The 134,453-nt window shown below is 44.0% G+C and overlaps 1 protein-coding gene and 1 long non-coding RNA gene across 2 annotated transcripts; one reads left to right on the top strand and one right to left on the bottom strand.

Moving 5' to 3' along the window:
- The first annotated feature begins 71,211 nt into the window (after window positions 1-71,211).
- On the top strand, window positions 71,212-133,208 carry CRIP2 (cysteine rich protein 2). Its single transcript, XM_061584320.1, has 8 exons — window positions 71,212-71,908; window positions 108,469-108,563; window positions 116,029-116,086; window positions 117,469-117,609; window positions 119,440-119,508; window positions 120,469-120,563; window positions 123,616-123,673; window positions 131,940-133,208. The coding sequence occupies exons 1-8, from the start codon at window positions 71,866-71,868 to the stop codon at window positions 132,005-132,007; spliced, it is 627 nt and encodes a 208-aa protein (XP_061440304.1). The 5' UTR covers window positions 71,212-71,865; the 3' UTR covers window positions 132,008-133,208.
- Window positions 89,305-122,861, bottom strand: LOC133364170 (uncharacterized). Its single transcript, XR_009757855.1, has 3 exons — window positions 122,453-122,861; window positions 98,746-98,884; window positions 89,305-91,585 (listed from the first exon to the last, which is right to left on the bottom strand). It is a non-coding gene; the product is annotated as an uncharacterized LOC133364170 (long non-coding RNA).
- Window positions 133,209-134,453: the final 1,245 nt, after the last annotated feature.

Here is a 134,453-nt window from a genome sequence, read left to right as displayed (position 1 = left end):
GAGGGAGTTAGTTATGGAGCCTTTTCTTTAAGTTGAGGAATACATCACATTTTCCCCAGCATGCCTACAATATAGCAGGTCTTATTTAATTGGCATAGTTATGGGAGCATATTTCCTACGTTGGACAGGCACAAAATCCAGAGGCCAGCACTCCATCCCTGGTTCGTGGGCTTGTAAAAGCCTAAGGTGGCATCCAGCAAGGGCAAGTAGAGCTAAAGTTGGTATTCACCTCTCAGCCAGCAATAGTCATATCACTGTTACCTGCCAGATGTGCCCTTCTTTTCCTTTATGAGGCACAGGGTTGGAGTGTGGCAAGCACCAAATGGCAAGCATTGGAGTCTAGCCTATGAGGTAAGAACAAGGCCAGCCCTAGGATGAATAGCTCCTTGGATGAGGAGTGCCTTTGGTGCTCCCCCCCAGTCAGCATTGCAGGGTGAGCCAGAGAGTTTATAGAACGGGTGCATGTGTGATGTTGGGGACTGTACTACAAGGACCCATGCATGTGTGTACAAAACTGGAGGCCATGTGCAAAAATTACTGCACGCATGGACTGCATGTGAGCATTCTTGCTTGCAGCTTCTTGCACTGGGATCAAGCACTAGGATCAAGCTTCATTTTTCATACATGAGGATAAGGGTATAGGGATCTGGTTGTGCTTCTCCGAGTATTGCCTCCAAATTCTAAACCTCTTCTGGTAGAGCTGCTTTCTGCTTCCTAGGGCTCTGTCTCACAGATCTGGTTGTGGCCTGCTGCTGGACTTCTCCACTAGTCACTCGGCAAGGATTTCTCCCTTAAGGCCTGGCCTCATATCATTCCTACTTCTTTCCCTGTGGTAACAGCCACAGAAAATTACTCCAGTGACACCTTGCTTGGAAATCCTACATGGTGTTCACTCACTCACTACTGGAACTCGTTCCCCAGGGGGGCTGAAGTTCTTTCTGTGACAAGAATAGACCATCTGCTCTGCCACAGAATCCCTCCTTCAAGCTTTCCCTGTTCCCTCTCTCCTTACAACAAACATTTACTGGAGCTACTTGGCTTGGGCCAGTCATAAGCGTGCCTGGCAAGTCTTATCTCTGTTGGAGCCCAGACATCAAGATTTTACCTTACAGTGATTGGTTTAGACTCCCTGGCATTTGGGCTGCAGGCCTAGCTAAAAAGTATGCCCCAGCCTCAGGCAGCTTAAGCCTCAAATGAGCATCTATTCTGTTTCATACATGACTGTGTAAATATTTATCTCATCATGGTACCATTAGGTCATAATAACATACTGAGATTCATTGTGACTTTGCACTCTAATATACCATTTCCTATTTTTATGAAAACTTGAAACAACATTCCAAGAATTGTGATGAGCAATGTGGCAGGGTTGGGTCAGGGAAAGGCCAATGTTACACATAGGAACTAAGGCAGGGGGGGCTTGCTTTGTGGGGTCCTGGGGCAAATTGTCCTAGCTGCCCCCCCCCAGTCACCCCTTGAGCTTGCAGTATTACATTGTGTGGCTTGTGCAAGATTGCAAAACAGCAGTGTAACAGGCCCTCCCACTCCCAGGCTTTCCCCCAGCAATGTCTATGAAAAGGGCCCAGATCGACCTACCTCTTATTTGCCCCACTGCTTTCAGTGCGCTCCAGCCAGTTCTAGGATCCCAGTGAAGTCTGTGTCATGTGCTGTGGGTGGCTCTCAAAGGATAACTCTCATGGACTTGTAGCTCTATATTCCTTATTATGTTCAGCACTCACACAAAATGGCTCCTGCTACAAGCTCTTCTCCCTGAGTTCAGACACACTCTCCTCAACTACAAGTAGCCGGCCCTGTAGCAGAGTGGTATAATAGTCTTTAAGGGATAGTATCCACATATACTACAGTCTCCCAGGCTACAACTGCTTCTTCGGTCTTCTTCCCTTGCTGCTTTTTTTAACTTTGAAAACTACCATTACCCCAAAATGTGGAGCTATAGTAACCACATGATTAAGCTTAGCAACTGCCTTGTATGGCACTAGTTCTATAGTACAAGTGATGCTGATACCACCTACCACATCAACAGATGATAAACCAAGAGATTCAGCATTAGACAGGCATGCTCAAACACCTAATGGTTATTACAGTGTTCCTGGCAGCATACAACTTGGTATTCCAGGGATCTTCGGACAGGTAGTACACAGACAACAACGGAAATTTTCTGAGGCTTGTATAGCTGATTGGCAAGTATATTGAGGGAGAGTATTTGCCATGTGTATCCAAAGGAGTGTAATGATCACTACTGCAGGAAAACTATTCAGAATTAACTGACAGTCCTTGTGGCCCAGGAAGTGCATACCGAATAAGTTGGACAAAGCTAAGTATTACTTTGTCATACTGGATTGCACAACTTATGTAAGTTGCTCTAAGATTGGTTGATGAAGATATGGGCAAGATTTGTGTAAAGGAACACTTCATAGAAATCAGGACAATTCATGAATCAACTAGGAAAAGGATTACGGCACGCTTGCTGAAGATCCTGAAGCACAGTGTCTAGCAGACCACCTGATGGACTTCAAGTCCATTGCAAGTAAAGCTACAGTAGACATCATAACTGCTAACTTCCTCATGAAGAAATGCATGGGGTTCGTCACATCGTACAGGGAAAGTGGTTATGCAGAGGCCATTATCACAGTAAAAGAGCTTGCAGAAGCCCCTGATGCTGATGCCATTTTCAAGGAGACACCACATAAGTGACACAAGAAGCAGTTTGAATATGAGTGTCAGACTTATGAGTACAGCTTAAATCTCACAGAGATTCTTGTATAAAATAATAAATAATAAAATAAAATTTTATTTTTAGGCCGCCTATCTAGGCGGCGTACATCATTAAAATTAAAATACAGCATATATAACAAATAAATACATTTTAACATCAATCTATTAACAATCAACCCACATCTGTACACTATAAAACTGAAACTAACTAAAAAGCCTATACGCCGTTGGAACAAACAAAGTTTCCTTGGCGGAAACTTACCAGGGAGGGGGCATGGCGAAGATCGTATGGCAGAGAATTCCAGAGGGTGGGGGCCACAACCGAGAATGCCCTCTCTCTGGTCCGCACCAGCCTAGCTGTTTTAACTGGTGGGACCGAGAGAAGGTCTTGTGAGGCTGATCTCGTCAGGCGGCATATTTGATGATGCTGGAGGCGCTCCTTCAGATAAACTGGACCGACACCGTATAGGGCTTTAAAGGTTAACACCAACACCTTGAATTGGGCTCGGTAAACAACTGGTAGCCAGTGCAGATCTTTTAAGACTGGAGTAATATGATCCCGCCGGCGGCTGTTCTTAAGCAACCGTGCCGCCGCATTCTGTACCAGTTGTAGTTTCCGGACCGTCTTCAAGGGTAGCCCCACGTAGAGCGCATTACAGTACTCTAAGCGAGAGGAGACCAGGGCATGCACCACAAGATATGCTTACCACCCATTATATAAATACACAGCCCTCACTGATGGCAACTACTCCAAAACCAATGGTGGACCACCTCCATCACATTCTACCTCCTGCAAAAGGCTCACCACAAGATACCCTGCAATAAATCCATTATACCAAAATGACTCTTCCCAAGCATCTACGTAGCACTACAAATTCTCCTGACACTTCCCGTTACAGTTGCCAGTGGCAAACATAGCTTCTCAAAATTAAAGGTCATCAAAATATACTTGCAAGCTACTATGGTGGATGATAAGCTGCCATCACTTGCTATTCTATGCATCCAGAAGGGCATCACTCAAAACCTTGTTCTCTCAGCCACTCTGCTACAGTTTGCACAATGCAAAGTTCAAAAAGCCACATTCTGAGCCGTGACGGTGCACTTTGTAACTATCACAAAATTAATATTTTTTTTCTATTGTATAGCAGTTGCTATTTTTTGGTAAGCATTCTTTATCTCTAAGCTCCTAATTTGTGATCTATTTTCCAACAGATTAAAGAACAGAAGGACCTATTTTTGATGGAGGATATTGCACAATCTTTTTGGGAGACTGTCTGCGGACAAAATCCCCTATAACGAGGCCTTTTAAAAGCCTGGAGGTACACTTTCATAATCCTGAATTTGCATGAAGTCAGTGTACAGCACCCATTGGAGGATTTCTAGTGCCTCATCACAATCCTGTATTTGCATGAAGTAAGGTCATGGTGGGGAGCAAAAGACATTGCACAACAGCAGTGGCCCTGGCATGGGAGCAAGAAGATGCTGAGAGGGGGGAAGTGGTGGTTTAAAATAATGGGAGAGGTTTGACTAAATTGGGAAGAGAGGGACACTGGGGGATTGTTTTTAAAAAGTTTTAACAAAAAGGAATAGAGATAGGTACAACAGAGAAGGTAACATATTTCCCAACTCCCTTCTCACTGTACTCAAATCTTGTTTTAAACGGCAACTTTTTTCCTCTCAGTGCTTCCCCTGCTCACTCTAACCTGCTGGAAGTTTCACTTCAGTCAATGCATTGTCTTGCTGTGTGCTCTGAATCTATTTACCATTAGGGGCAATAGATATAGTCAGTTGAAAGTACCCATGCTTGAATTCTCTCCTTGTTAGTTTCCTCAAGTTTAAGCTTGCCTCTGATTGGTTAGACTGATATTCTCAGGGCTATCATCACTTCCAGTTCCTCCTCCTTATTCCCAGAATGATCTCTTCCTACCTTTTGAATTCAGCTGATGTAGATGATTAGGCTTTCCTATCCATGTATACTTTCTTAATAAAATGAGTTTATTTTGTTTAAGATAAACACCACTCACTTTCATATTCTTTTATATCTCATTGAACTCTGCTGCTGCAAAAAAAGCAACTCTTGTCATAGGGTCATGGGCCCACACATAATTGGAGATTTATCAAAGGAAAAAGAAAAAGGAGTCTAACAGACAGATTATATAAGAAAGAATGGCTATGTCTGAATCTGCTAGGAGGTCTGATCAGAGGTTGGAAAAGTTACTTTTTTAAACTACAATTCCCATCAGCCCAATTCAATGGCCATGCTGGCTGGGGCTGATGGGAGTTGCAGTTCAAAAAAGTAACTTTTCCAAGCTCTGGTCTGATGCCATTGAGCTGAAGATGGTCCTTTCGGATGAAAATGCTGCTGAATACTTTGGGGTAGCCTTTGCCCTTGAAGAAGCAAGGCCAGAGGTGTCTGGAAAGAAATGAGATTAATGAGATGCTGCAAACAGGAAAGCCATGGGATACATGTCTCTAGCTATAAGTAATAATTTAATTTGCCATATTTAAGATAAGCACACTGCAAGCTGAATGTGGGAAAGGATGAGGCAAGTTTTTCAACCAAACACAATTAATTATCAAGTTTCCTTAATCCTAAAGCTCTGTAACAAGAAGCTTAAAGATCCCAATAATCTATCAGGGCATATGAGCTCTTTCTTGGGAACAGTAAGAGAACTAGAGCAACAGGAGATGAATTTACCTGAGGCAGCTAAGATTGCCTTTTGCTCACTACTTTGCCTCCAGAATATGAAGGAATAATTTACTTCAAGTTAAGGAAAATGTAACTTTGAGTTTTGTCCAGGAACATTTGCAAGAATTTAATCTAAGAAAACAGATACAAAATGAGGAAACTAAAAGCCAAGCCTTAGACTGACTCAAGGCAAGCATTGCTTCTTTTGTGGAAGTAATCAGCATTGGAAAAGTGCTTGTGCTCATCTGAGAAAACCCCTTAAGGGCAAATTCCAAGAGAATGAGTCAGCAAGACTAAAAGACAAAGGAATAAGGGGAAATGCCTCTCCAGGAGATAATTTTGGAAAAGGAAATAAAATATGTACTGCAAAAGAAATAAAAGAACAGAAATAAAAGAAAAAGAAATAATTGATAAGAGTTGATTCAAACCAAGCCCACAGCAAGATTTACATAGACAGTGGGGCACCTTCACATTTATTCAACCATTTGGATGCTGATGAAAGTGAAAGGGGAAAGCACAAAAGCAGGACTACAGCTGAACATCAATAAGACTAAAGTAATGACAACAGAAGATTTATGCAACTTTAAAGTTGACAATGAGGACATTGAACTTGTCAAGGATTATCAATACCTCAGCACAGTCATTAACCAAAATGGAGACAATAACCAAGAAATCAGAAGAAGACTAAGACTGGGGAGGGCAGCTATGAGAGAACCAGAAAAGGTCCTCAAATGCAAAGATGTATCACTGAACACTCAAGTCAGGATCATTCAGACCATGGTATTCCCGATCTCTATGTATGGATGTGAAAGATGGACAGTGAAAAAAATGGATAAGATAAAAATCAACTCTTTTGAAATGTGGTGTTGGAGGAGAGCTTTGCGCATACCATGGACTGCAAAAAAGACAAATAATTGGGTGTTAGAACAAATTAAACCAGAACTATCACTAGAAGCTAAAATGAGGAAACTGATGTTATCATGCTTTGGGCATATCATGAGAAGACATGATTCACTAGAAAAGACAACAATGCTGGGAAAAACAGAAGAGAGTAGAAAAAGAGGAAGAGATGAATTGATTCCATAAAGAAAGCCACAGACCCAAACTTACAAGATCTGAACAGGGTGGTTCATGACAGATGCTGTTGGAGGTCACTGATTCATAGGGTTGCCATAAGTCATAATCAACTTGAAGGCATATAACAACAACAATGAGGTGAGGATGCAGAGTTTTGTTTAGGAGAGATCATTGAGAGGACTTTTAAGTAATGAAGACCTTTATGAAGTAGACTGTGTCTTCATTAAGACTGCATGGGGTTGTAGCATCGCAGATTTGGCCACAGGAATGTTGAAAGCACTTCAAAACATGTGAAAGACAATTTAATAAAGAATTTAGACATAAAAACATGCAAATCTGAGTTTGTGTTGATTGTAAATGCAAATGTAACTAGAGCCACCTACAGGCCATCTGCTGAAGTGCAATCAGAAAAACCCCTGGATTTAACTCACAGTGACATCTGTGGTCCCTTACCTGTAATGACACCAGGAAGGAATGTTTATTTCCTTACTTTTATAGATGATTTTTCTAGATATGTCTACACTTACCTCCTTAAAGAGAAAAATGAAGTGTTACAAAAGTTTAAAGAGTATGTGGCCAGAGTGAGCAATAAATTTGGAAGAAAGCCCAAGACTCTGCACAGTGACAATGGTGGTTAATACACAGGGAAAGATATTGAAGAATACCTAAAGGAACAAGGCATTAAACATGAAAAAACAAGTCCTTATACCCCAGAACAAAATGGAGTGTCAGAAAGGAAAAATACAACACTGTTAGAAATGACAGGAAGATAGTGATGAAATCATGAGAAATCTTGACAAGAAAATAGAAGTGAAAGAGCTGGGAGACATCTCTTACTATCTTGGAATCCAGATGGAAAGAGGAGAAAATGGAAGCTTCTTCATTAACCAGAAACAGAAGATTATTTATTCATTCATTTATTTGATTTGATTTGATTTATAACTTGCCCTTCCTCCCAGCGGGAACCCAGGGTGGCAATAATGGACCTGATAGAGCATCTTGGGCTGACAGAAGCCAATGTAACAGAAACTCCAAAGGAAGTGGCCTTCTTTAAAGACAGACCAAGGAACCACTGCAAGACAACAGTCAGTACAGGACAGCAATTGGAAAGCTCCTGTACATATCAACTGTTAACAAGATCGGACATTGCAGCAGCAGTTGGGATACTGTGGAGAAAAGTTAATGCAGCAATAAAGAAAGATTGAACTGCAGTCGAGAGGATAGGAAAATATCTAAAGAGAACTGTAGATCTGAAATTGATGCTACCTGCAAACAGTAATCCCAGACTGGAGGGCTATATGGATGCAAACTGGGCTGAAGACAGAGAAGACTGCAAGTCCACTAGTGGGAATCTGTTCTATTATGGAGGAGGAGTCATCAGTTCGACAAGTAAGAAACGATCAGTTGTAGCCCTCTCCTCTACAGAAGCAGAATACATTTCTGCAGCACAAGCATGTCAAAAAGCAACCTGGTTACACAGACTACTCATAGACTTTGAAATCAATGAACCAAAGCCAAATAGAATGCATGAAGACAACAAGAGCTGTATTTTGCTCTCCCAGTCAAAAAGGGTGACACTGCAAACAAAGCACATTGATTCCAAGTACCACTGCATGAGAGATGTGCAACAGAAAGGGCTCATTGAGCTGACTTACTGCCCAACAGAAGAAATGGTGGCAGATGTTCTTACCAAGCCACTGCCCAGAGAGCATTTTCAGGATCTTTGGGAAGTGATGGGAGTCATGAGTTGGAGTGAGAGACACTGAGACCTTTAGGGGCAATAGATATAGTTAGTCAGTTGAAAGGGCCCCTGCTTGAATTCTCTCCTTGTTATTTTCCTCAAGTTTAAGCATGCCTCTGATTGGTTAGACTGATATTCTCAGGGCTATCATCATTTCCAGTTCCTCCTTCTCCTTCCTATAATTCTCTCCTTACCTTTTCTGAATTCAGCCTGTGTAGATTTTTAGGCTTTCCCGTCTACCTGTACTTTCTTAATAAAATGAGTTTATTTTGTTTAAGATAAACACCACTCACTTTCATATTTTTATATCTCTAATGAACTCTGCTGCAAAAAAAAAAAACAACTCTTCATATTCAAACCTCTGCTGTTGTTTAAAACTGACATTTTCTTCTTCATCTCCTTCAGGCTTTGCTTTACTCAAACTCAAATCTTGTTCAAAACAGCCACTTTTCCCTTTTCAGTGTCCCTCTCTTCTCACTGTACTCAAACGTCTCCCTCTTCCATTCTTCAGCTGCCTCATGTGAGAGAAAGCAGAGTCCCCATATATTCGATAGTTCCTTTGCATACCATATCATAGTACCTTCACACAGTGTATTTCACTCCTGGTATCAAGTGTCTTCAACATGAAGTTCCAGATTCAATGTAGTAATTTAGAAGGTATTTTATTAACAAGCAAACAGGCAGGAGGGGAGGGGAGGAGGACAGGTTTGATCATTTGCATGTTTATTGGATTCAATGCGATTTACTCCCATGCAACCATGCTTAGGATAGGTAAAAGTGACCAGGGGGGGAGGGAGGGAGGGCTGGAGTGGGCAGGGGAGGAGAAAGCAGGAAGAGGGGAGAGGAGGAGGAAGGGAGAGGAGAGGGGAAGGAGGGGAAAAGCAGGTCTGATTATATGCATGCATATTGAGTTCAATGGGATTTACTCCTATGCAATGATGGTTAGGATAGGAAAAACTGGCCATGGGGGAGGGGGAGGGGGAGGGGGAAGGAGCGTATTGGAGGGGGACAAAGGAAGGGCGAGGGGAGGGCAGGTTTGATCATTTGCATGCTTATAGAGTTCAATGGCATTTACTTCCCTGCAATGATGCTTAAGATAGGTAAAACTGACCATGGGGAGGAGGAAGGGGAGGGGGAGGAGGGGGAAAGGGAAGGAGGGAATTGGAAGGGGTTGGGGATGGGGAGGGAGGGGCAAAGGAAGGGGGAGGGAAGGGGCAAGAGGGGGGTTAGGAGGAAGGGCGAGAGAGGGTGGGTTTGATCATTTGCATACTTTTTGAGTTCAATTGGATTTATTTCTGTTTGAAAATGGAAATGGACTGCCTTCAAGTCAGTCCCGACTTACGTTGACCCTATGAATAGGGTTTTCATGGTAAACGCTATTCAGAGGTAGTTTTACCATTGCCTTCCTCTGAGGCTGAGAGGCAGTGACTGGCCCAAGGTCACCCAGTGTGCTTCATGGCTGTGTGGGAATTCGAACCCTGGTCTCCCAGGTCGTAGTCTAACACTGACCTGGGGAAGGGGCAGGGAGGGGAGGGGATGAGATTGGGTGGGTGGGCACTGGGCAGAAGGGAAGCCCCTTTCCTAGCCAAAAGGAAAATATTGTGAACAGTATCATTGCTTTTCAGCCTTTCCCCACCTTTTTATTCTACAGCAGGCACATGTAGCCTCTCACCCAAATTTAAACCAAAGCTATCCCTGGCCACATCCACACTAGACCTTTATTTCACTTTGAACAGTCATGGCTTCTCTCAAAGAATCCCAGGAAGTGTAGTTAGTGAAGAGTGCTGAGAGTTCCTAGCAGACACCCAGTTCCCCTCACAGACTTCAATCAGAGTGGCTGACTGTTAAACCAGTCTATCCACTGAAGCTCTCTCAGTGGAACATGAGTCTCCTCTCAACACCCTTCACAAACTACACTCCCCAGGATTCTCTGAGAGAAGCCATGACTGTCTCAAGTGAAATCAAGTCTGGTGTGGGTGTGGCCCCCTGATTAGCCAAGCCCAGCAGCTGTGAGTCTGGCTTTTAGAACTCTGACAGTTGGTTCTTACTGAGCATGCCCACCCTTATCATTGGCTTCCAGCCAAAATTTCTTAACTTAATTAAAAATCAGCCAGACATTTTTTAAACTTTTAAACTGCAGAAGATGAAGGTCAGGGTATGGGGCAAGGTCAGTATTAGGATTACAGGTACTCTGTGAACATGGCTGATTTTTAATGAATTTCAACAGATTATGAGAACTCTCAGAGAAAAAAGTCTGAAAGGGCCTGGAGGCTTTTTCTCTCTTTTTACACTTTGAAGTGTCTATTCTCTCTGACTGTTTTGTGTATCACCATGCAAACTGAGAGGGTTGTTAAGCAAGCGTTTCTGAGTTCAGGACTATAAGTTTTGTAAGGTTTTGTTTTGAAATGAGCTTTTGGGAAGCATCAGAATGGTGAGGGGGGTATTTTCAATTTAACACTGCGGAATGTGAAAAATCCCCACTGGCTATAGTATACGGCCACTCTTGTGGCTGTATAAATACGGCCACTCTTGTGGCTGTATAATATAGAATGTCTGAAATGAATAACCAAGCTATAATACCACTATTTATACAAAGCTAATAATAGTGGGTAAACTGCTGAAAAACATGTTTAAAAAAAGATACAACCATGGAACCAAGTGGCAATGACCTGAAAAATACAAACACTGATCCTGCTACTACTTGGAAATAAAATCATTAACAAATGCAAAGTGAGAAAACACTATCTGACTTGTGAAATATATACACCACAATCTCTTTTAGATAGAGGGGGCAAGGGGATGCTTCCCCCATTTTTGTACTTGAAAACACTGATACCAGGGCAGAGTCCAGCTAGTCAAAGTCTACATGATGTCTCACCTGATTAATAAATGGCCATTCATAATCAGTTCCCCAAATTTTGGCTTTTTATGGGACTCCTAATTTTTAAAGCTTTGTCATGGCAAATTTACATTCCTTATTACAGTTGCTAAAGGGGAGACTCCAGAACTTATTTTTTCTTTATATTTATCCCATATATTGAGAAGTTGTGGGGTTTTTTTAAATTTGATTTCTTCTTTCTTGTCCTGTCCACAAGAGTAACTCAAAGAGGATATCAGAATTTGGTTGTTCTGATATGTTAAGCTTGTCCTATTTTGCATCATCCATAAATCAGTCGTGGAGCTTCATAGTTTATCTTTAGGTTTGGAAATGCCAATCCCCTTTAGTAATGGAGCCTGCATGGTGTTTGTTTTGATCCTGCCGTATGAAATTATCTAAAATCTTCTGCCAACTTTTCATGTCATGTTATTTAATGGACAAAGGTGAATAGGAATGGGGGGGAGGTGAATAGACTTAGGGGAGAAGTGCCTTATTGTATGGATGTATTATGAAATATTTTATTTATATACTACCCTTCATCAAATTTGGTATCAGGCAGTTTACATGTTTAAACTCTAAAACATCCAGTAGAGAAGAAACTAGTCAACAAGATATTATAATATTTTAAACGTCTTGGAGAGTAAAATATTTTTGCCTGTGGCCTAAAAGAAAGTAAAGTTGATGCCAGACAAATATCCATGGGGAGGATATTCCACAGCTAAAGCAGCACTCTCTTAATGCTTGGGAGGGAATAGAGTCCAAGACTGGTTGTTCCAGTGAAAAAGGCAAGGTTAAGGATTTTCTTTCCAGCTTCTCTACATATATATTCTTACAGAGCAATCCAAATCAGGGATAGCTGGCAGGAGGGGGGGCAGTGAGGAGGAGCCAGCAGGAAGCTCCGAGGCATTCACTTCCTGCTTGGGAGCCGCCGGCCCAGCTAAACGCAGGCTCCATTGAGAGCTGCGTGTGGGAGTTGTAAGGAAAGAGCTGGCTCCCACAAACGGGCCTACAGGTAGGGCTGCCATATTCCAGTTCCACAAATCTGACAGGCTAATTTGCATATTATTTGCATATTATGCATATTATTTGCATATTAATATTTGGATTGTCCAGTTGTTTTGTTTTTGTGCCTAGGAATTACCACCAAAAACTGGGGAAAGATGTGAGAAATCTTTTTTTAAAAAGCAACATTTTCAGCCTTAAATGCCTAGACTCTAGTTTCCAACACTATGGAATATTGATTGATTGATTAAGAGGATTTATCTCCTGCCCTTCTGCTGTTAAAAACAGAGCTCAGCACGGCTTACAAATATAATAAAAACAATAAAAATACACAATCAATATAAAAACACAAAATAGCAACAAACATAAAGTAAGTCAGGGCAGCAGTATGGTTAACCTTTGCTGGTCATTGACCAAAATAAGCTTATTGACATTTTTTAGTATGGTTAACCATTACATATACGATATATTTCAGAGATGTGGTGAGTGAAGAAAAACAAGAAGCCAAAATGTTAGGAAAAGGAGTCTTTTACACAACATGCTCAGTTCTAAATACTGTTGCAGCAAGTTTTACAAGTTCCTCCAGTATTCCACTGGTGCAGGCACTCAGACATTCAAAGTATCTGTATGTTTCTTAGGTTTTATAAAAGCAGAGCTTTGCTTAACTCAAAATTTCTTCTCCCTTTGATCAACCACATCTACACAGGTTCCATCTCCGTACTCAAAATGAAACTGGGCCTGGAAGTGTGCAACAACCCCACACATACCTTGCTAATTAGATTACCAATGCCAGGATGTCTGTCTTATCGACTACTCTCCTGTCCCGTCCCCCCCCCACACACACACACACCGGGCATCATGAAAGACCCAGTCCTGGGCTCAGAAAGAAAATATCTGGTCCTCTTCAATGTACTCATAAGCCTCTTGTTTTACTTAAAATAATAATTATAAATTCTTGCTCTTATCACTAATGGGAGTTAATTATCTTGCATATGCTGCTGTTGCTTCTATGGCTATAATGGAGTGAGGTTAAAGATAAGTGAAATGCAAATAGGAAAAAACAACACAAAAGGCAGTAACACTTTCCTAAATGTAATACCATACCAACCACAACAAGATTCCTATGAGTAATGCAGAAAACTCAGCATCCCACAACCAATCAGGTTTCATAACCAAAAACCCAAACTAAAAAAATCCTAGCAGTCAGTCAGCCAAGGTCACAGAAATCCCCATGCAGCACAACCTGACTTGGGGACTGCAGTTAATGCAGAATGCTGCAGCACGATTGCTGACATGAGTGAGATCCTATCGGCACATAATACCTCTGCTCTGAAATCTGCATTGGTTGCTGATTTGCTACCAGGCCAAGTTCAAGCTGTGCTTTCCATGTTATGGGTGCCACATAGTACTTGTTCTGCTCTTGTAAGAAATCAGTCCTGTAAAGTGGCAGCACCTACGCTTTGGAACGCCTTGCCTATTGACATTAGGCAGACGCCTGTTTTCAGCACCTGCTAAAATCAGTTTTCTTGAGGCAAGCCTCTCCAGGCATGTGGAAGCTATTGTGTTTTTAAATCTGTTTTTAACTCATTGTTGGTTTTATTATTTTGAATGTTTTTAAGTATCTGTCCTTAACGCTTTTGCTAATAATTTTATTATTTTAATTCTTTCTGTAAACCACTTTATTTATTTTATTTATTGCACTTGTATACCACCCCATAGCTGAAGCTCTCTGGGCAGTTTACAGCAATCAAAAACATTAAAACAAATATACAATTTAAAACACATATTTAAAAACAATTTAAAACACAATTTTAAGATTCAAAACAATATAAAAAAAATTTAAAAACACATGCTAAAATGCCTGGGAGTAGAGGAAAGTCTTGACCTGGTGCCGAAAAGATAATAGTGTTGGATGCCAGGCGCACCTCGTCAGGGAGATCATGCCATAATTTGGGGGCCACCACTGAGAAGGCCCTCTCCCTTGTTGCCACCCTCTGAGCTTCCCTTGGAGTAGGCACCCGGAGGAGGGCCTTTGATCTTGAACATAGTGTACGGGTGGGTTCGTATCGGGAGAGGCGTTCCATCAGGTATTGTGGTCCCAAGCCGTGTAAGGCTTTATAGGTCAAAACCAGCACCTTGAATCGAGCTCGGAAACATACAGGCAGCCAATGCAAGTGGGCCAGAATCGGTTTTATATGTTCAGACCGTCTGGTCCCTGTTACCAACCTGCCGCTGCATTTTGAACAAGCTGCAGTTTCCAAACCGTCTTCAAAGGCAGCCCCACGTAGAGTGCATTGCAGTAATCTAATTTGGAGGTTACCAGAGCATGGACAACTGAAGCCAGGTTATCTCTGTCCAGATAGGGACGTAGTTGGGCCACCAACCAAAGTTGGTAGAAGGCACTCCATGCCACCGAGGCTACCTGAGCCTCAAGTGACAGAGATGGTTCTAGGAGAACCCCCAAGCTACGAACCTGCTCCTTCAGGGGGAGTGCAACCCCATCCAGAACAGGTTGGACATCCACCATCTGTTCAGAAGAACCACCCACTAGAAGCATCTCAGTCTTGTCTGGATTGAGCCTCAGTTTATTAGCCCTCATCCAGTCCATTGTCACAGCCAGGCACCGGTTCAGCACATCGACAGCCTCACCTGAAGAAGATGAAAAGGAGAAATAGAGCTGCGTGTCATCAGCATACTGATGGCAATGCACTCCAAAGCTCCGGATAACCGCACCCAAGGGTTTCATGTAGATGTTGAACAGCATGGGGGACAGAACTGACCCCTGCGGAACCCCATATTGGAGATTCCAAGGTGCCGAGTAATGTTCCCCAAGCACCACCTTCTGGAGGCGACCTGCCAAGTAGGAGTGGAACCACCACAATGCAGTACCTCCCACTCCCAACTCAGCTAGTCTCCCCAGAAGGATACCATGGTCGATTGTATCGAAAGCCGCTGAGAGATCAAGGAGAATCAACAGTGTCACACTCCCCCTGTCTCTCTCCCGACAAAGGTCATCATACAGGGCGACCAAGGCTGTTTCCATGCCAAAACCAGGCCTGAAACCCGACTGAAATGGATCCAGATAATCGGTCTCATCCAAGAGTGTCTGGAGCTGGCCTGCAACCACTCATACCAGGACCTTGCCCAGGAATGGAACACTTTGAGATTTTTTACAATAAAGCGGTATATAAATATTGTAAATAAAAATACATAAATAAATGTTGGAGTCACTGTGGCCCTTGAGTCTCTTCCCATTTTTAGGAACCAAGGAATCTGCCTTATACTGATTCAGGCCATTTTGTACCATGATTTCTGAAATGCAATACGATACCAACCACAACAAGATTCCTATGAGTAAGGCGTCTCACAACCAGTCAGGATTCCTAACCAAAAACCAAAAATATGATAAATGAAGAAATATTTATATAAGCATGACTATCAAATATATTTATTATTTACACAAACTGTAAAGATATTTATAGTGCAATCCTAGGTTTATTCATTCAGAAGCAAGTCCCAGAGTATTCAGTGGGGCTTACTCAAACAGGGACAGAAATGCAACCTCAAGTGATAAGCAACTTCATTCACACAACCCAAAATTCCGAATCATGCCATTTTACGCTGTTTTGCAACTGTTTATACTTGTTTTTATGGTTATTGGATTTTAAATAGCTTTATTTCTTGTTGTGAGCTGCCTTGGTTTCCAAACCTACCTCACAGGGTTGTTGGAAACACTCCATACACGCACACGCACACACTGCAGATGTATAAATACATACAGCCCATATAATAGTTTATTGTCAAACCAGTTGGTCATTGCAGAAAAATCAGTATTAGTTTTTAAAAAAAACAGTATTAGTTTCCTACAGAATAAAAACTGTAAAACCTAAGTAAGCCCTGCCTACTTGCTTTAAAATAGGACTGGAGGGGGAGGACAGAAAGAGTTAGAACACAAACACAATTCTTTTTTACACTCAATCCAAAGTCCCATTGATTTTCAGCACATTCATAACCTTGTCTACTCAAAAGAAAGTCCTATTGAATTCAGTGGGATTTACTCTGGGCATATGGGATTAGCATTGCTTTTACAAAAGCAAGTATTGGGAAGGTTTTCAAAACACTGCCCAGGATCTGACTCCTGCACACAAGAGGAAAAAAACCTGAAATGTATATACTTACCCAATTCATGAGATTTTCAGATAAACAGGGGGGGAAATCATCATTTTCTGGCATTGCAATGAGGTTTTCTAGGTCAATCAAACTGAAACACAACCCTGGCTTCACTGATTGGCTGCAATCCTGAATGGGTGGGGTTAAAGCTATGAAGTGCTATACAGTACTGTTTAAAGAAAGATTTAACAGTCGGGGCGGCTGACATTTTTATATATATCTCGAGAACCGGACCACCTAGAAACTTAATTTTGTTTTTAAATGAAAGCTGAGAATCTGGGCCACCTAAGGGGCTAAATGGGCTCTGGGTGGCATGCAAAGAATCCAGGTAAAACCCGGCTAACCGGGCAATATGGCAACCCTACCTACAGGGAAGTCAGCACTCCCTGTAGATCACCATTGGAATAATTTTACTGCGCCAGCCTTTTTGCCAGCAGAACTTTGGGCCAGACTGGGGCCTGCAGGAGCATTCTGAGGGGAATTTGGATGCTGCTTAAGCCCCCCCCACGGCTCCTCCCCCACCATACTTCTGGAACCTTCCATTTTCAAGGCTACTACTGGCTCTTAGGCTGGTAGGCTGATAGGCTGGCAGTGGTGGCAGCATACTCCCAGCACCACTGCAGCTCAGCCATGATGGGGAGCTTCTACTGGTGGAGCCTGGCACCACCTGGCACCACTGGGAGCCTACCAGCTCATCTGGGGGTCTGCTACATCCAACTTCCCCCAGCCCAGCGTAAACTCAAGTTGGATTGCTCCCTTATTCTAATAGGATTTATAAATGACTTTTCAGCTACTGCTCCCAAAACAGCATCTAAAGCAATTCCATTAAACAATTTAAAATTACATATTAAAATAAAACTAATATAGTCAGAATGACCATCAACCGGGAAAAAAATCAGTCTACAGCAAACCACCTAGCAAGATATGTGGGTAGTTCGTCATTATTGCAACACTTTGGTCACCATACTGTTCAAAAACAATGGGAAAGATCATCCTCACTTCATCACTGATAGCTGCCTGAGGAACTATGCTGTTGCTAATCTCTCTCCCTAAGCATATGGTGTAATAGTATGCAGTCCCAGAACTGTAATTGTAGTAATAGGTTCTTATTGGAGGCATGCATACCACAGCAACATTAAGTCCCTACTCCTTTTTTCAAAGGTAAGGTTGGTTTTTATATGTGCCCCTTTGAAGGGTGGTAAACAATGAAGGGTCTCCTGAAAAAGTTGGCACTAGGAGCCAAATATTACAGATATGGCATGCAAGGAATGTTTGTCTTACACCCAGACTCTTATCCATTGGAAAAACGGACTAAAAGTATGCGTCCCCTTGTTCTCTGCTTTTCCTCCTACTCCAAAGGCCTTATCAGATGCTTCTGTTGAGAGGGGAATTAGCCTTGAGAAACAGATCAAGTTTTCTCCCATCACATGTGTGTTGGTTTACAAACTGAATATGAGGAGGAGATCCTAACAGCTTCCCCACCTCCAGCTACAAGAAGGGATAGCTTCTCTAACAGTGTGATCAGATGGGCACGTGTGTTTAATCCTTCTTTAGTCCTTATTGCTTTTTCCTGTACTCACACATTTCTCACACGTCAAGGCCGTGTTTTTTTTAATGATTGCTGAAATCATGTAATTACACTTAATAAATGTGATGCAGTTTGCCAAAAAGGGATGGGCAGCAACATTGCAATCAGATTGTGAAGTAGCTGGGCCACAGGAAGTATTAAAAGGAGTAGCTGGTGCAGGAATATGAAGTGTTGAAAGAAATTACAGGGTACAATAGCACAACATTTCCATTAAATTCACTTTACATTCCTCTAATGAACAAATGCTCCAGAAAAACACTGACTTTATGGCAACGTTACAGGTAGATATTGTGCTGGTATAAACGTTTAGGATCAGTGGTTGTAACTATGCATGGACATGATAGCCATTGAGTATCAATATCATTCTTTTGACACAGCTATTTCCAATCTCTATGTATGGATGTGAAAGTTGGACAGTGAAAAAAGCGGATAAGAGAAAAATAAACTCATTTGAAATGTGGTGTTGGAGGAGAGCTTTGCGCATATCATGGACTGAAAAAGACAAATAATTGGGTGTTAGAACAAATTAAACCAGAACGGTCATTAGAAGCCAAAATGATGAAACTGAGGTTATCATACTTTGGACACATCATGAGAAGACATGATTCACTAGAAAAGACAATGCTGGGAAAAACAGCAGGGAGTAAAAAAAGAGGAAGGCCAAATAAGAGATTTTATTTATTTATTTATTCTTGGATTTATTAGTCGCCCATCTGGCTGGTTACCTAGCCACTCTGGGCGACGTACAAAACAGAATAATACATTAGACGTTAAGCATACCATAAGCATTAAAATATTAAAACATACAGTAAAAGTTTCAACCCATCCCAAAAGCCTGACTGAAGAGCCAGGCCTTTAAAGTCCAGCGGAAGCTCATCATAGAGGGGGCATGTCGGAGATCATTTGGGAGGGAGTTCCATAGGGTGGGGGCCAATATTGAGAAAGCCCTCTCTCTGGTCCTCACCAGCCTAGCTGATTTAACCGGTGGGATCAAGAGAAGGTCTTGAGAGGCTGATCTTGTCGAGCAGCATCCCTGACGGTGCTGGAGGCGCTCCTTCAGATAAACTGGGCCCAAACCGTATAGGGTTTTAAAGGTCAAAACCAACACCTTGAATTGGGCCCGGTAAACAACCGGTAACTAATGTAACTCCTTCAAAACTGGAGTAATATGATCTTGTCGGCGGCTACCTTTGATCATACGAGCCACCGCATTCTGTACCAGTTGCAATTTCCGGACAGTTTTCAAGGGTAACCCCACGTAGAGCGCATTACAGTAGTCTAGGCAAGAGGTGACCAGGGCATGTACCACCGGTGGGAGCAAATGGTTGGGAAGGGGCGCAGCCTCCGTATCAGACACAATTGATACAGCGCTGCCCTGCTCACAGCCGAGACTTGAGCCTCCATGGACAGCTGGGAGTCAAGAATGACCCCCAGGCTGCAGACCTGGTCCTTTAGGGGCAATCGTACCCCATTGAACAGCAGGTCCACATCCCCCAGCCTTCCCTTGTCTCCCACAAACAGTACCTCGGTTTTGTCAAGATTCAGCTTCAGCTTGTTCCTTCCCAACCAGTCACTCACCGAGTCCAGGCACTTGGACATGGTTTCTACAGCCAACCTTGGTGAAGATTGAAATGAGAGATAGAGCTGCGTGTCATCTGCATATTGATGACACTGCAGCCCAAATCTCCTGATGATTGCTCCCAGCGGCTTTACATAGATGTTGAATAGCATCGGGGAGAGGATAGAACCCTGTGGCACCCCACAAGTGAGAGGCCACGGATTTGAAACCTCCTCCTCCAATGCTACTCTTTGGTACCTACCAGAGAGGAAGGACCGGAACCACTGTAATACAGTGCCTCCTATGCCCAGCCTCTTCAGGTGGTCCAAAAGGATACCGTGGTCAACGGTGTCAAAAGCCGCTGAGAGATCAAGGAGGACAAGGAAGGTACCTTCATTCCTATCCCATGCCCTCCTCATATCATCTACCAAGGCGACCAAGGCTGTTTCAGTCCCATGCCCAGGCCTGAAACCCGATTGAAATGGATCTAGATAATCCGTTTCCTTCAAGTGTGCTTGCAACTGTTTTGCCACCACCCGCTCGATCGTCTTGCCCAAGAATGGTAGATTTGAGACTGGGCGGAAGTTGTTCAGATCATGAGAATCCAAGGAGGATTTCTTTAAAATAGGTTTTATTATTGCCTCCTTAAGCGCTGATGGCATTATTCCCTCTTCGAGCGATGTGTTAATCACCATCCTGATCCCCTCACCGAGTCTATCTTTACAGTTCATAAGGAGCCACAATGGGCAAGGGTCGAGTAAGCAGGTGGTTGGCTTTAGAGTTGAAAGCACCTTGTCCACTTCATCAGAGGGAAGAAGCTGGAACCGGTCCCACATCACCAGAGCACTACTGGTCACCTCTGGCTCGCTCACTGTATCCACAGCGTACGGAATAGCACTCTAAATACGATCGATTTTCTCCACAAAGTGTTTTGCAAATTCATCACAGGAGACCTTATTATGTTCCATCGGTTCTGGAGCAACTGGACCGACCAGGCTCCGGACCACTTGGAACAGTCTCCTGGGGCAACACTCTGCGGATGCAATAGAGGCAGCATAAAAATATTTTTTCGCTGCCTTTATTGCCACATGGTAGGTTGCCGCAGCTACTCTAACCTGTGTTCGATCGACATCAGAGTGAGACTTCCACCACCGGCGCTCTAGCCGTCTCACCTCCCACCTCAGAGTTCACAGCCGTGGGGTAAACCACGGTGCCGTCTGAGTTCTATTCAGGGGGAGAGGGCGTTTCGGAGCCACCCGGTCTAATGCCCCAGTGATCGCGGTATTCCACCCCTCCACCAGGGCTTCAGCCGACTGGTTGTGTGCCTGCTCCAATGAGTCCCCAAGCGCATTCAGGAATCCATTTGGATTCATCAGATGCCTGGGGCAGACCATCTTAATGGGTCCTCCACCCCCACGGAGGGTTTGTGGGGTCGAAATATCCATCTTCACCAGATAATGATCTGACCATGACAAGGGGTTGATGGACGTATCCCCAATTTTCAGATCACTCCCCTCCTCTCCTGAGACAAATACTAGATTGAGTGCATGACGGGCTACATGGGTGGGCCCCGTTGGAATATGGTGCAGTTCCCAGGAAGCCATGGTTTCCATAAAGTCCCGAGGTGCTCCAGCGAGGGTGGCCTCGGAATGCAGATTGAAGTACCCCAGTACCAAAAGGTTTGGGGACTGAACTCGCACATCCGAGACCACCCCCAGCACCTCAGCCAGGGAGTCCGTCATGCAGTGGGGGGGCTGTACACGAGCAGAATCCCTAGACTGCCTTTTGGGCCCAACCTCCAGTACATACACTCAGCCATCCTGGTTTACAGAGAGGGGGTCTGGTGAGAATCAAGGAGCTTCGGTAAATAACTGCCACTCCCCCTCCCCGACTTCCAACCCTCGGCTGCTGTGCATACGAGAACCCAGCTGGGCACATGGCCGCCAAGATAGGAGCAGCAGCCTCATCCAGCCAAGTTTCCGTAATACGTACCAGGTCTGCGCTCTCATCCAATATCATATCATGGATGAGAGATGTCTTTTGAGCAACAGACCTGGCATTACACAACAGCAACCTAAGGTCAGAGTGTGGAGCTAGGCATCCCCCAGTTATCTGTCGGCTCTGGACAGGTCCGGAACGAGGGATAGATATTATGCATCTATCCCTAGTTCCTCTTACCCGACCTGACCTGTCCCTAGCTTTCCACCAGCTTCTGCCGCCCAGCCTTGATATATATTGGCCATCCACCCTTCCCCCATCACTCCCTTGCAATAAACACATGCCCCAATGTAGGCTTCCACCGTTCAGGCAGGTATTCAGGCAGGTATTCTCTTTAAAACAGTTCCTTCCTAAAAAAGAAAGAGATAGAGATAATAAACCCGCAGCAACAGCAGCTGTAAGCTCTTCTTCTCTGAGCACTAATAATCTCCTTTTCTTGCAGACACTAGTTTTCCAGATCATTTCAACCTGCTTGTTTATATACCCTCCAGAGGGATAGATGGCAGAAATAGTCACAGTCACAGTGAAACACAGCAGGTTGACTAGGAACCTGGGACTTAGTGCTGCAAGATGGTGGTTAGATGAGCAAAAATCTCACAGAAAAGACAATGTCCAGCAGCAGCAGCAGCGGCAGATTCCTCTTCCCAAGGTGGTAGTGGTCTCATTTCACACCCGGCAGATAGTAAAAAAGAAGTGGTCAGTCCAGCAGGTTCCTCTTCTCACTGACTCCGCCGGCATGGGACAGTAACAGTAACGGCGGCGGCAGCAGCGGCATCTCGTAGCCACCACACCCATCCATCCGCCCAAAGTCGCGGCCGACAAGTTCCCCCACAAGCCACGAACGCACCCCCACACAGCACGGCAGCCCAACTGCGAAGCAAGTAGGACCCAGCTTCTTATTCTGCCCTCGGATGTGCGTCTGTCTCTTTCTCTTTCTTTCTCATCGCCAGCTCCTTCTCCGCCTCACCTCCCGCATCCAGGGCCTTGCTTTTTCCGACCGCGGCATAAACAAAATTCCAATGGACTGATTCCATAAAGGAAGCCACAGACCTGAACTTACAAGATCTGAACAGGGTGGTTCATGACAGTTGCTCTTGGAGGTCGCTGATTCATAGGGTCGCCATAAGTCGTAGTCGACTTGAAGGCACATAACAACAAATTTTCATGATCCAGTCAAAGCTGTTGTAACCTTGCCACCACCCATTCCATAGCAATTACTTCTGTTCTGTTTTTCACCACAGTGTGATGGGGTAGAACTTGGTGAGGTAGAGAAAAGTCTAGGTTCCTTTTTACTGAACACACATCTTGTAAGCTAGCCAAAGAAACGAAGTGTTAGCAGTCTCGTGAAAGTTGTTGACACAAGCCACTCTATTCCATCTTATGCTTTCCCCTTTGGTGCCTTTCATATCAGCCCATAGGACCAGTCTTGCAACTTTAAGAAACATCTAGTATTTGTCATATGTCTTGGCAGGTACTGTAACCCTATTCATTTTTTTCCACTTTGGAGGTATTTACTGCAAATTAGTTTATGGAATGTTAGCTCAGTATAAGATCAGAAAGGGTTATGCCACCTTTAGTTTTTAAATAAAACATTGGCATGTTGAGCCGTTCCTTCATTCTTGGCATTTTTTAAAAAAAGATAATCAGTTATTTATTATCAAAAATAGCATGCATATGTTATGTTATATTTCTAGGCCGCCTTTTGGCCAAATAGGCTCCCGAGGCGGCTTACACACAAATAAAAATACAAATACAAAATAGAAATAAAAACAATGCAATTTACCAAAAAAGAAAAACCAAATCAAACTAACAAAGTCCTAACATCTCTAAAAAAACAGGAGCAGCAAACCGAAAGCATTCATCTTCCTGGTAAAGGGCAGTTCCCAGAAAAACGTCACTAAGAGCAGGGGTGGGGGGCAAAGCAGGTGGAAAAGCATGCCCCTTGATGGTCCCAGCACAGTCCCATCCCTGCAGCAGCACGACTCAGCCTGCAGCTCCTCCTGATAAGGCCCAGGCAGAGGGGTGGGGCAAGGCAGGTGGAAATGCTTGCCCCTTGATGGTCCCAGCACAGTCCCATCCCTGCAGCAGCCTGTCAATGTGCTTTATGGAAACACTGCTGGGCAATGGAGGCCTTGTCACATAATAATGTTAATAATGATGTTGATAATTATAACTAATTATAATTGTAATTATTTTTATTATCTGCCTCTCACCCGGAATGTGGGTCCCAAGGCAGATTACATAGATTTAAAAAAACACAGCATACATGAAACCATACAGAAATTTAAACATACAAAATCATACAAAAAACCCACACAATTCTAATCCTTAAAAACATCATATAATGGCATAAAGGGTAGACATTTAACCAAATGCTTTTATAAAAAGATGGGTCTTCAGCAGCGGTCTAAAAATGGGAAGGGAGGGCTGATCTTACCTCACAGGGGACGGTATTCCATAGGGTAGGAACCACAACAGAATGCACTATTGCAATTATTCGCCAATTGGGCTTCAGATATAGTAGGCACTCGCAACAGGCCCTCTTTCCTGGCTCTCTTGCGATGTGCATGACTAATAGGGAAGGCAGGCAGACAGATACCTAGGTCCCAAATCATGTAGGGCTTTAAAGGTCAAAACCATCACCTTGAATTGAACCTGGGAGCTAATGTAGCTCTTTTAGCACAGGTGTAATGTGTTTAAATCGGCTCTTTCTAGTTAACATCCTGGCAGCCACATTTTGAACCAAATGAAGCTTTTGAGTAGTCTTCAAAGGCAGCCTGACACAGAGCACATTACAGTAATCCAAATGTGAGGTGACTAGGGCATGCGTGAGGGTGGTCAGATCTGAGCATCCAAGATTAGGGCTGCAGCTGGCGCAACTGTCAAAGCTAAGCAAAAGCCCCTCTGGTCACCACCACTACCTGATCTTCTAGCAGCAAGGCCGGATCCAGGAGGACTCCCAGACTGTGGACCCACTCTTTCATGGGGAATGCAACCCCATCCAGAGTGGGCCCACAACCCCAAACCTGGTTAGCATTTCCGCTCACCAATAACATCTCTGGTTACAGCCCGTTACAGCCTGGAGCCCCTGATCCAGCACCTGTACTGCATTCTTGGGATCTAATGTGACCGATATGTAGAGCTGGCTATCATCAGCATACTGCTGGCAACCCAGCCCACATCCTCAGATGACCTCTCCCAATCATTTCATGTAGATGTTAAACAGCATGGGGGACAAAATGGAGCCTTGCAGAACTTCAAAGGCCCAACTTTTGAGCTACAGTCCCCCAGGACCATCTTCTGGACACAACCTTTGAGGTAGGACTGGAACCAGTCAAAGACAGTTCCTCCCAGGCCCCAATCCTCTAGGTGATCCAGAAGGATACCAAAATCAGGTATCAAATCAGGTATCAAAACCTGCTAAGAGGTCCAGCAGAACCAACAGGGATGCACTCCCCCTGTTCAGTTCCCCACATAGATCATCCACCAAGGCAACCAAAACAGTTTCAGTGCCATGACGTGGGCAAATACCAGACTGATGTATGTCAAGATAATCCATTTCATCCAAGACCTGCTGCAGTTGGGATGCCACCACACAATAAGTTTGCTCAAGAAATTGAGGTTAGAGACATAGCGGTGCCTCCTTTAATGACACCAGTAAGGATACATTTAGGATGTTACTAATCCATTCCTTCAACCCATTCTTGGCAGATTTTACTAGCCACAAATGGCATGGATCCAGAGCACATGTGGTATCCTGAACACTGGAGAGGATGTTGACAACATTTTCAGGTTGTACAAGCTGAAAGGAATCCATAATAATAGGACAACACAGTTCCCAAAGCAATTAAACGGGTACTGTCATGACTCTCGAGTCAAGATCGAACTGGATGCAAGTGATTTTTTTCTGCAAAGAATTATGCAAATTGGTCACAGCAGACAACTGAGGGCTCTAACCCTTCCTCCTGAGGCTTTTTGATGTAGAAGTCCTCTTGGCACTCGGAAAAGTTCCGCTGGCCAGTTCCCAGAAGATGCAATGGTGGCAGGGGAAAATATCTTCTTTGCTGCCATCACTGCCACAGAGTAGGCTCTAAAATGAGCTCTAGCCTGTGTCTGGTCATATTCATTGTGAGTCTTCCTCCAGCATCGCTCTAATCATCTTCTGAGCTGCTTCATTGCTTGTAGCTCAATGGTATACCAGGGAGCAGAATGAGCTCTGCAGTTCTGGAGAGAACATTTGGGAGCAATTATATCAACTGCTTGAGCAGCTTCCTATCCCAGAGAGCTACTAGAGCATTGACAGAATCACTGTAACTAGTCACTGGAAATTTCCCTAAGGCCCTCAGAAATCCATTCAGATTCATCAGCCTTCGGGGGCAGAACATTCTAATTGATCCTCCACCTGTGTGAAGGATATGGAAACTGCGGTAATTGGAACCCTACAAGAGAGTGATCTGACCATGACAAAGGAGTTATGGAGATCTCCCCCTCTCCCAGACCACATAACTCTTGATCAGCAAACACCAAGTATAGAGTGTGCTCTGCCACGTGTATCGGGCCAGATATTCATTGCAACAGGCCCATGTCATGGCAGCCATGAAATCTTGAGCCGGTCCTGAGAAGGGAGAGAGGCATGTTCTCCATCCTGTGAAATCAAAGAGCTGGATTAGGCAATTGGGCCTTTTCTGAAGCAGTGTTCAGACTCTGGAATTAACTTCCTAGGGAGGTTCAGCTATTTCACCTCAATGACTGTGGTCAAGAGAAAATTTAACAGATTATATTTGAGGGCCTTTCTATGGAATTGTTCACTGAGTGACTAGTTTTTGTTTGTTAAGTGTCATTGCTGCTGCACCCATTTTGTTCTGATTTTTAAAATAGTTCTTATTTTTATTGTAAGCCACTCTAGAACTCAGTTATGGGTGAATGAATGGGATACGCATGTAGTCTGTAAAGCAGTTCTTTTAGCTGATGAAATGACATATTTTAATCTAGAGTAGGTGGATCCCATAGTCCTACTAATTCCATCATAATATACCTAGAGTCCTGTGCTCCCCCAGGAGCAAAGTCAAAATCACAGTAACTGCTGTAGTAAATATATAAATGGTAACATAGCAATATGAACAAAGATCCTGGTTACTACACTTCAAACACAGTTATGCTTATTGATACCCTGCCATAAATGATCCTTTTTTGCTTGTGTTTATAATTTTGTTTAATATGAAGAAAAGAGAAATCTTGGGATCTACAACACAACACTCCAATCCTCTGTATGTCAGTTTTGAAACTGATGAGCAGGTTTTATTATTAAGCCACCATTTTACTGAATGGACTAAAATATTTGCATAGATTACCTGAGATTTTCTTAATCATTATATCTGATAAAATGTTCTGTATCATTTAAAAGATTTGCCACTCTCTTGCATCATTAGCATTTGGTCTTATACACATTATTTGTACTCCTCCTTAAAAATTTTCATAGGAGATGTTTATTGTTAAAATGCTTGACATTCTTTTGCTTCCTATTTATGCTAAGAGTCTTCAGCTGTCCCTAGTAAATGAAAGCTGTATCTTTGCTGCCCATCTCATCACAAACTGTGGTTGGCTGACTATCTTGGTGGCTGTTAGACATCCATTCCTCCAAGTGACTTTCTATTCTTAATTCTGAAGACTACATTGCTGTGATTTCAAATGTTCAACAGACAGAAAATATACATCTATATATTCCTTTTCAGAACGCCTAAATATATGCATGGCTGTCTATAGGAACAGTCTTGTGCAGCTCTGGATTGCTTGGTTTCATTTTTTAGGTGCCTCTCCCCCTTATATAAAATAGGACTGTGATCTGGCTCTACTACCAATGAAAAAATCTGTCATCATGGTTAGAGTGTACCACATTTCCTTGTTGTGTTCCTGGATATAGTCAGCTTTGATAAGTAGAAAAAGAAATGCTCTTCTGACTTCTTAACAAATTTTATTTGCTATGGAATTGCAAACATCCTGGATGGCCAAGTTTGTTCTTCGGACATTCAGTTCAGAGCAGAACTACAAGTTCCCTTTCTTGCAACTTCTAAAATAACACACACACACCATGAACACAGATACAAAGTTGGATGAAGTGGTCTCCCTGCAATGTGACATCATTGTGCAGCTACCGCTAGTTACTGTGGCTTTGGAAATAAGAGGAGTGGTTAAAAATACCCATTTCCTCCTCCTGCTTGGCCTTTATCTGAGATCCCAGGGTCAGGAAGATTATTTCCCTTGGCCAGTCCTCCCATTCCCACTGTTCAGGGCAGTCAACAGTCATTTCCAGAACTTTGTGATCCACATGGACACATTTGGCTAAATGTGAGTGGGCTGGAAGCATTCTATCACAAAGAGAACAGTCAACCATTCCTTCTTAGTTCAAGCACTATCCTCTTTCTGTCTCTTTACTGACATATGGGTTGCTGTCCCTGTAACAGGGCAGTTTTTACATCTGTTGTGGATACTTTTACACTGTAACACAAGCTCTCCACTCAAACTGTAGTACTGGACTCCAGGGCTAGGTTCTTTATTGTTGTGTATTTAATCTCCTCAAATGCCTGCCAGTGACTCACTGTCTCATCTGTCAGTTGTTGAAGAGGCTCTCAGGAAGTCAGGAACCCAGGAACCCATGGCTATTTAAAAAAAAATCCTTTCATATCATCCTTTAAACAGCCCTGTAGCCAGCCTTCCTTGTTAGGTGAAGCAACTACTTTTCTAGGTGGGACATTTGGGGGAGGGGGGGTGGATAGCACCAGCCAATCCACTCTCCACTCACTGGTGGAGAGGCTGTGAGAGCCATTTACACAATGGGTTATGTAAACGTCAGTTTAATGGGAAATTTAGTATGAATACCAGGAATTAAGTGACTGACATATTTTTTGTTTCATAAGAAAAAAAGAATGTGAAGGATAAAGTGAACAAGGGGAGACCAAAATGTGTAAAACCAATAAAATAGTTTATGCTATAACTAAGACGTTAAAAACTAAAGTAAAGCTTCTTTTCTCAAAAATTCACTTTTAATCCTATATCACAACACTAATAATATGATGATAATAATAATAATAGGTTTAGAAACATAGCAAGAGGACATTATAATGCAACCATAGTCAAACATTTAGGGAGAATGGTGCTGAGAACAATATGCATAACTTTCTTGTTGAAGTCAATGAGACTGAGCTCTTGATTTGGTCAGATATTTACTGCATAATAAATTTCCTTTTGTAAACTTATAAAAATGCTTGATAAACATGCCAGAAAGGTTTCTGAATGGTAGGTTCACAATACACTTTTCAGAGAGAGAGAGAGAAATGCACAGTGCCTAAAAATCATACCTTAGAACAGTTGTAGCTTTCATTATCAAAATTAAGGTTAGCTGTCCTTTCTTTTTCAAATACAAGAAAAACCAAATTTGCCAAATGCTTGTAAGTCACTGAACCCTGAAAAGATCTCATGCTGAGCTGCACACATGGGGAAAACCAGAAATTAAGCCTGAGTTATAGCCTAGGCAGAGCTTGGAAAAGTTACTTTTTTGAACTACAACTCCCATCAGCCCAATCCAGTGGCCATGCTGGCTGGGTCTGATGGGAGTTGTAGTTCAAAAAAGTAACTTTTCCAAGCTCTGAGTAGGCAGTCAGCCAGCTAACTGTAGTGTGCACAGCAGTGTTTCTATTTCTGTATGGTTGTTTTCATCCTTTGCCATCAAGTACTCAAGAAAAAGAAGACATAGCCATTATGATTGTGAGAATAGTGAGTTCTTTTAAAAAGGTTAAGGTAGATATTTTTATCATACTTGAGCAATAGCACACAGTCCTGCTTTACTCATAATAACTGTCTAACCTATTAGAGGTCTTTTATCATAATACAAAGTTACAATATTTAACTCTTCAAGGGTCATGTTACTATACAGACTTTTTGGGGGGATCACTTAAGTAATTATTGAGTGATTGTGATAATGAAAAATCTACCCTCAGTCAGGGAAAGTCTTGAGTGAGCAGATTTTTAAGGGATCTTCCAGGTTAGTCTTTTGTTGTGCACTTGCCCTGCCTTATTCACTGACATTTCCAGAGGGTCCTATCAGGCCCAGCACCAGCAGGTGACCAGGTAGGGTGTGGGTTGAAGCCCCAGCCACTCTCAAGGGCCCTGCCTAGTTCTACAGGCTGGGGCTGGGAGGGTGGAGCTCTGTGATTTGCAATAGCATCAGGTCATGCCCCACAACTTGACGCTGTTTGCAGAGCGAGTGCTCCACTACCTTCCCAGACAACACCTCCCACGGCTGGCACAGGCGACTACATCATCATGTCAGCATGTGTGCATGCAATGTGCTGATATCATGATGCAGGATATGGGGCAGCTGCAAGAGGGGTGTTGGTGCCTGACCTGGAGCCGGCCCTGCATCTTATTCTTAAATTACTCCCATTCTTTAAATGGAGGCTGTCATGTCACAAATTAAAATGGGGGGGAGCACAGCTTGGGGGGTGCAATTTGCCCCTACTACAGGGCTGCCTTCAAATAGCTTCAAATTTTTCAGGATGCACTTTCAGACCCTAGAACAAAGGTGAGGAACCCTTGGCCCTCCAAATGTTGCTGAACTCCATCAGCCCCAGCAAGCATGGCATAGCCAGGAATGACAGCTGCTGTGGTTCAGCAACACCTGGAGGGCCAAAGGTTCCCCACACCTGCCTTAGAATGTCAATAGGTAGCCAACAGAAGGCACCCGATTGAACTTTAACTCTCTCTCTCTCTCTCTCTCTCTCTCTCTCTCTCTCTCTCTCACACACACACACACACACACACACACACACACACATATACATGTTTTCTTTTTTTATTGTTGCCCTGACTGAATCTGAACTTCCCTGGAATTTTCTTTAGATATTGTTTCAACCTGCACTGGAACACTTCTGGTATAGAAATCATATCTGCGGACATAACAAGGTATGACTGGTGGTCAGATAGCTGGACTTCATGTCCACCTCTATATCCCATAATCCAGTGGCGTCACTAGGGTTGGTGTCACCCGGTGCGGTAAATCATGGTGTCACCCCCATGGACCTCCTCCCATATCAGACCATACAGAATCCTTAGTAATGTTTTTTGTACTAATGTTACTCATAAATCGTAATTCCCATATATCACTGAATGTAATGGCGATAGTAGTGACATAAACAACTAGCAAAATTAAAATTACACCTTTAAATTACAATATCATATTACAATATGATATTACAATATCATACGCACAGCTCAAATTCTTGCTCTTATTACTAATGGGAGTTAATTATCTTGCATATGCCCATAGTAAATTTTCAGATGCTTTCAGACCCTCAGCAATTTTCAAGTGGTCTATGTAGAAGAAAGGTTTGGGAACCCCTGGTATAAGACACCTGCTTATGTCCCTATGCTGCTCTCTCCCCTCATTTAGGGGCCTGGGATGCATGCGTGTGGACACACCTCCTTACAATTATGGAAAGTGATTCTTAATAATAAGTCTCCAGACACAAAGTTACATAGGTATTTATCAGTTGTTTAGTAGAAAATTCAGAGCTGCAGGGTCCCTTCATGATAGTTACAGCCACATACACCCTTTTTTGCTCCTGGATTAAGAATGAGATCTTTGTTAATGCATTCTCTCACAACAACAAACATCTCTAGGAGCCAATCAGCATGAAAGTGGAGAGCATTAGCAACTGAGAAGAGTCTTCTCAGTGGCCAACTCACCTCCTTTCACTCTGATTGGCTCCAATCAGCAGGAAAGGCAAGGAAGCATATTAGAAGACTCTTCTCAGTGACTAACACACTCCCTTTTCATGCTGACTGTAGGATGCTTGGAGACATAGGGACCCTGCTCCCAAAAAAGCAGAGGGACTAAAGATCCCCTGGGTGACTACCCTCCTGGTGCTTATGGACATGACCGTAAAATATTTTGTGACGTGCAAGTTAATTATTTATTAAGTGTGTTTAGGTTTACACTGATGGCATTCCCAAATATGTACTTTCACACAGACTTTGGTTTTCCATAACACAATGTTTGTCCAAGCCTCCACACTTGGGGGGGCACTACTTGCACACCCCTTCCATAAGCACATCAAAGTTGGATACAAGACCCAGACAAAAGGTCACTCAAAACAAAAAGGTAATTACAGTGGCTGAGTAGATCTTGTACAGTGGTTATACTGACTGGGCAGCCACTGTCCTTCACATTTTACAAAATACTTTTTCCTATACAAAGATTAAATTTCTGTGTATGAAAAATAATATATGAAGTGGTCTCAATAGTGAGAAAAGTAAACAAGTGAATGGTGATCCAAATATTTTTTATTCTCACGTTATGAAGCTAGCTGCCAGATGATGTATCACCTTCGCTACACATGCAGCGTAGACTGAAAAAACAGCACCCAAGCCACCATTCAATACGTGCACTTGTTCTTTCCAACATGAATCTACAGGTCTCAAAAAGTAATGTGCAACAAAGTCCTCAAACACCTTATAACATGCCTCAAACATGGTCTCTTGTTCTACCAGCATGCCTTCACACCATCACTTTGCCAAAACATAAGGATAGGTAAATTGCTTTTAGGGAGGTTCACAATTATGATTTCCTATTTATTTAATCTAAAAATATTTAAAATACATAAAAACAGCCAGGGGAAGATATTGGAGAAATATAAAATAAATACAAATAAAAAAAGGAGGGAGGTGGAGAGACCTTAAATGTGCTACTCACCATCTCTCAGCCTATCCTCCCCTCAGGATGAAAACAACGGAGAACCATGACCACCCCCAGGAAGAAGGGCACACTTAAAATGTAGAGGAAAAAATCATCTACAACCATAGTGTGAAATCAAATATTTATTGGGACACAGTATGAAGAAATATTTATATAACCATGACTATCAAATATGTTTATGAATTACACAATCTGTAAATATATTTATAGTGGATTCCGATATTTGTTTACTCATAAGCAAGTCCCACTGTATTCAATGGGGCTTACTCAAACTGGGAAGTGTGCAGAGAACTACAGCCTCAAGTGATAAAGAACTTGTTCTTTCAACTTGTTCTTTTAAGTTGAGACTTTATCCCAGTCTGAGTCTGTGTTGGAATTGCTTTTTATTATGTTTTTAAGCCTTTTCTTTTTTTAAAAAAAGATGTTTTTTTAAAGCTTTTAAAAATATTTTCAAAGATGTTTTAATATATTTTAAAGTCTGTTTTTTATGATGTTTTAAAGTGCTTTTAGTGCTTTTGTTTGCCGCCCTGGGCTCCTACTGGGAGGAAGGGCGGGATATAAATCAAATAATAAATAAATAAACTTCATTCACCCAACCCAAAATTCAGAATCATGCCTCTTTAGGCTGTTTTCCAACTGTTTATTCTTACTTTATGGTTATTGGATTTTAAATGGCTTTATTTCTTGTTGTGAGCTGCCTTGGTTTCCCAACCCTACCTCACAGGATTGTTGGAAAGACTCCATACACACACACACACTGCAGATGTATAAGTACATACAGCCCATATAATAGTTTATTGTCAAACCAGTTGGTCATTGCAGAAAAATCAGTATTAGTTTTTAAAAAATCAGTATTCGTTTCCTACAGAATAAAAACTGTCATGCCTAAGTAAGCCCTGCCTACTTGCTTTAAAATAGGACTGTGGGGGGGGGGACAGAAAGACAACACAAACACAATTCTTTTTTACATTCACTCCAAAGTCCCATTGATTTTCAGCACATTCATAACCATGTCTACTCAAAAGTAAATCCTATTGAATTCAATGGGATTTACTCTGGAGATATGGGATTAGCAATGCTTTTACCCCCACAAAAGCAAGTATTGGGAAGGTTTTGAAAACACTGCCCAGGATCTGACTCCTACACACAAGAGGGGAAAAAACTGAAATATATATACTTACCCAATTTATGAGATTTTCAGATAAACGAGGGGGGGGACCACCATTTTCTGGCCTTGCAATGAGGTTTACTAGACACTGCCACAGGTCAAACAAACACTTCACTGATTGGCTGCAATCCTGAACGGGCGGGGTTAAAGGTACGAAGTGCTATACAGTAGTTTAAAAAAAGATTTAACGGGTGGGCTGACGTTTTTATGTATATCTTGAGAACCGGACCACCTAGAAACTTAATTTTTTTTTTAATTAAAGCTGAGAATCAACCCCCTCTGATGGTGTCACCTGGTGTGGTCCGCACCCCCCGCACCCCCTAGTGACGCCACTGGGGGGCGGCTGACGTTTTTATGTATATCTCGAGAACCAGACCACCTAGAAACTTAATTTTTTTAAAATTAAAGCTGAGAGTCACCCCCCTCTGATGGTGTCACCTGGTGCGGTCTGCACCCCCCACACCCCCTTAGTGACGCCACTGCCATAATCCATTCTTTATGTTAAACCCAGAAAACAATTTGACTCAGGATAAATTACATATTACATAATTGATGACTGCATTTTTTGTTCTGTTTGGGTTTGAGGTCAGTAGAAATTAATGTCTTCCATGCAGGTTTTCATGAGACAATCAGATGGGGACAATTGGATTTATGCCTTGCTGATATCTACTGTGGCAGTTATGCCTCTAGTTTGTAGACTTGCCATTCCTACTTCAAGTTGTGAGTTTAAGGGATCATACAGATGCAGTTTCTGTATGTCTGCAAGGTACATTTCCTTTATGCATTCCATTGGTGGAATGGTAAAGACCCATATAATTAGCCCTCCCCACATGGTTGTGTCATCCACAATACGGCCGCATTGGAATACATCAGGGAGAAGCAGCTTCCATGCATCTTGGGAAATTGTACCAGCTAGATTTTATAGAATCATACAAACTGATTTGGTTGATTGATTAAAAAACAAAGAAGCTACATTTTGTCTTAATTTTTTGCAAAATCTCATTCAGAGAACCCATGGTTTTAAAAAAAGAGGTGACAGTTGTTTACTAAGTGTGCCAGCTCTCCGTTTTTTACCTGGAGCCTCTGGTTTTGGGGGATCCTCTCCAGGTCTTGGGGTGAGTCTTTTAAGTGAATTAAAAAAAACAAAAACACTCAAGCTGATTGCACCAGGTGTTATAATAAAAAGGGGCAGGATTTGACTAGTGTTATATGCCCCCATTTTCAGAAGAGAGAGGTGTAAATGCACTAGAACTGGCAGAACAGTAAGTGCATCTCTACTAGGGTTGCCAGGTCTCCCATTTTTGCCCAGAGACTCTGGTTTTTGGGGGTCCTCTCCAAGTCTCCAGGTAAGTCATCTTCATCTCTGGACTCTTAGCTTTCATTCTAAGTTTCTAGGTGGTCTGGTTCAAAAGTTATAAACCAAAATGTCAGATACCCCCCCATACAACAATGTAGGTTGAATGTGTTTTAAATGCATGGTGTGAATCTGCCCTAGTATGCTGTGCATTCCTTAGTGAATTGAAAAGAATAATTTAAAAAGATAATTTTTAAAACAGGGCTGTAGCTCAGTGGTAGGGCACATGCTTTTGCATGCAAAATTCAATCTCTGGGAGAGACTATTCCCTGGAATCTTACAGAGCCAATGCTAGTCCATGTCATCAGTACTGAGTTAGACTGTCTCGGTATAAAAGAGGAAAGAGACCACAGTGATTCATTTATGTATTTTATTTACAACATTTATGTACTGCTTTATTGTAAAAAACCTCAAAGAGATTTATAGAAAGAATTAAAACAATAAAATTGTTGGCAAAAACAGTTAGACAGGTATTTTAAAACATTCAAAATAATAAAACCAACAAGGGGTTAAAAACAGATTCACTAATAGGCAAAAAACCTTGCAATTTAACAAAATATCTATAGCTCACAGATATTTCTATCAAACTTTAAACAGCAGGGAAATTGGGCAGCTCTAATTAATATACCAGGGGAGCGGGAGACCTGACCTCCTCTCTGAGATATTGTACTGCCCTACAAATCTGTCAAAATGCAAATACAATTTGGGTTGGTCTTTCACAGTCCAATCCACTTCCTGTGAGGCTTGGAAGAATTTGGTAACATGTGCCACATCTGGATCAGGAAAGGCTGCCCACTGTACATTGGTAGCCTTGAGAGTAGATTACTGTAATGCACTCCCTAGGAGGCTGCTCTTAAGTATGGGCCTGAAGCTCCAGCTCATAGAATGCAGTGGCTAGACTGCTGACAGCGGCAGACAACCAAGAGCTAAAGAGCTGACGCTCTGCTAAAACACCTGTACTGGTTGCCCATATGCTACCAGGCCAGGTTCAAGGTTCTCATATACAAAGCCCTGAGCAACTTGGGCCCAGGATACCTTAAGGGCCACCTGAACCCTTAATTTCAGCCCAATCACTAAGATAATCTGGAGGACTCAGCAGCATCACTACTTGGGTGTGGGGGGTGCGCACCACACCCGGGTGACACCATGAGGGGGGTGACACCCAGAGCTGCCCCGTCGCAGGGCAGGGTGCCGATGGGCCGGCTGGATGGGTCGGGTGCGCAGCAGGTCTGGGCTGAGAGTGCTCCTCTCCAGGTGGCAGGTGGGGCGGCAGCTGCTGCTCCGGGGACCGAGGAACGGGGGCAGGAGTGCGAGCCAGCGAGCGAGAGCGCTGGAGGAGGGGAGGGCCGGGCGACCGGGAGGAGGAGGGGGAGGAGCCATGATCTGGGCAGGAGCCGCTGTACTCCCCAGCCCAGCGCCTTTTCTAGCGCTGCTGTGACATCACGTTGGGCGCGGCGCCCATTGGCTGCTTAGCTCTGGGCCAGGCCCGGCCACCATGTGCTCGCGTGGCTCAGGCAGGCAGGACGGAGGCCCGCCGGTGGCCTGCCCCCGGAGACCTCAAGGGCTCTTCCCGGCCGCCCCGTCAAGGCCAGGCCCAATCTGGTTGCCTCCTGCAAGGGAAGGCCTGGATTGAGAGGGTGCAGCCCCCTCCCCCCAGACCAAAGTCTTCCAGGAAGGAGCCTGGTTCGGGGGACACCCCAAGCCCTCCCTGCCAGGGTGGGAGAGGACGGCTTCCCTCTTGCCCCCCCCAGGAAAGCAAGGCGGCCAGAGGCCCGCGAGATGGACAGACACGGGGGTGACAATGGTGTCACCCACTAACCACAGAGTTACCGCACTGGGTGACACCAACCCTAGTGACGCCACTGGGAGGACTGTTCTGAGTTATCCCCATGTTTCAAAAGGCCAGCTGGCTTCAACTAGAAGTAAGCCATTTTGTGTTACTGGTCCCATGCTATGGAACACTCTTCCACCAGCATCCTCGTTGCTAGTTTTCAAATGGCTCATGAAGACCTTTTTATGATAACAGGCCTGTTCAGTTGTTTAAACTTTTTCCAAGGTGAGCCAGTCATTTTTGTGATTGTTTTATATTGTTTCTATATTATTTTATGCTTTACTGAACCTATGTATATGTTGCACTCTCCTTGATGTTTTATACAAAGAGGCAGACTATAAATATTTTTATAAATAAATTCCTTCATTTTCCCACCATTAGAAGAATAGTTTCACAGACTAAGGCATTGGACCAACAAAGGCAGGAGGTGGAGCCAGAGTGGGGGAAGGGTGAGAAACCTTTTCTGGTCAGCAGGCCAGACGGTTATCTCCCTGCTCCTTGGCAGGCCAACTTTGCCATGTGAATGGGGCTGTCCACCTGTCAATCATTTGACATCACTATGACATCAGGTCATGTTGAGCTTTGAAGACCCAGTTGCCAAGATTTCAAAGGCAGCACAGCTCTGTTTGCAATCAGCCCTTGCCCCACTCCTGTTTGAGCCTCTGTAGGCTCAAATGGGAGTGCAGAGGCTGCCCAAACAGGAGCATGGGGGCTGTCTGAAAACCTTTTGCTGTTCCCTGATCTTGTTCCCTGCTGAGAACAGGGTGTGCAGGCAATGCTGGATTTAACCCTGTTCTCCTGCTCATTACCTGATGTTACAAGTGACATCAGCTAATGGGGAGCTGGGTGTGGTTTGTGGGAAATAGCCCATGGGCCAAAGGTTCCCCACCCCTAGTAGAAGCAGTGGGAGCACATTTGCTGGATAGGCAGAGCAGTATGGCTGACAAGTGGATGGGGGGGAAATGAGATAACTGGGGCCTTGGACTGTGTGTGGATTGAACTGTACGTTATTTGGAAGCACAATGTTCCTGCTGTCTATATAAGGCTAAATTATTGTTATATATATGAAGTTAATTATCTTATGCAACTAGTTGTGTGAAGTCTTTGCCCTGAAAGATGGGATGTTAGTACTCTAAATAAATAAATCAGCAGTAGCAGTATGTCCACACACGATGTGTTCATTCTTTTACAGGCCCTATAGAACTGTACTCATGTGGAGCTTTTGGACCGGCTGAACGATGCTTTATCCTTTTTCGTTTCCTCCTCTGTGGTGGTGCAGGGAGGTGCAGTTTGCAATCACTTTGGCCAATGATAGGACTGGTCATCCTGCAATGGATACAGGTGGAGGGTTTTAAAGGTATAAGCCCCTTCACAGAATTGGAAGATGCCAATCCCGGCACCTGCAGCCACTCCACATATCCCGGAATTTAACTGAAGAGTTGTGAAGCTGCATTCTACAAAACCAAAAAACAAACACACATTGTCCTATAGTATTGCTTTCCCCCCCCCTTTAGATAGAGGCTCTGTGACCTTAGCAGAAGGTGGAGGTTTCCTCAGCATGGGTATGCACTGATGGGAAATGTCCATGTGATTGTTGCTTTGTGTAGCTGTTAGGCACAGAGTGCTTAACTGCATTGTATCAATTGCGCTACTGAATGGTAAGATTATTGCAGCCACCACCAGGCATTCCTTCCTTCCCTCCCTCTTCCCATACACAGCGAGCCATTGCCAATTAACGTTTTTTCTTGGCTCTCAGTTTTGTTCTTATGATTAATGATACCAAGATAAGCAGCCTTTGGAATATACTAGATGGCCAAGCTTTTCAGTGCTGAAGAACAGCTTTCTATTGAGTACTTGAAACATTTTTACCATAAAGGGCCAGCCTTAGCGCCAAAGGACACATTATGATTCAGCCTTCTGCAGTGCTATCCTTGTTCACAGTGGCAGGAGTTATTTTAAGCAGCAGTTTAAAAGCAGTCAGTTTGTGGCCTTCGAGGCTGATAACCCTGATGTGCCAACATACTGTCAAACTCCACTGATTTTCTGCTGCGTCAGTGGTGAAGACTCAGCATGGAAAGTCCAGAAGAAAATCTGGGATGTATTCCTAAATGCCTGCTATGTTCAGTGTTATGCTCATTGAATCCAAGAATGCAACAAGCAGCAACCCATATCAAGGATATGAAGGCATTCTTCACAGACTTTCTGGGTTCAGAGCATTCTTTGCACATTCCTCAAAAAAGGACTGGTGTTCTGGAGGCAATTGTGAAAAAGTGGCTCCATAGAACACCGGACATGCTGGATTGTCAAGATCATCAAATGCTTTAGGAGAGGGGTGTGGAACCTGTGGCCCTCCAGATGCTGTTGGACTTCAGCTCTCATCAGCCCCAGTTAGTGTGACTGGTGATGGTCATGGATGATCCAGCAACATATTGAGGGCCACAGGTTCCGCAACCCTGCTTTAGGAAATATGACCCTGGGTTTTTTTTATCACCGCATTGTCCAAGAGACTGGGAGATTTATTCAGCTGCTGGAAGAGTACCTCTTTTTGTCCCTGTTCCCCAGAATAATGCCTTGTGTGGATACCCTCTACATTGCCCCACTGAAATTAACAACCTGATTATACCTTTTTTCACTCGCTCTAATAGGTCTGCAACAACGAAATACAAGTAGTCATTCGTTTTTCTTCTGTATTCCTCTCTTGAAGTCACTTTGCTTCCCCTGTCATCACATATACACTCAGGGAAAGAGGGCTCAGGGAGGCTGCCACTGCTGCTGCCACTACTGTTTAGGAAAGGGAGAGCAAGTGGCTGATGGTTTTCTTTGCACTGCCTTTTCCATCTGTGATGGTATCTAGGGAAAGGCCCACATGAGGGCATTTGGCTGGAGATTGTCAGATCTGGTCCTGCCTGAAGTTCTCCTTAAATTCCAGAAAGCCACCTGCAACAAAACTGTGTATCTGTCAGCAGAAACATTTCTGCCATTGGGCTTAACTCTGAGTTGGAGAAGGGTCTTAGCTCAGTGGTCAGAGCTTGGAAGATTACTTTTAAAAAGTAATAAATTACAGTTACAATTACTTGGCCCAAAAAAGTAGTAATTACCGTTACAATTGCTCTGAAAGTAACTGATTACTTTACCTTTTCTCAAAAGTAAACACTACAATTACATTTCAGTTACTTTTAAAAAAAAACTCCTACAAGGTGCTGGCCTTGGCTGCTGCACATCTAAGAAGCCTAAAACAATATTAAAAATAAACACACACACACAGGGGGTAGTAGAATAAAAAAATTTATCCATAAGATTAACATAATGGCATAACAGAATCTCACATCCCCCCAAGCAATGAAGATACCCCAACTCTTGAAATCAAATTTTACACTTGAAATGCTTTTATAATATGTTTCTGTTATGTCTCAAAAGAGCAAGATGCTCAAAGAGCATGTCAGACAAGGAATGTCTTTTTACAGTCATTACGTTGCCACCAGTACTGAACAGGCGTTCTACTGCGGCGCTTGAAGGCATGCCTGTGTTGTGCTGCAAAAAACACCGCAGCACACGTGGAAAGCCATGGAGTGATGACACTTCCCTGCTGGGAGACCTCAGGTACCTCACCAGTTCCTCCTCAGCAGTGTCCACTGCTGACTTCTTGCCCTGGGGCAGAAAGTTAAACTAGTCATCTTCTAAGTCATCTCCTTCCTGGTCTTTATCTGAAGACTGATCACTGTCCTCATTAAGTACACCCATCTTTATTTCAGCTTTCAACAAGGCTTCCATTGTGTATCTAAGAAAGAGAGAGGATATGTTAACAAATATATGTTAGGAAACCATCATCTGCTCTTCATTTCCTGATGCTTGTCATGTCCCCTGGTTCAGGGTCCAGCTGAGCCTGTGGATGATGACATGGAAGATAGGAAGGTGACCAAGTCACCACACTCATGGGGCAGCACAGCAGACCCTTAAGGATTACCTGCAGCAACCCAAGGTTGTGATGAGGAGCCCCAGGAAGAAAAGGCCCAGCCCCTGCCTACCACCTTAAGCCCTCTGATGCCTCCCTTGAGACAACATTTCCCTTGGAGTAATCCACCCAAAGGGCTTCCCTAATGTTCTTACTTGTTGGTATGGGTGGTGGCCTGACACGATTCCAGCCAATCTAGTTTGAAGCGAGGGTGTAGGCAGGCTGCCAGAAGAAGCCTCTTGTCCTCCCAGATAGCTGCAAACCGCTTTCTTAGGGCTTCGCGCACACCTCTCAGCAGCTGAAAACAGTATGTGTACCTCTCAGGTTTGTTTTCCAGTCCTTCTAACTTGCGGTCCAGATTGCAGAGCGTTGGTAGCAAATACCCCATGAACATGCCGTTCTCCCGTTGCAGGATATCTAGGGACTGGGCTAGTGGCTCCATAATCTCTGTGTATTCCTGTACCACTTCAATCTCAGCAGCTGTGATCCTGGACAAGGAGCAGCGGTCCATTATGGCATGCATTTTTAGTGGCACAGTTGACAGGAGCTCATGTAGTTGCTTCAACGCATCAAAGGTGGAATTCCACCTGGTCTTATTCGGTACCTTCAGATACACACCACATTGCACATGGATATACTCAGCAATCTGTGCTGACTGGTTCTGCTTGGACCACAACTTGCTGCACTTTCCCATCAAGGAACGAAACTGTTTCTTGAAAGGACCAAGAAGACTACTTTTGGAGGAGTCAGAAAGCATGGCCTCTATGTCTTGTGTTGCCACAAGGTTGAGGGTGTGGCTAGCACATCTCTGGTGTGGTGGTAAAACAAAATCCTCTCCTGAGTCTGCAGCTTCTTCCTCTGCCTCAGGTCCTGTGTCCAGGATCTCACAGATAAGCACAAACTCCACCTCAGCCTCCTCCTCCTCCTGGTTATCACCATCATCGTCACAGGTGCCTGCAGCTTCCACTGGTTCTTTGGCCAAGAAAACTCTGAACGCTTTCACAAAGTTGGAGCCATTGTCTGTAGTAGTACACATAACTTTGTTGTGGATCCTGTACTGCACATGTACATCATGCAGTGCTATTGAAAGGACATCGTATGTATGGCGCCCCTTCAGACGCTTACAAGCCAAGGCCCCGACCTCACGTTTCAGGGTAGTTGGGTTGATCCAGTGGGCTGTTACCCCAAAGTAACTCTTCTTGCCATTGGTCCAACAATCTGCAGTGGTTGCTATATATGCCACAGCACCCATTCGGTTTGCAAGAGTTTCTCTCATGTGGCATGCTCTCTTCTCAATTCTGTCTCTCAGAGTCTTGGCACATATGATGGTGAGATCTTTGGGGAGTCCAATGTGAACCAGATTAATGAATGATGGTTTGTCCACAGTCTGAAGTGGCAATGTCTCCTCTACAATGAAATCAATGATTCTCCTGTCGAGATTGCTCTGGGTGACAGGCTCCCTGCCAGATCCCCACCTCTCAAGGGTTGTCTGCTGCTGCTTCAGCATTTTGGGAGGAGGGGTGTCATGCATTGGTTCAGGAAGGCCACGTCTCCTAGCCTTTATTGCTTCTTCAATTGCTCTCAGCTTCTCAGGGTGTGCCCTCTGAGGAAGAAGAACAAAGCATGAATCCAAGAAAAAATGGAAGAGGAACTTCACAATTTAAACATAAATAGACAATGGACACTCTTTGAGGACCAGCATGACAAAGGCTTACCTCAAAATGTTTCTTCACATTGGATGAGGAGGAAACAGCTGATCTCAGATTTTTGATCCTTGGAAGGCAGTAATTGCATCATACAACAACATTTTTCCCACTCTGGCTCACAAATATACAAGCTTTCTCAAAGCCAAACCATGGTACTTGCTGTTCTGCAGATGTGGCTGTGGGCAACTGGCACTGCTTCATGCCCTCCTCCTCCTCATGCACAGGGCCTCCTTTCTGAACCTCACTTTCTAGTTCTGCCTCCTCAGGATCAACAAGCTGTGACTCAAGTGGCCGCACTAACTGACTGCTGCTCTCAGCAGCAAAACCTGCAACAGGCGTCTCTGTAATAAACAAGAGATAATGCTCCTATATGGGTGAACTTCAGCTGTGATGTGCCCCCATCTCTTCTCCATGCTGCAAGATCCCCCAGTCAGAGTGGAAGTAAGCAGGTCGATAGCACAATTAAAAGAGATCCTATTTGCATCATTTTTGCTCACTGAATAACCCTGCCTGGGCCAGTCTAACCTACTATCTCACAGGGTTGTTGTGAGAACAAAATGAGACTAGGGTTCAAATCCCCACATAGCCATGAAGCTCACTGGGTGACCTTGGGCCAGTCACTGCCTCTCAGCCTCATGAAAACCCTATTCATAGGGTCACCATAAGTTGGAATCAACTTGAAGGCGGTACATATATTTTTTATTTTGAATATGATGATTATGATAATAAATATGCAGCATTTCAAATTAATTCTGTATGAGAAGCATTCCATGCCAAGCTTGGAAAACCAAGGATGAGGTATAAAATGTAGACAAAAATACTTTTGACAAAACGCCGTTTATCTTTTATATCTATATCTATAATTAGCAATACAGCTGAATGATGTATGTAAAGTATTTTTTCTTTCCCTTTTCTTTTTTATTAATATTTTAGTACTACTGCTAAAGTTCTGATGAAAGAATAAAGCATTCATTAGCCAAATTCAAATGATCAGAACACATCACATAAATTCCACTGAAGTTGGAGTTTTTGCCATAGAAAATGAAAAAAACATATAACCTATGATAGCCCAATAGACAGTCAGAACTAATATAAAACCCTATTGCTTCTCATTTGCAAATCTTGCAAGATCTAAGGTAACTCTAGATCATGTGAGTTCAGGTGATGCATGTTATGTACATTTGTATAGATATTAGCAGAGATTGTCAACAGTCTATGATGCTTGTGTGTGCCAATGTGTGTGTTTGTGGCAGGCTTTTACCCTGCACTGAGATCACTGAGACTTAAGACTTAGTAAAATAAGAAAAGCTATTTCATTTATAGAAATACATTGTAGATAGGAAAGGCATACCTAGTTCTAAGTAACTAACTTGGAGGCGCAACACCCAGGTTTGGGAGTTGCCCTCACTGCCCTTTCTTCATGTGTACTGGAGAGTGACAGAATAGGGCTAGAAGCAAATAGAAAGCAAAAATGGAAAGTAGGGTAACATCTAAAGAAATACTCCCCTTCACATCTCTCCTTTCTTTCTTTCTGTATATATATATATATTTATTTATATTTATATATATCCCGCCCTTCCTCGCAGTAGGAGCCCAGGGCGGCACTGACAGTGGTTGACCTTCACTTCCTAAAAAGCAGTAATGATGAAACCCCTCAACATTGGCTATTGCAGCCTGTGCAGCTTTGGCACTGTTCATCTTATTGAAGCTTACTTGAGCTTCTGCTTTTTGCACCTGCACATTCTTTTCTAAGCAGCAATTGTGTTGCAGCGACTGCACCACACAGCCTGAGACTTCTCTCCTCCTTGCTTTGGTCACCACATGGCAATGTCATCAAGAAAGGGCTTGCACATAAATACACAAGCCTGGGCTGTGATGAGAACAGATTAATCTCAACTCTGAAATTCACTGTATGCGAACTGAACGGTACTTGTCTTCCTGGTCAAATGATTTTTTTTAAAAAAAAAACAACCAACTCTAGGGCTACAAGCTTTAATTTTCAGCAGATTAATTAACTAAAAGGAGAGTTGATTAATCAGTGGGGCCTATTTTTATTGGTAAGAATGAGTTTTAATATGAGACACTTGTTTATTGTTTTTAGAGTAATTTTGTGTGTTACTGTACTGGGGAATGCATGAAACAATAACAAAGATCAGCCTTGATTTTTTTTAACTGTGTGCCCTAGAGCTTCTGTATTGAATTCTTCATTGTCTTGCACTCCTTTTAATTATTATATTCTGGAAATTCTCATAGATTTGAAGTCTTGGTGATAAGCAAATCAATTGAAATGTAATTGATCAGTTTATTGAAAGGGAGAGGATTAATCAGTTAAACATTTTAATTTTACATTGCCCAGATATTCAGCTGCAATAAATGGATTTTTTTCAACAAGAGGTGATCTTCACAGGTACCCCGCCTGGGGATGCTGTTAGAGAGAATGGGGTTTACAGGAGTTGTCTCTCTCTGGGACTGGGAATCTCTCTCTTTCTCACAGAACATGAGTTTGAGAACTGGGGGACTGAGAGGAGGAGCTGCAAGGAGCCTACTTCTCACCTCATCTCTGCCAAGAACAAAAAAATCAGCCTTAAGCCATTTATTATACGCCTAATGATTTTTTATTTTTATTATTATTATTATTACTGAGACAGTTTTTGTCCCACATACAATTCAGTCTTGTGATTAAACAGGACAAAAATACAAATAAAAAGAAAGATGGAGTTCAAATAAATATACAATAAAAAGCTAGCCGGCATTTTAAAAGGCAGGAGTGCTCTGTCTGGATAAATACAGCACACAGGTATGCATGGGAACAAGGGGGAGAGTTCAAAAAGGGGGGAAGGAAGAGAAGTAGGGCCAGAGCTTGGAAAAGTTACTTTTTTGAACTACAGCTCCCATCAGCCTAATCCAGTGGCCATGTTGCCTAGGGCTGATGGGAGTTGTAGTTCAAAAAAGTAACTTTTCCAAGCTCTGACTGTAGGCCGAAGTTTCAGAAGTGCCTTGTGATTGATGGAGGGGGCGGCAGCGAGGCAAGGAGAGGCAGTGGGGGGGAGAAGGTGCCACGGGGGGGCAAAAGGTGCTGTGGGGTGGGGGGGCAGAAGGTGCCATGGAGGGCGGGGGGGCAGAAGGTGCCATGGGGGCAGAAGGTGCCATGGGGGTGGGGGGGCAGAAGGTGCCACAGGGGGGCAGAAGGTGCCACGGGGGGCACACACACACACACAAATCATTGTCACTCACCTCCACAGCTCTTCACCATTCTGCTGCTGCCTTCTCCTCTGTTGTCCTTGCCCTGGCTTTTTCCTCCGGCGTCCATTTTTTCCTCTCAGACGCTAGCAGGCCCTGCCTATTCACCTCTTCCCTCGTGCCTCCTAACACAGATCACAAGGGAAGAGTCTGCGCAGAGGTCCAATCAGTGTGAGGCACATGTCTTGTGTTAACCAATCACAGCCAGGAGCTGACTTCCCCTTGTTCCTGCCCCCAAGTAACGTCCAACCTAACGTGGAAATGTTAAAGTTGCAGCTGAAAAGTAGGGAAATTACTAGTCGTTCCGTTACTTGCCAAATGTAATGGAATTACCCACTCGTTATTTAAAATTGTAACGAATTACAAGTAACTCGTCAAAAATAACAAGTTACTTCCAAGCTCTGTCAGTGGTAGAGCATCTACTTGCATGCATAAGATCCCAGGCTCAATCCTGGCATTTCCAGATAGTACTGGGAATATTCCCAATTGAAAATCCTGGAGAGCCACTGTCCATCAGTGTAGACAGCATTGAGCTAGATGGACCAATGACCTGACATTATAAATCAGCTTCCTATATTCCCATGTACCCAAGACCACAATTTTTTACTATTATACCCTGACAGAGCAAATCCAAGTATATGACTGTCATCCTCTAGGTCAATGGTGGACAGAAGGGAGTCCTGGATCCATTAACATGCTTTGATTTGGATTCCTGCATTGAGCAGGGTGTTGGACTTGATGGTCTTATAGGCCCCTTCCAACTCTACTATTCTATGATTCTATGATAACAATAGGAACAATGTGATTCCCCCTCCTTCTCTAAGTTATACTGCTAAAATGAAGCAAGCTTGGAGTGATCAAGTATGGCTTTTTGTGTGGAAGGACTGGTAAAACAAATCCCTGTACTCAGAATTCTTTATTTCTAAGAGTATGCCTTTCCATCAGATTCTGGTAGATGAATCTCACAGTTCTTTCCCAGTGGACACTGAGACTTGTTTTTTGGCCCAGGTTTTCTGAACCACCATTTCATGAACTCCACAGCATGTCTCTTTATGAAGATGTATTCCTTGTTGGAATTGTCTCAGTAAAAAGAATCAGCAGGCTTACAAATTCAAGCAACATAGCTGTATTATGTCTGCTACAACTCCCAACCTGAAGAGGCATAAGGAGACGTTGGACCTTCTAGGGACCAATAAATGTGTCAGTTTTGGTTTCTCTGTTACCTATTTTTCCCATTTGTTCAGTTCTCCACATTTCTGAATCAGTTTGCATTTTAAAAAAAACCCTCACAAAAAATGATCAACATATTAGTACACAGTTCTCCTTATACATTTTGGATGCAATTTTGTCTATTATACATATTTTGCAAGCAATTTTCCTAATATAATGCATTTTGTATGTTACTTTCACAAGTATATTCATTTTTATGCATACTTTCCTCCTAATCAACACATATTGTGCACATTATTTGGCTGAAAAACTGCATCCAGAGATTTGGAGAAGAATTTTGAAGGATTTTGTGTGGCTAGAATATAGCTTATTCTACAAAGTTGAGCCATATCTGTTGCCCTGACCACTTTTTGCCTCTGACTCTGCCCACCATGGTGTTGGAGGAGAGCTTTGCGGATACCATGGACTGCAAAAAAGACAACTAATTGGGTGTTAGAACAAATTAAACCAGAACTATCACTAGAAGCTAAAATGATGAAACTGAGGTTATCATACTTTGGACACATAATGAGAAGACATGATTCACTAGAAAAGACAATAATGCTGGGAAAAACAGAAGGGAGTAGAAAAAGAGGAAGGCCAAACAAGAGATGGATTGATTCCATAAAGGAAGCCACAGACCTGAGCTTACAAGATCTGAACAGGGTGGTTCATGACAGTTGCTCTTGGAGGTCGCTGATTCATAGGGTCGCCATAAGTCGTAGTCAACTTGGAGGCACATAACAACAACAACAACAAATGCCCACCATTTGCATGCAACTCCCAAACACTCATCAATTAGGAATGTGGCATCTGGCTGAAAAAGGATCCTTACACTGGTGTAAATGAATACAAAAAAAGGAAGTAGTAACAAAATTACTTGCACTGATCTCCTTTTTGAAGTCCAGCAACCAAAACTGTGCACAGTATTGCAAGTGTGGTTGCACTATAGATTTTTATAAGGACATTGTGATACTAGCTGTTTTGTTTTCAATCTCTTTCTGTGTGTATATAGACAGAGAGAGGGAGAGAGAGATCTGAAAGCAACAAACAGAACTTCACCCAAGCTTCACTGGATCCCTCGAAGGATTCTGTTAATCACTTAAAATATATACACATAATTGTGATTACAAAACAGAGGTTTTCATTTTACTAGAAAAATGTTCATCTGCTAATATACAAATGCTGTTACCAAGGTGGTAAAACGTTTCGGCTTCCGCCTTCATCAGCTGCCAACATACAAATGCTGTTACCAGGTGGCAGTTATAGAGCTTTGAGGATGGAATGCTCAGAGGGGCTTCATTTGCAGAAGCTAAGTAGTGGTGGTACTGTCCTCCAGGTTCAGGCCATGTGGTGCCAATGTGTCCAGGGAGTATATCCAGAAGTTGGTCAATGCTGCTGGATCTGCTGGCATCTCTATCGCTGTAATGGAAAAGTCCAACAGGCTGTGACCCTCGATGTTAAAATGCTTTGCAACTGGTTGCTCCACTTTTTTTGTCAAAATTGCTGACTTGTGGTTCCTGAAGCACGTGTGTAGGTCAGTTGTGGTCTTTCCTACGTATTGGATATGACATCCTGGTCTTTTGCACTCGATGATGTAAACTATATTGCAGGACCTGCATGTGATGTTCTGTTTGATGTAATATGTTTTGCCTGTTCTAGTACTTTTAAAGTAGCTGTCTCCATGAGGTACACACAGGTGATACAGCTTTTGGAGTGACAAGGATGAGATCCAGGATTACTGATAGGTGGCTTAAGCACAATTCTCACTAACAGTTTGCATAAATTAGGAGGCTGGCGAAATGCTACAACAGGAGGCATGATGATGGCTCTAGCAAGACATTTGCTAGCAATGGGTAGCTCTCCCTGATTGCTAGGTGGTAGTTAGGAGTTGCAGGGTGGAAATTACCACAAATGGAATACGTCAGTCTTTGTTTTTTGAAACCTTATTATGATGGAGGAGGTTTCCTCTGGACAGAATGGTGGTTTAGTAGATGTTGCAATCAATAATATGTGGAGGATACCCTCTCAGAAGAAGGTGTTCTTTAAGTTCACTAATCCTTCTTTGGTATTTATCTTCATTGTTGTAAATACATTTGATTCTGAGAGCTAAGCTGCAGACAACGGTTTTCTTTAGATGCTTAGGATGGCAGGATTTCCAGTTTACTGAATTTACTGATCCAGTGTGGGCATCAGTAGGTTTGCTGTAGAGATCAGTGGCTATTTTGTTGTTTTCAGTGGTGAGAAGGACATCAAGAAAAGGTATGTATAGATTATCATTTGTACTATTGAATGTAAACTTAATAGATGGATGAATAGAGTTGATATAATTTTTAGATTGTTCTAAGCTCTCTTTGCCATTTGTCTGGACCATAAAGATGTCATTTATTTATTTATTTATTTTATTTCTTAAATTTTTATACCGCCCCACTAGCATAGCTCTCTGGGCGGTGTACAACAAAAAGTATATACAATAAAATCACATAAATCAGTACAAAAACATATATATAAAAATCCACAATTTTAAAACCAATTTGAACATATTAAACTAAAATGCCTGAGCAAAGAGAAAGGTTTTAACTTGGCGCTGAAAAGATAGCAATGTCGGCGCCAAGCGCACCTCAACGGAAAGACTATTCCACAATTCAGGGGCCACCACTGAGAAGGCCCTGGTTCTTGTAACCATCCTCCGAGCCTCTCTATGAGTTGGAACTCGGAGGAGGGCCTTCGATGTTGAATGTAGTGTACGGGCAGGTTCATATCGGGAGAGGCGTTCCAGGAGGTATTGTGGTCCCGTGCCATATAAGGCTTTATAGGTTAAAACCAACACTTTGAATCTGGCCCGGAAACATATAGGTAGCCAGTGCAAGCGGGCCAGAACAGGTGTTATATGTTCGGACCGCCTGGTCCTCGTTATCAGCCTGGCCGCCGCGTTTTGCACAAGCTGTAGTTTCCGAACCGTCTTCAAAGGCAGTCCTACGTAGAGTGCATTGCAGTAATCCAATCGAGAGGTTACCAGAGCATGGACAACTGAGGTGAGGTCCTCCCTGTCCAGATAGGGACGTAGCTGGGCTACCAACCGAAGTTGGTAGAACGCATTCCGTGCCACCGAGGCTACTTGAGCCTTGAGTGACAGGGAAGGATCTAAGAGTACTCCCAGACTACGAACCCGCTCTTTCAGGGGGAGTGTAACCCCGTCCAGAACAGGGTGCATATCCACCATTTGATCAGAGAAATCACCCACCAACAGCATCTCAGTCTTGTCTGGATTTAGCCTCAGTTTATTAGCTCTCATCCAGTCCATTATCACAGCCAGGCAACGGCTCAGCACATTGACAGCCTCACTAGAAGAAGATGAAAAGGAGAAATAGAGCTGTGTGTCATCAGCGTACTGGTGGCAGCGCACTCCAAAACTCCTGATGACCGCACTCAGCGGCTTCATGTAGATGTTAAAAAGCATGGGGGACAGAACTGACCCCTGCGGGACTCCACATTGGAGAGCCCACGGTGTCGAGCAATGTTCCCCAAGCACTACCTTCTGGAGACGACCCGCCAGGTAGGAGTGGAACCACTGCCAAGCAGTGCCCCCAACTCCCAACTCCACGAGCCTCTCCAGAAGGATACCATGGTCGATGGTATCAAAAGCCGCTGAGAGATCAAGGAGAATCAACAGAGTTACACTCCCTCCGTCCCTCTCCCGACATAAGTCATCGTACAGGGCGACCAAGGCTGTCTCGGTGCTAAAACCGGGCCTAAAACCCGATTGAAATGGATCTAGATAATCAGTTTCATCCAATAGCGCCTGGAGCTGGGCAGCAACCACTCGTTCCAAGATCTTGCCCAGGAATGGAACATTCGCTACTGGTCTGTAACTGTTGAAATTGTCTGGGTCCAAGGAAGGCTTTTTCAGAAGTGGTCTCACCACTGCCTCTTTCAGACAGCCAGGGACCACTCCCTCTCGTAAAGAGGCGTTTATCACTTCCCTGGCCCAGCCAGCTGTTCCATCCCTGCTAGTTTTTATTAGCCAGGAGGGGCAAGGATCTAGTGTAGAAGTGGTTGCACACACCTGTCCAAGTACCGTGTCCACGTCCTTGAGCTGAGCCAACTGAAACTCATCCAATAAAACATGACAAGACTGTGCTCCGGACACCTCATTAGGATCAACTGCTGTAAACTGGGAGTCCAAGTCCCAGCGGATGCATAAGATCTTATTCTGGAAGTGCCCAGCAAATTCATTACAGCGGGCTACCGATTGCACTATCATGTCCTCAGGGTCAGAATGAAGTAGCCCTCGGACAACTCTAAAAAGCTCCGCTGGGCGGCAAAGAGATGACTTAATAGTGGCAGCAAAGTATTGTTTTTTCGCCACCCTCACCGCTCCTAAATACAGCTTAGTAGAGGCACTCACCAGTGCATAATTACATCCGTCAGGAGTTCGCCTCCACCTCCGCTCAAGCCGCCTCCTATCCTGTTTCATCGCTCTCAGCTCCGGAGTGTACCATGGAGCTGTATGAGCTCTACACAGGAGAGGGCGCGCAGGAGCAATCATGTCAACAGCCCGGGTCATCTCCGTATTCCACAGTTCAACCAAGGCTTCGACAGGAGCGCCAGTCTTATCAGCCGGAAAATCCCCCAGAGCCCTCTGAAAACCATCAGGATTCATTAGTCTCCGGGGGCGGACCAATTTAATAGGTCCCCCACTCTTGTGGAGGGGAAAGGCCGCTGTAAGTCTAAACTTCAACAAGCGGTGATCTGTCCATGACAAAGGGAGAGATGTGAAACTCCCCACATCCAGATCACCATCCCCATGTCCAGTAGCAAAAATAAGATCTAGAGTATGTCCCGACACATGTGTTGGGCCACTAACATATTGGGACAGCCCCATGGTTGTCATGGAGGCCATGAAGTCCTGAGCTGCCCCAGATAAAGTAGCCTCGGCATGGATGTTGACATCCCCCAGTACCAATAGTCTGGGGGATCTCAGCAATACCTCCAAGACCACTTCCATCAGCTCAGTTAGAGAAGTCATTGGGCAGCAAGGTGGGCGGTACACCAACAATATTCCCAGTCTGTCCCTTTGACCCACCACAAGGTACAGACACTCCAGACCAGTTGCTACCTGGACATGGTGCTTGATGAGAGAGATGGAACTCCGATAGACCACAGCAACCCCACCTCCCCGACCCTCAGATCTACCATGATGCTGAACCGAATAACCCGGTGGGCAGAGCTGGGAAAGACTGACTCCTCCCTGTTCACCCACCCTGGTCTCGGTTATACATGCCAGATCGGCTGCCTCATCCACAATCAAATCATGGACGAGGGAGATTTTATTATGTACCGATCTGGCATTTAAAAGCATCAATGTATCACCAACATATGTGGTTTGTTAATTGCCTTTTTGAGGATCTCTTGTTCCAGTTTACTCCTAAATAGATTCACATATGATGGAGCCATGCGAGTTCCCCTAGCTGTGCCTTGTCGTTGCAGGTAGTGTTCTCCTTTGAATGTAAAGTTGTTGCAAGTCAGGACTTGCGTAGCTAAAGTTAACTTCTGTTGGAGGATTGTTCGAATTTCTGGTGTTAAGGAACTCAGTCTGAATCCCATCATTATGTGGTATATTGTTGTAAGGAGATGTGACTAGTATAATATTATTATGGAATTAAAAAACTTCTGGATATACTCCCCGGACACCTTGGCACCACATGGCCTTAGCTTCACTTACCTTCTGCAAAGGAAGCCCCTCTGAGCATCCCATCCTCAAAGCCATTCCAATCGGGCTTCAGGACTGGACATGGAACTGAAACAGCCTTGGTCGCCCTGGTGGATGATTTGAGGAGGGTGTTGGATAGGGGTGAATACTCATTCCTCGTCCTCCTGGATCTCTCTGCGGCTTTTGATACCGTCGACCACGGTATCCTTTTGGATCGCCTGGAGAGAATGGGAATTGGGGGCACTGTGCTAAAGTGGTTCCGATCCTATCTCTCTGACAGGCACCAACGAGTAGCAGTGGGGGAGGAGGTTTCAGACCCTTGGCCTCTTAATTGTGGTGTGCCACAGGGTTCTATCCTCTCCCCCATGCTATTTAACATCTATGTGAAGCCGCTGGGAGCCATCATCAGGAGTTTTGGGCGGCAGTGTCACCAATATGCAGATGACACTCAGCTCTCTCTCTCATTTAAATCCTCACCAGAGTTGGCTGTGAAGACCATGTCCAAGTGCCTGGGGTCCGTGAGTGGATGGATGGGCTAAAACAGGCTGAAGCTAAACCCCGACAAGACCGAGGTGCTGCTTGTGGGTGACAAAAGAAGGTTGGGAGATATCGACTTGGCGCTTAATGGGGTGAAATTACCCCTGAAGGACCAGGTCCGCAGCCTGGGGGTCGTTCTTGACTCCCAGCTGTCCATGGAGGCTCAGGTTTCGGCAGTGAGCCGGGCAGCTTGGTATCAATTGCATCTGATACAGAGGTTGCGACCCTATCTTCCGGCTCATCTGCTCCCGCGGGTAGTGCATGCACTGGTCTCCTCTCGCTTAGACTACTGCAATGCGCTCTACGTGGGGCTACCCTTGAAGACGGTCTGGAAATTACAGCTGGTACACAACGCGGTGGCACAGTTGATTACGAATAGCCGCCGGCGGGATCACATCACTCCGGTACTTGAAGATCTACACTGGTTACCAGTTGTTTACCGAGCCCAATTCAAGGTGTTGGTACTAACCTTTAAAGCCCTATACGGTTCCGGTCCAGTTTATCTAAAGGAGCGCCTCCAGCATCACCGAGTATGCCACCTGACGAGATCAGCCTCCCAAGACCTTCTCTCAGTCCCACCAGTTAAAACAGCTAGGCTGGTGCAGACCAGAGACAGGGCATTTTCGATTGTGGCCCCCACCCTCTGGAACTCTCTCCCATATGACCTTCGCCATGCCCCCTCCCTGGTAGGTTTCCGCCAAGGACTAAAAACATGGCTGTTTCAGCGGGCATACAGGATTCCTGGTTAATTTTAGTTTTATAGTGTACAGATGGGGGTAAACTGAATATGTTATAATTGTATTTATATATGTATTTTATAACTATATTTTAAAATTAATTATGTACGCCGCCTAGAGTGGCTGTTCACTCAGCCAGATAGGCGGCCTAAAAATAAAATTTTATTATTATTATTATTATTATTTACAACTGCCACGTTGGTAACAGCATTTGTATGTTAGCAGCTGATAACAGTGGAAGCCAAACGTTTTGCTAGTAAAATAAAAATCTCTGTTCTGTTCATCACGACAACAGAGAGACAGATGGTGTTTTGCCTCCATGTTTCCCTAATAAAATGCATTTTATGCCGTTTTCACTTATATATGCATGTATAATGCATTTTTATACGCATTACGTGGCTGGAGAAGTGCACTGCAAAATTCAGAGAAGTGGGGATTTCCACAGATGGCTGTGCTTTAGTTTTCATATTGTTTCAGAAAGTGTGGATTTGGTAGATTTGCCTTTCAATGGGAACTGAATCAAAACTTTACCCCCTCCCTAGCCATGTCCCCTGGCATGTTCATTGGCCAGTTCCACGCCATCCCTACCTGAGCAATCAGAAAGATTCTTGCCCCCCATTCCAAATTGGACCCTCCATAGCAGACCAATTTGGGCTAATAGCAGAATACATTAATGTTTTATTATCAGTGATATTTGTTTTTGTATTTGAAAAGCAGCAGATAGTGGATAACAAATAGGGCTGGATAGTTCCTTCCTCAGCTTCCCTTCGGAGCTACATCTAGTTTCCTAACTACAGCAATGTTGGACATGTGTTTTTGTTATTTTATTACTTATGTTGGGGATTACATAATATGTGGATGAATGCACAGAAATACAGGATGTTTTGCACGCAATCCAGAAAGTGCCACCGCTAAACCTGTAACAGAACAGAAATGATCTCAGATTAACATCTGTTTCCAGCAATATCTGAAGTTGTCAATAGTGATGCAGAGAGGGAGGCTTGAACGGCACTCCTAAAACTCTTTGATGTCATCAGTGCTCAATGGCTTACTGCAGCCTGTGAAAGGGTGATTGTCCTTACTTATATGGGAATGTAAGTTGAGCAGTTAATGTGCGTATCAACTGGCTAGAAGCAGAAGGAATTGACATTGGTTTATATTTATTACTAATATATATTAATATATATATACAGTATATTCTTCTCCTGGCAGCAGCTGTGACATGGCAACATTGTACTGCATGGCACAGACCAGCACCATCTGAGACACCTTCAGTAGGGTCCGCATCACTCACCCCCCAGTCAGATGCAGACAGCAGAAGTGGGAATTGGGCATCACAAATGCTCTTTTGATTGGCATATGCATGGAGCGGTGCACGTGATTGTAGCGAGCAATGCGGCCAGGCACATCTGCTGGATAGGGCATCATCAGGAAGGGATGCAGGGGGTAGGCATGGTCAGCTGAGGGAAGGAGGGGAATGTAGTCACTGCCCAGGGAGCCCCCCACGCCCCCATGCAGCACTTGCAGTTGGTCACCACCACCCACTACCTACCCAGCAGCCACCCTCGGTGGGGGGACCAAGCCTCCAGCTTGTTCAGCAGCATGGAGGCTTCCAGGACCTGGGTATCATGCATGCGATCACTCGTGGCCAAGTAAGATTGTCTTCCAAGATAAGGTCTTTAATAGTGGGTCAGTAAGTGACTGTGGAGGCCAATTCTGGTTGGCCACTGTGAGAACAGGATGCTGGACTAGATGGGCCACTGGCCTGATCCAGCAGGCTCTTCTTATGTTCTTATGTTCTTAATTCTGGATCCACACAGCCTCCCACAGTGAGGACATAGGTTTCCAGATGGAAGATGGTCACGATGAGGATTTGTTTGACGTGCCTTCCACTTTGCTCGTTTGTCCCTTTCGCCCTGTATTCGTGCTTCTTCAAAGTCCATAGCACCTTTGGTAATAGATGCCAGATAGTGAACGTACTGAACATAGGACTGCCATCATCGCAAGGGAGTTGAGACATTTTAATATTGACATAGCAGCACTCCAAGAAACTCGAAGAGCTGGAGAAGGACAACTGAAGGAAGAATTTGGAGGTTATACCTTCTTCTGGAAAGGACTTCCTGAACAAGAACAACAAACACATGGAGTAGGCTTTGCTATTAAAAATAATCTTGTGAAGCTCTTGTCAGAAGTTCCTATTGGCATTAATGAACAACTCTCAACTTTCCAGTTAAAACTTGCTAAAAACCAGCAGGCAACTATTCTAAGTACTTATGCACCAACATTAGATGCTGATGAAGACATCAAGGAATTTTTTTATAACCAGCTGGACACCATCTTATCAGAGATTCCTAAGGAGGATAAAATTATCCTCTTGGGCAATTTCAATGCAAGAGTTGAGCATGATTTTGATTTATGGCTAGAAACCATTGGAAAAGAAGGAGTTGGCAATAGCAACCTGAATGGAATTCTATTTCTGACTAAATGTGCAGAGCATAATCTTGTTATTACAAACACACTCTTTCATCAGAAAAATAAACTTAAAACATCATGGAAGCACCCTCTGTCAAAACACTGGCATCTCCTTGATTACGTAATTGTCTGTGCTAGAGATCGTCGTGATGTACTCCTCTCTAGGGCCATGACGAGTGCTGATAACTGCTGGACAGATCACCTATTAATTCGATCCACTATGGCTATTAATATTGTTCCTCAACGTAGGCTCCAAGGAAGAAAACCAAGGTGTAAAATGAACTTCCATGCCCTTCAAGATCCCATTAAGTGAGTCTGCTTTCAAACAGCTCTCAAGAAACATCTACCAAAGGAACTCCCTGAAAATGTTGAGGAACACCGGATTAAACTGAAGACATCCATTATTGCAGCATGTGAACAAGCTATTGGATACCAAACTAAGAAACATCAGGATTGGTTTGATGAGAATGATAGTGAGATTGAACATATCAGGAAAGCCTTCCAGATATGGCCGAAAGACATCAACTGTGCTGCTAAGAAAAAAATCTATGCCAGTGCAAAGTCTGAGGTCCAAAGAAGAACTAGAGAATTTAAGAACACCTGGTGGATAAAGAAAGCTCAAGAAATCAGTCTACTGAGATTAAAAAGCTTTCCATCTGTTTGATATATGATTTCCACACCAGTAGGAAGTTTCCCCTCAATAAGGTGTAGAATCATAGCAATGAAGATAACAAATAAGGTAGGAGCAATGACACATCCCTGTTTTACACCTGATCCAACTCTGAATGGATCACTCTGAAAGCCATTGTTATCCAAAATTGTCGCTGTCGTGTTGTCATGAAGAAGTCGCAAAATATTCACCAATTTATCAGGGCATCCAGTTTTCAGAAGGATGGTCCAGAGAGCGGTTCGAGTCACAGTATCAAAGGCCTTAGCCAGCTCCAGGGGCTCTTGGATGACACTGATTATCTTGATCCATTTCAATCCGGTTTTAGGCCCGGTTTTGGCACCAAAACAGCCTTGGTCGCCCTGTATGATGACCTCTGTCGGGAGAGGGACAGGGGGAGTGTGACTCTGTTGATTCTCCTTGATCTCTCAGCTGCTTTTGATACCATCGACCATGGTATCCTTCTGGGAAGACTCACGGAGTTGGGAGTTGGGGGTACTGCTTGGCAGTGGCTCCACTCCTACTTGGTGGGTCGTCACCAGAAGGTAGTGCTTGGGGAACATTGCTCGATACCCTGGACTCTCCATTGTGGAGTCCCGCAGGGATCGGTACTGTCCCCCATGCTTTTTAACGTCTACATGAAGCCGCTGGGTGCGGTCATCAGGAGTTTTGGGGTGCGTTGTCATCAGTACGCTGATGACACGCAGCTCTATTTCTCCTTTTCATCCTCTTCAGGTGAGGCTGTTAACGTGCTAAACCGTTGCCTGGCCGCGATAATGGACTGGATGGGAGCTAACAGACTGAAGCTCAATCCAGACAAGACCGAGACGCTGTTGGTGAGTGCCTTCCCTGCTCAGATGGTGGATGTTCATCCTGTTCTTGATGGGGTTACACTCCCCTTGAAGAAACAGGTGCGTAGCTTGGGGGTTCTTTTTGATCCTTCCTTGTCACTTGAGGCCCAGGTGGCCTCGGTGGCACGGAATGCTTTCTACCATCTTTGATTGGTAGCCCAGCTACGTCCCTATCTGGACAGTGACGACCTCGCCTCAGTTGTTCATGCTCTGGTAACTTCTAGATTGGACTACTGCAACGCGCTCTACATTGGGCTGCCCTTGAAGACTGTTCGGAAACTACAGCTAGTCCAGAATGCAGCGGCCAGATTGTTGACGCGGACCAGAAGGTCCGCTCATATAACACCTGTTCTGGCCCGTCTGCACTGGCTTCCTATTTGTTTCCGGGCTAGATTCAAAGTGCTGGTTTTGACCTATAAAGCCCTACACGGCATGGGACCGCAATACCTGGTGGAACGCCTCTCCCAATATGAACCTACCCGTACACTGCGCTCAACATCTAAGGCCCTCCTCTGAGTACCATCCCATCGAGAAGCTTGGAGGGTGGTGACTAGAGCTAGGGCCTTTTCAGTGGTGGCCCCCGAACTGTGGAACAGTCTTTCTGATGAGGTGCGCCTGGCGCCGACGCTACTATCTTTTCGGTGCCAGGTGAAAACCTTTTTATACTCCCAGGCATTTTAAAGTGTATTTTAACAGCATTTCTGTATTTTGGACATTGTTTGGTTCTTTTGTTGTTTGTTTGTTTTGTTTCTTGATTTATTGTATTTATTGTATTTATATATTGTGCTTGTTTTTATCTTTTTGTACACCGCCCAGAGAGCCTTCGGGCTTAGGGTGGTATATAAATTAAATTAAATAAATAAAATAAATCAATCAATAAACACCATATATCTGCTCCCAACATTTTTCTTGAAGCTGTTGTGCAGTGAAGATCATGTCCATTATCCCCCTGGAAGGGCAGAAACCATTTTGAGATTCGGGGAGGACATCCTCTGAGATCAGTAGGAGGTGATTTGCGAGGATCCTTGCAAGGATTTTACCTTCGGTAGCAAGAAGAGAAATACCTCAATAGTTCCCACAATCTGTTCTATCCCCCTTCTTAAAAAGGGTGATAATTATGGCGTCCCTAAAGTCTTCGGGATTTCCTCCCTCATCCAGATTATTTCAATGAGTTTATGAAATTGTTGTGTAAATTCAGGCCCACCTTCTTTAAAGACCAGCAGGAATCCCATCAGCTCCACTAGCTTTGTTGTTCTTCATTTGATTGATGGCTTTACTGACTTCATCCAAATTAGGGGATACTGCAAGCTCGTCTCTAGTTTGTTGTTGTGAAATTTGCAAGAAGACCTCACCAGCCACGATAGAGTTACGATTAAGGAGGTTGTGGTAATGCTCTTTCCAGTGCAGTGCAATAGACTCTTTATCCTTAAGAAGTTTGGTACCATCCATTGAACGTAAGGGATTTGTACCGTAATTTGTTGGTCCATAGATGGCTTTTGTGGCATTAAAAAAGCCCCGTGCATCGTGAGCATCTGCAAAGTGCTGGATTTCTTGAGCTTACCTGGCATCACATAGGTAAAGATGCATTGGGCATCATACTTTGCCATAATGTTGATGGAGTACTGGAGGTGGCAGTTCCTGTAATGTGGGGGTTCTGTGCAAGTGCCAGGATCAGGATGAAAGTCCTGTTGAGGGCCCTCAGGACAGCAAGGAAGTCTGCTATCCCTGAGCCATGCACATTCCTCCTCCATCTATGGGAAGTGTATGAACTCCTCCACATGAGCCATTATGCCTTCCAGGAAGGCTAACAGGCACCTGCTGGTGGAGGACTGGGAAACAGAGTGGGCACCCCAGCCCATGTCATATTCCACTGGAAGTCCCCCATGGTCAGGTAGTGCAGACCTTGGAAACCTTCTAGAGCATGGAGATGTTAGTATGGGCATGGTGCTGGGCTTGCAGGTGGGGAGCCAGCATCATGCACAGCTTCTGTGGGGATGGAGCGACTTCCTTACGAGGAAAGGTTGCAGCATTTGGGGCTTTTTAGTTTAGAGAAAAGGCGGGTCAGAGGAGACATGATAGAAGTGTATAAAATTATGCATGGCATTGAGAAAGTGGATAGAGAAAAGTTCTTCTCCCTCTCTGATAATACTAGAACTCGTGGACATTCAAAGAAGCTGAATGCTGGAAGATTCAGGACAGACAAAAGGAAGTACTTCTTTACTCAGCGCATAGTTAAACTATGGAATTTGCTCCCACAAGATGCAGTAATGGCCACCAGCTTGGATGGCTTTAAAAGAAGATTAGACAAATTCATGGAGGACAGGGCTATCAATGGCTACTAGCCATGATGGCTGTGCTCTGCCACCCTAGTCAGAGGCAGCATGCTTCTGAAAACCAGTTGCCGGAAGCCTCAGGAGGGGAGAGTGTTCTTGCACTCGGGTCCTGCTTGCGGGCTTCCCCCAGGCACCTGGTTGGCCACTGTGAGAACAGGATGCTGGACTAGATGGGCCACTGGCCTGATCCAGCAGGCTCTTCTTATGTTCTTATGTTCTTATGTTCTCAATGGCCTCCTAGTCCAGACAGAAGAACTGGCAGCTTTGCAGATTGGTCAGAGCAAGGGCCTGGAGGCACGCAGAGAAGTTGTGCTACCTCCACACCCTGTGAAGTGCCTGCTGGTCCAGGACATCGGCCAGGAGGACAGGCAGGTGGAGCGTGAACAGGTGCAGCCACGAAGGCAGGGGGGAAAAGTACAAGTGAGGGGAGCAATGGGTGTCCCTGGTGGCCAGCCCTGTGGATGGAGTGCCACTGTCAGAGGCAAAGGCCCCCAGCCAGTGCCCCCCCAAGATGTGGCCTGTCGTCAAGCATGCAGTCACAGGGGCAGCCATTCCCAGGGCCGTGCAGCACCCCTGCCACTCCTGCGGCTCCCATCCCATGCCACTCTGTGGTGGCCTTACCTGCCATCAGAGACACACCACGAGGGAGTTGATCCTGTCTTCTGAGGTGATCCGTTGCTGAGTGCGGCTGTCAGACATAAGGGAGTCACATTCCTTGCATACCCTTATCATCATCATCTTGGCTCCATGGTCTTGGGAGTGATGAGGCCTCCGCTTCTCTCTGGGGCTCTGCCTGTGGGAGTCAGAAGATGAAGGCAGGACATGCTGGATCTGGGAGCAGGAGCGGGATTTGGGGCAGAGTTGGTGACAGACACTGTGGGGTGAGCAAGCAGTGGTCGTCTGGCACCCAGGGTAGCACCAAACTGCCATGGCTGATGCCAGCGAACGGCCTGATGAGCGCAGGAGGCATACGCCCGACTGGCATGCTGAGAAAAAGGCGCTGTTGTACCAGACTTCATACTGGCTCCTCCTCCACTGGCACCTCTTACGCTGCCTTCCCTCGTGTTGGCTTGTTCTGTTAGACATATGGGGCCGTTTGGGTGTAGGCTGTAACAAGAGACCCTGAGTGCCAGGATAGCGTCCATCATCAAGCCGAGTGCATGGACGAAAGCTGCCTCTGCCAGCCAGATACGTAGCCAAAGTGATGCATAGGGATGGTGGAGAGATCTAGACAGGGGGCATAGGGGGCCCTCAATAGAGGCAGGGAAGCCAAATCATGCCCTCCTAAAACAATAGCTAAGGAGGCCATCTTCTGGCACCATCAAAACGTTTTAACTAAGCAAAACTGCAATATGGCAGGAAAAAATCAAGATTGTTGCCAGGAGAAACAATGATTTGCTGCTGATGCTTCATGAGATAAATCTGAGAATGTACTATACACTATGTTGTTCAGTTCATGTGGTGTCAGGAAGACCTAGTTCAACATTTCCCAGAGTTCTGATTCTGCTCTTCTTTGAACACCTGACTTTTTGCCATGCCACCAGAATCCAGAAATTGCATCAGCTCCACTGTGAATGCAAAGTGTAAAAACAAGAACTACTACTTTCAAGAAAAGTGCTTTGCAATCAAATATCTCCTCTTTCCATTTAAGAACACTTCTGTTTCAGCCTTCCCCACCCTGGTGCCATCCAGATAATGTTGGACAATTCTCATCAGCTGCAGCCGGCATGGCCAGTGATCAGAGATGAACCAACCTGGACCCTGCAATCATCACAGAATCATAGAGTTGGAAGGGGCCTACAAGGCCATCGAGTTCAAGCCCTGCTTGATGCAGGAATCCAAGTTAAAGCATCCCCAACAGGTGCCTGTCCATCTGCCTCTTGAATGCCTCCAGGGGTGGAGAGCCCACCACCTCCCTAGGTAATTGGGTCCTGTGTCATGCCACTCTGTTAATCGGAGGCCCTTCTTTGTGTGCCCCCTCCATAGGAGGTTTGGAGGGCAGCAACATGAGAAAGGGCCTTTTCAGTGGTCCCCCCCCAACTTTGGGATGCTCCCTAGGGAGGCACCCCTGGTGCCATCTTTATCCATCTTTAGGAACAAGGTTCTATACACAGACCTTTGGCACTTGATGACCTCTTTTAGTGAGGTAGGATTGGAAGACCTGCCCTTTATCTGTATTGATTATATTTGTTTTAATTTTGGTTTTTAATTGTTAGAGGTGTTTTTAGGGTTTATGGATTCTGTTGTTTTAATTGGTTAGGTAGATCGCTTTGGGTCACCTGGTAAGAAAAGAGACCCAATAATAACAACAAAAACAATAAAAAAAGTCTGACCACTGGACATGCTGGCTGGGTCTGATGGGTGTTGGACTCCAGCAATATCTGGAGGCCCATAGGTTCTCTGTCCATGAGACTTTTACCAAGAGAGGTCAGCAAAGTGTTGTGCTATGGGAAATTTGCCACACCCTGGAATCTGCCACATAAGATTGGTTGCTTCAGAGTGCTTCATGTCTTTATGTCTAGAAGGATTTTAAGCTTAGAGATCAGGAGTTAATTAAATGGAAGAGGGGAAAAACACCTCACTTAAAATGAGCAAAACGTCTTTCAGAGATTATTTCTTGATATTGACAAACCAAAATTGTAGAAACAGTCAGACAAAGAGAATTGCTTGGTTTTGACAAATGTACAGGATATAAATACTTTAAAAAAACACTATAAGGCATGTATGTAATGACTGTACCTGTAAAGGCATAGAACGAGGGATGTGTGAACAGGATGCCAGACTGTGATTCAGATTCTGACCTTGAGGCCCCAGAATCCAGACTGTGGTCTCCCCATGCCACAACCCCACCAGATGATGCTCCATTCTCAGCTTTTTCCCTGCCTGTCTCCCCACCCCCACTGAGAGACAGAGATGTTGACCAGGAAGCAGGCAGACAAATGCAGGAAATCTGACCATGGAGCATGGCACTGAGCCCAGCAGTAGAGAACCTCTGGCCCGCAAATTAGGCCAACCTGGACTTCTCATTTGGGCTGTGAGGCCAATTTGTCCCAACCAAACCTACCTGCCTTACACCTGGCAGTGGCCAACCAGATGCCCCAATGGGATGCCTGCAATCAGAACCTGAGTACAACAGCACTCTCCTCTCCTGCAGTTTCCAGCGACTGGTATTCAGAAGCATACTGCCTCCAACAGTGGAGGTAGAACATAGCCATCAGGGATAGCTGCCATTGACAACCTTATCCTCCATGAATTTGTCTAAATCTTTTTTAAAGCCATTCAAGCTGGTCATTATCACTGTCTCTCGTGGGAGTGAATTCCACAGTATGAGCTGCATGAAGAAGTACTTTCTTTTGCCTGTCATGAATCTTCTAACATTCAGCTTCATTGAATGTCCCCAAGTTCTAGTGTTATGAGGGAGAAAAACTTTTCTCTCTCCACTTTCTCCATGCTGTGCTTATACACTTCTATCATGTCACCTCTTACTCACCTTTTCCCTAAACCAAAGAACCCCAAATGGTACAACCTTTCCTCATAGGGGAGTTGCTCCATCCCCTTGATCATTTTGGTTGCCCTTTTCTGAAAGTCTTTTTCCAGCTCTGCAATATCCTTTCTGAGGTGAGACGACGAGCACTGTATACAGTATTCCAAGTGTAATCATACCACAGATTTGTATAGCGTCACAGAATGATATTAGCAGTTTTATTTTCAATTTCTTCCCTAATGATCCCTAGCATGGAATTTGCCTTTTTCACAGCTGCTGTACACTGGGTCAACATCTTTATTGAGTTATCCCCTACAATCCCAAGATCTTGTTCCTGGTCAGTTGCCACTAGTTCAGACCCCATGAATGTATATTTGAAATTAAGATTTTATGCTGCGAGTGTGTCATGCATCACTCTACATTTGTTTACATTGAATTGCATTTGTCATTTTCCTGCCTATTCACTCAGTTTGGAGAGATCCTTTCGGAGTTCTTCACTATCCCTTTTTGTTTTAATTACCCTGAACAATTTAGTAACATCAGCAAACTTGGCTACCTCACTGCCCACCCCGAACTCTAGATCATTTAGGAACATGTTTAAAAGCATGGGTTCCAATACTGATCCTTGGTTGGCTCCACTTTCCACATCTCTCCACTGGGAGAATTGTCCATTTGTTCCAAATCTCTGCTTCCTGTTTCTGAACCAGTTCCTGATACACAAAAGGACCTCTCTTATTCCATGACAGCTAAGTTCACTCAGGAATCTTTGGTGAGGAACTTTACTGAAAGCTTTTTGAAAGTTCAAGTACACTATGTCAACTGGATCACATCTATCAATATGCTTGTTGGCACTGTCAAAGAGCTCTAATTGGTTACCCTTGCAGAAAGCTCAGCAAGGTTTGTTCTTTTATATGCTTGGTTATTTTATCTTTAACAATACTTTACACCACTTTCCCCAGAACAGACATTAAAATAACTAGTCCATAATTCCCAAGATCCCCCCATGGATCCCTTTTTAAAAATTGGTGTAACACTGGCCATTTTCCAGATCTCAGGTCTGGAGGCGGATATGTGCATATTACCCAAAAGCCTGATAGTTGCTCCTGCAAAGCCCAGTGCCTTTGCCCATGTGGTTTGATGTGGACTTCCAAGGGGGAAAGGTTCCCCACCCCTAGCATAGGACTGCTGAAGAGAAGGGCATGAAATGAGGAAAGTGAAAAAGGAGAATAGGAGTGAAGAACAGCAGAAAGATAACAGGAAACAGTAGAATAAAGAAGCCCAGCATGAAGAGGAAGAGATAGAAGAGAAAGAGGCAGATGGACCAGCCGATGTGACCAACAGCAAAATGCAACAACAATGGCCACAAACAACACACTGAGGAACTGTGACAGCAAGTGTTTTTGGTCTGATAGCGGTAATGAATTGCACTTTTAAACTGGGCCTTGACCTTACGGTCTATGGTCCCCATTTACTCATTGTTATGTTTGTTATTTGTTGCACTCTTAAAAAATAATGTTGTTTATGCATATATGCTTGTTTCCAGAGTCATTGCCAATTCTGCCCATTCTCATTCTGGTTATGCATCTTAGTGCATTCCATATGCACATTACCCCCCGGTTTCTTTGTACTTTAAATAATGGTGAAGGAGAAAAAAGTCACTAAAGTAAAGGTAAAGGTGTCCCCGCACTTGTAGTGCGAGTAGTTTCCGACTCTTAGGGTGACGTCTTGCGACATTTACTAGGCAGACCGTATATATGGGGTGGGATTGCCAGTTCCTTCCCCAGCCTTTCTTTACCCCCCAGCATATGCCGGGTACTCATTTTACTGACCACGGATGGATGGAAGGCTGAGTGGACCTCGACCCCTTTTACTGGAGATTCGACTTCCTCCTTCCATTGGAGTCAAACTCCGGCCGTGAGCAGAGCTTCGGCTGAGTTACCGCCGCTTACCACTCTGCGCCACGGAGGATCACTAGGAGTTACATATTCTATGGTTCTGGGTTTCAGGGAACCAAGCAGCAGCCTTATATTTACTGAGGTAGAAACTGCCTTCTTGCTTCAAGATGTTGAATTCTAGTTCTTGGCCCAGAAAGATCTACATCTTGAAAGCCTCTGCCTTAGCAAAGGCAGCTGCCCCAAAACAGTTTCAGTTTCAAGTGCATTCCTTCCACACCATTCTTGTTATTTCTCTTCAGACCTTTAAAGACAACCTTACAAGCTGTGTGACACTTCTACTCTGACACTTCTATTCTGATTAAAATAGTTTGTAGCAATATTAATTTCTTTAGGAATTAAAGCTCAGTACGTCGACATAAAAGTAAACAAGGTCCCCCAAGAATTTCCTACACAACAAGTCTAACAGGCTATTCCTTCAATAAATGGGATGAACCATCATGATGAGGAAGGTGCTTGTCAACAATGGCATGGTTCCCATGTCACAGTAACCCAAAGTATGGCTGCACGAATGTGCTGGCTTCCGAAGAGAAGCTCACATTCCTTCCCAGGCTTTTTAGGTCAGCACAGGAAGGCAGCTACACCAAGGTTTAGCTTAGCTTGTCACCTGAACCCAGGATTGTGGTTAAATCTAACCCATAGGTATAGATCATGGTTAAGAGATCACAACTACGATCCCAGGTTTGTATGATACGCTAGGCCAACCCCTGGCTTAGCTGCCACAATGCACTGACCTTAAAAATCTGGGGCAATGCAGCTACAATCTCCTCCTTGGGGTTGCAAGAGCAACTCCTATTTTGCTTCTCTTTGCATTCCTCAGGGGAGATAGAGAGAGGGTCCTCCAGCTGACTAGGCTGTCTATCCTTACCTGTGTCCCTCCACCTATCTTCCTTCCATTGCAAACTGATACTGTCAGGGAGATGACCTCATTTCCATCCTCTCCTTCAGACCAGCCGAGGGAGAGCAGACGTCTTCATCTTTGTTCCTCTCCCCTGAAGCACGGGGGCAATCACCAAGCCTGGCCATAGTGCCTCCAACTTAGTTAGCTACAACTAGAGCCATTCCTATCAAGTATGTATTTATTTCGTCTTTTCTTATTTTACTATGTCTAAAGTTTCAATGATTCAAAGCAAGGTAAAAGTTTGCTTTCTCTCAGGTAAACCACACACATTCACACTGCACAGGAACACTCAGGAAGCTACACTCAGCTAAAGTCCGCTCATTTTACCAATACTATTTAACACTGGGGAGCCAGCATGTTCACATATTTGTCTTGGGTTGGCTTAGCATGATGTGTGAACCAGAAGTTCCTTTTACCCTCTCCAAGTCTCCAACGTAAGTCTCCAAGAAAGACTGGTGATTTATCTGAATCTGGATTCTGCAGATTATGTCAGTGAATACAGCTGGGTTAAAAAAACAATCACCGGGGACTTCCGGGAAGGGTGACTTAGCCTGTGCCTGCTTTTGAGACGGGCTCCTGCCTCAAAAGAAGCTTATTCAGATATATCAGTCAGATTTTTTTTTTTTTTGACTGATTAAACTTCTCCCGGGTAGGGAGAAACGAAGAGATTAACCTCAAAGCCTATTTTTGTTGGGACGACCAGATCTCATTAATTTATGGGACGAGGTCCAGCCGACGAAGGTGGGACGGATTTTCAACAACAAGCTCTATCTGATAAAGCGAACGTTCATCTTATCTTCTAAGAGAGAACGCACTAACAGGCAAGCACCCTTCTTTCTATATTTTTCTTTTACTTGACTTAAATTGTTGCTGTTTAAAAGAGATTTGCCAGATTGATCGGTTTTTGACATCTCACTGGGGAGCCATAACTTCTCTCTGCTACTCACTAATTAATAGCTTATCTCTGTTTTTGTTGCAAAAAGCTGTCCTGGATTTGCATTCTAAAGATATACACAGAAGAGGGATTTCTATTCCAGATTTTTATTTTGAAGAATATTATATTGTCTGAGACTACTCTCTTTTTGGTCTATTTTATTTTGACGAATCTGTTTCCTGACGACCGCCATTAATTGTTTCGATCCTGGGAACTGCATTTTGTTTACTTAAGCATGGAGAGATAAGGCTGTCTGCTCTGTTTATACTGTGATGTCACCAAGTTTGGAGTATTAACCCAATTGTTGCTGAAATAAGAAGTGGTTTTCCTATATTTTTCTTTTAAAATGGCAATTAAGAAAGTGGCTGAGAATCTGGAAATAACTATGTTTCAGAAAATAATGGATGAGATTGAGATAACGAAACAAAACCTGCGACAGGGTTGTAAGGAGCTGAAAATTGAATTGAGTAAAATGAAGCAGGAGATTAAAGATATAGGGGTCCCTGTGAGAGAGGTGACCCTGGAAGGGGTCCCTGTGAGAGAGGAGACCCCGGAGATTGGAACAAACGTGGAACAGGAAAAAGATTTGGAGTCTATGGACTTTAGAAACAAAATCTATTGTTTGGAGACACAGGAGATTAAAGACATAGGGGTCCTTGTGAGAGAGGAGACCCTGGAGACTAGAACAGGGGTCCCTGTGAGAGAGGAGACCCTGGAGACTGGAACAGGGGTCCCTGTGAGAGAGGAGATCCCGGAGATTGGAACAAACGTGGAACAGGAACAAGATTTGGAGTCTATGGACTTTAGAAATAAAATCTATTGTTTGGAACTCAATGTTATCTCTGAAGAAATTAATGAAGATTCTAGAGATAAAGTTATCAATGGCATGGATAATCTTCTGGACTGGAATGATGTGATGGAGCCTAATATAGAGAAAATCTATGGAATTAACTGCAGCCATGTGACAATGGAAAAACTTTCAAGAGATGACCCAGTGTATTTTGAAAAAAAGAACAGAGATATGATTTTACAGCAGTATTTCAGCAACCTATTCAGAATGGATGGCAAGAAAATATTTGGGATAGAGGTAATTCCCATCAGACTCTTACTATATGACTATGGCTTTGACAGCAAGATTATTATGGAATACTGATAATGGAAGATTGGATACTGAAATTACTGGACTTAACAAGACTACTGAAGATGGAAGATGGAAAATGGAACTAATAGGGATAATAGAACAATGGCTACTGAAATTACTGAACCTAACAGATTCTGATGTGATGGATTAATTGAAATGTTTATTTTGACTATGGTTATGACAATAAGATTATCATAATTAGTAATGAGATGGATTAATCGATATGCTTATCTGGAAAAAAAAAATTGATAGATATATTTCTTAAAGAATTGAAACCTCTCTTTGACTTTTTGTGGAAAGAATAAAGTAATGTTTATGAGATTTGATGATTAAGTAAGATAACTACTGGAGGAAAGTGATTTTATAATATGACTTAAGAGACAGGATTGTTATATATTATAGACTTATAACTGATTTGATCTTTGACAAATGGGAAGTCAATATTTTACTCTTTATTTTTTTTTTTTGTTTTTTTTTTGTTTTTTTTTTTTTGTTTGTTTAACTATTTTTGATTTTGTTTTTTGTCTTTGAATGTTTTATGATTTCGTCTTGTATGTTTTATGAAAATCTGAATAAAAAATTATTGAAAAAAAAAAAAAAAAAAAAAAAAAAAACAATCACCGGCTGCTTGGGACAAAGGAAGCTAGACAATTCTTAATTTTTACAATTTTAATTAGAATTTCTTCACATAAAGAAATATAATGTAACTGTAAGGCTACCAATGTCAAGCACATTCCATATTATGGACACTCTTAGCCCCATTATCTGAATTATTTGCGATTGCAAAAATTATCTTCTCAGTAAAGGGGACTGATATTCTCATCTGTCTCCTGGCCCTTGGCTCTGCTAGCCCTATAAGGAGCACTGCTTAGAGCTCCAGTTCAATCTGGTCCATTCCCGGCATATTCTTAACTGTTACCATGATCAGGCCCAGCATTAGTACCCAGCATGACAGGGAAAATGCTGGGGCCCACAGCTGCAGATGCTAGTCTCATTGTTATTTTTTTACACACAAAATATTTTGGTTCAGAACTTTGAAGAACATCACCTGACAAAGCAGCTGCAGCGACTTTCTCTTCAGAGTGTCAGGCTGCACATCCCTGCCTGTCCCTGCTGCATTACCCAGGTTCCTCTCAAAATTGGTGCCAGGCCTTCCTATCTATTTTGTGAAGCAGCCATACCTTGGTCATCTGCCTTCCACCCAAAGTAAGCAGCCTCATGTGAAAGGAGTGTAAGTTGCAAAGAGCAGTCGCCCTTGCCTCCGATTGCTTATTTGCCCTCTTCTTGTGAGATGCAGTGAGGGATGAGCCTAATCCCCACCTAGAAAGACAGGACAGGTGAGTGAGTGAGGCTGAGATGGCACACTAGTCACTGGATCACAGCATTTCCACTAGCCACACCTGGAGGGGGAACGGGATTATCTGCCAATCCATTGCCAAATCTCTTAGAAGCAAATAGGGGGGGGGGAGCACTCAAGCAGCTCCCAGCCGGTTTTACAGGAGAAAGGGGTGGAGTTTGAATAGCACTGTGTGCCCCGGTTTTCAGGAGAGGTAGAGAAGCACTGGAACAGGAAGAACCGTGTGTTTCTACCCATTGTGTCTGCCTATTGCAGGCCAGAGCAGCTGTTCACTCCACTCTCTTTGAGCAACACGGCAAAGAACTGGGCCCAGCAGGGATGCCCAGAGAGCAGACGTGAGAGTCAACTCCACCTGTTGCTTGCAGGAGCCGCTGCTGCCTCCACCTGCTCCCTCTTGAAAGGTGGGGGCATGGGCAAGGAGGAGAGGGCCATCAAAGGCATGTTGTTGAAGGCCTCCATAACTTGGAACCACACCTATGATTGCCCCCTTAACCTCCAGTCAGTCAGTGAAATCCCACTGGCAACATCTGCTCTCTCTCTGATCTACAGGTTCTGTGGGAATATGTTTTTTAAAAACTATTTCATTTTTTCTTGAGTGTTTCCATACATTTTCAGTGGGAAAAATATGCTTTTAAAATATATTCAGTTCTATACTGTGCACTCTGTGTTCAGCTGACACAAAAATTCTGTTTCAAAGCCAGCCAATCAAAACTGGTAAATAGACACTTCCTGCACACTATGGCTATTTATCTTTACAGTTAGGCTATGTTATCATAATCCATCTAGTGGGAACATAATATGCTTTTAACTCTATATTGGGTTGGCTTGTTACTGCTATAGATGGTGGTTTGGCCCTTCATTTTGGAAAGCTCTGTTGTGTAAAATTACAGGAACCCACAGTTCAAACCTGCTTGGAACCTCATCCTCTTTACAAAGAATGCCCACTTCCATCATTTCTTGTTTATTTATCAGATTTTTATACTGACCTTTAACAGAGCAGTTCATCTTGTTTTATACTATGTAATCATGCAACGGCACAAAAACTGCATCTTCTATCAAGGCAGCACTTCACTTGCAAGGATGCGTTTTCTGAACGTAACCTCAACGGACAATGGTAAATGTACACAACACAACTAACTCACCCCAGGTTACACTTTGGCACTGTGTGTCTATGCGTAAGTTCCACTGAGTTCAATGGGGTTTACTCCCAGTTTAGTGTATAGGATTAGAAACGGTGCCTATTTATTAACAATAAAATACTCGGTGCCTTTTAATATGTGGGAGCGTTCAAATACCGCCAAGGTCCAGTACAGCTTCACTCCAGCAGAGGCATGTGGAACAAGCACCTGCCCTTATTTAAAATCCCCGTCCCCGGTCGGAGAATGCCCACTCAACACATGGCCTCGCTTCAAGCCCTTTGACGCTTATCACGGGGCGGGTTTTCAGGTTAAAAGAGCTCCTGGGCAGCACGCCTTTTTTGGTGGGTCCCGTCCACCACAGCGGGCAGAATCCTTCCAAGGACTCCTCACCCAGCGAGAGAAGGGCTGAGTGAGCGGGATCGGGTGGCGGCGCCTCCGGCAAGGTGCAGCTGCCGGCCATCTCCTCTCCCTTGCCCGTGGAAGCGTACGCTCTGGCCAGCGTAGCTCCTCGCCAGCTTGCGCGGCCGAACTGGGCCCTGCCCCCCCAACGTGAACTTCCAGAGGAGACGACTGCTCCTGGAAGAAGCGCAGCACAACGATCAGGAGCCTGCCCTGCCCTCGGCTCTACAAACGCTACCGGAAAGGCACGTAATTACTCCTGCAATGTTGGAAGCGGCGCGCTGCACGTGATCAGAGCCCTCCTTCTCGGCCCCCCTCCCCGATGCTGCAGGCAGGAATCCCGGCGCCCGGGGGGGCTTCTGCTCTTCTAGACGGGGGGGGCAGAGGGAGGGAATGATGGGCAAGTGGCCCCACCCAACAGCGGCTCCGCCCTCTCCCTCCGCTTTGAGAGCACAGCCAATGGGCAAGCGACTGAGGCGGTGACACAGCCGGCGTGGGTGGATGGGCGAAGTGGCGTGCTGGTGGGGCTGACAGGCACGGAGGGAGCGCGCAGTTGGAGACGCTCCGCTTGTCCGTCGGTCCGTCTATCCATCCATCCATCATGGCATCCAAGTGCCCCAAGTGCGAAAAGACCGTCTACTTCGGTGAGTCCCTTGTGAGCTCAGCTTTGCCTTGGCGGTACCTTTGAGGCTCTCTCTTGCTCAGGGATTATATATCGTACTCGTTTCCTAAACCGCGCTAGGCAGAGGTTTGGAGGCTCTGCTCCCGCTGGAGATGCTTGGGGTTCTCTCTTTTTGTCTCCTTTTCCGTACCGAGCCCGGGCGCTCTGCTCATGCTCAAAGGTTGTGCCTTTGCGAGTGCCTAGTCTCTCTTAGCAAGTGAAACCTGCTGGTGGGGTGGAATAGTCCCCTCCTTTTATCTTGCTGAAGTGGAGCGCACTGTTCTGTCGTCGTGACCTTATTGGTGAGCGGCACATGCGGCTCTCCCAGCTCCTTAGGTTGCCCCCCCCATTTGACCGGAGATCTATCGGAGTGTAACCCTGAAGACACTTGGAGTGATAATGAGTACCTCTGAGGATGTGCATGGTGCTTTCCCCGTGCCGCTAACTAGCAAACGCCCTGTCTTTCTCCTACCGCTGTCTTGAATTAAGGTGAAGTGTTCCAGTTTACGGAGAATGAATCCTGCCTCTACTTTCTGGAGCTGGTTCTTCCAAGAAGTGAGAGTGGTACATATTCTCCCTTCCCCCTCTACCCACCCTCTTCCTATCTATTCTATATCAGCTCGGCCCGTGGAAGCTCCCTGTCAGCCATGTTAGCTAAATGGAACCTCCATGTTCAGAGGCAGTATAGCTCTGAATATCAGATACTGTAGGTAAGCAACAGCGGTAGACATCACCACAATGTCCTGCTTGTGGACTTCCCAGAAGCATCTAGCTGGCAGTTTTTGGAAACGGAAAGTCAGAACAGAGGGACCTTGGCCTGCTCTAACAGGGGTGTTCTTATACAACAACTAGACCTAATGCCACTCCTCTATCCCACATACTAAAAATAAATTCTCTTTATGGAATCATTTCTTTCCTAGATCTCTTTCCCCACTCATTTGTCCCTTTCAAAAATTCAGTTTCCTATCCGGCACATTCATTTCCCACTAGATTCCCTCCCCAGCTGAAATAAAAACCTTACACTTGTCAGTTCTATCTCTTATTTATTCTTCTAGAGCTCACTTAGTTTGTTGCTAGGCTACCAGTTCTCCTAATGTTCTTGTAAATAAAGTTGCAAATTTAAAATGGGGAGCAACTATCTACTCAGCAGCCACTCACCAGTGCTCAGCCACAGCAGCTCCGGTGCAGTGGTCAACCATCATCTGCAAGGAGCAAACTCTGCAAGTCTTTATTTTCATACCTGTGCAACAATCCCAAACTCTTACCTTCAGTGGGGGATGGGGTGGAATGTTGAGTCAAACCATTTGCTTAGGAGCATTGCACAGAGATTTTTTTTTAAAGTGAGACCACTTTGTTTTGCCCTTAAAATGGACAGCTGGTCCACATCCTTTATTAGAGCCTCTATTGCCAAGATCGGGGAAGAAGAACAGAGAGAATTGGAAGCCTCAACAGGATGTAAGACAGCTCTACATGTATTGACAATCTCATTAATTCTGCTTATTGCATGAGAGTTTGGAAATCTCATACAGCCATCTTCCAGTATGACCAGAAGATCATATTCTCTGCCCAGGCTATCATTAATAAGCAAACACTCTGGCTGTTTATGAGCACTGTGTATTGAATTTGTGGCCTTCAATTTGGGGTCTTTAACTTGGCAGGTTGACTCTGTGCTGAATTCAGCAAGTGCTGAATACCTTAGAAAGGCAGTTTTCTAAATCTTGGTTCCTGGTTTGTTTAATTCAGTCAGTCAAAGGAGGTACTGAGAATGCAGCCAAGTCCTCTTTTATTTCCATTTTCTTGCCTTTGTCAGGGGAATATTATGGCCTCTTGTTCAGCAGCAAATGCATTGGTCCAGAACGTGGGTTTGTAGCCACTGCGTCATGGCCTGGCCAGATTCTTTTCTCTGTCTGGACAGCCTTTGTTCTGGGAATTGCTGTTTTAAATTCGGCTGCCTTAGAGGGCCAGAGTGGCAATCTCTGCTTGCCAGATCACTTTCTAATGGAATTAGTATGGAACATTGTCTTGCTACACCCAATCAAGCATCAATTCCATGTTGAGGATTTGCTGTATATTGGTCCTTTTTCCTTCCTGGAATTCGTTGATGAAGCATATGACATCACAATAGTCCATTTTCCTGCTTCTTTCTGTTAATGAGTTATGCATAAGCCAGTGTGCTTGTTTCCCTCCCACCATCTGCAAGTAAACATACAAAGGAAGAGGGCTTTGCTATTTAAAGATGTTTGTGTGGGGGTGAAAAAGCTCGTTATCCCTTTCCTTGGGGTCAAGGTTGGGATGGGAATAAAAAATTTTCTTTGTTCCTGCTTGCTGGGGAAGCTCTGTTCTCTTGAGCATGATATGAGAGAGACAATCTAACATTTTCTTCTAGGGGAGTACTTTTGAAATTTCTCAGCACTGAAAATCTAAATGAATTTCACAGGAAACAGCCTTGAGCAGTTACTAACCTGGTTCAGCCATAACAATATTAGTCCAGGAATGTTTGCGTGACTGTGTGGTCCCCCCTTGCAATCTCAGCTTTGGTAACTCTTTCCTGGTTTCTTAAGGTACAGTTTTTCTGGTTTGAGTGCTCTTGGAGATCCTATTTTGATATCCTCATCAGCCCCAGGGATTGGGCACGTGGGAGTTGTAGTTCAAAAAAGTAACTTTTCCAAGCTCTGGATTCACGTGGCAGTGATGAAATGCCTTGTGCTACCATTTTACTACAGTAAATTTGTTATTACTAGTTAATATACATTTGCCATTTATGAAGGAGTCGGAGTTGGTACATTTCTACCGACTCCGACTCCACCCAAAATTGCTCCCGACTCAGACTCCACAGCCTTGGTTGGGGGTCCTGAAATGACAGTTCCTGGTCCAGTAAAGCATCATCAGAACTTATTTCTATTGGTCCTTCTTTAGAGATCTTTCCTAAAATATTTATTCCCATTTGAACATGTGCTTTTTTTTTTACACTAGTGAAATGAAGCAACTGTGTGAATATACATTCTTATATTGTTCCTGGCTCTGGCTTTTAGCTGTAGACATTCCAATCTGTTTGGAAATGTTAAGGTCATGTGCACATGATATTTTTCTACACCCATTCCCTTGTATGTAGGCAAATGTCTCCAAATAATCCCACAAGGAGATGTTTCTATTTTGAATGCGACACTGGATCCACAGTAAAAAATATATCTTTTACTGATGGGAATTTTTTTCCTAGGTTGCTGCTTGTCTCCATGGAAGTCCACGGAAAATACAACAGATGTGTTTGGGCGGGTGTTCCTGTTTTGAGTGAGATTAATGGGAATCTTAAAATAATCTGGAAATGCATGCTAGTGGAACCTTTGTTTCCAGCTGTACAATTTTCCAATAGTTATAATAAAATGACTAATTTTGGGAATGCTTAGCAGCAAAAACTTACTTGGACCTGGAAACAAATGAAAGCATGTTGGGCCCATGCTACTATTCCACGTTTCTTTAGGCTGCTATCCTGTACCCACTTACCTAAGAGTAAGTCTGATTGAACTTGAATGAACTTGCAGTTTTGTATAGCATTGGGCTGTGACTCTGTTAGAAAAGGTGGTTGGTATATAAGCTCCCTGAAGCGAGACAACTGAAAGTTTCTTCAAACAGTCATGAAAAAGAGATCTGTGAAAGAGTCCTTAAGGAGCACAGGCAAATGGAGCAGTGTGAAAGTGCAGCTGCTGAAGACTATTGCCTCTTCTAATGATTGTTTATCATGAACCCTGAAAGTTAAATAAAAAATGTAGGCAGATAAGTAAATATGTAGCAAATATGTTCATCTCTGAAAAGCCTAGCAAGTTGATAAGAAACATGTCCCTGAATGTGGCAGAACGATAGGATGTGCAGACAACTGTTTGAGACAAGGGGTGCCCTTCCAAGGACAAGCTGATGATACCCCAAAAGTAGATCTCTACACTCTTCACAGATAGAGATGGGTGGAGGAGAGGCTTGAGATACTAGAACACTGTGGTGTTGGTTTCTTAAAGAGTCCTTTCCCTTGATTGCACTCTTCTTGAATGTGCTCTTCTTGTCCAAGATGTGAATTGCAGTGCCAGTTTCTGTAATCTAGTTTGCTGCGAATGCCTCCCTGCAAAATTGGAAGGAATTTGATTTCCTCAGCCAACGACAGAGAAAATGGAAGAATGATTAGAGTTTCAGTGCCTGATGGTGGGAGAGGGAAATGATGGGGGCAGAACAGGGGGACTGGCAAAAGACTAGGGAGAAGGTCTGAGTGAAATTGCACAACCCTTGCCAGCTTGCAGGTTTGCCTTGTTACTTCCCATATAACTTCATTGCCTTTAGGAACCATTTCCACTAACTGTTATTGGCCCTGAACCCTGTCTGATTTGAAGGATCATATCCTTGCTTAATAAACCAAGATGAGACTTTTGCCTGTGAACACAGCTTCTTCACACCTCCCTTCACGGAGCAAATAATTGGATCAGGAAAACTAATCATAGTTTATTAAGCACTTCAAACTGTGGTTTGAACTGCAGCTTCATATCCTGGCTTTTTTCACAACTGATGAGTTTAGTTTCCGAGTTTGGACCAAATGGACAACTGTGGTGGTTAAGAAGCTTCCTGGCTTGTTTTATGATTCTGTGCAGGCTTTCCAACACTGGAGGTGTTCAAGAGGCAGCTGGACAGCTACCTGTCAGGTATGCTTTAAGCTGGATTCCTGCATTGAGTAGGGTTGGAATCGATGGCCTTATGGGCCCCTTCCAACTCTACTATTCTATGATTCTATGAAAAGGATTGTTTATATGATCATCCCATCTGGGCTCCTGTTTCGCATTTTTGTTCACTATAAAAGAAAATCTGTCAGGTACCTTTTTGTCTGAAGAATCTGAGTGAAAACATACTGTTTGGGTGCTCTGCATCAAGAAGATTGCACAGGGTCAATGCACAGGGGGCTAATGCTCTTTTTACAGGGAAAGTGGAACAGAAGGCAGTTCACTAGTATACAAATAGCTAACCTGAAGCAAAACAAAGGTGGAGTAGATGGTAAGCACAGTGGGTTTCACAGTGGGAAAATAATGTAAGTCCACACTGTACCAGTTTAAAGAGCAATGATTGATCTCAATCCCTCTTTCACCAAAAACAAAGAAGCTTACCTAGCAGTAGAAATGCGGTTTGACTGGACATGCGCTGCAAACTGCATGAGCTAATCACTGTATGAACAATAGTGAACAGAACAAGTGTGATCACATGCTGAGGGCCTAACTACATGTTACACAAACAGGTGTAAGATAACCCCAATGTAATTTTTAAAAGAAAAGTAGCTTCAGGAAACAGGAATTTGCAATGGAGAAAGGGTGCTTTAACCAGGATGGATTGACTTTTACATCAAGGCAATTTAAGTGTTAATTTTCAACCCCAAAGAGCAAAGACCAATGTAAACCACTGATAAATTAAAGTTTCTAGTTGGAAATGCATATTTCCTGAACAAGCATCCATTGGCGTCTTTATACAGTTTGGGAGTTGGTCATGTATCCTACACGCTCTATGCAGCCTTCCACAATTAGATGCCCTTTAGGTGGTGTTTGACTGCAACTTCCATAATCCCTCACAATTGGCTATGCTAGCTGGGGCTGCTGGGAGTTATAATCAGAATGTCTGGAAGGCACCAGGTTGGGGAAGGTTACAGACCAGAACTGTATCTCCTATGAGATAAGAGACAAATTTGTTTTCGGTTCTTTCTATGTATGCAAGGATACTAAGCAAGATCACTGATTTGGAGATTAAGGCTGCAATCCTATATACACTTATTTGGAAGAAAACAAAAGCTCTCTTCATGACTCCACAAAGCCCCACCCTAATGCCCCTCCCTTCTGTGTATAGCCTGTGAAGGGCAATTAGAAGCCTCTGCATAATTGGGAACTGCACCTTATCAGGGTTCCTGATCATACGCATTCAGCACTTCTGATCTTCCCGCTAAATACATGACAGTTTGAGAGGCACATATATGGAGGGAGGGAGGAATTTAGTGCAGGTGTAGGGAGCCTTTAGCCTTCCTGAGGTTGCTCAGCTACAACTCCTATCATCCCTGTCCATTAGCCAGGCTTGCTGGGGCTGCTGCGAGCTGTAGTTTAGCAACATCTGGAGGGCTAAAGGTTTCCCAGCCCTGGCGTAGTACTTAAATGCACGCCTCTGCTCTCTTTTGTGTTAAAATGTGTTCTTTTGTGTTCAAGCAAATTGTTGTGGGGCTAACATGAACAAAATAGGGTTTCTAAGTAAACGTAAAAGATTGAGGTGTACAAGAATAAGGGCTGATAGGTACTGGAAAAAATAGTGGAAAATGAGATGGAAATTAAATTATATTGTTTGGTTCATAAATATTCATAATCTGAAAAATGAATATTTAGTCAGTTAGTTGGAAGAAAAAATATAAGATCATCCATATGGGCTTCATGGATGATCCTGGTGACAGAATTGCTACAGCCCTTTAGGTTGTCTCCACGGTAATTTTCTTTATAAAAGAATGAAATGAAACCTTTAATTAAAGCTCCCACCATCACCAGAACAGAAGCTGACTAATTAAAAGGGAATTAAGAACCCAGTTGTGCTGAACAGGAAGTAATAAAATGGGCCAAACCTGCGAATGCTGTAGGGAGCCTTTGCTGAATGAAGGTTTTTTGTTTGTTTTGCCATGGGGGAAAAGAGCATTGCTGGATAATATGGTGGTATGTTAAGTGCTGTATTGAACCACCTTTTAAATGCTGCTTCTAGCTAATTGTCGGAAAATGGTGCCTCAGCAAGGCTAAAGCGTTCTAGTCTGGAAGAAACCCAGATCCAGTAGGACCAAAATATATGTAATTTACAGTATGTAACCTCAAGTCAGATCTCTCTCCTTCCCCTATCCTGCTTTATTTTAACAGAGAAGACCAGGCTTTAGCTTAATCAGTTTGATAAAAATGGAAATGGAGTGCTTTCAAGTCGATCCCAACTTACGGCTACCCTATGAATAGGGTTTTCATGGTAAGCGGTATTCAGAGGGGGTTCACTATTGCCTCCCTCTGAGGCTAGTCCTCCCTAGCTGGCCAGGGCCTGGTCAGCTTGCCACAGCTGCACAAGCCAGCCCCTTCCTTGTCCGCAACTGCCAGCCGGGGGGCAACTGGGCTGCTTGGGACTATGCCGCTTGCCCACGGCTGCACAGGTGGCAGGGCACGTCACCCCTGAGCCACTCACTGTGGGGTGATCTTTAGCTGGCCCTTGACACCCAGGAGACACGAGCGGGGATTTGAACTCACAGACTCTCGACTCCCAGCCAGGCTCTCCTCCCCACTGTGCTATACCAGCTATATCAGTTTGATAGAAGGTCAATATTCTTAAAAAACAAACCTGATTTTCAATGAAATCTTTATTTAATACAAACATTAAGCCTTCACTTCAAGATAGAAGTAGTCTTTGCCTAAGCCATACTTAAAGTAGACCCATTGGAAGCAATAGATTTGTTAGCTATGATTATTTATTTATTTATTGTATTTGTATACCGCCCCATAGCCCTGGGCTGTTTACAGTAACTAAAAACATTAAAACAAATATACAAATTCAAAACATCTTTTAAAAACAATTTAAAACACAATTTAAAAAATTGAAACAATTTAAACACATGCGAAAATGCCTGGGAGAAGAAGAAAGTCATTGATTTCAGTGGGTCTACTCTGAGTATGGCTTAGCTGGATACTATTCATTTATTTTAACTTAGATTTTCAAACACTAGTTTTTGTATTTTAAAATCTCAGTTTTTATCTACAGTGTACTTAAAAGCTTTCCTAGACCACAGTTTCTATTTTAAATTGCTTCCATAAGCTGCTTTTATCGCCATGAAGTTCCAGGCGCATGTTTGCAAAGACAAACATTTATTTTGAATGCCATGGAAGGAAAAACAATTTATTGGGGGGTGGGTTTGATTTGGAGTAGTTGAAGTAATGAATGAGGAAAGAATTAGGAAGCCACTCCTTGTCTGCTTTTTGGCTCCCAAGTTTTCTGCCTCCTTTAAAAACAAAAGGTGTTGGAGTTACTGCACCCAGTTCTATAAATTTCTCAGGAGAAATGCCCACACCTCTTAATGCTGCATCTTTATAGCAAAGAGAGGCAGAAGTGTGGTCTTAAAATGGGGGAGAATCTTGCGTTCTGCGACAGCTTCCTGATTGAGCTGCCATACCTCATAGCATTAGTGCTGCCTTGCAGATGTTCAGACAGGCTGAGAATGCTTGTATATGGGGAACAGTGACTTGAGATGCTGTGATCTCCAGGTATCTAGCTTGTCCTATGATGTTATTGGCTTATTCTGTGCACTTGGCAAGAAAAGACATCTGGGGAGTTTCTCTATAAGCCTTATGCTAAGCATAGGTGGGTGGTAAATACCAGGAGGAAACAACTGCCTGTGGATTGACTGTACCTTCCAGGCTTTGCTCTTCAAGCCCAGCAACAGGGAGAAAGATAAGCAACAGCCACCCTCAGAAAGGTTCATTTATGCAGCCTTTCTGTGTAGATTGTGCTCTCTTGTCACTCCTTTAGAAGAGGCTGACTAGCTGGCGCAGAGTACCTTGCTTTCATTGCTGATGAAGGCAGGGATTACAAGTCTTTTTGACTAGTGGACACATTTTGAATATTGGGAATTCTGTGGGTGCTAGTCACAAAATGGTTGTTGTGGGGATGGGGCATAACAAAATGGCTGCTGAAGGGCATGGCATACCATAAAACTAGAGAAAGTGCTACCGTGGTGAAGCCTTTCTCTTAATTGTATTTCTGTACTAGAAAACGCTTGGCCCGATGAAACTCTGTCTGCAATACCCTGTTTTCCCCCAATGGTAACCCTAAATCAAAGCCTAGGCTGCCAAACTATAATTTATTTGGGAGTAAGCCCCATTAAACATAAAAAGACTTCCTTCTGAGTAGGCATGTATGCTATTGTACTGTAAATTAACTATACAGTGAATTCTTAAGGAGTGTCCCGTCTTTAGCTCCTGCACACTAGGAGGCATGCCCAAAAAACCTCTTTGCAAAGCTTTCACATTTGCCTTTGGCCATGGTGGGAAGGGGTAGCCATTAACATCCACTCACACTTACTTCTAAGGACTATCTGATCTATGATGGACTCAACACAGGAAAGATGCATCATGGTTGCTAATGTAAAAGAAAGGGCAAACTATGGAGATTCCAACGACTAGAGATTGAGCTAGAAGCAGGAAAAGTGCGCTAAAGGGGAGGAGACAACAGCAGCTCTTTAGGAGCCCAGGGATTCCTTTTGTCTGGTTGTTACCAATCACAGTTCCGACTTCACTCATTGGCTAAAAAGAGTGACAAGCGGAAGAGCCGAGTTGGGTCATATCACAGAAATGGCTCGATGGGTACCTGCTTATTTTACTTCATCACTTTCTAGGACGGCTAGAGACTTAACTACTTCTTTAAAAGAATGTTCAGTATCTGGGGCCTGTATCATGGCACCTGCAGGCACAAATTTGGGGACCCCTGATCTAAGGACACTGAAGCATAAAGCTAATAAAAATTGTTTGTAACTCAAGTATGTTATTTCTTTCTCGGTTTTCCATAGTGCTGTAAAAACTGGGTACAGACTTGTTTGATTAGAAGAATTTCAAGCTAAAGGCATCTTTTTAGTTAATGTCTGCCTGCACCTACTTTGAAGATGGTAGATAAAGCTATCACATATTCTACCATGTTGATATCAGAGTTGTTCTTCCTTAGATGGGAAGGAGGAGTCTAGCATCCTGCTGTCTTGTAGCTAACACTGGATTCTTGAGAGATAGAGGAGACTGAGATGTCCTGAAGATCACACGGAGCTCCTGGCTTCAGCAGCCTATACACCAGCAATAAAATATAACCAGTAAAATTGTACATGCCTTGGAGAACTGGTTGCTAAAAAGGCAGGAACTTCCTTGTTGGGCATACATCATTGTTGATTGTTTTTGAATGGTGGTGCCAACTAAGATCTCATAGGATGTTTCATAGGGACTTCTTTCTTGAGACCTACAGTCCTACTCTTCTGCTAGGTGTGAGAGTTATTCCTGGCTGAACAACTGAGAGGTGCATCACATGTCTTGGGTGGTGTGGTGAACTTGGAATATCTGTTTCCGATACTTCTCCGATCATCTTGCTGAATGTACCTCTCTTTCTGTCTACTGTCAATAATAGGCATAGGAATGCAAGCCCTGATCTTATGAAAACACATTGGATTTTTTTAAAAAATGTACTAGTTTGGAAATTAATTTTAGGCTTAGCCACTGACCCCTTGGTGTAACAGGTATGGAACTGGAAACACAAGTTAGATGAGCCAGTAGCACTTCTTGGACAGAGCATATACACAGACAGTTATCTCCTGTGTTTCTCTGCATCAGCCACACTGTCAGTTGCAACATCACAGATGCTGTGTGGCTTGCATAGAGATATGAAGGCCTGCGGGGGGGGGAGGAAAAATTCAGGGGGGGGAGACAGTTTTCATCCCCATTTTCCCAAAAGCCTTTTTTTGTCTGTTTGTTTTTCTGAAATATTGGGAAAATTTAAAAAAATTGGCCTATGACATATTAAAAGGGTATAGAAGCTTATTTCAATCCAGGCAAACCTTCAGATTTTTGAAGTCCATGATAAATATTATGACCAATAAAAAGCAGAGACTGATAATGACAGCTCAGAAAATGAGACTTGATTACATTTCAAGTAGTATTCATTGAGTCCCCACCTGTTTTTCTCAGCTCTTTCTATGGAAACGAGTGCTTTATGTCTGCTTGACACTGTGGAGGATTGGAGGTCATATGATAATTTTCAGAATGCATAATAATTTTTGTTTTTTACTAAAATGTTGGCGGTTTCTCCTGTTCTTATTGTTGTCTATTCCTCATAAACTGGCAAAACCAAAGAGATGCTAGATTTCTTACAGTTCAGCGTGTAGTTCTATTTGTGACAAAGAATTACTTTTTTTAAAAAGTAATGAAATGAAATTTCATAAAAAAGTAAATTCAGTTCATAATTTTTGCCTGAATAAACTTTACTTTTAATGCACCAAACTTGATTTTAATGGTAAACCCCGTTATGTATAATACAGTTTATATTCTTAAAATAACAAAGTTTTTGATACGTAACAGGTGCTAAAAAAGATAAGTATTGTATATTTTTCCATTTTACCCCAAATTTCCATGTTTTATCTGGAAAAAACAAGGGAGTAAAATGTCCCCCTCCCCAATGGCTTCAAAATTTTGGGAAATTTTATATCTTTAGGCTTGCAGAGATAATGAATGACCTTCTAGGTAGGCAATTATATAAAGGACTGACTTTTCCATATTTTGCGATGTTCAGAGTGAATTATCCGCAAAAGTCTATATACTTTCTTCTAGAAGAAGAAACGTTATGAATGCCAGTGAGTTATCTTGAGGACTTGTGGGCACAGTTGTTTAAAGGTACAATACTGGTGGCATGAAGATAGGGATTCTTAAAGAGCGCTTCAAAATAGGGAGAAGTTCTATTAAGCAACTCCTTTCCCTTCTGTAGCACAACCAGGTATACTGGATGCCCCCCTGTACCAGCCCAGACTTGCTTTTGGTGGGGTGAGGAATGCCAAGAAAAATGTAAGCCCTGTGTAATTCATTTTGTGGTCCCAGGGCTACATGGCAGAAATGGGCCTAACCGCTGCTAATGTGCCTAGATCATAGAATCATAGAGTTGGAAGGGGCCTTGTAGGCCATCGAGTCCAACCCCCTGCTCACAGCAGGAAATCCACAGCTAGAGCATCTCCCGCAGATAGCTGTCCAGCTGGATAGCTTGAAGACATCCAGTGAAGGGGATCCCACCACCTCCCTAGGCAGTCGGTTCCATTGCCGAACCGCCCTTACTACATCTATGCCCACCAAAGCTAAATTACTTTATATGAGGAACATGCAATTGTGGAATTATTAAACTAGTATTGCCTCCAGGTTGGGAGTTAGCAACCCATAGTGGTATCTGCAAATACCCTTTTCCACTTGAAAGAGCTCCCAACAGAAGCATAGTAGCATGTCATATTGTCTGATTATCCCACCTGTGGGCCATGGCAACCTTTCTTTTCTATCTGTAGCATTACCCTGAATCCTGGGTATAGCGAATTGTTGTCCCATGGAAGAAAATACTGCTGAGCTCATGTTCCCTTAGGCCTTGGTGGAAGACGCTGTTTTGGGGCCGGTTGACACATGCCTACTTCAGTTTAAAGACAGTGTTAATGTGTTTGTTTTTCAATCCCATTTTCCTTTGTACTCCAGATTGCTAGCATGAAGGATGGCACATGGGCTTCGTATTTGCTGAAGCCAACTCCTTCATAAAGAGGATGGGGGAGAGAAGCTCCTCTGCCGATTTTAGCAATGAAGTATTTCACTTCTGTACTGTTTGACTACCTGATTCAGATTAAACTATCACTGAACCTTCTTGGTTTGAACATACAAACATTTGAAGCTGGTTTGTTCTGCGTCAGACCATCAGTCCATCCCCGAGTTCCAATTCTCAAAAAATCGAGGCAAGTGTTTCCCAACCCTGCACACTTTTATGTAAAGATGTCAAGGATTGAACTTAGGACATTCTGCGTATACAACCTGGAAGAGGCATTTACTATGCAGTCACTGTGCCTATGTTTAACAGGGGGTCAGCATCATCCTGTAATCCTCTCGTGCTCTCCCTGTGTTGCTTCGGTCTTTTTTCTTATTGCAAAAAAAACCCAACTTTGAGGGAAAGAGTGGAACAGAAACACAATCTGTGCAGGTGCAAAGGAACATTTGGAATTGAGGCACAGTGGGAGGATTTGTCCTGGGGAAAGTTGGATGACATTTTAGGAATGCAAGTGCTTTGTCTCCAGAAGAGCACAATCCTAATTTTTAATCCAAAAAATGTTTGGGGCTGCTTAGTGCTGTTAGTGCCCACTGAGGGTTTCTATTGAACCATGTCTGTACAATACAAGGCAACTAAAGGAAATTTCCCTCTCCCGAGCCATTAACCTGGAGCTTGGGAGAGATTTCACTGAAAGCAGCAGTGCTTACTTCTGTCTAAACGAATGGGTTCTGGCTGCAGTCCTTATACTGTGTTATAGTAGGCAATCCTTTTTTGTTGCTTCTTCTTAGGAAAGAAGTTTGAGTGTGTTTTTTAAGAGCATGTGATATAAAGGGGGAATGGAAGAATACCCTGACCTCCTTTAATTGACTCCTCTCCTGGAATGAACTGTCCTTAATCTCCACACTGCTTAATAATAATAATAATACCTACTGGGCTAGGTCCTGCCCCTCATATGGGCAGAACCTAGCAAGATGCAGATCCTCGAAAACACTATATTCCCTGCAGTGAATGACTATAAGGGCCAGCACCAGTCTGCATCAGGTCCTTGGGCCCTCAAAGGCTGCAGGGCCCTCAAAGGGGGTGGTGATGCGATGCCACTATCCCTGCTGCCAGTTTAAATAGGCTCAGTCGTGTCAGTGGATTAGTGCACTGTGTGAGCACACCTGCCATCACCCAAGATGGCTGAGGGTGTTGATGCACCTGCCGCCATCTTGGGTGATGGCAAGCATGTGCATGCAGCACACTGACACAGCACTGTGGTGCAGCAGGAAGTTGTATGGCTAGCCCACACCAGCAGCAGGAGGGGGTGTTGCCTAGGAGGGTGGCTCCTGCTTGTGATCTGCGCCAGCACTGGGTCATGGGGCACACTCCATGTCCTGATGCTAGGTCGGATTGTGGAGCACTTGCCCAGCCCCAGCGCCAGGGGCCTTTGGCCAGTGGCCAACCTGGGTGCCCACTGGCACCAGGCCTGATGACCATCCCACTTGTATCTTACAGCGCAAGAGCAATTATTTGGTAGTGCTAGGAGCCTTCTGTCTGGAAGTGCCCTTGTAGCCTTCTGCTGGGGAACGAACTGTCTGTTACTATACCATATACTGTTTATTATTAGAGTCTATACACATTAACAGGGTATTTTACAATTTAAAAAATCAAAAAGGCAATCAAATAAAACAAGATTATAGACTTAAAATAGCAGCTCTTATAAAAACAGTTCAAAAATATAAAGCACTAGACAAATTCATACAAATCAGCAAGAGTTAAAAGCCTGGGAAAATAAAAAGGTATTTGTCTGGCACCAGCATTTAAGGTGGGTGTGAGATGATCCTCTGGGGAGCATTCTAGAGTCAGGGCGCTACCACAGAAAAGACTGTTTCCCTGGTAACCACCTGCTGTATCTCAGAAGGTGGAAGAACCCAGAGAAGGGCGTTTGATTATCTGTATCTATGAGCAGTCACATGTTGAAATAGGTATTCCTTCCAGTAACTTGGTCCCAAGCCATGAAGCTTTAAAGGAGAATTGGGTCAGACCTTGAACTGGGTCTGAAAATGGACAGTGTCAATGCAGTCAACAAAGCATTGGGGTAAAATAGTCAGGACACCTAGTCATACTAGAATACAGCTTCTTACTGCACTCTGCACTAAGGAGAGACTGGAGAATACTGCCTTTAAGGGCACCAAGAGGGCAGAAATGGCTATATCGTATTGGTACCCTCTACATTGAGGGAAATAGCAGCAATGTCAGATGATCCTCAAATCCTATAGCAGTAGAGGCACGCCAGCAGTAGGATGCAAACTTTGGTCTACAGAGCTGGTGATAAGTTACGATAGTGACAGTCAATCTTGTTGGGCTGTTTCATACATTACATAATAATAATAAAATTTTATTTGTTAGTCGCCTATCTGTCCGAATTAACGGACACTCTAGGCGACTTACAGCAACAGATTAAAATACACTATACAAACAAAACACAACACAATCATCAATTAGTCTAAAACATCAGTTAATACATCATAAACTACTCCATCCCAAGGATCCCGTAGGCCTGCCTGAATAGCCAGGTCTTTAAGGCTCGGCAAAAACCCATCAGGGAGGAGGCAAACTCAGGTTTCTGCCACTGACAATACACTTGGCAGGAAGCTGTAGTCAGTTGTCACTTTCTGATGGTGTACTGGCACAATATATATGAATTCAAATAGTTGTTCGTCACATTTTTCAGGTATATGCTTTTTAAAATCTTGGATGCATGAAATGAAATCTATTTGTTGGAGAGATCTGATAAGAGGGGCAACCCTGCACAGTTTCTCCCTCATACCTTTTCCTTGTTTCACTGCATAGGCTGAGCAAACTGCATCTGAATATATGGACCTTTAACATTGAAAAGCTTTTCTTTCTCACAGATTTTTATTAATAATTTTTCTGTTTTTGCTAAAGGGGAAAGGGGAGGAGGAATACTTTAAAAGGGAACAGGGAAAAATAGGTGGCTTGGAAGTTAATGAGCCCATTCATTTTGTGAAACTGACATGTCACAGCTAGAGCATTGGACTAAGATGTGGAAGACCAATGTTCAAATCCCCTCTTGGCCATGAAGGGCACAGGGCAACCTTGAGTGAGGTTTATCTCTCAGCCTAATTTATCTCCCAGGGCTGTTGTGAGGATAAAATAGGGAAATAAAAAGATATAAATGTACTAAATGAATAAATGCCTTGCGGGGAGGGGGATAAATGTTGCCTAGGACGGAATAGTGTGTGATCTCACGCCACAGAGGCACATGAACAAGAGGACAGAGTCTTGTGAATTTGCAGGGCCAGTGGCATTTCTACCTCAGTAAGTTGCTGAATGGCCCTTATTAAGGATCAGTTTATCCTTGCTATTAAAATGATGCTTTGTTGCCTAAAGCCATGGGCTTGCCTTATACTAGGGGCTTCTATGGGGAGTCATCACGAGGAGCCAGAAGGCTGCAGCTATTTGATAAACTTAACTGTATGTTAATAACATAACTAGAATACTACCTTTGTGAGCTGCTAAGCTGCTATTGCTAGTATGTTGTGCTTACCCTACAAAATGCTTATTTTGTTTTTTCTCGCTCCAGACTGTTTATTTCTTTTTCAAACTGTTCAGTCTCAAGGGCTAGAAATGTGTATTTTAAATGAAGTGTGATATTTTAGGTTTCATCAAGTGTCAGAGATGCACAAAAGAAAATCCTGAGATCAAGTATGTGTTGCAGCCCTTTAGCATAAAACTGTGTTGATTTCCAAGTGCTTAAAGGTGGCATTAACAAAGAAAGTTGCCTAATTGCCCCTGACATCACTCTTGCACTTCCAGACTATCTGTTCCATTTATTTTTCTTCCATGTTACTTTGAAGCAAGGATGCATAGGTTAGCAACCTAAGTCTTGGATGCCATTCTTCAGGTGCAAAAACTATTACTTAATCTGCCATTCAGTTAGTGTGCTGATGGGGCAGAATAGTGTGCAGACTAGCGGTGATGCAAGAAATTAGAAGCAGGGCAAATTTCAAAGAGCAAAGCCAGTCAAGTTGGGCAGAGCCCTGAGCAGGCCCTCCTTGATCTTCCACCTCAGTCCTCCTCAACCTTTTATATCTTCCCTTTCCTTCAAAGACTACAGTGACTTCTTCTTCACCTTGAGGAAAGGGAAGTGAATGCCAGAGAAGAGCTCCTTGTTTGCAGGTGGCAAACAATGCAACAAACTGCCTTTTTCTCGACTGGGAAGCTTTCTCTTCTAGAGCTAATAGCAGCTTGAGGGCAGTTTTCATTGGGACTGTGGTGTGAGGGGACGGGTTAAAGTCCCATGTGACGATCCTGATCCTGAGCATTGTCTTCTGCCATGGCTATTACAGAGGTCACGCCCATGAAATGCATAACATAATTCTCATGTTGTGTATGGTTTTCTCCTATCCCAGTGTGATATGGAAGCCCAGCAGTGTTTACAAATCTTCATGAATTTGATGTTAGTTACCTAATGCTTTGTATTGCCTCAGAACAGTGGTCTTCTGTTCCCAATTTGAACTCATTGTAGTAGGGAAGGAGCTAGGGAATTCCCACGTGCAAGGATAGGCTCTTGGTGCCCTGAGCTTACTCTTTGAATTGGCCTGTTTGTGTGGAAAGCCTGACTGGTGGCAGAATTCCTGCATGGTGTTCGTATGGCAAGAACTGGTTATGCATGTAGGTCTGTTGCCTTCTGGGGATCACAGATCTTAATATTTCCTGGAATAATACAGACCGACCCTTATTTTGGAAGGTGAAGTTGAGTTCAGTGAAAGAGGGAACATTTTAGCCCAGCTGACAGTCTCCTTCCTTGGTTTCAGTGAAGGTAATGGCAGTGGTAGCTTTAATTTAGCAAAGTTACCTGAAATCCTCCCATTCTGCATGCTTTCTAGCACCGCCTGCTTTCTCTAATCCAGCCTTTCCCAACCAGTGTGCCTCCAGATGTTGTTGGACCACAATTCCCATCTTTCATGACCATTGGCAATGCTTGCTGAGGCTGATGGGAGTTGTGGTCCAACAACATCTGGAGGCACACTGCTTGGGAAAGGCTGCTCTAATCTATCGCCTCTGGGCTTATTCTGCCTCAGAAGAGGGTGGTAGGCTTACATGACAGGTACTTAGGTAATTAGAGTAATCAGGTAATTAGAGACTGAGGTGTCTCTTGGGTGGAGATGGTAGAATAAGGAGTGTAGACACTTTTTTCATTTTTTTACATCCCATCCAACAAGATAGGCTTGCATAAGCATGCAAGAGCCATGGAGGGTGGTGCTGAGTGAGAGCTTGTGTGTATATCTGATTAGTGTTTCCATGGTATTATTTGTAGAATGTCTCCATTGCTCCTCTGTTGTGCCAGGCAGGGAGGAACAGCTGCCATAATTTGAGCTGTGTGAGGAGCCAGCCCAGGAAGCAGGATAGATGGATTCTTCATAGAGATTGTTTTGCAGGCCTGCTGCAGCTGGACTCGGTATATCCACTTTCAGACACTGACCACTCCCTGATTCCTGCCGGCCTCCCCGTTTCCCCTGAGCACTGCCTGCCCTTTCTGTTAATATCCACATGTGGCCAGAGTAAATTCTAGCCTTGGTACAGCTTCAATAAAATGCTATCTCCTGCTTTTGTTTCTCTTTCTGTGTCTACATGTACTCGATGGCTCAGGCCAGGAGAAGAGTTGAGTTACTGAAAATTGCTCTTGGAGTACCAGTACAGTCTCAGTTAGTTTTGCTGCCCTTTAAAAGTTGTTCAGGAGAAGAATGGCAGCAAATGAACAAACATGCTGTAGCTATGTGCAAAGGCCTAGTGTGGAGGCAGAAATGCAGTTAGCATGTGATAACAGAATATGCTGTGAAGCCCAGCAACAAGGGAGGTGCAAGAGTGCAACAATGGAATCTTTGTGCCATCTAGCTTCATCATTTGGGAGGATGCCTCTTGCTCTCAGAATTTTGCGTCTCTAGTCACCCTTCCCTTCCAGCTTTTAATATACAGTACAATCATGGCTGTCTCCTGAGTCCTGATAATAGCAGAAATATTTGGGTTGTTCTTATTCCCCTTGCCCCTTAATTGTGTAGGGAAAGGATGACAGTCGGGATCTACAGCAGGCTGGAAATAGAGAGGAGGGCTGTGACTCAGAGAAGGTGAGGCTTCTGGGGAAGAAGGCAGCATTCCAGACAGAGCCTTCATTCACTGAGATTTTTTTGGAGTTGTAAGGCATGGCTTTATCCTACCAGGGAGGTACCGGAGGAATGAAGCTGTTCCATGCAAGGCATAGTGAAATCAAGTCAGCTGGGACTACATAAGCAATTTAAAGAAGGACTCTTTAGGCTCTGGCTCCTGGGAACTTATCCTACTTAATACAGGTGGAAAAGTAAATAAATGCTCCCTTTCTTCTTCTTCTGGATACAACTTGAAGGTACAGTAGTTGTGCACACAGTGGTGAATCAAGGGGTGAGGCACAAGCTTTAGTATAAATATGGGCCATAAATAATTAACAGGATCTGCAACAAGCAGTGACTTTTCCCGGCTAATAAATAGTGTGAGCTATCCTGTTAAAGCAGGGGTGAATAACCTGCAACCTTCTGGATGTTGCTGAACCATAACTTCAATCATCCCTGACCATTGGCAATGCTGGCTAGGGCTGATGGAAGTTGTACTTCAGCAAACTTCTGAAGGGCAGGCTTTATCCTGGATCTGGCCATATGATGGTTAATTCACTGCCACCATGTCATCCTCGCTGCACACCATAAGATGTGCTCAGAGAGGCCATGCCCAAGTCACTACCCCTCTGGGTGTGCTAGTCAGGCATGCCTCAAGGGTGCTTCTGTCCCCATCTCCTGGTCCAGTTACTCTTGGTCTGAAGAACCAGACAGATGCTACAGCATACCCACCAATATTTCTGATTTTATTCTCTGCCCACACTGTCCCAGACCTGCTTAGTGCCCCCACTTGTGCTAGAAAAGCTCCACCATTCATGCTGCAGATTCTGCAAAAATAAGTGTTACTTCTGAGAGGTGTATGCTATCTGCTCTATAAAGATGTGGCCAGGAATGCTTTATCTCAAGGTGTGCAAAATGGAGGCTACCACTAAGCTCAGCTGCTCTCCTTAAGTCTCTGTCGGTTTTCTTGCAGGCTCTAACCAGAACCTTTGGGGATCCAGATATACTCCATGTCCTCCATGGTGAAATAGTGCCGGTGGTCTTAGATGGTGCCTTGCCTTGCCTGGTGCCCAGCTTGGTGCTGTTATTTGAAATGATGTGCATACTTTTTGCCCCGCAAAACATTACATTGGTCAGAAATTGGCATGCTCTTGTGCTTTCTCCGCACTCAACACCTGCAAAAAATAAGATTGTTGTATTTCATGTTGTGCTCAAGAGTTCAACAGCTTAATCTGATCAATCTGTAGCACTGGTTAGCTTGCCTATAGTGAGATGAGGAGTAATTCTGAGTGGCAATGATTGTCAACTCCCAATGTTCCTAATCTGTGGATTGCTAAATTCTATGACTGTCACCATTCTAAATGAGTGTGCCAAGGAAAAATTGAAGTGTGGTCTGATGCATCTAATGACCTTTGAACTGCTGCCTCAGATGAATGTCTGGTAAATAGGTATTTGTCAGTATGCCTAAATAGCTGCCCGTTCTTAGTGCCTGAGAGAGAGGGAGCCCCAGAGGCCATACTTGCAGAATAGCTTGCTGCAGAGGCGGTGGTAGTTCTCTGCCTCCGATGAGGGCAGTTGCTGCGCTTACACACCACCCAAGGAGCCTGACTGCGAATGTGCAACCAGCTTACTAAACCTGGAATGTCCCAATGCATTGTAGTGGTGGCTGTCCTAACTAAGCAGACTTCAAATGGACTTGTGCTCATTCCATTAAAAGCCCTGAACATGACTGATCTATACTGATGTCAGGGCTGTTCCTTGGCCCAACCTTCTATCATCTGCCTGGAATTCCCCAGTGTTGTCTTGAGTGCTCACCACCTTGGACCGAAAGGATAATTCTGCCAGTCATCCAACAATTGAACTATTGGCTAGCTCTCTCTCATAAAAATGGATCAGAAACTGCATAAGATGTTCAGTTGATACAGACAGATGGATGATAATGCTAATTGTCCCTTGAACTGGTGAAATTCTCTTAAAGCCCATGAATATCGTGTCCTCATGCTGAGTGCCAGAAAAGGTGCCACTAGTTTCCTGCCTCCAAGCTTCTATAATGCCTCTGACATGGCTTTGGACTCCTTTGTTGTCACCAGGGTTAGAGCATGAAGTTGCTCAAAAATGAGAGAGGGCATCCACAGTACCATTATCTAACCCAAGCAGGTGCCCAGCCAAAAAGTGGATGTTCAAACGTACACGCTATGGTACAAATTCCCTGACAAATATAATTTCTCTAGGGCAAAGGTACTTAACCTGTGGTCCATGGACCCCTAGGGGATCCATGGATGGGTTTCAGGGGGTCCATTAACTAGTCGCAAAAAAACCCACCCAATTGTCAATGCAATAAAATAAATTGTATGCAAAATTTTGTGTGTGTGTTTATGTGTTGTTGTTTTTCTGGGGAGGGGGGTCTATAGCTTCCATCAGATTCTCAGAGAGTTCAATGACGCAAAAAAGGTTAAGAACCACTGCTTTAGGGCAAGGGTGAGGAACCTTTTTGGACTGTGGGTTGCATTACCCTGCTTGAATGTTGTCAGAGTGCCCGTGTACTTTGTCACAAGTTGGACAGACCTTCATTGCAAGTGGGGCTGGCTTCCCCTGATAAATTAAAGGCACTGAAGCCTCCAGATCCAGACATCGCTGGTGGTGAAAAGGACCAGTACGCTGTGCAACCTGCCCCCCAAATTCTTGTGTCAAGTGTCCTGAATGGCAGGATGGCTGGATGATGTGTTCCCATCAGCTGAAAGCATCACCCCGTGGTCTACTCATACGGAGGCTGCAACCCTACCTCCCTATTCATCAGCTCCCACTGGTGGTACATGCCCTGGTCACCTCTCGATTAGACTACTGCAATGCGCTGTACGTGGGGTTACCCTTGAAAACGGTCCGGAAACTACAACTGGTGCAGAATGCGGCGGCTCGTTTGCTTACAAACAGCCGCCGCCGTGATCACATCACGCCAGTGTTATTTCACCTACATTGGCTTCCAGTTGTTTTCCGGGCCCAATTCAAGGTGTTGGTGTTAACCTTTAAATCCCTATACGGTCTTGGCCCAGTTTACCTGAAGGAGCACCTCCAGTACCACCAACTAAGCTGCCCGACTAGATCAGCCACGCAGGGCCTTCTCTCAGTCCCACCAACGAAAACAGCTAGGTTGGCGGGGACTAGAGAGAGGGCATTCTCAGTGGCGGCCCCCACTCTCTGGAACTCCCTCCCATTTGATCTTTGTCATGCCCCTTCCCTGGATACATTCCGCCGAACATTAAAAACTTGGCTCTTTGGACAGGCCTTCGGGATCTCCGGAGTGGGCTAATTTTTCATGATTGTTTAAAATTATTGATTGCCCTACATTGCTCTATACTGCTGCTATTTAGAATGGATATTGTTGACTGCATTGTATTTTATTCTGTATTTATATTGTATTTTATTGAATTTCAGGGTGTACGTCGCCTAGAGTGGCTTCGGCCAGATAGGCGACACAAAAATTAAATTTTACTTACTTACTTACTTACTCATCCTGCTCTCCTATAACCTCTCCCTATGTAATTTGCTTTTCCTCATCCACTCTCTTCTCAAAAGTTCCATCCTGTGAGCTAAATCTTGCAATTGTTTAAAACATTCAGACACTATGGGCTATCCCCCTTTGCTTTCCACTGTATTTCCTTCACTAGATCTTTAAGATGGGCTTTATTACTTCTACAGTGGTTCCGTTCCTATCTCTCAGGTAGGTACCAACGAGTAGCTTTGGGAGATGAGGTTTCAGACCCTTGGCCCCTCAATTGTGGAGTGCCACAGGGTTCTATCCTCTCTCCCATGCTGTTTAACATCTATGTGAAACCGCTGGGGGCTATCATCAGGAGTTTTGGGCTGAAGTGTCACCAATATGCGGATGACACTCAGCTCTATCTCTCATTTAAGTCCTCACCAGAGTTGGCTGTGGATACCATGTCCAAGTGCCTGGAGTCCGTAAGTGGTTGGATGGGAGAGAACAGACTGAAGCTGAATCCCAATAAGACCGAGGTGTTACTTGTGGGAGACAGAGGAAGGTTGGGTATTACAGACCTGATGCTTAATGGGGTGAGATTACCCCTGAAGGACCAGGTCCGTAGCCTTGGGGTCATTCTTGACTCCCAGCTGTCCATGGAGGCTCAGGTTTCAGCGGTGAGCCGGGCAGCTTGGTATCAATTACATCTGATACAGAGGCTGCGACCCTACCTTCCTGTACATCTGCTCCCACGGGTGGTACATGCCCTGGTCTCCTCTCGCTTAGACTACTGTAATGCGCTCTACGTGGGGTTACCCTTGAAAACGGTCCGGAAATTGCAGCTGGTACAAAATGTGGCGGCACACCTGATAAAGCATAGCCGTCACTGGGATCATATTACCCCAGTGTTGATCGATCTACACTGGTTACCAGTTGCTTACCGGGCCCAATTCAAGGTGTTGGTACTGACCTTTAAAACCCTATACGGTTTCGGCCCAGTTTATCTGAAGGAACGCCTCCAGTATCACCAATTATGCCGCCTAACGAGATCAGCCTCACAAGACCTTCTCTCAGTCCCACCGGTGAAAACAGCTAGGCTGGTGCGGACCAGAGAGAGGGCATTTTCGATTGTGGCCCCCACCCTCTGGAACTCGCTCCCTTTTGACCTCCAACATGCCCCCTCCCTGATGGGTTTTCGCCAAGCCTTAAAGACCTGGCTATTCAGGCAGGCCTATGGGATTTTTGAGGGGGATTAGTTTTTATGGAATCTTAACTGAAGATGGTTTTAGTTGAATTGATGGTGATGTTGTGTTTTGCTGATTTATATATTATTTTATACTGTACTTGAATTGTTGTATTATATTGTTGTACGTTGCCCAGAGTGTCCGTTAACTCGGACAGATGGGCGACTAATAAATAAAATTTTATATTTTTATTATTATTTACTAGATCTGCATTCTCCCTCTTGTCTTTTTCTAATGCACCTATCTGAGCTAAAGGTGGTGCAAGGCCATTGTCCTTCTCAAGATTTGAGGAGGATGTATCCCTCACAAGAAGAGGGCACTGTGTTCTGGGATCTTTTCCCTTGCCCCCTTGATTGGTTCTTTTGTCTCTTTTGAGCCATTTCCTTCCAGTTTGCTTTCTATTGCCTCCCATGGTGACATTTAATGTGCAGTGTGGGAGGGGTAGGGAAGGGCTGTCTTAACCCAAGGTATTCCCTTGCGAAGTTAGAGAGGCGGGGGATGATGGCCTTCAATATGGTATCCCCTTGTAATATGGAGGGCCCAGGCGAAATGCCAACCCTCTCCCTTCCCAAAAACCCCCAGGGGGGCCTTTGTGGCTCCCTCCCCACCAAACCATGAAAGCCTATAGTGCTTTTCAGATCTTTACTGGATGATATGCTGCTGTGTGCAGTGTCTGTTGCTTTCCTGGGCCTTGCTGCCCCTCCACAGCTCTCCCTGATCTTGTGTGGCTTGCGGCAAGGGCTTCCCACGTAACTGGGAATGACCCCAAGGCCTGTCTCAAAGCTCCCTAGTTTGGCCCATGAATGTGCTGTGTGCACACTGGGAGAGGCCTGCCACGTGTGCTTGGCCTTTCTCTAAAGGAACTTGGCGCAAGCTGGGTGTTGCTGAGCTGCCGGAAACTGTTGTCTCAGCCAGCCAGCCAGCCAACTTTTCCCCATCACATGCCCATGAATGCATACACCCAGCCGGCTGCTGTGCAGCAGCAGGGCACAGAATGATGTTCATGGAGCTGAAGCTTCTTTGGAAGTGCATGCACTGGATATGTCCTGGCTTAATCTAACTTGTAGAACTGCGTATAGATATCCTGAAGACTATAGTATTTGCTGATGAAGCAGCTGGCACTTTGTTGCATCCAAGATGCTAGCTTCCCCCCCCCTTCCTTTCTCACCAAGTTCCCTGCTGTGTCCTTCAGCCATGAGGGCAGGAAGGTTGGGAAAAGAAAGCAGAATATCAGCTACGTACGTTCTGAACAGTTGCACTCCATACAGTAGGAAACATTTCTGTGCTTTGTGACCAGCTGAATTTCCTCTCTGGAGAGAACACTGTGCTTCTGTCCTGGCTGCTGGCAGGGTATCCTTGGAGCCTGGGAGTGGGACATTACATCATGGCTGCTTCCTGCACTGGCCGGCTGTTTGATGCTAAAATTTGCTTTCTGGATTGGATTTTGTTGCCTATACACAAACGTCCTGAGTGGCCTAGCAAGTTGGACTGTCCTTTATGCTTGCTGTCTGGTTTCTTTCTTTCTTGTTGAAGCGACACCATCACTTCTGCCCTTAGTTTTCTCCACTGATATCTCCAGTAAGATGCTAATAAGTCACACACAAAAATCAACAGTTCCTTAGAAACCTAAAATGAAGTGGTCCCTCAAAGCTGATGACATAATACATTTGTGATCTAAGATGCTACAAGAGTTTGTTTTTGCGGGAAACTGTATCAAGGTGCATAGCTAAGCTCTCAAAAACCTAAGTGTATGTTACGTAGACAGGAAGTAGAAACATTTTTAGATTCCCCCTTAAGAATGTTTAGTGAAGCCCTGATGATGATGATGATGATGATGATATTAACAACATTAATAACAATAATAAATATTATCATCATCATCTATCTCACCCTTCTTCCAGAAAGGAGCCCAGGTTTAGGCTGAAGAATGGGGCATATAGCAATCATTTGAATGGGTGTGTGCTTTCTGTACATTCCTGTGTGTGCACGGAACAGCAAGTGCAGGGGTGCTTTCGCACTAGGCTTTTTCTCCGGATTTGCCATCTTCTTTTGGCCTTCATTCAGTAGGAGGCTAAGAGGAAAGATAAATGATCCACACCTGCATCTTCTGTATGCCTCTTTACCCAGCAAGACTCTGTGCACCAGGTCCCAAGCGTGCCTGAGGGCATGATTGCCAATTAGATCTAAATGATTGTTTCAATATCAGAAGAAGAAATGTGAGCAGAGGGTGGGTGGGTGCCTAGCTTAGCTTAGCTCTAGAAGTTCCAAATGTAGCTCTCTCTGGACACAGAACTGTGGCAACACAGATGGCCAGTCAAAGAGCCAGTTATAGGTAAGCAACCTGCTTTTTCATGAGCCCGCTTGCCTCTTCACTAATGAGAAGTGCCCCTTGCCCATTTGGTGACCACACCCTTGTGCTTCCATCCCTCAACCTCTGGGGAGGAAGGGTGGTTTCTTCCCTGCCAGGATGGCTGTGTTCTACTTCCGCTGTCGGAGGCACTATGCCTCTGAATCCCAATTGTTGGGGAATGCAAGTGGGGAGAGTGCTGTTGTGCTGAGGTCCTGCTTTCAGGCTTCCCACAGGTATCTTGGTTGGCCATTATGAGAACAGGATGCTGGATTAGATGGGCCTTTGGCCTGATGCAACAGGGCTTCTCTGATGTTCTTAGCTTGAACTGTTGGGGAAAGTGCCAGTTACACCTCAGTACTGCTTCCTGAAAAAAATATGGATGTGAAGAGAAAGAAACCATGTCCCCCTTTCTTTCTTCATAGTTCAGTTTTTATAAGAGGCAGCAGTGAGGTGCTGGCCCAACTTCTTGCAGAAGAGCGCCTCTATTTCTTTCGCAGAGAAGGGAGGGAAAAGGAGAGGTGGCTTCTGTCCTACAAGTGGGGCTTTTGGAGGGTGCCAGCAATGCCCTACTGCTCCTGCTTCCTACAAAATCCCAAAGAGACTGGACAGTAACACTTCTTTTCTCTCTGTACTGTGGGGGGAGGGATTGGCTTTCTTGCCATTGGCTGTTTGCAGGAGGCAGCAGTAGGGATGCACTTCTTCTGCTTTTCTTTTTTCAAAAGCAGCCAGGCGCTGCTTGTGCAAAACCCAGAATAAGGACAAACACCCTTCTCTTCCCTGAATTCTAAGCAGGCAATACATGCCCAAGGCAATGAGGGGTTAATGGCATCCATAACTAATGGGTTTGGCTAATAAGTCAAACCAAATTTGTGGACTATGTATGACTGTGGTATTTAAGCATGCAATACGCCCTAACCGTACCGGCAAAATATATGCATGTAGCAGCAAATATACTTCTCCTGTAAATATGTAATCTGGTCCTTAGAGCAACTCTGAATCCTTTCTAAACTGCAAACATCCCCCAGTAGGTGATAAGTGGGGAGAGAGGAAACAACGTAAGTGATGGGCAGCCATGCGCACTGCCATCAATATCAGCTTGTCTGGACTCTGCCACAACCTGCTTATCTTGATTCTCTTGGTTAGTGTCCCATGCTGGTTTGGTTGCAAAACAAAAATAGAGGTAAGTATTATACTGAGATGTCTGACCTCTGGACAGTTTCATTCAGCAGCTTTGTATAAAATATCAGAGGTGATAGTACTTACCCTTGCACCACAGGACACTTCCAAAGCAGCACAGAAACTCTGCCATCATTGGCCTGTGTAGGCATCTTGATTTTTTTTAAAACGGAAACTGTTTCTCACAAGATTCCAGAAGCAGTTTGTCAGAATTTTCCACTGAGTTCTAGAACGGCACAGTTCATTAATTATTTGTGGGTCAGAGCAATTTGTGAGAGAATACAATATAGTTTTAATCATTAGTGAGACTGCATCTTCCTCCCTCCTGCACCCACCATAGGTCCCTCTACAAACAATTGCCCACTGAGTGTGGAGGTAATAGCCCTCCCTCAGCATATTTATTTGGCCATAGTGGTGACCTATACTCCATGAACTCCTCTTTTAAGACCATCTAAGCTAGTGGTGACAACCACAAAGGAATTGGGTTCCTTATGTGTTGTGTGAAGAAGTGATTTTATTGTTTAGCTCTTGCTGCTAATCTGCGTGACTGAATGACCCTGAGAAAACAGGACTCTTCAGCTCTTGCTTTTTATCTGTGTAGGAAGCTGGAAGCAGCTGGGAAGTGTCTGAAGGTTGCTCCCTTTTGTCAGGGGAAAATCTGCCTCTGTTGGAGCTTCTTTGGAGGGCAAGGGAGGGGTCTTTGTTTTGAGGCAAGGCAGTTGTCTTTTTATGGCCCCCTAAAGGCTCCATGCCTTTCTGAGGGGGAATAGTCATAAGTCTTCTTCATTTTCCAGTGTCATTCACTACTGAGGACAAATTGAATAATCATGGAGTCAGAGAGAGAATAGGCCAGAAGAGAGTCTTAATGGGAGGCATTAAAGAACTATGATCTGCAGCTACAGCCAGAAAAAACATTTGGTGACTCACTTTTTGAGAGGCACTCCCAGGAGATTGTATTGTGGGCCTTAGCATTGTTTCTCCTGATTTTGTTCACAGGACCTGTCTACTGATGCCAGTGGCTAGAAAAATCCCATGGTAATTGTGCATACCAGGGTCCTAATCTGGTGTTGTCATTCCATGGCTCAAAAAGGTTTGTCCCTATTTTTTCAGGGCATGTGGATTTCTTAGCCATGGAAAGACATAGTCTTGAGACTGACCTCGTCACTTAGCCTGCAGCTGTTGGTATCTGAGAGCAGAAGCCATGTGCTTCCTCTCCTATGCTTCTGAGGTTCTGCTTCTGAGGTTTGATTTGAAGCGGATGGGGCCAAGAAGGGAAAGTTTGTTTTACCCATTATCCTATGCACAAGAGAGTGTTTTTGCATGCCCCCTGGCAACTGATAATGTTGCAGTCAAATTGAAAGACCAAGCATGTATGCGCTAACTTGAAAATGGCCTAAAATATTAAAAGGCAGACACCTGATCCACACAGTATCAGGGAGGGCTTCATTTGTAAGAGTAACTGAGATGGCAGCCTGCTTTAATGTGTTCTCTGGCTTTCTCCTGTTGGTGCCTGGTGTATACTGGCTACATGTTCCTGACTGCTGACATGGGAGATGACAGTGGCTGTGGCTGTTAAATATAGGGAAGAGACTCTCTGCTGTCAGGGTGTTTTTGCCTTCTCCCTGTCATGATACCAGCACCTAAGTAATTGCCTGAGGCTCCACGCTTGGGTTACATGGCAGCCTGAGCTTCCTGAGCCTTCAGAGTCACTTTGCTTTTGTGATGCAGCAAACTATTGTGAGTTTGCTCATGCCATGCCAGCAAGGCATAGCAAGCAAAAACAATGTATGAATTTCCAAAACGGAAAAGAGTTGAACCGGAGAACAGAGAGGCTTTTTCAGTGATGTAGGACTCGGCCCAAATAACTGTCTTGATCCCAGACTTGAACTAAACCTTCTTAAAGAAAAAACTGACTCAACATTGAAGGAGGTTCTTTTGGTTTGGATGTGCTTCAGCCTTTGGGAGAGAAATGAAGAAGAGAGTTCATATTATATTTTTCAAGAAACCATTGGAGCAGGAGTAGGAGGAAGAGCAGGAGAGTGAGTTCTTGAATTGGTAATTCTGTCTGTTTTGCAGCTGCCTAGGCTGAGGATGGTCTGCTGGAACAGTGTCCAGCAACTGAGTCCTGGAAGCAGAGAAGGATGGAAGGGAATAATAAATTTTACTAGCCACCCATTATTTGTGGTTGTTACCAGCCCTCTTTTTCTCCATGGACAGCTTTGGATAGACAGGAGTGGTTTCTCTCCTCTATGCTGAGGGGGTGTGGCAGTTATCTATCGGGGGTCTTTGGTTTACACCAGACCCCCCCTCCACGAGACCAAGTTTGTTGATTGCATGTACTGGAGATTGGGCCCAAAGGGCAGTTTAGGGATTCTACTTGTGTACCGCCCACCCCGCTGCACAGCAGACTCCCTGACCGAGGTGCTCGAGGTGGTCTCAGCTGTGCGGTTGCTCTCCCTCAGCCTATTGGTTTTGGGGGACTTCAATGTGCACGCTGAGGCCGCTCTCAAGGGAGCCCCTCAGGATTTCATTGAAACCATGACTTCTTGGGAACTGCACCTTAGTAATACAGGGCCCATCCATGTAGCCGGTCATGCTATTGACCTTGTGTTTGTCTCGGGAGGGGAGGAAAGTGCTCTGAAAATGGGGGCTGTTTTTTCTAACCCCGTGTCATGGTCAGATCACTATCTGGTGAATATAGACCTCTCAATGCCGCACACCCTCCACAGGGGTCAAGGACCTATTAGGATGGTCCGCCCCAGGCGCCTGATGGAATCTAAGGGATTCCTGAATGCGCTAGGGGATTTGGAGCTGACTGAAGGACACCCGGTCGAAAACCCTGGTGGTGGAGTGGAATAGGGAGATCACTAGAGCGGTAGACCGGGTGGCTCCGAAACGTCCTCTCTCCCTGAATAGAACTCAGACAGCACCCTGGTATACACCACGGTTGCGGGGTCTGAGACAGGAGGTGAGACGACTAGAGTGCCGGTGGCGGAAATCTTGCACCGAAGACGATCGGACACTGGTTAGAGCAGCAATAGCAGCCTACCAGGTGGCAACAAAGGCAGTGAAGAGGAATTTCTTTGCTGCCTCCATTGCGTCGGCAGAGTGCTGTCCCAGGAGGTTGTTCCAGGTGGTCCGAAGCCTGGTCGGTCCAGTTGCTCAGGAACCTATGGAACATTCTAAAGCCTCCTGTGACACATTTGCCAAACACTTTGCCGATAAAATTGAGCGCCTGAAGAGCACAATTCCATACGCCGTGGATACAGGAAGTGGACCAGAGTCAGCCAGTTGCACACCGGTCCGGTGGGATCGGTTTCAGCCTCTCCTCGCTGAGGAAGTGGACAAGGTGCTTGGTACTGTGAAACCAACCACTTCTCTGCTGGATCCTTGCCCTTCATGGCTCATTCTGAGCTGTAAAGAAAGACTGGGCGAAGGGATCAAGGCATCCTTGGAAGAGGGTGCAATGCCATCAGCCCTCAAGGAGGCAGTGATAAAGCCCATCTTGAAAAAGTCCTCCTTGGATCCCCAAGAGTTGAACAACTTTCGCCCAGTCTCAAATCTACCATTCTTGGGCAAGGTGATAGAGCGAGTGGTGGCCAAACAGCTACAGGCTCACTTGGATGAAGCAGATTATTTAGATCCATTCCAGTCGGGCTTCAGGACTGGACATGGAACTGAAACAGCCTTGGTCGCTCTGGTGGATGATATGAGGAGGGCGTTGGATAGGGGAGAATATATCTTCCTCGTCCTCCTGGACCTCTCAGCGGCCTTCGATACCGTTGACCACGGTATCTTGTTAAATCGTCTAGAGGGATTGGGAGTGGGGGGCACTGTTTTACGGTGGTTCCATTCCTATCTCTCAGGCAGATACCAACAGGTGGCATTGGGGGATGAGGTTTCAGACCCTTGGCCTCTTAATTGTGGAGTGCCAGAGGGTTCTATCCTCTCCCCCATGCTATTTAACATCTATGTGAAGCCGCTGGGAGCCATCATCAGGAGTTTTGGGCTGCAGTGTCACCAATATGCAGATGACACTCAGCTCTATCTCTCATTTAAATCCTCACCAGAGTTGGCTGTGAAGACCATGTCCAAGTGCCTGGAGTCCGTGAGTGGATGGATGGGCGAAAACAGGCTGAAGCTAAACCCCGACAAGACCGAGGTGCTGTTTGTGGGTGACAAAAGAAGGTTGGGAGACATCGACTTGGTGCTTAATGGGGTGAAATTACCCCTGAAGGACCAGGTCCGCAGCCTGGGGGTCGTTCTTGACTCCCAGCTGTCCATGGAGGCTCAGGTTTCGGCAGTGAGCCGGGCGGCTTGGTATCAATTACACCTGATACAGAGACTGCGACCCTACCTTCCTGTACATCTGCTCCCACAGGTGGTACATGCCCTGGTCTCCTCTCGTTTAGACTACTGTAATGCGCTTTATGTGGGGTTACCCTTGAAAACGGTCCGGAAACTGCAGCTGGTACAGAATGCGGCGGCACGCTTAATTAAGCATAGCCGTCGCCGGGATCACATTACTCCAGTATTAATGCTCTGGTAACCTCACGTTTGGATTACTGTAATGCACTTTACGTAGGGCTACCTTTGAAGACAGTTCGGAAGCTACAACTAGTGCAAAATGCGGCGGCCAGATTGCTGACAAGGACCAAGCGGTCCGAGCATATAACACCTGTTCTGGCCAGCTTGCACTGGTTGCCAATATGTTTCCGGGCTAGATTCAAAGTGTTGGTATTAACCTATAAAGCATTATACGGTGCGGCACCACGATACCTTGCGGAACGCCTCTTCCGATATGAACCGGCCCGTGCACTACGTTATGCTACGAAGGCCCTCCTCCGGGTTCCAACTCACAGGGAGGCCCGGAGGGTGATGACAAGATCTAGGGCCTTCTCAGTGGTGGCCCCCGAACTATGGAACAGTCTCCCCGAGGAAGTACGCCTGGCGCCGACTCTGCTGTCCTTCCGGCGCCAGGTCAAAACCTTCCTATTCTCTGAAGCATTTTAAGTTACACTGATTTACTTTTAAAAATGTTTATTGTATTGGATTGTTGATTGTATTTTAGTATTATATTGTTATTCATTGTATTTTTATGCTATTTTATGTTCACCGCCCAGAGAGCTATTGCTAGTCAGGCGGTATATAAATTTAATAAATAAATAAATAAATAGACCTTCACTGGCTACCAGTGGTTTACTGGGCCCAATTCAAGGTGTTGGTGTTGACCTTTAAAACCCAATACGGTTTCAGCCCAGTTTATCTGAAGGACCGCCTCCAGCATCACCAATTAGGCCGCCTCACAAGATCAGCCACACAGGACCTCCTCTTGGTCCCACCAGCCAAAACAGCTAGGCTGGTGCGGACTAGGGAGAGGGCATTCTCGGTTGTGGCCCCCACCCTCTGGAATTCTCTCCCTTATGATCTTCGACATGCCTCCTCCCTGGTGGGTTTTCGCCGAGCTTGAAAGACCTGGCTATTCAGGCAGGCCTACAAGAATTTTGGGGTGGATTAGCTTTTTGATATATTAATTAATTGATGTTTTGATGTTAGATTAACTGATTATTGTGGTTTTAGATTGTATATTGTATTTTATCATGCTGTTGTAAGTCGCCTAGAGTGTCCATTAATTCGGACAGATAGGCGACTAACAAATAAAATTTATTTATTATTATTATTATTGCAAGAGGTGCAAAAAAGCCCACAAAAAGAAACAGCCCTCCTTTCCCCTTCCAAGCTGTCCATGGAATTTAGGAGAGCTAGCTGCTCTCCCTCTGCTGGACTTCTGCAGGAGGTGGGAACAGCACCTCTTGAGCAGGTTAGTGGATTCATGGGATGTTTCTGGAGCAACAACATAGCATTGCTATCCCATTTTTTCTTTCTTTTCATAATCCCTTCATTGGAAAATGAAGTGCACCAAACCACATTGGGCAAACAGCTCTTTGCAAGCTTGCCTTCATAGCTGGCCTTCACCTGGACATAGGAATCCCCAAGCGTTACAGGAAGATTCTGTGTACAAAGATCTAGTAGCTGCTCACATTAATTTATTGTGCATAAGTTTATTTATTGTGCATATTGTACATTATGTTGATTTATTTTTTTAGAAATAAATTATTTTTAAAAATTAATTTTTTAAAAAAGAATGGTAGCTGCTTTCATACTAAAATAAAACTAGATCATATATTATACAGCCACAAGAGTGGCTGAATACTATAGCCAGCATGGATTTTCACATTCCACAATGTTAAATTGAAAATTTCCCTCATGCCATTCTGCTGCTTCCCATAAGCACGTTTCAAAACAAAACCTTACACAACTTATCATCCCAAACTCATAAACGCTTGCTTAACAACCCTCTAAGTTTTCATGGCGATACACAAAACAGAATAGAGAGTTCAAAGTGTAAAACGAGGGGAAAATTTGCTCAGAGGCACATGTTACCAAATTCTTTCAAGCTACACAGGAAGTGGATTGGACTGTGAAAGACAAACCCAAATTGTGTTTGCATTTTGACAAATTTGTAGGACAGCACAATATTTCAGAGAGGAGGTCAGGATTCCTGCTCCCCTGGTGCATTCATTGTAGCTTCCCAATTTCCCTGCCTTTTAAAGTTTGATAGAAATATCTGTGGGCTATAGGTGCATTCTTAAACCTCAAGGGGTTTTTTTGCCTATTAGTGAATTTAATCTACCAGTTGCTGGGGCACACAAGTAGGAGAGTGCAATTGCTTCCAAAGGCATCTGATTAGTCACTGAAGAAACAGAATGCTGGACTACATGGGTCTTTGGTCTGATCCAGCAGGAATCTTACATGGTTGAGGTCTGCTTGGAAAAACAAAGTGACAGGTGGAAGGGTGAGTTACTGAGACCTGAACAGTCATGTAGAGGCACAAATGACATGCCACCCTGGGCTCCTACTGGGAGGAAGTTTTGGTGCTATGTGCCTTCAAGTCAATTACGACTTATGGCAACCCTATGAATCAGTGACCTCCAAGAGCATCTGTCACGAACCACCCTGTTCAGATCTTGTAAGTTCAGGTCTGTGGCTTCCTTTATGGAATCAATCCATCTCTTGTTTGGTCTTCCTCTTTTTCTACTCCCTTCTGTTTTTCCCAGCATTATTGTCTTTTCTAGTGAATCAGGTCTTCTCATTATGTGTCCAAAGTATGATAACCTCAGTTTCATCATTTTAGCTTCTAGTGACAGTTCTGGTTTAATTTGTTCTAATACCCAATTATTTGTCTTTTACGCAGTCCATGGCATGCACAAAGTTCTCCTCCAACACCACATTTCAAATGTTGATTTCTCTCTTACCTGCTTTTTTCACTGTCCAACTTTCACATCCATACATAGAGATCGGGAATACCATGGTCTGAATGATCCTGACTGTGGTGTTCAGTGATACATCTTTCCATTTGAGGATCTTTTCTAGTTCTCTCACAGCTGCCCTACCCAGTCCTAGCCTTCTTCTGATTTCTTGACTATTGTCTCCATTTTGGTTAATGACTGTGCAGAGGTATTGATAATCCTTGACAAGTTCAATGTCCTCATTGTCAACTGTAAAGTTACATAAATCTTCTGTTGTCATTACTTTAGTTTTTTTGACGTCTGTGCTTTCCTCTTTAACTTTCATCAGCATTCGTTTCAAATCATTACTGGTTTCTGCTACTAGTATGGTATCATCTGCATATCTTAAATTATTGATATTTCTCCCTCCAATTTTCACACCTCCTTCATCTTGGTCCAGTCCTGCTTTATGTATATGTTCTGCATACAGATTAAACAAATAGGGTGATAAAATACACCCCTGTCTCACACCCTTTTCTGTTGGGAACCAATCAGATTCTCCATATTCTGTCCTTACAGTAGCCTCTTGTCCAGAGTATAGGTTGCACATCAGGACAATCAGATGTTGTGGCACCCCCATTTCTTTTAAAGCATTCCATAGTTTTTCATGATCTACACAGTCAAAGGCTTTGCTGTAGTCTATAAAGCACAGGGTGATTTTCTTCTGAAATTTCTTGCTCCGTTGCATTATCCAACGTATGTTTGCAATATGATCTCTGGTGCCACTTCCCTTTCTAAATACAGCTTGGACGTCTGGGATTTCTCGCTCCATATATGGTAAGAGCCTTTGTTGTAGAATCTTGAGCATTACTTTACTTGCATGGGATATTAAGGCAATAGTTGGATAATCACTGCATTCCCTTGGATCCCCTTTCTTTGGAATTGGGATATATATTGAACACTTCCAGTCTGTGGGCCATTGTTTAGTTTCCATATTTCTTGACAAATTTTTGTGAAAATGTGGACAGATTCAGTCTCAGTAGCTTGTAGCAACATTATTGGTATGCCATCTATTCCTGGTGATTTGTTTCTTCCAAGTATTTTAAGAGCAGCTTTCACCTCGCATTCTAAAATTTCTGGTTCTTTATCATATGGTTCCTCCGTGAATGAATCTGCCATCCTGGCATCTCTTTTATAGACTTCTTCAGTGTATTGCTTCCATCTTCCTTTTATTTCATCTCAGTCAGTCAGTGTGTTGCCCTGTTGATTATTCAACATCCCTACTCTCGGTTTAAATTTCCCTTTCATTTCTCTAATCTTTTGGAATAGGGCTCTTGTTCTTCCATTTTTGTTTTCTTCTATTTCTGTACAATAACTATTATAATAGTTCTCTTTGTCTCTACGTACCACTTGCTGTATTGTTGCATTTAGTGTTCTGACCATGTTTCTATCTCCTCTTGCTTTTGCTTTCCTTCTCTCTTTAACCATTTGAAGAGTTTCTTCAGTCATCCATTGAGGTCTTTATCTCTTTTTAACTAGAGGTATTGTCTTTTTGCATTCTTCCCTGATAATGTCTCTGACTTCAGTCCATAGTTCTTCTGTGATGTTATTTAAATTGTATTTTGGCATTTGTTGTTGTTCTTTAGCTTTACTCTGATTTTCAATACGACCAGTTCATGATCTGTACCGCAGTCTGCTCCTGGTCTTGTTTTTGCAGAAAGTATGGAACTTCTCCATCTTCTGTTGCCAATTATATAATCAATTTGATTCCTGTATTGACCATCTGGTGAAATCCACATGTACAGTTATCTTTTTGGTTGCTCAAAAAATGTGTTTGCAAGAAATTATTGGCTTCACAGAATTCAATAAGTCTTTCTCCTGCTTCATTTGTGTCTCCTAAGCCCCATTTCCCGACAATTCTTAGTTCTTCTCTGTTCCCTACTTTTGCATTCCAGTCCCCCATGATTATCATCATATCTTGTTTTGGTGTGTGATCAATTTTCTCCTGTACTTCTGTGTAAAATCTCTCCAGTTCCTCGTCTTCTACATTTGCCGTTGGAGCGTAGAGGAGGAAGGGTGGGATATAAATCAAATAATAAATAAATAAATGGATGGAGGGATGGAGAGATGGATGACTGAGGCATGTAGTAGGCCTGTTCAATAAAGTGGGGGGCAAGTATCAGCCACATAGGACTGCTGAGTGTCACCTTCATCTGAAGACAAATGGGGAAACAGACTACATTACAGAATGCCTTTAAAGAAACAGTAGTAGGAAGCATCTAATGCTGTTCCAAACAAGGTAATTGGGTCATGCAGCAGACACAACATGGGGAACAGTGCATTTCAGAGTATTTCCCTTAACAGCAGTACCCTTGAAATGCATAGTTTGCTGTAAATGGAAATAAATCTGTGTTGGGTGTAGCTGACAATGAGGATGTAATGCTTGCCATGGGAAGCTATTTCACAGTTGTCTGAACCTTCATATTTTGATGGTAAGTTCTCTTGTTTCTCTTCTATGCAGCCGAGAAAGTAACTTCCTTGGGTAAAGACTGGCACAAGTTCTGTTTGAAGTGTGAGCGCTGCAACAAGACCCTGACCCCTGGTGGGCATGCCGAGGTAAGAGGGGCATTGGACAGGGCCTGCTGTAACATGGTGTTTGTACAGTTTCTGGGAGTGACTGCATTTGGTTTGCAACCTGATGGACAAATTTTAGGCCTGTTGTAATAGCCTCTCTACAGAATTCTGCCCGATACTCCATTAGTCAACAAGGGGTTTGTCCTCAAGATACTTGGAGACAGCTGTATTTTCATATGCAGGATGGACAGCTCCAGCTCTGCACTGTAGCAGTTAGGGGCAGTGCTTCCCATCCTATGAGCCTCCAACGCAGCATACTCTCTAGTTCACAAGGTTGTCTGGAATTCCTAGCATTAGATGAGTTTCCAGTTTCACTTTGCACAAAGACAGTTCACCATGAGAATCTTTTCAGTGACAGAAGTTAGTAGCCATGTTTGTGTTTCCCCAAAAGGAAAAATAATTTATCTACAGTCTGGGCACAACTGATAATTAGACTATGTATGCCCTACATTTCCATCCTCCACATCTCAGCAGTGGAAGGAGCATGGAGCAGGGCTTCCACCAATGTCTGCAGTGTCCAGGATGGTTCATGTGGGAGGAAATGGTCCCAACCCATTTAGGGTTTTAATGGTAAGAACCAACATCTTGAATTGTGCTTGGAAACAAATTGGGAACCAATGAAGCCAATTATTGAATAGGTGGGTGCCCATCAGCAGCTTGGCAACTGCATTTTGTATTACTTGAAGTTTTTCTAGACACTTTTCCAGACTGAATGACAGTTACCTAAACTTTACATAAGCAGGACAGTTTAGCCTGCCCCAGAAATGCTGTTGCTGGCACACAAGCCAAACCTGAGTAAAAACTTTCCTGGCAATAGCCTGCACTCCAAGAGCAAAGCTGGATTCAAGAGCACTTGTAGGCTACGTATCTGCTTACTAGAAGTTCAGTCCCATCTACAGCAGGCTGCATCCTATTCCCATGTCAGAAATCTTTCCTACTAAGAGATGCCTGACGTATCTGGATCGGCTTGTTAGCCCACATCTGGCCCTTCACTGAATTCTGACACTTATTCGCGACTTCTACAGCTTTCTTAGAATCTGATGGGAGAGAGAACATGCTGATGACACTTTGCACCCCATCAGTTCTCATTGCAAAATGCAACCTTCACTGCATAGGTGGACCTGTTTGCTGTACTCTCCACTCACCAGAAGAACATTTTGCAGTAACTCAGCTTTACATTCTTGGTCAGTGGAGGAGTGGGGCAGACAGCAAAGGGTAGTGTCCTTAGACTAAGCAGGAGAAGAAGAACCACATTATACTACTTGTAAGAGTCTCACAGAAGTAGAGAGATTAGCCCAAGTAACTGTCCTAGACCACAATAGGCAAGTGCAACCAAAAAAGGGGGTCCCCAAAAACTAGGAAAAGAAGCACAAAGCAACTGGGCAGGAAGAAGATAAATGATTTATTGTCTACTTAGATGTCTTGCAGATATCCTCTATGGAGGCATTGTTGTCCAGTGGCTGAAGCCTCCATTCCCTAAACAGAGTGGGCAGTGATGAGCATCCAACAATGGAAGCAGAATATAGCCATCATGGCTACTAGCCTTTATTTATTGATTAAAAAGCATTTCTAAACCATTTAATGGTAAAAAACAACAACCAACCTCCAAGTGGTATACACTATGTACAATTAAAAACAATACTCACACCCATTAAAAATGCAACCTCAACCCAATAAAGCAACAGTATAAAAACATATAAAAGCAAATAAAGCAAAGATGGAGGGGCTTCATAAACATGAAAGCCAGTTTTATGGGTAAAGGAAAGTGTGGGCAAAAAGATAACCCTTTACAAGACATCTGAAGCAACTGATGGTTGCTGTTTCACATATGGCAAAGGGAAGAGCATTCCACAGTACAGGGGCCGCAGCAGAAAATGCCCGTTTTTGGATCACCACCCTATCATATTCGGTAGGGTGTGAGACTGCAAGTAGAATTTCCCCAGAGGATCTAAGTGATATTCCAGGTCTATTCAAGGGCAGGCAGTCTTTCAGGTAACCTGCATAATCTTCAGGTTGGCATGTGTCACAAACAGGTCAACCGATCGTCTCCTCAATCTCCTGGAATGTCTCCAGATTCAGGAACCACTCTCCTCGGTTGATGGCATCTACTCAGTCAGTCCACCTGAACATTCTCCACTAATATAGAAGCTAAGCGGTTTTCTGCCCAGGTTATCAGGAGGCACATTCCCGCATGGAAGCTGCTCTCCTTTTATGCCATTTTACTATTATTTAGCAGTTTGGGAGGGTTCAAGGAGAACTCAGGTTGCTTGCTTGGGGATCAGACTACGTGAGACTCGGTGATCTACAAAGGCTTGCCTATGTTTGGGGTCTCATCATAGCCTTTTTCCTGAATGTTTCCCGATAACAAGTGATGTCTTGTTGCCCAAGAGCCAGAGTGTCTAACTACCAAAGAATTCATACGTCGCTGCTCTAAGCAGTGGTGGCTCTAGGGTTTTGGGGGCAAGAGTCATTTGAGCCCCCTCAAAGATATGAAAACAAGTCAAGCATAAAATTTCACTTAATTCTATGTGTGTACCTATAATGAACATATGGATAAATGTATCATAATACATTCACTGTGATCAATTTGTATTACAGCTGGAGTACAGAATATTACCGAATACATTATATCAACACTACACTGTAAATACACAAAGACAAGACATAAATAAAAAGAAACAAAGCAGATGTGATGCGCTTACATAAACAGAAACAGCCCCCCCTCTTTAAAAAATCCTTTCAAAAATTGTATGACATCATGGTAGGAAGGACATACGGTGAATTGATGATAGCCAGTTCACTGATAAATAATGGTATAGTGATTAATCATTTAAGACCCAATTCTCTAGTGCCCTATTTAACGAAATAAACTTTTCTGAGCCTTCTTGGAAACAAAAGGTCTTAATCAAATCACTGTAATCCAAACCTTGCCCAATTTTACATTAAGCTGAAATCAGTGCTAATCTGGCTAAATGTGCTTGTGGCATAGAAGACTGCAGATTTTTATATATATATATATCACTTTCAGCTTTGAAAATGTCCTTTCACCAGGAGCAACCCTACAGTGAGAATAATGTGAAGTATTGTTCAGCAGCTGTGTTACCTGCAGTGCCACCTCCCCCATTCTTCAGCTCTGGTCAGAACCAGTGGAAAAGGCTGAAGGGCAATATTTCCTCCACTCTGCTGAGATCTCATTGTGAAACAATACCTGTGAAATTGCGACTCTGTTCTCTTCCAGGTCCCAGCCAAGAAACTAGTGGGCTACTGATGTGGATGGGCCTGGCTTGGGGAGGGGGGAAGGCTCTCTGCCTGCATTTTTGTAGAGAGGGTATTGCTTGCTTGCTTCCCTGTAATGCTGCTGAGTTAAAGCAAAGGCAGGGCAGATTGAAACTGACTGATTATGAAGGAGGCAGGCAGGATTTTGTACATGATTTTGGGCCTGCGGGGGGTTGCCCAGTTTGCTGCCCCCCCTCCACCCAAAGCCACCACTGCTCCAAGTTGCTTGATATGTACCCCCAACCCAAGACTTTCAAGTTACTACTCATTCTTCTCACTGTTGAACCAGTAACTATTGGTCCTTCAACTCTTCTGGTTCTTTCTCCTCTATTTTCTAGCTCTTGCTGTCCTTCCTACCTTTGCAAGGCCCAAACCCATATATTTTACATTTTCCCCATTGCACTTTGGCCTCCATCGCAGCCTGCCAGATCCCCAACACCTCTCCTCTCCCCTTTTCTTACGTGGTGGCAGCAGTAAACTTCCTTCCTCCTGCCCACCCTCTGTCTCCATAGAGATAAGTTTAAGTTCTTGGTCTAGGCACAGTGATCTCTGTGATATCTCTGCATGTGTGTTACAAGTGCAAGTGGTGGTGAGGGGGGCCTGACCAGGGCTATGGTCTGCTTACCTTTTGCTGGATAGGAAATGTGGCTGCTGCAGCAGAGGGAGCAATTGCTTCTTTCTGCTGCCTTTTCCCCCCTTTTCTTTTTGCATCAGCCAAACTTTCCTCTAACCATGTTTTCTTGTCTTTTCATTTCCTTCTCTGCCAGGTCACTCTCTCTCCAATTTTTCATCATTCTGCTCTTTTCCTTGTCTCTTTTCTCTTCCTCATTGCCCCATACCAACAGTCCTTTTTTAAGTGACTCTGTTTTCTCACCGTTCTGTGCCCTTCCCATTTCCACAGCTCTCATTCTAATATCTTAGAAGCAGGCATTGCAGTGCCACTTAAGAAGGGCATCTGTTGGTCAAGCTAGAATTGTTAGTGGTGCCCTTCTGGAACGCCACTACATGTAATTCTAGCTTCTTACACGGAAGGCGGCATGTTTGACTATCTGTTACATCCTTTCCATGTGCAAGTTGGACTGAAAGACTGGAAATGGCATATGGGTACATGGCTGCTTCTAGCTCAAACTGACTTGGATAATTCCTCCGTTTGAATGTTGTAGGTAGAATGGAAGAAAAGGGTGTCTGTGTATAAAGTGCATCCATGTATCATAAAAGAGCCATAGCTAGAAGTCTCCAATCCAACACATGAGATTCCCCGTTATGTGAAACCTGAGGAAAGTGACTCACACCAGAAGCATTTTCTCTTTAAAGGTGTGTCTAGTCAGCTCCTGAGTGCTCTGCCAGGGAATTTGGCAAGGTTCTTCCTGATTGGACCATGATCCACTCTTGAAGGAGTCACACCCAGCAATTTTCTCTTTCTTCTCTGCTTCATGTGGTGGCTGAGTGAGCAGTGAAGGATTCAGTCTTCACTGCACGCCACAACTGCTGCTTCTCTCTGTCTGCTAACTGGTGACTAGCTGCCACTGCAGGGCAATGGAAGAATATTTTCTCAAGCCTTCTCTGGCTGTATTTGCCTTTTCCTTCTATGGCAGTACAAGCAGCACATTCCTTTCATTAAGGGGAAAATATGTTCATGTCTTATCACTCTTTCCTCTCACAAATTGGCTCCTGATGACCGTTGGGAGCAGATAATGCCAACGTTGTTTTCTGCACTTCTGAGGCTCTCGCTACAGGTCATGATCTGGAGAGGCAAAAGTGTCCCGAAGAGGAGAGACTTTCCAGGAGTGACAAACAATGTGCTGTCACAGACCAATGGGACTTACGTATTCCTTCTCAAGAAAGGGTTCCCTTTGTGCTAGGGGGCAGAATTGTTAACATAAATGGATGTGTCTAAAGAGAAGCAGAAAGCTGGTGGCTTGACTGAAGGATTCCGAGAGTGAGCTAGCTCTGCATGTGGGTGTGTACAGATATGCCCCTGTGTGAGGGAAGAAATGGCATATCGAGATTGTGAACAGCAGCAGTGGGCAACTAGAGAATAGGATCTTGTCTCAGAGAAGATGGAAGCAAGCACCAGCAATGAATCTTGTAGAGGAATGGCCACTTGGGAGGGAGCAAAGTTGGAATGAGTGGCTGAGTTTGCTGGTGACCAGGGAGATGAGAGAGAATGGGAATAAGAAGTGATAGTAAAAGTGGGCAGTTGGTGAGAATGATGGGAAGGAAAATGGAGAGCTGAAAGAGATCTCTTTAGGACATAAGGAAGATCTGGGGACAATGCTGAGATGTCAGACCTTGTGGAAGGAGATCTTGACCGGCCTTCTGTGCTCTTGAGAGAGCTATTTGGGACACAGGCAATAAAGGCATCTGGAAAAGAAGCTGGAAAGACCTTGGAAGTCAAGGAGAAGAGCTGAGGCTGTGAGCACACTAGTCACCTACGGCAAAGTTCTTCCATGGGCCACATCTGGGAGGGGCGACAGTGCCAATCAGTTGCAAAATATATTTGAAGTGAATTAAAAACACACACACTCAAGTTGCTTCCACCAGGTTTTACAGGGAAAAGGGGCAGGGTCTGTGAACCTGCTTTGGGCATGTGTTTGTATCTGCCTATAAGTGTGAAGGGGGAAAGTTGGGTTTTGGAAAAGGGGAACTGCATAGCTTTAGTTGGTAACAATGCATAAGCAACCCATGTGCTCTGAGCTATTCTGTTATTGCTTGTTCATCAGGAAATCCGGATCACTTCTATTTTCAAATTAAATCCTACTCCTGTATTTGAAAAGAGAGAAGGAGTGCACTACTTTTTTGGTCAGAATCCACATTGGTATGGTTTGAACAACCACCCTAAGAAAAAGATATTTTTATCCACCACTCGCTGATGAGTGGCACGTTTTTTGCTCAGGGTGCCCATGTGGTGTCACCAAGCTTTTCCATCTTCTTCTTCTGTATGATACTATCCATCTGTTGAGGTTAGCAGGAGAGGCCCTCTTGCATGCCCTGCCACTGTCAGGACATCCCTTTCCTCTCAGAAATGATTCAAGAAGTTGGATAACTTTTCTGAGCCAAACCAACACTTGTCCCCAAAGCCCTCCATCCTAGCCCACCAACATGCCCCTCTTAAATTTCCTTAACCTGGCAAGCGGTGCTTGGCAGCAGCAGCAGCTTGTGAGAAGAGAGGGGATACTTGTTTCCTCTCCTGCCTTGTTGTTCACGGTGCAAAGGAGCAGAAGGGCCAAGAGCCCATTGGAGATGTATTGCTCTAGTCCTCTGCAAATTGCATCTCCCAATAGCCTCCAGGCCTTGTGACTCAGCACATCGCTTCTTAGTGCATCAGGGTGATGAGGAGAGAGGGAAGGAACAACCCTCTCTCTGCCGCCAGCACAACTGTTTGCCAGGTGAGGGAAGGGATGGGGTGGAGGAGGATATTTGGGGGGCTGGTGCAGAGGGCTTTGGGGATAGGGAGGACTGGCAAAGGTAGGGGGAAGGAAGCTGCAAATTCTTTGCCAGCTCAAATTTTGATCAGTGTGTGTGGGGGGAGGGGCTTCAATTTTGAGGCAGGCTTTTCTTTTTTTATGGAGCAATTACTTCCTCCACGCCTGGCTTGAATGAGCTTCACCAGTAACTCTTGTGGGGACAGTAGAAAGGCCCTTCTTTGTTGCAGCACACAGGATTTGGAGCTCCTTCCTCTGGGACCACCATCTAGCTCCTGTATCTCTGGTGTGAGTGTGCATGCTTTGGTGATAATCAGTGCTAGTCCTACTCAGAGTAGACCCATTGAAGTTAATAGACATGGCTAACAGGTTCATTAATTTCATTGGGTCTACTCTGAATACAACACTTTGTTTTTTGGTTATCACTTGAAAATGTATTATTTTTGCAGGTCTTCGCTCTACCCTTTACAATTTTCTAAATATCCCTGAAAACCCTCTATGTTTTATTGGCTATAGTATCTTGTTAAAATATTTTTAAAATATTTAAATTTTGCAATGAGCGCTTTGAGAGCAGAAGGCAAATCTAAAATCTCATATAAAATAATAAAACCCTGTGGTATCTCCAGGCTCCTTATGAAATGTTTATGATAATCTAGTGACTGTCAGCCTTTCATAAGCAATTGTATGAATCTAATTATCTTTTCTTAACCCTGGCTAGTCTAATAGTTGCCATTTCTCTCTCTTAGCACGATGGGAAGCCTTATTGTCACAAACCCTGTTATGCAACATTGTTTGGACCAAAAGGTATGTATCTCTTTCCAAGCTGTCGGCCAGTTTCAGCTCCAGATATAAATGCTGCTAAATTGATCTCTCCGACACCTTCTCATCCCCATAGCCAGCCAAAGACATCAGTTTTGAGTTGATATAATCCCTTCCTTCACACATCTCTGGTGTGGCATACCTTGTAGCTTCGGGTTTGCTTGGATTGAATTATGAACTACTTTGGGCAGAATAAAGTGTTGCGTGTAAACTTATGTAAGGAAAATACTGTGGAAAGGCATTATTTGGAACCGAAAAGTGCTACTGTGGGGGATGTTCCACTCCGTCCCTGCTTTAACTGCTCCAGTCTTCTCCCCCCCCCCAGGTTCCAGAGAATACATAAATATGTTTGTGTGTAATATTTACCTTGTGCAAAGCTGTGGGGGTTTTTAAAGGTAATATTTACTGTGGGGAACTTTCTTTGGTGCAAACATTCACTCTTGTGGTGAATTCCCCTAATATGCTAATGGAGAGTAACATTCGCTGACTTTCTAAGAAGGTAAGGGAACAGGGGAGGCCTTTATTTTCAGAGCCTCCCTAGCAAAGTATCTTAAGTGCTATTGAAAACACCCTGTTCCCCGCAGACACTATATTGCTAGAGAATTTCGCTGCTGTATCCAGAAATCATCAAGTAGGGAAGGTAGCGGCCAAATAAATTTTTAATAGTACTGGGACATAGGATAAGGGTTGTAGCTCACTAGGCGAATACAGATTTTGCATGTAGGTTCAACTTTTCGGTGGTGGCCCCTGAATTGTGGAACAGTCTTTCCGATGAGGTGCGCCTGGTGCCGACGCTGCTATCCTTTCGGCGTCAGGTGAAAACCTTTTTATTCTCCCAGGCATTTTAAAGTGTATTTTAATCTGTTTTTAAAGTGTATTTTAACTGTACTTTTTATGTTGTATTATGATGCTGTTTGCTTTTTGTTGTTATTTGTTTGTTTTTGGTTTTTGACTTTATTGTGTTTATTGTAGTTATATATTGTGCTGTTTTTATCTCTTGTGTACACCGCCCAGAGAGCCGTCAGGCTTAGGGCGGTATATAAATGAAATAAAATAAATAAAAATAAATAAAAACCCCTGGCATCTCCAGGTCCAGCTAGGAAAGACTGCTGTCTGAAACCCTGGGGGGGTAAGCTACATTGACCAATAATCTGACTTGGTATAAAGTGGCTTCCTGTGTTCCTATGATGGCTTTAGTTGCCATGGTGGCAGGGGGGATAGCTTTTTGCCAGTGACGGCAACCAAGGAAAGAGTCTAGATGTCAATACTTCATTGCTTCTCCAAAATATATAGACATCCCTGCTGAGAATGGAAGAGTAATTCTCTTTTGGCAAAAGCCCTTCCGACTTCTCGTATTCCATTTCCAGGTGTGAATATTGGAGGGGCAGGATCCTACATCTATGATAAGCCCCAGACTGAAGGACAGGTGGCACCAGGCCCTATTGAGCACATATCCAAGGTGGTGGAAGAAAAGAAAGTGAGTGCTGCACCTAAGGGACCCAGCAAAGGTGAGCATTGGGACAGAGGAAAGCTGGATGCCCCCAAAAGGCAACTGGAACAGGAAACAGAGGGAGGGTTGCTGCAGGGCTTTGGGGTTATGGCAGGTGATATCCTACAAACCTCTGTTTCTTCAATTCTCCTCTGAGGAATGGGGAAATTTTGTGGTTTCATTTCAAGGATTCTGATAGCCACCTTCCTATCCAGCTTGCTGATCCTTGCTAGTCCTCAACCAGAGTTGAGTATACTCAGGGCTGTGGTTTTCTTGCTGCAATTCTACAGAAGTGGTGAAAAGGTACATAATGTGGTACTGGACACAGAATTGAGCTTCCTGAGACTGTTTGGGTTGTATTCAGTGTAGCACTAAGCAGATCAGTCCACCAGTGCAAGGATTTCTCCTGGTGCAATAACAATCTCTCCCTCTCCTTCCCTCATATGTCCCCTAAATCTATTCTGGGGGTTCCCCCCCCACCCTCCAGAGCAGATTTGGGGATGGCACAGTGTGTACTCAGAGGGGGAGAGGGGAATCCTGTTGCCTTAGCCTGTGCAAGTGTCCCCAAAAGTGGGGAACAAGTGTCTAGCCCTTATGGTGGGAAATAAATGCTTTGGAAGCTTGTGAGCAATGTTTTCTGAACACTCAGAAGCCTGAATGGTGGCTGAATATGATTGCCATTGGATGGGGCTTGGACTTCCATGCACTGTATAATTCTTTGTCTCTCTCCAGGATAAGAAAACCAGAATAAGTTGTGCAAAGCAATTAAAATGCACATTACATAATAAAGATGGTAAAATTAAAAAGCTTATTTGTTTTTAGTGTAGAATACACACAGCCCTTGGATATACTTTTAAATTAAGAAACCCCAAATTCAAAACTAAGACATTGTAAATTTTATTCTGTTATTTAGGACATTGACTGGGGAAGGGCTGTGATCTGAGAGTAATGATTGGTAGCTGTGCAGGCCACAGAAGCACAGTTTCCTGACCCTTGATTTTTTTTCCTGGAATATTTCCTCTGGTCTTTTAATCGGAACCATAAACTGCCCTACTTTTCCTTTGAGAGAGATCTTCTTAGCATCCGCCTGAATGTTGCAGACCTGGCTCTAGACAGTAAGCAGACTTCCTAACCCCATCTCTTTTAGTCCTGGTTCACATATCACTTAAAACCCTTAGTTAGAATCATAGAGTTGGAAGGGGCCTATAAGGCCATCGAGTCCAACCCCCTGCTCAATGCAGGAATCCAAATTAAAGCATACCTGACAGGTGGCTGTCCAGCTGCCTCTTGAACGCCTCCAGTGTTGTTATGGTTTAGAGGTGAATGTGTTGGTGCATGGGGCGAAAATCGTAGCTGCTTCACTCCTGCTGCTGCAGAGTTGAACAAACATTACATCCAAACCCAGGTTTGTGGTTTGTTTTCCCCCAGCAAACCACAAGAGCTAAGCCGTGGACAAACCTTTGCTACAGCTCAAGCTGTGTTTGGAGGGAAACAAACCAAGAGCTCAGATTCAGATGTACTGCTAAGCCAGACTATCATTTGCTTAGGCTGCACGGCAGGAGTGGGGGAGGAGCAAAGTGGCCACGATTTCAGCAGCATGAATAAGCTCACTGCTTGTTCACCTTTAAACTATAGTTTAACTTTACTGTGCACATACAACACACAGTAACGGGGGGGGATCGAGATTGGTGGGTGTGGTCTTTCGCAAACTTGCTCATAATTTGCTGGGTTCAGAGCTGGTTGCCTGATGGGTGTATACTTCCAAGGAAGATTAACATCTGTCTGATCCAGTTCTTAAGACTGGAGTTGGGCAACTTCGGGGATTCATGACTTCTTGTTTGTGTTTCAGCTACTAGCATTACTACCTTCACCGGGGAGCCAAACATCTGCCCACGCTGCTCTAAGAAGGTCTACTTTGGTGAGTATTGTCCTAGCCTGTGCTGCATCTGCCTCATCTTTGCCTCAAAGATACAGTGAGATGTTGTGGCCCAGTGAAGCCAGTGCTACTAAGCCCCGTGGCCAGAGATTATCACTACCTAGAATGGTAGATACATTTTGATTGTTTTTAAAAGGAATACATCATCCTAGTTTTACAATGGAGAGGGTGTGTGCTGGTGGCTAGAACGACAAAGGATTTAAGGGTCATTCTGGTCCCTGAGATTGCAAGTTCTACCTTTCCTGTAGAGTTGTGCCCAAGCAAAGAATTATCCAGTACTGCAACTTCTATGTAGTCTGTTCCTGGAGGTTTTTGGCAGTCCAGTGACTGTCTACAACTTCTAGATTTATACTTAAGTAGCATACTCTGTCTTAGAAAAGGTGGGCAGATCCTAATTGGACTCTGATTTGCATAAGGGGATGGCATTCCTAAGGACCTGCTGACTCCTGTAGACAGGAATGCATGGAACAAAGTAACAACAATTCTGCATCTAAAAAAGTTGAATTCTGTGCCCTGCATAAAACATGCAGATTTGCATTGTGTAATAATATATTCTACTTCAGCTAGGAGAAAGAAGCTAAGTAAATAAGACATTGGAACCTCATCTCCAATCCATGGAACTAAGCCTCTTTCTAGCTTTGAAGATTTTTCCCAAAATTTGCAAACATATATTTGCACCTAGGAGGAGGAAAAAACTTGCTTTCAAAGGTGGTGGGGAGCCGAACCTCTCAGGATGCTGAATGTCATTATATGTTTCTTCTGTAAACCCTTCAGGTACTTGCAGTGCTTTGGATGTGATCTGTCTGATCTTCTGAAGATCTTTTGTCTGATGCTTTTCTCTAAGTCACAAACAGCATCAATTTCAGTGAGGGCAGATTGGCTTAGAAATTCTCCTGCCCCAAATGAGAGTTGAATTTGCATGTAGCTTCTTGTTTGTTCTAGCTGAGAAGGTTACTTCACTGGGCAAGGACTGGCACCGCCCCTGCCTACGTTGTGAGCGCTGTGGGAAGACTCTCACTCCTGGAGGCCACGCTGAGGTAAGTCACCACAAGGCTTGGATACGAACTCTACTTTCTTACACAGGTGTCTCTGAGTTTGGCAGATCTTTTGCACGTTTGGGACTCAGAAGAGATGTGAGCTGCTGCAGCTTTGGCCTGATTCTCACATTTAATATTTGATAAAATTACCACAAAGTGACCCTTCACAATCATTTTTGTGTGATCACTTGCTTTTTTTCTGAATGATCAGTTGCTTTCTCCTTGCCTAGATGTAATATTGATCAAGGACACCAGAAAAACATTACCTGTCCCCCGTCAGCCAGGTAGAATGGGAAATGTAAGTTGAGCATTTAATGTTCATAATAACTGGCTATTGTGCACATTTGCCAGGCCTCTTGGAGAATATGCACATGGAGAATGTCCACGAAGGGAACTGTGTACATTTCCTGGTCAATATACATTATCTCCAACAGGCCTTGGGAAATATGCATATATCACCTGAATTTTGTATATTCTGTGGCCATTATGCAAAATCCCCAACATGCTCTGGGGAATTTGCATATCTTGGCTGAATTTTGTACATTCTCTAGCCATTATGCATAATCTCCAACAGGCCTTGGAGAATGTACAGATCTTGACTGCATTTTGTACATTCTCAGGGCAATATGCATGTTCTCCTGTCAGTATGCACAGTCTCCAAGAAACATGACTTTTTGTCTATCTCTTGTTCAGAAGTGTGAGCAGCATGGAGGCAATTTCCATCGGAATCATGGGAAGGGGAGGGAAAGTTTAAAATGTGCCGCTCATTGCAGCCCCCTTTGTGCTGCTCAGCTGACTGGGAAACAGGAAGAATGGTGGAAAGGGGTCTGCAGTGCAGAAAAATAGTTAATCTTTACATGCCCACCCTTCTTCCTGCTGTTCTATTGATCATTGGGAGGGTATGTAGTGGGCAGTGTAAGATTATGCAGTGGTCCAGAAGCAGCCTGAGAGCGGCCATAGATTTCACACTTCTGAACAAGAGATAGAAAAAAGGCAGACTATGGAGACTATGCATACTGACCAGAGAGTCTTTATATTGCCCAGAAAATGTACAAAATATAGGCAATATATGCACGTTTCCCAAAGCCTGTTGGAGATTATGTGTATTCACCAGGAAATGTACACAATTCCCTCTTCATGGAAGGTTAATGTACACATTCTCCATGAGGCCTGGGAAATGTGCACAATGGCCAGTTATTATGCACCTTAACTGTTCCACTTACATTCCCCTTAACATATATACACAGTTACTGTATGTACTGACTTCCAGATCCATTCATCCACAGCAGTATAAAACACTTATGCTTCCAAGTATCCATGCATTTTCTTACAGAGATTATCCTGCTGTAAGGGAAATATTTTATTTTCAGTTTGCAAAATGTTTTAATGTACACTACAAACTTAAGCCACACTGGAATTAGCAGCATAGTCATTAGAAATACATTGTGTGGGGTCATGCTTTTAGCAAAAACGCTTTAGTATTTACCCATTAGAATACCATCAGAGGTTTAGAAAATGGCTTACAAGGTAAGAACATGCTTCAGGTTAAGCAGGTGCACATAAAATGATTCCTGGTGCTATAGTTTTCAGCAATAATGTATGTGCACTTACTATTCTAAAGTCAGCAGAGTATGGAAAATACCATGCATGTGAGAGTTCTCTGAGAAGCATTAAAAACAGAGTTCTTCAGGGCATGTAAAAAAACAAACATTTCATTGTAGGAACACATTTGCAAGAAAAGCTTGTTACATAAAAATCATGGGGGAAAGGCCCTGAGCTTTTACCAGCCATAGCTAATTGGTTTATTCCAGACTTAGTTTTGAAGAGTTTACACAGAATGTGTTGGTTCAGTAAGAACTGATTCAATTTTGAGAAGCAGATTTGCTCACCTTTCAAAAAAGGCTAATTCTTCCACCTCAGATTAGCCGTTTGGAGCTATCCTGTGTTTCTTAGCGCACCTCGGGAATTCTGTGACCTCCAGAGCTCAGTCCTGCTATGCAAAGTTCAGCACTCCCTTCTGTTTTCAGTTGCCTTGACCTGTTTCATACAGCTGTTACAGTGGATTCCCAGCAAGCACATGCATTGCAAAATCAACACTTGCATGTTCTTCACATGTGTAAAAGTTCTTTTCTGCATAGAATTTCATCTCATAGAAAAATACAAGAAATAGCTCTCAGAGGTCATCAGCTTAGAGGCAGATTCAGCCCTTTATTTTGGGCTGCCTGCTTTCTAACTGGTCTAGTTATTTGAAGTTGAGCCCTGCTTTAGTGGCCAGAAATCCTGACTGCAGCTCCTCCACCATGAACTCAAGTTGTTTTTGGCATGAATGGCTTCCTTTGCTACTGCTCTGAAAAGCAAACAAGCAGCATTCCTGTCCACAGAGCAGTACGTATGCCAAAGAAGCGAGCAAAGAAGAGCCAAGGTGCCCTCTAGCGTCTTGAGAGTCATTAACATCTAGATTGTAGTCAGATTACTTTTATTCAGAGTAAACCCATTGAAATTAATGACACTGACATAGGTCCATTAATTTCATTGGTCTACTCTGAGTAAACATTGGTTGAATACAACCAATACAAATATAAATTCTGCACTGTTCCTCAGTGAAATCCAGATCTACATGCAAAATCTGCTATTTCACTCAGTCCCTGCTTGCCATTAATGGCTCTGGCCTATGAGGCCTAAGGCTTGCAGAATCCTTGGGTACAAGCCTTTTCTCTCTAGAATAAGCACAGCAGAGGCAGGTTACCAAGAGCTTAGTGTTTCACTTCTCCTCAGGCACAAGGTGATTTTCAAGCATTCCAGGCAGAGAGTTTCAACACTTCACTATGACATGTGCCACAAGGGCCAAGCTGCATTCTTGAGCAAAATCTGCTCTTAGTGCAACTGTCTTTGAGCAAGATCCTCGTGTTGACTCAACATGGATCTGTTACTGGCCACTAGGAAAGGCTCCCTGGTTACACAAAAGTTGGCCACACAAGGAGCTTTCTAGTGGTGGAGAGGCTGGCCATATGGCTTATGGTGATGTATTTCTCTCCCATTGTTCTCCCTCCAGCATGATGGACAGCCTTACTGCCACAAGCCATGCTATGGGATCCTCTTTGGACCAAAGGGTGAGTGCAATATTGGGGTAGATGGACTTTCTGGAACTCTGTTCCTAAATAAGGGACCAGAAAGATGGATGAGAGGTAACTCTACTCTGGCCCAGGGTTGAGGTGAGGAGTTTCATAGAGAATTCAACAGCGAAGTGGGAGGTAAATTAGAATGACCATTATGTACGTTGTTTATATAATAAGTGGGACCAGAAAAAAAATGTTGCAGTGTAGGGCGCTTCTTTTCAGGTGCCTGCCAGCTATGCCGTCTTCCAGGAGACTCCATGCTCTTCCCCTTCCCCGTTTTTCCACTCCCCCCCCAAAAAAGTCAGTAAACATTGTAACTGAATATGCTCAGTTCTCATGAAACTTTTTTTGGGGTGTGTGTGTCAGACCCCCACCTGCGGTCTGGTCTTGTAACGGATCTCTCACACTGGCCACAGCACAGGTCTCTCACGATCCCACCACTCGGCGCCACCACCTGACACTCTGTAACGCAGTACTGCCCTGAGACTGTGCCTTAGTCTCCTCCACAGATTGCTACGTAGTGTCTGAGTGTACTTGCAGGCCACAACCCCCTTGTATCTTTCTGCTTTTAAAGATTACAGCCCTGGGTTGCTTTGGATACCTGCTGCTCTTACACTATTCCTTTCCCACTGCCACCATTGAGACTGTTCCCAGCTTTGGTATTTGCTCTTCTGGTCTGTAATATCCCAGCCAAGGATCAAGCATGTTGTTAAACCAAAAACTATTTATTTAATAACACAGGGCATAAACAAGATTAGTTTAAGTTCAGCCAACGTGTGTGGTTACATATAATAGTTTTCGCTTTATATATCTTAGTCCTAAAACCTGCCTCACTACCCACCTAAACACAAATCCACCCCTCCAAAACCCAGAACCAACAACCAAACTAACTCACCTGTCATTCTCTCATTTATACCTTCAATCACCCAGATGCTCAGCCAATCACAACTCAGCATTCCTCAACATTCCAACCCATGTACCCCCCCTCACTCACTCTACTTACCGCATTACACTACAAAACCGACACTTACCATAATTACTGTACAACATTTACAGCTGCATCACAGGGTGGTCCCTCTTAGGGTTTTTGTAAATATCTTTTGCACTTCTGCGGACCTTGCTGAAAAGGCTTCTTCTTTTTATGTGTGAATAATGCCATTTGGCTACACAAATAGGCACCCAGAATCTATTCGTTATTAGCATATAGACTATATTGGCTACATAAGACTAGGTTTTTGGCAGTAGTGGCTGGTGAAGTGGCACGGTTGGGGCACTGTTGCTCTCCCAGTTTCCTGCGGCAGCAGGGACATCAGATTGGCTCCGCCATGCTGAGCTCCCACCACTCTCCCGCTCCCTCTGCGGCAGTGACTTGTGCCAGTTCTCTGTTTTTGGAGAAGGAGTTTGGTATTAGCAGATAGGCTAAGAGTCAGAAGAAGGTGAGGATTATTGTCTCTGCTCTCTCCCAGATTCCTGACAGCCGTGCCACTGTACTGAAGGATTTCTGGGTGGGAAGATGTGTGCATTGTGTCTTCCTTCTCTATTCCTGCTCCTCCTTCTCTGTCTGGCCTGCTGCAGACTGTGAGATGCATTCGGGATCCAGCAGCAACGATAGCTCTGTTGAGCTGAAGTGTGAAAGAGAGACTGACTCTGTCCATTCTTCCGCTGGCCAAAGCGCCTCTGTGCTGCCTGCCTGGATTACAGGAGGGCCCTGCAGGTTTCTTACCATTCACTTTTTACAAGGCCCTGTGCTAAAATCCAACTTGGAAGGGTGTGTGGATATGTGAGTATAAGAGTTCACTCTCCTCTCTGTTTGCACAATAGCAGCCCATGCTGTTGAGCTGTTGTAGCCATTTGGCTGCTCGCTCGCTGTTGCTACAACAGTCATAAGGGTCAACTTAACAACCCATCCATCTCCAACTGGGATATTCCCCTGGTCAGTTTCCTATCACTTTCTGCCTTCTGATCTGGTTTCCTGCTGCCATTAAACCTAGACTTGCCTGCTGTATCTCAGGTCAGCAGATGAAAAAAACAAACATTTCTGGAGGAGAACCAACAGCTTCCTCTATGCGTCACTTTCCTTCATTTCCTTGGACCTTGCCTGCCACTATCATAATTTTTATTATTATTGTACCATCAATGTGATTTACACAAGAGGACAAGTCTCTTCCCTAAGGAGCTTATTCTAAAATTAGACACAAAGAAAACAACCGAGAAAGGAGTTCTGTGACGCACACAATAGGAACATGGAATGTGAGAAGCATGAACCAGGGAAAGTTAGAAATTGTCAAGAAAGAAATGGAACGTATCAACATTACAATACTTGGCATGAGCGAACTAAACTGGACGGGAATGGGACATTTCCAATCAGGCAACTACAAAATATTTTATGCAGGAAATGAGAAATTAAGAAGAAATGGGGTTGCTTTAATAGTGAGAAGTGATGTAGCAAGAGCAATTAGGAGCTACAATGCAAGGTCTGAGCAAGTGATGTCAATGAGATTAAAAGGGAAACCTATCAACATAACCATCATCCAAGTCTACGCTCCAACATCAAACGCAGAAGAAGAGGAATTGGAGAGATTTTACGCAGAAGTACAGGAAGAAATTGATCACACACCAAAACAAGATGTGCTGATAATCATGGGGGATTGGAATGCAAAAGTAGGGAACAGAGAAGAACTAGAAATTGTGGGGAAATGGAGCTTAGGAGACAGAAATGAAGCAGGAGAAAGACTGACTGAATTCTGTGAAGCCAGTAATTTGTTCCTTGCAAAACATTTTTTGAGCAACCAAAAAGACAACTGTACACATGGACATCACTAAATGGTCAATATAGGAATCAAATTGATTATATAATTGGCAACAGAAGATGGAGAAGTTCCATACTTTCTGCGAAAACAAGACCAGGAGCCAACTGCGGTACAGATCATGAACTGGTCGTATTGAAAATCAGAGTAAAGCTAAAGAAGACCAACAAAGCAATCATAATGCCAAAATACAATTTAAATAACATCCCAGAAGAATATAAAGATCAAATAAGGAACAGGTTTGAGGCTTTAAATTTAGTTGACCGAGAACCAGAAGAACTATGGAGTGAAGTCAGACACATGATCAGGGAAGAATGCAAAAAGACAAATACCTCTAGTTAAAAAGAGAGAAAGACCTCAATGGATGACTGAAGAAACTCTTCAAATGGTTAAAGAGAGAAGGAAAGCAAAAGCAAAAGGAGATAGAAACACAGTCAGAACCCTGAATGCAATAATACAGAGACTGGGTATGTAGGGACTATTACTATTAGTTATTTATTGTATAGAAATAGGACAACAAAAAGGGAAAAACCAGAGCCCTATTCCAAAAGGTTTAGAGAAATGAAAGGGAAATTTAAACCAAGAGTAGGGATGTTGAATAATCCACAGGGGAACACACTGAGTGACTGAGATGAAATGAAAAGAAGATGGAAGCAATACACTGAAGAACTCTAGAAAAGAGATGCAAGGATGACAGATTCATTCACGGAGGAACCATATGATTGAAGAACCAGAAATGTTAGAATGTGAGGTAAAAGCTGCTCTTAAAATACTTGGAAGAACCAAATCACCAGGAACAGATGGCATACCAATAGAGTTGCTACAAGCTACTGAGACTGAATCTGTCCACATTTTGACAAAAATTTGTCAAGAAATATGGAAAACTAAACAATGGCCCACAGACTGGAAGTGTTCCATATACATCCCAATTCCAAAGTTAGGGAGATGCAAGGGAAATTTCATCAGATCTTGTCAATCAAAAGATTAACTATGTCAAACTCCTTCCCTCTCAAAAACAGAAGGGGCGAACTATGCTGTCTAGTGAAGAAATCCCAGGACTTCTGTAGAGAATGTTGACTCCTCCTCAGCAAAATATGGGGGCAGTGAGCTGTATGGACAGAGACAAGGGAGGCATTTTCTAGCTCAGAAACTTCCCACTCATTTCTCTGAAGCCATTAGAATAGGAGGAGCAGGGAAGCATTTCTAAGGGAAACAGCAAAAAAAAGCTACTGGCCCCTTTAGAGAGCCACAATTTGAAGGATAAAATCAGTCCATGAGGAGTTCAAATTATTTCCCCTTTGGAGATGGCCCTGTACTATCACTGGTTCCTAGTGCTGTGATTCCAGGCATTATGGATAAAATTAAAAGATGAGGTCCTCTTTAGATCTTGCCTTAGCTATTAAGATGGCATGGTCACTTCTTTTTGGTTCAAACTGGGGTTTCACTTCTTTGAACTAAGCAACTCCTGAAATATGCAGTTATTAAAGAAAGCTAAACATGTGGTTGTGCAGGTGTACTCATCCACAGAGCCTCTATATGTTTGATGTCCTATACAAATACCTACATGAAATGTGTAGTTGTTTAAGAAGGCCCAGCACTGGGGCAAGGCTAAAAGTGCAGTGCTGCTCCAGTCTGTACATCGGGATGAGGGAAAGGATCTGGCCAGTGGGCCAGATCTTGATCTCCCCCAAGCATTTTTGACAGGTGGGTGTGGCCACCACCCTGTCAGTCACCTGATCATTGCCGATCACTCGTGGCCAAGTAAGATTGTCTTCCAGGGTAAGGTGTTTAACAGTGGGCCCGTAAGTGACTGTGGAGGCCAATTCTGGATCCACACAGCCTCCCACAGTGAGGACATGGGTTTCCAGATGGAAGATGGTCACGATGAGGATTTGCTTGACGTGCCTTCCGCTTAGCTCGTTTGTCCCTTTCACCCTGTACTCATGCTTCTTCAAAGTCCGTAGCACCTTTGATAATGGCCGACCTCCAATTGGGATGCTCATGGGTCAAAGCTTCCCAGTTCTCGATGCTCATGTTGCATTTTTTTAGATTAGCTTTAAGAACATCTTTAAACCTCTTTTGCTGTCCACCGATACTCCATTTTCCATCCTTAAGTTGGGAGTAAAGTAGCTGCTTTGGAAGACGGAAGACATTTACCAAAGACACCTGATATTACAGTAACATCAAGTGACCCAAAGTAAAAAGTATTATTTGCAGATACAGCTAGAATGGTGCCAGTAGAGGAAGATACTTTGCATCATTGGCTTCAGTTCAAACCAGTGATGCAAAGGGTTGGGAAATATTGACCTGGTGTTTAATGGGGTAAAACTGCCCCTGAAGGACCAGGTCCGCAGCCTCGGGGTGATCCTTGATTCCAGGCTGTCCATGGAGGCTCAGGTTTCATCGGTGTGCCAGGCAGCTTGGGGTAAATTGCGTCTCATCCAAAGGCTGCAACCCTACCTTCCTGTCCACCAGCTCCCACTTGTAGTGCATGCTCTGGTCACCTCTCGTTTAGACTACTGCAATGCGCTCTACGTGGGGTTACCCTTGAAAACAGTCCGGAAATTACAGCTGGTACAAAACATGGCGGCTCGTTTACTTACGAATAGCCGCCGTTATGATCATATTACCCCAGTGTTATACAATCTTCACTGGCTTCCAGTTATTTTCCGGGCTCAATTCAAGGTGTTGGTATTAACCTTTAAATCCCTATACGGTTTCGGCCCAGTATACCTGAAGGAGCGCCTCCAACGTCATAAAGTGTGCCGCCCTACAAGATCTGCCACTCAGGGCCTTCTCTCGGTTCCACCGACTAAAGTGGCTAGGTTGGTGAGGACTAGAGAGAGGGCTTTTTCTGTGGCAGCCCCCACGATTTGGAACTCCCTCCCAATGGATCTTCGACATGCCCCTTCCCTAGATATATTTTGCCGGGGCCTGAAAACTTGGCTTTTCCATCAGGCCTTTACGACCTTTTAGACTTCCAGGGTGAACTAGTTCTAGAACTGTAGTATGAACAATCTACTAAATACTGTAATTTTTGCATTGTACTGTACTGGCTATATTGTTTATTGTATTTTATCATGTTTTATTGTACACCGCCTAGAGTGGCCATTGGCTAGATAGGCGGCCTATAAATTAAAGTTGTTTATTATTATTATTATTATTATTATTATTATTATTATTATTATTATTATTATTATTATGGTTTCAGCTGCACCTGAAAAGGAACGTTCTGTGCATTGTTGGCTTGAATTCAAGCCAGCAATGCAAAGAAATATTTGAACTGACAGCAAGACCTACTTTAACTAGGGAACCCCGTAGCACACCTTATCTCACTAGGGCTTGCTTTAAGGGCTGATCAGTGCAGACATGAAGTCTCCCTTGGCAAGAAACAATTGGGGGTGCACTTTAAGACTCCTGAATGTTTCTTTACAGCCACATCTCTACCTGCCCCACACCTCATGTCATATATAATGTCAGATGTAGGGCAGCGAGATGTGGTTTGGGGGAAACGGCCTTGCAAGCCAAATTGGGGCCTTTGCTGGGCCTAATTTGGCCTGTGGGCCACAGATTACCCACTCCTGCTGTACACTGTTCTGTTCTACATAAGAGTAACACATGAAGAGGGCTTTGTGAGAATGCATCATTCAGACAGTAGCTGATTTGGTGTTGTCTGTTTTTGGGAATCCCTTTCAAATAACATTCCATGTCCAGTTAACTATGGATATAAGTAGTCTATGGCTCAAGGAAGAATGATTTGTAGTCATAGCAACAATTTTGGTTAAAAGGTCAAAGGAATTGTTCTCATTTTCCTGCCTTGTCCTGTATTGTTGGAGATACCTTTCTTAGTTCTAAGAGATAATACCATAACAGAAGCTCTTAAAACAGGCAAAAATCCAGATATCTTTTCCAGGAAACCTCATTTCCATTGGTGGACAGTGTGTTTCGTATGCTCTTAATAACGCTTCTGTAAGGTGAATTCACGGTACCAGAGTAGTTGGATTGGGTCATCGGGTTGTGAATAAGTGGTGTGGAGTCCAAACCCTCAGGTATTCTTTAACTTGCAAGTCTGTAAGAAGATCTCTCCATTCAAGAAAACAGTTTTTAAATGTGAAAAAGCATAAATCTTAGATCAGGGGTAACCAACATGCTGCCCTTCCGATGTTGGACTATACCTGCCATAATCCTTGCCTACTGCCCTTGCTGTCTATGGCTAATGGCAGTTGTATCCTACAACATCTATTAGCTATCACCTCCTGAGATGCACTGTACAGAGTGACACCAAGGTTTCCTACATGTCTTCACAGCTCACATTGCGACCTTAAAGGTAGGGGGTACCAAACCAATTTTTTTGTGGGGGCCAAGAAGAAAGTGGGTTTCAGCTGTTGTGGTCCAAGTGCCTGAGTCCCCATTCTTCTCAGTCTTCTTTTGCCAGGTCCTGTGCTACATCAAGACCCATTTCTGGGCCTCTAGGGAGGATATCCATAAAATCAGAACCGGCTGCTCTGTTGGCCAGAAGAGGAGTCCACATGATCCACATTCTGTGGTATTGTTTACAGACCCCTCACTTACACAAAGATTAATTCTTTGTTTATCAGAGTTCTGAGGATTATTTTGCCTTCCTTCCAGGCCCCCAAAGGTGAAGAATTGGCACAAGAAAAGTGTAGGTGTCATAAGGACTTTCAAATGATTATCTGTCTTGTGTGCTTCCAGCCAGAATGGTAGGGGAGAAAGTCTTCAAAGCTGTGCTATAGCAAGGTGGATCAAAGACAACGTTGGGAACTATCTGTTTCTGTACCCATTACACTAGGAGTGCTGTTACCTCACCAACATTGAGCTCCTAGGAAGGGCAGGATATAAATCTACTAACTAAATAATAAATAAATAAATAACCAACCAACCATCAGGTGATAGTTGCAGTGACAGACACCATCCTGGAATGGATACAGCTTTTTAACATCCCATTTTAGGATACTCTCCTCCACTGCAGGAAAATAGAACATTGGACTTACTGTGTGATGTTCTTTTTCTGGAGTGGATGGGAGCTATGCTACCCATCCTGGAGAGATGATCCCACTCGTGGGAAAAGTGGGGTGATCTCCTGCTCTCAGAGTTTGTCAGTACTATTTGGGCCAGGAGACATCTTGTACCTCTCTATAAATGTATTTCCTCTTGCCTGTTATTGATGCTGAGGGTTGCAGTCTGTGGGCTCACAAGGGAAGTTGAGCATTTATGAAGCTGGTCGGTGCTTGTGGCCAAACTGGGGAAGGCTCACTCCCATGTAGGATGGTAGTTACAAGTCTGATTTGCATAACCCTATCAATTGGAGCAAGTGGGAGAAGAAATCCACTTGAAGGTAGAAAAGAAAGGCCAACGTTCTACTCTCCTCTTTTGCCCACCAGATGTTAACCTGATTCTTCTGCCCTCCACTAACGCTTCTGTTCTTTTTTCAGGCGTGAACACTGGTGCAGTTGGAAGTTACATTTACGATAAAGAGTCTGAGGCAAAAGACCAACCTTGAGAGCTTTCTCTGTCCATACACCCTCTCTGCTCAGCCCACATGCACTTAATTCTCTTAGGCTAATCTTGTGTGTTTAGCATAGTGAAATCAGCTACTGGCTTGGCCCTGCTGCAGGAACTGATGAGGTAGCTGTGCCTGTCCTGCTGTCTCCTCCTTGTGCAGGCTAGCGTTATGTTTCCATTTTATAATAAAGGTTACGCTATAAAAGCACAAAGAGCTGCCCTTCTCCCATGGGCCCTCCTTCCCATTTCACTCTATCAGTCATCTATGCCCTGGACAACTGTCTTGACTGCCATCGTTCACATAGCTCCTTGGTGTCACACACATTGGACTTTGTCCCTGTGACATCCCATAGCCAACTGTAGCTCCTGGCTGGTCCTGGCTGTTTAATGGCTGCATACCATGGACAAGCTGAGCAAAAGCGGTGGGATTTTTTTGAGCCATCTTCTTCTGGGCCTCCTGGGCCAGATTTCCAAAGATCCCTAACTACTGCCTGCTCACTATATAATGTTGCATCACTGCCTTTAGACCTGGGCATCCTGGGAGCAGATGCCAGCAGCAGGCTTGGCCTGGCAACCAACATAGGCTTCTGCATGCTTGGAAAGAGCTACACAGCTGGCATTTCAAATCCAGTCTGTATTGATGGGGAATCTGTGGGAATGGTGAACCCTGCTAACATTCTCCCAGGAGAGGGCTTTTGTCATAACTTGGGAGAGGAGATAGGCTATTTGTCTTGGTGCCTGTGGCCTTCAGCTACCTGTGCAAGATTTGTGTATGTTGCTCTCTACTGTCTGCCAAAGGGTATATTTGCCCTTTCTTTGTTGTAAAGGTTAAGTAGCCTGCATTTATAAAATGTGAGGGGTAGATACTTTGTGTCTGTTGCTGGGGGGGAAGAGGAGGGGGACTTTGACTCCTTGCAAAGTAGCCCCTTTTGGGATGTGCTTCTTGAAGTGTTTGAGATTTATTTATAACCAGATAGTAAAGTGCTTTTTGCTTTGGAGAATGGCTTGCCCTTCCCATGCCCTGGGATGTTAGCCACACACTAAGAGGCACAACCAGTACCAACCAGGAATGGGATCAGAGGCAGCATTAATGGATGTACTTTGCAATGCCTTACACTGCCCAAATTGCAGACCACCTTATTCAACCCAGACTGCCTCTCCAGGCTAACTTTTGCTGTTAATAAAGGTATTTGACAAACCGTTTGTGGAGTACGGAGCATTTGTTTATGGGAAGAGGACAGGACCTTCCATGCCAATCTTGATAATTTTTTTGTCCTCATAGTTGTGGCTGGTGATCTTTTGTCCTGCTTGGATACTACTAAATATAACACTAGCTCCCCTCTAACCAGTGACAGAAATACAACCTCTCATATGTGGTGGCCTCTAAAGACTGCTACACAGGAGGATTTTTTCCCCCTAAAAGGGTGAAAAGAAAACATTCAAACATGCACTTAATGCAAAAATTGCACAAATATGGTTCCAAAATAGCCTTGAATACTTTTTGGCATCCATAGATCTCACCAAGACATATCTGCATGTGCTGATAACACAGATGCTTCTTACACGTTGTGTATCAGGGCCACCGTGGTCAGGTCAGGGCAGTGCCCTTTGATTAGGCATCTGCTGGAGTTTTTGCAAACCTCTACTTCAGTTGTGGCATATCTTCACCTCCAGCACCTTCACATCTACACTTACATGGGCATCCTGCTCCTCAGGTCGCCATCCTTTCTCAGGGCGTCTTAATGCCAAACCACCACTGTTCTTTCTCTCCAGAGCCTACAGCAAGAGTGGGGAACCTCTGGCCCATGAGCCTACTTAGGCACATAATCTTCCCAGTTTGATCAAGCCACACCTACCTGTGGGGCAGGAAAGGGTAAGGCTCAGGTGAAAGGGTGTCCGCAGGCACCACTGGTCAGCTCTGGGACTTTGTCCATTCAAAGTGCTATGCAAAATTGCGCTTTGAGAGGGACTTCTGAAGACCCCTGCAGGCAAAAAAATTCACCTGATCTGATGTTATTGTGACATCAATGTCAGGAGCTGCCCACTTGTCAAACTTTACCGAAGGGGTGGGGGAGAATAACAGTCTGGACCACCAGGCTAGAAAGATTACCCACTCCTACAGGTTCCTGCTCTGCAGAAATCATCAAGTGGGGCGGGGTGTTGGGGACATCATTGACACCAGCATCTCACTGTGGGGAGCCCACTGTCAGGGGAATTAGAGCAATCTGGAGAGGCTCACAGTATCAATTCATTCAAAGCTCTGGGTCAGCCACCTGGCCCCTCAGCAGACCAGCTTCCCTACTGCCGTGTGTTGGCCCAAACTGATAACACTTTGGCGAAGACCATATCATCAGGCACGCCATAGCAGCTCTGCAATTCTGTGTGGAGTTCAACCTTCTGTGCCTGCAAGCCCACCACATCAATGGGAAAGCCAGATTATGTGA

This window comes from Rhineura floridana, chromosome 1 (genome assembly GCF_030035675.1).
Source record: "Rhineura floridana isolate rRhiFlo1 chromosome 1, rRhiFlo1.hap2, whole genome shotgun sequence".
Lineage (NCBI taxonomy): Eukaryota > Metazoa > Chordata > Lepidosauria > Squamata > Rhineuridae > Rhineura > Rhineura floridana.
Note: the sequence above shows the minus strand (reverse complement) of the source record. Positions and strands in the feature narration are given on the sequence as shown.

What these genes read in the sequence shown, in the direction of transcription:
- CRIP2 (XM_061584320.1), top strand. Translation starts at nt 71,866, where the DNA reads ATGGCATCCAAGTGCCCCAAGTGCGAAAAGACCGTCTACTTCG. An exon ending in CGAAAAGACCGTCTACTTCG is followed by an intron (nt 71,909 to 108,468) that starts GTGAGTCCCTTG and finishes TCTTCTATGCAG; the next exon opens with CCGAGAAAGTAACTTCCTTG. An exon ending in CCCCTGGTGGGCATGCCGAG is followed by an intron (nt 108,564 to 116,028) that starts GTAAGAGGGGCA and finishes TCTCTCTCTTAG; the next exon opens with CACGATGGGAAGCCTTATTG.